The sequence below is a fragment of the Polyergus mexicanus genome, unplaced genomic scaffold (assembly GCF_030449975.1).
Source record: "Polyergus mexicanus isolate NDT 795.1 unplaced genomic scaffold, iyPolMexi1.0 SCAF_6, whole genome shotgun sequence".
NCBI lineage: Eukaryota > Metazoa > Arthropoda > Insecta > Hymenoptera > Formicidae > Polyergus > Polyergus mexicanus.
In genome coordinates this window covers 11245409-11366685 of record NW_027223326.1, presented here as the reverse complement: position 1 = coordinate 11366685, position 121277 = coordinate 11245409, and the positions used below count along the sequence as shown (strand labels likewise).

At 34.8% G+C, this 121277-nt stretch overlaps 17 protein-coding genes and 1 long non-coding RNA gene across 47 annotated transcripts; 11 read left to right on the top strand and 7 right to left on the bottom strand.

Annotated features, from left to right (window-relative positions):
- The first annotated feature begins 652 nt into the window (after positions 1 to 652).
- On the top strand, positions 653 to 4103 carry LOC138934178 (zinc finger FYVE domain-containing protein 1). 4 transcript variants are annotated; one of them, XM_070297637.1, is made up of 7 exons: positions 653 to 672; positions 1375 to 1704; positions 1787 to 2053; positions 2165 to 2537; positions 2627 to 2885; positions 2952 to 3405; positions 3489 to 4103. In XM_070297637.1, exons 2-7 carry the CDS (start codon positions 1389 to 1391, stop codon positions 3701 to 3703), a joined length of 1884 nt encoding a protein of 627 aa, XP_070153738.1. In that variant the 5' UTR covers positions 653 to 672; positions 1375 to 1388; the 3' UTR covers positions 3704 to 4103. The 4 variants fall into 4 exon arrangements, with proteins under 4 accessions (XP_070153738.1, XP_070153737.1, XP_070153736.1 ...); XM_070297636.1 differs by lacking the exon at positions 653 to 672 and adding an exon at positions 684 to 1065; XM_070297635.1 differs by lacking the exon at positions 653 to 672 and adding an exon at positions 684 to 1065 and having other exon boundaries at positions 1216 to 1704.
- Positions 4104 to 5478: 1375 nt separating this feature from the next.
- LOC138933961 (forkhead box protein J3) lies at positions 5479 to 77057 on the top strand. 6 transcript variants are annotated; one of them, XR_011447063.1, is made up of 7 exons: positions 5479 to 5580; positions 7979 to 8402; positions 8506 to 8939; positions 9024 to 9342; positions 9540 to 9645; positions 9732 to 12132; positions 77048 to 77057. XR_011447063.1 is itself a non-coding variant. In XM_070297270.1 (6 exons), the coding sequence occupies exons 2-6, from the start codon at positions 8003 to 8005 to the stop codon at positions 10021 to 10023; spliced, it is 1536 nt and encodes a 511-aa protein (XP_070153371.1). In that variant the 5' UTR covers positions 5479 to 5580; positions 7979 to 8002; the 3' UTR covers positions 10024 to 12132. The 6 variants fall into 6 exon arrangements, 1 of the variants encoding a protein (XP_070153371.1); XR_011447064.1 differs by lacking the exon at positions 5479 to 5580 and adding an exon at positions 5590 to 5753; XR_011447065.1 differs by lacking the exon at positions 5479 to 5580 and adding an exon at positions 6040 to 6126.
- Bora (aurora kinase A activator-like protein bora) lies at positions 15148 to 17967 on the bottom strand. Of its 4 annotated transcripts, none has more exons than XM_070297268.1 (7): positions 17952 to 17967; positions 17121 to 17590; positions 16729 to 17017; positions 16571 to 16656; positions 16303 to 16494; positions 15982 to 16189; positions 15148 to 15824 (listed from the first exon to the last, which is right to left on the bottom strand). In XM_070297268.1, the coding sequence occupies exons 2-7, from the start codon at positions 17406 to 17408 to the stop codon at positions 15331 to 15333; spliced, it is 1557 nt and encodes a 518-aa protein (XP_070153369.1). In that variant the 5' UTR covers positions 17409 to 17590; positions 17952 to 17967; the 3' UTR covers positions 15148 to 15330. The 4 variants fall into 4 exon arrangements, with proteins under 4 accessions (XP_070153369.1, XP_070153366.1, XP_070153367.1 ...); XM_070297265.1 differs by having other exon boundaries at positions 17896 to 17957; XM_070297266.1 differs by lacking the exon at positions 17952 to 17967 and adding an exon at positions 17756 to 17832.
- LOC138934004 (dnaJ homolog dnj-5) lies at positions 18251 to 24049 on the top strand. Of its 6 annotated transcripts, none has more exons than XM_070297357.1 (7): positions 18251 to 18302; positions 18780 to 18897; positions 19395 to 20934; positions 21059 to 21503; positions 21653 to 21868; positions 21957 to 22183; positions 22330 to 24049. In XM_070297357.1, exons 3-7 carry the CDS (start codon positions 19406 to 19408, stop codon positions 22457 to 22459), a joined length of 2547 nt encoding a protein of 848 aa, XP_070153458.1. In that variant the 5' UTR covers positions 18251 to 18302; positions 18780 to 18897; positions 19395 to 19405; the 3' UTR covers positions 22460 to 24049. The 6 variants fall into 6 exon arrangements, with proteins under 6 accessions (XP_070153458.1, XP_070153457.1, XP_070153462.1 ...); XM_070297356.1 differs by lacking the exon at positions 18251 to 18302 and adding an exon at positions 18563 to 18694; XM_070297361.1 differs by lacking the exons at positions 18251 to 18302; positions 18780 to 18897 and adding an exon at positions 18563 to 18727.
- On the bottom strand, positions 23279 to 25143 carry Pole4 (DNA polymerase epsilon subunit 4). Its single transcript, XM_070297363.1, has 2 exons — positions 24670 to 25143; positions 23279 to 24602 (listed from the first exon to the last, which is right to left on the bottom strand). The coding sequence occupies exons 1-2, from the start codon at positions 24907 to 24909 to the stop codon at positions 24462 to 24464; spliced, it is 381 nt and encodes a 126-aa protein (XP_070153464.1). The 5' UTR covers positions 24910 to 25143; the 3' UTR covers positions 23279 to 24461.
- Positions 25661 to 26710, top strand: Mrpl20 (mitochondrial ribosomal protein L20). Its single transcript, XM_070297336.1, has 3 exons — positions 25661 to 25896; positions 26030 to 26140; positions 26222 to 26710. Exons 1-3 carry the CDS (start codon positions 25810 to 25812, stop codon positions 26468 to 26470), a joined length of 447 nt encoding a protein of 148 aa, XP_070153437.1. The 5' UTR covers positions 25661 to 25809; the 3' UTR covers positions 26471 to 26710.
- Positions 26868 to 28410, bottom strand: Tpi (triose phosphate isomerase). The gene is made up of 3 exons (XM_070297339.1): positions 28156 to 28410; positions 27417 to 27670; positions 26868 to 27266 (listed from the first exon to the last, which is right to left on the bottom strand). Exons 1-3 carry the CDS (start codon positions 28262 to 28264, stop codon positions 26886 to 26888), a joined length of 744 nt encoding a protein of 247 aa, XP_070153440.1. The 5' UTR covers positions 28265 to 28410; the 3' UTR covers positions 26868 to 26885.
- Positions 28146 to 31273, top strand: LOC138933991 (INO80 complex subunit C). 2 transcript variants are annotated; one of them, XM_070297338.1, is made up of 4 exons: positions 28146 to 28372; positions 30337 to 30527; positions 30729 to 30796; positions 30902 to 31273. In XM_070297338.1, the coding sequence occupies exons 2-4, from the start codon at positions 30350 to 30352 to the stop codon at positions 31031 to 31033; spliced, it is 378 nt and encodes a 125-aa protein (XP_070153439.1). In that variant the 5' UTR covers positions 28146 to 28372; positions 30337 to 30349; the 3' UTR covers positions 31034 to 31273. The 2 variants fall into 2 exon arrangements, with proteins under 2 accessions (XP_070153439.1, XP_070153438.1); XM_070297337.1 differs by lacking the exon at positions 28146 to 28372 and adding an exon at positions 28458 to 28583 and having other exon boundaries at positions 30902 to 31272.
- LOC138934349 (uncharacterized) lies at positions 28590 to 30088 on the top strand. Its single transcript, XM_070297975.1, has 3 exons — positions 28590 to 29452; positions 29661 to 29866; positions 29923 to 30088. Exons 1-3 carry the CDS (start codon positions 28775 to 28777, stop codon positions 30086 to 30088), a joined length of 1050 nt encoding a protein of 349 aa, XP_070154076.1. The 5' UTR covers positions 28590 to 28774.
- On the bottom strand, positions 31189 to 33982 carry P23 (p23). Its single transcript, XM_070297335.1, has 3 exons — positions 33875 to 33982; positions 32407 to 32776; positions 31189 to 31775 (listed from the first exon to the last, which is right to left on the bottom strand). The coding sequence occupies exons 1-3, from the start codon at positions 33889 to 33891 to the stop codon at positions 31650 to 31652; spliced, it is 513 nt and encodes a 170-aa protein (XP_070153436.1). The 5' UTR covers positions 33892 to 33982; the 3' UTR covers positions 31189 to 31649.
- On the top strand, positions 35250 to 41372 carry LOC138933993 (uncharacterized). 2 transcript variants are annotated; one of them, XR_011447072.1, is made up of 3 exons: positions 35250 to 35593; positions 36062 to 36232; positions 41123 to 41372. It is a non-coding gene; the product is annotated as an uncharacterized lncRNA (long non-coding RNA). The 2 variants fall into 2 exon arrangements; XR_011447073.1 differs by lacking the exon at positions 41123 to 41372 and adding an exon at positions 36826 to 37599.
- On the top strand, positions 49654 to 69190 carry Nost (Nostrin). Of its 6 annotated transcripts, none has more exons than XM_070297329.1 (10): positions 49654 to 49861; positions 52285 to 54304; positions 55366 to 55881; positions 65325 to 65413; positions 65474 to 65553; positions 66000 to 66124; positions 66339 to 66803; positions 67049 to 67378; positions 67480 to 67632; positions 67789 to 69190. In XM_070297329.1, the coding sequence occupies exons 2-10, from the start codon at positions 53240 to 53242 to the stop codon at positions 68218 to 68220; spliced, it is 3255 nt and encodes a 1084-aa protein (XP_070153430.1). In that variant the 5' UTR covers positions 49654 to 49861; positions 52285 to 53239; the 3' UTR covers positions 68221 to 69190. The 6 variants fall into 6 exon arrangements, with proteins under 6 accessions (XP_070153430.1, XP_070153429.1, XP_070153428.1 ...); XM_070297328.1 differs by having other exon boundaries at positions 49654 to 49881; XM_070297327.1 differs by having other exon boundaries at positions 49654 to 51139.
- On the bottom strand, positions 66951 to 71308 carry LOC138933987 (phospholipase A1). The gene is given in 7 exon segments (XM_070297334.1): positions 66951 to 69231; positions 69234 to 69296; positions 69361 to 69606; positions 69689 to 69784; positions 69936 to 70243; positions 70516 to 70619; positions 70696 to 71308. Coding segments are annotated over 7 exon segments (1398 nt in total). The 5' UTR covers positions 71227 to 71308; the 3' UTR covers positions 66951 to 69181.
- Rrp6 (exosome component Rrp6) lies at positions 71225 to 75453 on the bottom strand. Of its 2 annotated transcripts, none has more exons than XM_070297333.1 (6): positions 75113 to 75453; positions 74724 to 74969; positions 73122 to 74642; positions 72423 to 72943; positions 72182 to 72341; positions 71225 to 71342 (listed from the first exon to the last, which is right to left on the bottom strand). In XM_070297333.1, exons 1-6 carry the CDS (start codon positions 75167 to 75169, stop codon positions 71304 to 71306), a joined length of 2544 nt encoding a protein of 847 aa, XP_070153434.1. In that variant the 5' UTR covers positions 75170 to 75453; the 3' UTR covers positions 71225 to 71303. The 2 variants fall into 2 exon arrangements, with proteins under 2 accessions (XP_070153434.1, XP_070153432.1); XM_070297331.1 differs by lacking the exon at positions 71225 to 71342 and adding an exon at positions 71688 to 72102 and having other exon boundaries at positions 75113 to 75452.
- On the top strand, positions 76521 to 98927 carry Nuak1 (Nuak family kinase 1). 5 transcript variants are annotated; one of them, XM_070297261.1, is made up of 15 exons: positions 76521 to 76869; positions 82227 to 82680; positions 83653 to 83873; positions 84419 to 84531; positions 84813 to 85012; positions 85273 to 85743; positions 85976 to 86483; positions 86557 to 87664; positions 87766 to 88101; positions 88175 to 88542; positions 88689 to 88979; positions 89734 to 89903; positions 93787 to 97438; positions 97536 to 98155; positions 98453 to 98925. In XM_070297261.1, exons 4-15 carry the CDS (start codon positions 84434 to 84436, stop codon positions 98458 to 98460), a joined length of 7830 nt encoding a protein of 2609 aa, XP_070153362.1. In that variant the 5' UTR covers positions 76521 to 76869; positions 82227 to 82680; positions 83653 to 83873; positions 84419 to 84433; the 3' UTR covers positions 98461 to 98925. The 5 variants fall into 5 exon arrangements, with proteins under 5 accessions (XP_070153362.1, XP_070153360.1, XP_070153363.1 ...); XM_070297259.1 differs by lacking the exon at positions 82227 to 82680 and adding an exon at positions 77545 to 79639 and having other exon boundaries at positions 76521 to 77213; XM_070297262.1 differs by lacking the exon at positions 82227 to 82680.
- A 517-nt stretch (positions 98928 to 99444) lies between these two features.
- LOC138933959 (nitric oxide-associated protein 1) lies at positions 99445 to 106469 on the bottom strand. Its single transcript, XM_070297264.1, has 6 exons — positions 106393 to 106469; positions 104920 to 106266; positions 104548 to 104844; positions 104106 to 104427; positions 103800 to 104017; positions 99445 to 103711 (listed from the first exon to the last, which is right to left on the bottom strand). The coding sequence occupies exons 2-6, from the start codon at positions 106202 to 106204 to the stop codon at positions 103533 to 103535; spliced, it is 2301 nt and encodes a 766-aa protein (XP_070153365.1). The 5' UTR covers positions 106205 to 106266; positions 106393 to 106469; the 3' UTR covers positions 99445 to 103532.
- On the top strand, positions 100229 to 101123 carry LOC138933963 (uncharacterized). Its single transcript, XM_070297273.1, has 2 exons — positions 100229 to 100759; positions 100834 to 101123. Exons 1-2 carry the CDS (start codon positions 100389 to 100391, stop codon positions 100991 to 100993), a joined length of 531 nt encoding a protein of 176 aa, XP_070153374.1. The 5' UTR covers positions 100229 to 100388; the 3' UTR covers positions 100994 to 101123.
- LOC138933962 (uncharacterized) lies at positions 101191 to 103478 on the top strand. Of its 2 annotated transcripts, XM_070297272.1 has the most exons (7): positions 101193 to 101455; positions 101559 to 101921; positions 101996 to 102115; positions 102255 to 102349; positions 102440 to 102784; positions 102863 to 102928; positions 103001 to 103478. In XM_070297272.1, exons 1-7 carry the CDS (start codon positions 101408 to 101410, stop codon positions 103134 to 103136), a joined length of 1173 nt encoding a protein of 390 aa, XP_070153373.1. In that variant the 5' UTR covers positions 101193 to 101407; the 3' UTR covers positions 103137 to 103478. The 2 variants fall into 2 exon arrangements, with proteins under 2 accessions (XP_070153372.1, XP_070153373.1); XM_070297271.1 differs by having other exon boundaries at positions 101191 to 101921.
- Positions 106470 to 121277: the final 14808 nt, after the last annotated feature.

Here is a 121277-nt window from a genome sequence, read left to right as displayed (position 1 = left end):
TAATATATTCTTATTACGTTATTAGAATACTTGATTGTGATTGGTCAATTTGCTTACGGTCATACGATTACGACTAAAACTTTTTCATGTGTAATGACCTTTACCCTTTTATGAGTAATGCGGCGTCTACAATAGAGATTTTAAGCCCTAAGCATTAAGAAATTGACCAATCACAGTCAAGTATGAAAAGAATACTCGATTGTAATTGGTCAATTTCTTAAGGCTTATGGTTTAAAATCTCTATTGTAGATGCCGCTTAATGTTACAATACAGCTGCAGTCGGGAAGATGTTAGAAATGGTTCGAAGCGTCTGATTGACCAATCAGGACAAAAATAGTTAAAGATTTATTTATTCTGATTGGTTAATGCAATGCTTCGAAGCATTTCTAGCGTCTTCCCGACCGCAGCCAACGTCAGTTATTTTCTTAGCTCCACAAAAAAACCAATAAACTATAGTAATAAACTATATATAGTGAATCGTGATTTTTTAAAAATCCAATTCGATATTTTCTTGCTTCGAAAAATATATCTTTTATTGAATGTTTAAAAATTTTCAGTAATAGATATAATATTAGTAATATAGAGAAATTCTATAACTAAATAACACATTCTTTTTCTTCAAGTGAAAATATTCCAATTCGTACGATTTTTGAGCACACCCCATATAACCGAGTAATGTATTATATATCTTGTTCTTTGTATGTACAAAACATAGACATTAATTTTTCCGGGAAAAATTCTTTAATGCGACTATTGCGATCGGCGATATATTTCGGGAGCGCTTCGCGTTTCAAAATTGATCGTCAATGCGTGTCGCGTCATCGCTCTTAGTTTTTTAATCGGATAATTCGATGTTGACGAGATCCAAATCTGGCGATTCCGATATCCTATAATGGCGACGTGACCATCGTACGCCGATTTTTCTGAGTCACGATTCGAAATTTCCGTGAATTCTCCGCGAATCTTTTACGAATTTAGGTTACACTCTATTAATGCAACTGCTCGTCGTTCCTAGCGACGATGCTTGGTTCTTGCTGAATTATCGAGTCTAGTGCATACATGCAGGTGAGAGAGAAGAAAGAGCATCGTTTATTTACGTCGTATTTACGCGATCGTATATATTTCGCTTTCGATTTCGATTTTAACCAATTTTATTTATCACGAAGATGTTACTGCAACGAGGCTAACGGATTCAAGCTTTAATTTATTTTCAAGGGACAATTTTTGTTTATACGAGCGTCATGAATACATTGTGGAAAACCTGGCAACCCATCAAGAAAGAACCGATAGCTCCCGCTATAATGAAGAGTTTAGACAACAGTTTAGATGATTTTGATAAGCTGCCTGAATTTAATCCCAAGCTATTTTTTGTAGACAAAAACTCCCTGATGGACTCTTGCGCGAAATGTCACAATAATAATAACAAGAGTTTCTTGTTATTGGATGGACAAGAAAATCTGCAAATCTCCGATGCTGAAGAGTTCCTCAAAAAATTGAGTTGTATCAAAGAGAACACTAGAGTGAAAGTGGTTTCAATATTTGGAAATACAGGTGACGGAAAAAGTCACACCATGAATCAAGTATTTTTTAAGGGTGAGGAAGTATTTCAAACGTCAAACGAACAGGATTGTTGTACATTAGGCGTTTGGGCGGCGTTTGATCCGATTCTGAATGTTATTTGTCTAGATACAGAAGGTTTACAAGGTATAATACATCTTGTGTTATTATTCAAGCATAAAGTTAATCTTCTATACTGAATTCAACAAGTAACATTGTTTACTCTTAGGTATTACAAATTGTGAAAACAAACATACAAGATTGTTACTCAAAGTACTTGCAGTATCTGATATTGTGGTTTATGGAATCTATTCAGAAAGACTGAACAGGGACTTATTCACATTTCTGGGTACTGCATCCCATGCTTATAGTTATCATTTCAAAGCTGCTTTACAAATGATAGGGCAGCAAGAAGGAATTTCTAACTCACTGAGCACACTTGGACCAAGTATTATAGTGCTGCACGAAACTAGGCACACCATACCTTTGACCAACAGTACATATTGCCACTCTGTCAAAATTACAGTAATTTCGAACTGAGAATTTCATTACAGATATAAATTATATTACTATTCATAATATAATATATCTATCGATTTCTTTGTAGATGGATCGGAAAGTGCAGAAGACATCTTGAGAGCTAGATTTACACAAATGAACCTTGGAATTGACGCTTTCAACTCTATCAAATATGTTGGATTGCAGATGGTAAACGGTATAACGGATTACGGACAACTGCGATCCGTGATCGAGATCGAATTGAATAATACGACAGTCCGTTCAGCCAGAAAACCGCATCTAGTATATAATACGCTTAAGAATTTAAACGATCGGTATTCTAGCGACATACTAAATTTATCCGACTCTCTATTTCCATACCAGTACTTTACTTGTCCTGTTAAATGTCTGAGTTGTGGTAACGGATGTAACAATAGTATGGGACATCTTCGCGAAGGAAAATCGCACAGTAGTAATGCCAGGTTGATTTTCTCAGATACTAATTTTCTTTGTTTTACTGTGTTCAATTACTATATTATTATCATATTAATTTTGTTTGTTGCAACAATAGGTGCAAATTCCAATGTCAGTATGAAAACTCGATATACATATGCAAGAGATGTTATAGGAATGGAAATGAAATTGAAGTAACCAGAGAGTATCAAGAGGATGATCAGTATAGCTGGTATACCTTCGCGAAAAGTGCCTGGTCAGGATACATTATAAACTGTCCACACTGTGGAGAAATATACAGAAGCAGACAATACTGGTATGGCAATAATTCAGAGGATGTTGCTATTCGCAAAAAGATCACACATGTATGGAATATGGTAAATATCAAGAATGAAATTTTTGACATTTATTTTTGCAAAGTAATTTTTTGTATTTTTTTTCAGCCAAATCGTTCTATAGCGTCTCAAAATACAGCGCAACGGGTTATCGATAGTGTTTCGTACATCACCGAAGCGGTCACGAATGTCTCTCTGCAACCTACGAAAGCGCTGAAAGCCTGGGCCGCGGATCAAGTGGCACCGTCGTATTGGCGACCAAACAGCGAAATAAAATACTGCTATCAATGTAAAATCTTGTTTAGTATGATAGACGACAAACATCATTGTCGCGATTGTGGAGAGGGTTTCTGCGCGCAGTGTTCGTCAAAAACGAAATGTGTGCCCAACAGAAATTGGTATTCACCCGTTCGTGTCTGTGACACGTGCTACGAGAAGGAAACTAATTATTCCAGTGACGATTCCCTCGATCCTCCTATCGAGGACGTTGGCGTTCGGAAGGTGACGGAACACGTTGTATCAACGCTCAACGTTGTCGGAACTGTCTTGAGTTATTCCAAATGTGAGTAAAAGCATTTTGTTTTACGGACATTTGTATAATTCGTACATCACGGAATAAACTGAAAAATTTTTCCATTTACATAGCATTCATAAAAGATTCCGTTCGACCGTCTTATTGGATACCAGATTCGGAAGTTGTCAATTGTTGCGTATGCGATCGAAAGTTTTCCGATACGCTTCTTTTACATCACTGCAGAGCTTGCGGACGTGGGGTGTGTCAAGAATGTTCGCAACATCGTACACCTGTACCTCACAGAGGCTGGCAACATCCTGTTAGAGTATGCAATGCCTGCGTCTGAAATTGACTGAAAGTATACTTCTCAGAGATTAGGATCCCAAAATATAGATCTCACAATTAGAGGAATCCTGGAGGTTTGCAAAATGAAATAAACGCTTATTTCACATATACAATCGCTTTTGTACAATGTACAAAAGCTCTGTTTTGATTTAATTGTGATTATAGAATATATTTATTTGACTAAAGATTTACAATCAGCCATAGAGTTTTGGACAGATTTTTTTAACGTGTAATAAAAATTTTAATTTTTTAAACTTATATAAAAAATTCTTTAGCAATTTAATTTAAAACATGAAGTATGTTTCTCCAACGTAAAACATATATTTTAGTTTTAATATTAAATAGTATAAAAACATTTCTGAAAGTATTTTTTTTTATTCTTTACATATTTATATGACACACATATATATATTTTATATATATATGTATTATATAAATGTAGTATGTAATATATATATATATATATATATATATATATATTAGATATATAAAATTTCTAAAAATATGATTCGAGAGATGGTACTAGAATTTTTAAAAATAAGGAAAGCCTTTAGAGAAAAGTTGAAAACTATTTTAATTTAGTATCTGTAATTAAAACATGATACCAGGAATCATATGATTTTTGACATATAACTGTACAGAATTGTGTGATTGTGCCATGATATTATGATTGTTATTGTATTTAAAAACCCTCTGAAGCTCTTATTGAAGATGTACACTACAATGTTTTTTTAATACAATTTTATATATCTGTGAAAGAGAAACAGATTAAAATTATATTTATGAAAATGCCCTGTGAAATTATATTATTACAAATTTATATATAGTAAGATATGAAAAAAGTTATATACACATATAAAATGCACACAATATAGTATACATTAATATATATTAATGATTATTATATATATGTATATATACATATATGCAATATCTTTATCTTCTGATAATAGTAGCAAGTAGCTTTAAAAAGATATTATCTATGAGAAATCTTGTGGCTGTGACAGTTGTTAAATATCGATAAAGCATTTGAAGACTTGTATTTATGTGGAGTTGCGCACACGTGTAACGCCTGGATTATGTGAATCTTTTTCAGAAGTGCAAATTATCAATTTTATTTTATTCTGTACAATATAATGAATAGTTAAAAATAAAGCGCGAGTTTTCAAAATGTAAATCATTACTTTATCTTCTTTCAACTATTTTCACTATTTTTATTCAGGAACGTATAATATTAATTTGTTACAAATATATATATATAAGAAAGTATAAGAGAATTTTATATTTTGAAAAGTTACACTATCAATATATATATGTTTAGAAATTTATATATTCTGAGAGATTGATATTTAATGTTATATATAATGATTTTACTATTTAATCAAATATGTAGATGTTTAAATTTTTATGTATTTTATATCTTAGAGAGTAATTTTTCAATTAAGATATATTATTTAAAAATATATGTATTTTAATGCTATATTAAAGAATTACACAAAATAAAATTTCAAGAATAGAAAATAAGAAAAAAATTAAAATATTTTAAAATATATACATAAAAAGAATATAACCGGAATGCACTCACGCTATCTAGGAATATATAACGATATTAATATCTCATCTCTACTCAAAATCGGTCCTTCTCCTAAGGACAGGAAGGACGATCCGTATAACGTAACTTACATTTGTGTATTCGCGGGTGACACGTGAAATCGCGACGATATCGAATTGCGATACGCGTGATACTTCGGCGAGCACGTGATGACGTCAGAACATGGCGTCTCAATCAGCTGGATGTTGTGTAGAGTGTGCTCTGCGATGCCCGTCTTTAGAAAACTAACGGAGACCACCGTCTGTCCCGTCTGTCCGTCGAGATACGTGAGTTCAGTTTCTCTCGAGATCGCCGCGCGTATTGATCGATCGTTACGATCCCGTCGACGAGAGTTGCATCATAAGGAGGAGAGTCCTAGCCGAGCATCGCGGAGCGGTCGAGCGGCGGCGAGAAACGGTGACGCGAAATGTCGCGTTTAGCCTACGACGACGACGTGACGGTGAGGTTTCTCGCACGTGAGAATTCGTTGAACGGGACCATCCGGAGGACGATCTCGCGCTCGCGACTCGACGGATTCTCGAGCACGCCTCGGGTGTGACGTGACGGCTCGCCGAGAATAGAGAGGAGGAAAGATCGCTCGGTGAAATCGAAATCGCGGACAATTTCTCCTCTCTCGCCGATCCGATTTATATTATATAATTTTCTCCGCGAGTGCGTCCACGCGTCGCCGTATTGCGAACACGCACGTTGAGATGATATCGCGTGTGTATGTGTGGCACACCGAGTGATGCCGTGGCCATTTTCGCGTGTTCGCTCCTCGCGAGTTTCGTAATCATTATCAGCTCCATATTTGAATTCAACAAGTAATGCAGGTCCGCCACGCTGCTTACCAAGCAAAATCTCGTCGCGTGTTGACGTCGCGTTCGACGATCGTGCGTAATTTCGACGAATTTGAGTTTTCCGTCACATACGTGGGAGAAAAAAAAATTTCAATCTCTACGTCGAAATCGCCGCGATCCCGCGGTTCCGAATAGAAACGCGAAAATAATTGTTCGAGATTCGTGTCGTCGACTAAAATTATACCGGTTTCGATTTTTTCGAGGAAAGAGAGAGAGAGAGAGAGAGAGATAGGCAAGTGTTCGCGATTCGATCTTTCGGCGACCGCGATATAAGATTTAAAGAAACGATCTAAATAATGATTACCCTGACAGATTTCGTTATCGTGTTTCGCGAACGGCAATCGATTGGCCCGATTTATTCTTAATCTCGGTCGAGAGCAGGCGACGGACGCCATTGGACGTTCGAATTCCTCTTGGGATAGAGAAAAAAAAATAATGCGAATCTCGCGAAAGATGCGAGCGAGGAGTCGCGTCGCCAGGGAGTGACGTTTGTTTACACGCAGGAGTGAGATATTCGAAAAAAAAAAATTGAAATTTCTCCGAGATGCATGTTCCCCGCGTGATAGCCGCACGGCCATTTTGTCGCTTACATACGTATGTATATTGGCGGATAAACAATCGTCGATCGCCGCTGGTAGCGAGGCTACGTTACGCGAGCGTGACAAACATGCGCGAAGATTTCAATTTCGATACCACCAGATGCGCCACGCTCTTTTATAATGTTCTCTCTCTCTCTCTCTCTCTCTCTTTCTCTCGTGCGTTTCTCGCGCGCCGCACTCCGAAAATAGAAAAGCGGCCAGACCCTTATTTCTTGTCGTTTTCACGGGAATTTTTTTTACATCGTAATACGATATATTGTAACGCGCCATAAGCGCTCAATATTCTCTCTTTTTCTCTCTATTTCTCTCTCTCTCTCTCTCTCTCCTCTCTTCTCTCTCACGCGCTCATCCATTCTGCGAGAATGATTGGCGATTTATGAATCATTCTTTAAGATTGTATAGGTATCTCGCGAAGGTAATGAAAAAAATTAGAGATTATTGTTCTATATCGTATTTAAAAGTGGCGTGAAAAATTTGACGACGATTCGAAACACGAAACAAAAATTATTCCAATGAGAAGGACTGTGTACAATCAATACAATCTTAAAGCAGACGACAAAAGAGAAAGAGAGAGAGAAATTTTTTATGAATAATTGATATATTTCAAAATCGTAAAATTTTTTTAATGACATCGTAGGAATTTTCTTTTAATAAATTTTCTCTTGAGCGAATTTTATTAGTATTATAAAAGTGCATATAAGAAAAGAACAATGTTTGCTATAAAATTGCTTCAAGTATTCAGGATAACTTTAATCAAGTTCAGTTTAATCGGCGATTATTTCACTGATATAATTATTTGCAATAAAATCTTTAATAATTTTACTATATATATATATATGTCATTGTTCCTAATATACATATGCTATTCGTGTCATATTTTAAAAGTTCAAGTTATAATCCATCTCAATTGACAATCCATCTTTCTTGGAACTTTATTTTATAAATACTTTACATATAATTAATACATATTTAATATATACGGTAAAATAGAATTTAATCAGATTAGAATTTTTAATTTGAATACAAGTTATATTTATTTTTCTGTGCATGATATTTAATTCATGTTTCACACGGACATGCACAATCTGAAAAAGATTATAATTAATAAATTAGAAATAATCTCAAGGTTTTTTAAAATTTGTCTTTTTATATATATATATATATATATATATATATATATTTAATAGATATTTAAATAGAAATAAAAGAGGGAAATATGTTTACAGTGACCAAAAGTGACTCTATGCAACATGCCACCAGATAGGCCAGATGCATCAGGTATTGAAACTGACATAGAACTGAACTCTACTCAGGATTATAATTTTGGAGAAACAGCTTATACAATGAATGATAAGGAGAAGGAAAACGCCAGTGTGCTGGCTGACTCAAATTCAACCAACAAATGTCAGAGTGATATTCCTAGATGTGAAAAAACTGAAAAAAATATCGAAAAAAATAATCAGTCAGATGATGAGTTAACATCTCTTAGTTGGCTGCATCAACAAAATTTACTTAAGGGTTTAGACATTTCAAACCCATCCAAAGACATGAAGCACGAAAATATGCTAAATAACAATATCTGCGATGATATGGCAGATTTTTCCGAAAACACAAATTCTATATCAAGCTTAGATGATAGTTTCTGTCCAGGTAAATTACATATTTGTATTCTTTGCCTCAAGTATCTTCTTACAATTTGTTCTCTCTTTCCTTTTTCTCATCAATTTTATTTCTTTTTACAATGTTACAATAGAGAGTAATGGAAAAACCAATGCTGTAACGATGAATGGAAGTGGACAAAACTATCAACACTCTACCAAGAATTGTCAAAAATCGATGCAAGTATATCAGGAATCTGCGAAAAGTCACTGCAATACTTCGCCAAGTAATCAAACGAAGATTTCTTTGAGCAACAATAATTTGCCAATGTCTAATCGCAACAAGCATCCTACCCATATACCATATGATCCTCATTTACACAGAAATAGTAAACCGCCGTATTCATTTTCCTGCCTTATATTTATGGCCATTGAAGATAGTCCTGTAAAGGCGCTACCCGTCAAGGAAGTTTATGCATGGATTCTGGATCACTTTCCATACTTTAGGAATGCTCCTACCGGATGGAAGAATTCCGTCAGACACAATCTCAGTCTTAACAAATGCTTTCGAAAAGTGGAGAAAGCTCCGGTAAGCATGCCCTGATATAGATTCTTTTTCCTTCCACAAAAAAAAAAAAAAAAAAAAAAAAATTATATTGTACACTTATTATAGCCTTCTATTTTTCAGAATTTAGGCAAGGGATCGTTGTGGATGGTAGATGCACAGTACCGTCCGAATCTGATACAAGCATTGTCTCGCGCTCCTTTCCCTCCACCAACGACTCAAAATTTGTCTTCATCGGAAAAGCCGCCTAGAAAATGCGCAAATACACGTCTCCCGGATCCGATTCTCTTCCCATATTTATCTAAAAGACTGGCGTCCAGCAATATCAGCGATAGCGCAGAAACTGAGATAGATAGTGATGTTGATGCAGCAGCAGCCGCTATGCTTTCTTTTAAACATGGACCCATTATTTTAAATCACAATAAAGGTATTGGATATATTCAAAATATATATTTGTAACATATACACGAATAATAGAGTTACTATCTGCAATTTATTAATTAGATAAAAAAGATAGAGAGTAAAGGTGTAGAAATGTAATATTGAGAAAGAGAGAGAGAGAGAGAGAAGATATTTATTAATTTATACGCTCTCTTATGCGCGTTAATGTGTACTTTAATGCAGATCGTAAACGAAAATTACCGGAATCCGAAAAGTTGGTGCCTGTGATTACCAGGAGTTCCAGTGAAGACCACACTTATAGTTGTATTACCTCGATAAAATTGGGAAGGTAAAGATACATTAATTTTGCGCATATGATGGACACGAAATTTATGTAAACAATTGAATTCTATTGTTTTCTTATCTCCTCTACAGCAAATATTCGAGTGAAGAAGAACTGAATTTAGATTTTGATGAACAGAGAAAAATTGCAGAAGGTGCAGATGCGCTTTTGAATTTGGCCGGTGTTAGTACAGCGCTAAATCACAATAGAACACAGCATCACACGGTAAGACAAGACATTAATCCGGCACCAAAACCAGAAGGTAATTCAAAACCAAAAAGACGTTCTGCTACGAGTGATTACTCAAGCACTTCCGAGAAAAGGCGTAAAAGATGGCGAGAATGGGGAGAGGGAAATCGATATCTAAAGCAGATTAGGGGTTAACATCAACAAATTTTGTTACATTTCTTAAAATATATAGCATCGAAAGCTTTCCATTTCCATTTGTGCGTGCGACAAGTGGAAACATTCGAAAATTCTAGTAACAAGTTTAATAACAAAGGAAGCGCTTTCGTTTTATAGTATTGTCTGTAAATTCTTCATTTACCCACATTTCTAAACATGGCAACAATTTTTATGGAAATCTCTTTGTGTGACTGAGTCGATTTTCCTACAGAGTTGTGCATATAAATTCTTCCATAATTTCTAGTTTTTGCTAGAAAGGAGAGAGTTGTTGAATGCATTTTGAAATGATTGGTGTGGTTGCTCAGGGTTTACAACATGCTATATGCCAAAATACATTCGGTAGCACTAAACAACAAGCAATAATAGAGATGTAGCGTTAAAGAGATACTTTTTAAACTCACTGTTGAAACATGATACGATTGAATAGCTTGTGAAATATCAATGAAAAAAATTATTATTACATACTGGAGAAAATAATGGTAATCACATTTTAAAACTGTTATGAGACGATTTTACATATTAAGTCATAGAGAGTTTAATTAATGATAAAGTCCTATATCAGTTTTTCTTTTTTGTAGATATGTATAGAAGTGTAATTAGCACATCTATTGTCATGAAGTCTGTCGCGAGAGTAACGAGACTGATCTTTTCAAATCGACATGCTAAAATACGAAAGTAAGAATCACTTTGAATCACCCGGTGTTATCATATTTCGTTCAAAATCGTTAAAAAAAATTAGTCTGGTTATTTCCGCGGCAAACCGTGTATTCAAGAGAGATAGAAAATTGATAATATATTTAAAAATGATTATACACATTTCTATGTATATGTGTGTATATATATATATATAAAGAGTATGTATATGTGCATGTACATGCAGATATGTACATATTGCACGCATTAAAAGCGACACATACTTATTCATGTATGTACAATCGAACTCCCTTATTCTCGATTTATTAGACTTAAACAGCCTCTCTATTCTTGACTTTTCCTCCGATTTCCACTCATTTATTTTATGGCACACGTATAGAATAAAAATGTTGTGCAATCGTGTTCAAATATATGTCTATAATTTCACTAGTTACTTTTATTTTACGCGTTTATGATTAAACGTAAAGAAGTAGCGGGAGGGCGTCGTGAACATAGGATAGATTCAGTTTACTGAAAAGTTTAGCTGGTTGTGAATAAGGGAGTTCTGTATATACGTACAAGCTACTCCTGAATTTTCTCGTAAAAATAACGTAAAAGTATGTGACAAACTGAGCGACGGAAAAATTTACATCCTTTTTTTATTTCCAATGCTAAACGAAAGACGCAAATGTATACGCCATTTAAATGGATGCAAAATTATTTAGGATCTAGTAGAATCCCTTCATAATGTTTGTCCCTCATAATTTTTATTCGCACATCCTTTTATTAACGCAAGTGCAACAATTGGAATTTTCAGCTTTAAACGCTATAGAGGAAGGAATTTTTCATTTTTCTGATTCTATACTGCCAAAATCAGAATTCTATCATAATTATATCGTAAATTTTTTACCGCGAAATTTGTGTATCATTGTGAATAAAAATTTATAGTTCATAATTTAAGAAGTATACGCGTTTTCGTGGTTTAGTTTTTTCGTCGCGACATTCTTTCACGCGCGAAAAATTGGGAGAACTCGGTATGTAAACACATCATGTGCATCGTTGCACATGTATGACATATGTGCCACACACAGACGCATTATCAAAAAATAAAAAATAGAAAAAAAAATAAAAGAAAAAATCAGAAAAATTATTGAATACGCGTTCAACGTGATTTTGAAACTTTATCATTTCACATCTTTTTCTATACTCTCTTTGTGGCTTTCAAGATGATTTTTTGGACATTGATGTACATATATAGATCTAATGTATTCACAGACCAGTTTTAGTATTCAGTTAGAGATTGAATATATATATATAGCGATTGAATATATGATTGATGATAATAATATTGATCGGTTGAAGACGAGAAGAATAGCGCTATACGGAAACACAACCTATTTTTATAAAAATTGTAACTGTAACGAGAGAGAGAGAGAGAGAGAGAGAGAGAGAGAGGTTTGACATATATATATATATATATATATATATATATATATATCAAATCTAATATAATACCATGTAATTGTGTAAGATATATGTATTTGTGCTACAATGAAAGCAGGAGGGAAAGAGAGAAAGTAATTAAGCAAACTGGTCTTGTATACATTAATATGTAGTCCTATATAGAGAGAACATATATTTTTACAGGGCGCTGCCCGCGTGATAAAGGCTCTTCCTAATAATTCGCTGGTACGCAATTTATTAGCTTAAAAATATCACTACAAAGTATAAATATTAGTAATTTGAAATGGAAACACACTGTTGTGTTGTAGCGCAACCTGATCGATTTCTACATATCACGTTGCATGATGACGAAGCGTATCCTAGACGTTTTCTTTTTTATAGACGCATCTTATTTTGATCGCCTCGAAACACGCGCAGAATGACTTGTGACGATCCTCCGATAGAATATTGATCGAAGAATCCGTCATTGATATCGTAGTATATTAGTCTCGTTTGCACGATTGCATGTACATATGTAGCATAATTCAGTGGATACATCGAATAGTATTCAGTAGAAAATGCTATCACAATAATAGTATAACTTAAATTATAAATTAATAACCCTTTCGCAAAACATTCATAGCAGCATATTTTTATTCTATAAAAGTAAATCTCCTTTAAAAGTGAAAAAATTTGGATCTTGTGAACGAGAGATATTTTTTAAGGAGAATCTGAAAAAAAAACACGCATAACTTGGACTTTAACAGGATGCGCTACATCAAATATCTAATGTGATTGTAGTTGATCAGCTACACACACCAGAAAAATTTGATCCAAAGGTGCAAGAAAGAATGCCATATATGCTCCGTACACACACACACACACACACAATATTGACAATTTATTTAAAAAAATAACATTTTTTAAATTAGAAAAAATAGCCAAAAAACTTATTTTTTAAACATGATCTATTTCTTGGCTTAAAATTATTCTATTCAATATATATCATGCTTCTATATTATCTCACTATTCAAAAAAATATTCTGCTTGACATTATATATATATACTTTACACTCTGAATCAGCCGCGCAATCAATCTGTTCTTTGTTGCTTTTATAAAACTTTATTTTATTGTTATTATCTGTGATAGTGTATATTGAAAGAATCAACTACGCAATTTTATTGTTACATACAGTTCATTGTATTTGAAGTTTTAGAGAATTCTATAAATTATGTTGTTTAGCGACAAAAAAATGTTATCTACGTTAAATATGAATATTATTATAATCGATTGGCATTCTTGCTCACACCTTATGCGAATATTCTATCTCGATGTCGATTAAAAAGAAAACAAGCTGGCATCTCTTCAAGAGATATTTGTATGGAAATTAACGTTATAACCTCATGATTTGTTAATATCCTCTTAGTCTAGCTCGTTTGTTTGCTATGACTAAAGATCTGTTCTTCCACATAGAATTAATTCTAAATTAATCGGCCGTAGAGATTGGGGATGCCATTCATCGTCATCATAATACATACTAGCTAATCGATAGATTTATAAAATGTAGATTATAAATCGATTAGTTGTTATAATGTAAAGCAATACACCAGTTAATCCTGACATTGGGCGAAATACTCTAGTCAGCCGGTTTTCGTAGGTGGAATGGGCTTATGTGCAATGCGTTAATCGCGGAGTCAAGACGAAGAATCGAAATGATAGACTGTTACTCTATAATTGCGTTACGTAGAAAGAAAAAGAGAGAAAAAGTATTAAGATCGTGCATATTAATGTGTGCGTTATAGCGCCGATTCATTAAATATCGCGATCATGCTAAAGATTTTCATAAACTGATTATTCATTTTGAGTTATCATTTTATTCGGAGTGTGCTATTATTACGACCGGCTGACAAGCGAAGTCAACATAATGACAGATATATAACAGACACCAAAAGAACACTGGTTATGGAGCAAAGCAGATTACGGGCGTGTCGTTGTAACTAGCCAGGGACAATCAAAAAGACATGATGTGTTTGGTTTGCCTCCATTACATGACATCGTGCCAAATGCAAAATACTTTGAGTTTGGAAGATCAGATATGTTAATTTATATACAGACATATATATATATATATATATATATATATATATATATATATATATATATATATATATATGTATATATATATATTTACAGATTGTATATTATAAGAATTTTGTTGGCGTAATATATATTACATTTATTATTATTATTATTATTATTATATTATTCATTTTAGAATCGTGCTGTAAAATGTTTGTTAAGTTTTTGATCTTGCTTATATATATAAATATATAAATATATGTATATATATTTATATATATTTATTTATTTATATATATTTTGAGTATATTTAATATTTTAGGCTGTAACTGCAAGAAAATTTTATCTAATGAAACAAATGAAAACAATTATACAAAGTGTGTTGATTATTCCATCTAACACATCTCTTCTTTAATATAATGTGCATATATTATAGACATAATATAAATCCGAGACTGAGGTTCGACATGTTCACAATGCTTTATTAAAAACAGAGACAAAACATATCTAGTAATATGTTCTCTATTATTTTCGTTTGCATATATGTACACATTTGATGCGTGTGCATGTTTATATTTAATTATTTAGCTTTTAGCTATTCCATCTTTTTTCAGAAAAAACAGTCTCTGATTATGTTTTTTCTGTCTTTCCAGCTATTCTTTCGACTACATCATCAATAATCTATTTATGTTATGTTTATGATCTGTGTACTTTTCTTTTCTTTTTTTTTTTTTTAGATCTGAAGCTATTTTTTTTTTAAATGCCAATTTATTAATATTAAATATTTTGTCGGAATAAAACAAATGTGGTATATATATCAATGTAAAAATATATTTAAAAAAAAAATTTATATACAATATATTGATGTAAAAAAAGTTCAAAATTTAAAACATGATAATCGTCTCATTTGGTTATTCATTTGTAAGATATCAAGCTAACATGCGAATAATATTGAGCAAATGTCGATCTTTAAAAAAGTATTTAATTTAATGATCTAATACAAGAAACAAATATAAGATTAGTGATAAAAAAAAGTCATATGTATTTGCTCTAATCAATTGTAAGCTAAATATTGCGATCTATTTAATTTTCGTTCTATAAATCCAAATTATTCACAATTATCGATTTATTCAGTTCTTATTACATTTGGATGGTGTGGAACTGAATACATTTCCTATGTTTTCTCTCCAAGATAGTTGGGAATTGTTGTCCTTAGATGTTACTTGTCGTTCATTCCAGCGAGTTTTGTAATTCATCGATATATTGCTGTAACTGTCCACTGTATGCATTGTACTATTCATACTGTAAGTTTGATAACCAGTGTCTTGAACTGAAGTTGAAATACTTTGCTGATCAAAAGTGCCAAACATTGCGTTACTTTGTTTGTAACTTTCTTGCGTGGAACTTTTTACTTCAGTCTTAATCTTTAAGCCTATATCATTATTGTGCTCTTTATCATTGAATAGAACGGCATCGAAATACATAGTATTCATGTCAGCTGAATCTGTACACCTTGGCAGTTCTTCCATATTAATAGAATCACATATATTTGTTTTATTATTATGTACAATTATTTCATGATTATCCTCGGTATGTTTCACATCATTTTTATCCAAGGATGTATCTAAAATAATTAACAAGTAGTATTGTTATATAAATATATCTGTATAAATTATATTTTTCCCATTTTGAAATTCTTTGGTTAGATATGATTTTGGTTTAAATTAACGTAATTCTGTCTTAAAACTTTAAGATTGAGAAATATAAGAACAAATAATAACCATTGATCAAATTTTTACTTTTCTCCATAATTACATTGTCTATACTCATGTCCATTGTAAAATCTAATCGAATAGCTGAACGAGAACTGCCTGCAATTTTTTCATGCAATACATTGTTCTCAATAATGTGTATTGGTGACATGTCAGGTGATACACTTTTAGATTTTACTGCAGATGACTTGTTATTAAGTCTAGTTTGTAGCAACCTCTGAAATATATCGATTTGAACAATAAATAGTATATAAATTAAAAGAAAAAAAAGTGACGAGCTAATTAATCTTATTTACCAAGCTATAAAAATAAAAATTATGATTCACATACTTTTAATGGTGTGCCATGGACAAACATACCACTTTGTGGAGGACTGCAGGACAACGTCTTGGAATTACCAGTTTTAACTGGTGACAAAGATATAAAACTGTCATTATCGGTACACTCGTCATGATTAAAAAATAATTTTCGTCTCAGTGAATTGTTACTTAGATTTACATCATCGCCATCTGTGCTTTGTTCCTTTTAAAAACATAATATTTTTCTTAACAGAATCTTATATAATCAATATCAAATTGTTTATCTATTATAGGCCAACCTGAGTAAATGTGAAAAAAGGTTTCAAAGCTTCTTCAACATTTTGGGGTAGATCAATAGGTAAAGATAATATTGTCTGACTCCATACTAAAAATAAATAAATGTCAATAAAATGAATCAATCTTAGTTTATCAAGTCCGCTAATACTTGTTTCTTTACCATCTTTTCTTGATTTTGAAAGGTCCTTAGTAGAATTGAAATCTTGTAGAAGTCTATTAGGAGTATCCAAGGGTGGCTTATTCTCTTTTTGTCTGACATCCCATGGACTAGGAATTATATGATTTTGCTTAAAGAACCGATCTATAGCTGCCTGGGCCTTTACTTCCAGTTCTGGATCTGGAGAATATACTTGATGCACGGGAAACTCTTCTATCTTCGCCGGATTTATACGTGCTAATTCATCTATGTTCCATTTAAATTCCGGTGACTCTTGCATAGGGCTCGATACCTACGTATTGTAACAACAAACTCTCACATCATTTTAACCATTAGAGCATTTTAACTATCAATAGAGCATAATTAAAACATTTAGCTCTTGTAAACAGAATGACCTTAGCGAATACAGTCGGGCTGATCACAGGTAGATGCAGTCTATTAGTTAAGTCAGGCTCGAACGGATTTCTAGTAATGAGCTTCCTCAGCTTGGACGGCGGAGTGATGTGACTCGGTAGACCGGTGAAAGGTAAAGATTGCGCGTTATTTTGATTGTGAGTTTCAAAGGCTCGTCTTAACTGCATCTCGTTCTGTTTCACCGGGGTCCTGTGCATCCAAAAATTATTTATTAAAGGGCTATCGACTTTCTGCACTTTGCTGGGTGTACCCCATCTTGCTTGCTCCATTATGATAATCGCGACGAGATGTGTCGACAAAATTTGTCGAAAAATTTATGTTTCCCTTGAAATTCTTAAAAACACCGCGTCCTTGCTGCAAAACTTCGTCAATCTTGTCTATTATTTCAGCCCATATGTGTCACAACGAATCCCTCAAAAGCTTATTTATGAATTATAAAAATTGTAGTCTTCTATAAAAAAAATTATAAGATTAAAATATAGTCCATCCTTCAAATTTGTTTTGAATAAGTATATATAACCAATCTATAGTTATGTATACTTAGGACCATAGACATAGTATATCTAGACCGAATGTTGAGGAGCGAGGGCCAAGAGAGACATAGAAAAGGGCATACTCTGTTCCGTGCTCCTTGCGCTCTCTCTCACTCGCATGTAAGCGAAAGAGTACGTTATGCTACGTGCGAACGAAATTACACATCTGCTATTTCCATAGCAGCATAAACATTATACATAAAGAAATTGATTGGTCCATTACCTTATACATATGTTACGCGACTATGCAAATCCGTCTGGATAGACCTTAATACCGACCTGTAACTGGAAAACTACACGAAATATATCAAGCGTTGAATAATGGCCCTCGCACACTGGGCTGCGTTCGGCAATCGGAAACATCATCCGTGTTCAACTTTTATTAAATAACAAAGATAGAACGACGCTCGTGTGCACACGGGTGACGTTTCCAAACGCAGCCCCTGGACGCGATGAGCGATGAACGATGGGTGATATCCAATGAGAGCTTTATTTTTTCGGAAAAGCAGAGGTCTCATTGGATATCGCTCATCGCGTCCAGTGTGCGAGGGCCATAAGAGAGCTACCTATTTTTGTTTCTGGCTTTATGAAATAATTATTTCACCTGTAATATGGGGGATTTAACGATGGGTAAAATAATAGAAATTTATTGAAAAAATTATCATATATTTGGTTAAATCATTAATTCGCCACAATATTAATTTTTTTCACATTAAATGTATTTTGTATGTATATTTTGAAACGTCGTTTTGAAAGTTCTTATATAGCACTATATATGTATATATACTTATTAAATGAAAAAATGAAAACATTATTATTAAAAAAATAAAAATTGAAAAGATTATTAAATAAAAATGAAAAATAAGAGTGAAAGTAACGATCTTGGCGTAAGAGATGCTAGATGCTAGTCTCGTTTATAACACGATGGAATAAGCGTCAATATTTACGTGATCTATATATGAAAATTAATCTATACATATCCTCGAATTGGCGGACGGAAATGGACGTATAACCAATACGATGTCAGATTTTGCGATTACCGCATGGTATATGACGTAAAGTTTTTATTTCACATAAAATATAAGATTTTTTTTACTGTTAATATAGATGAGACACGTTGAAGATGTAAGGAACGGATGTAAGGAAGCATCGTGAAAAAGATTCGCTTATCGGTGAACGTGAGTGCAGCATCGACGTCTGCCATCTGATATCCCGTTTGTTTTAGGTTATAAGATCTGTATGAAATATTCTCTCGACAATGATTACTTAATTTATCTCAAAAGTGTGCAAAGAAGACTACATTTGCGTTATCGAATATTTCCAAATTGCAATACAATGACAGACGTTATTTAACATTCTCAACACTATAATTATGATCAATACAGTGTGCGATAGACATTTTTAGAATATGTACATATTTATATCTTGCAATTTTTGGCCAACATTGTATCATTAGCGTATATTTAGACAAGATATAATGTAATACATATTCACATAGGAATAAAATATCGCGACATATTGTGAATTCAGGATCAATATAATCCAATATCGGTTCTTACATATGCTTATATTAATGCACCATATTTATTATATTTTACATATTTATTATACTTTTTAATATAAAAATGATTAGTAAAGTTACGACATTGTTTTTTTTTAAATAAATTTGATACTTATAAATGTGATTAAAATGCTCTATTAATGTTTTTGTTTTTGCTTTAGAGTAAACCAAAATGGCAGAACAACAACAAACACCTCCTGGTTTCAAACATATGTCTTTGGATAAGATTATCGAAGCTATGACTGCTGATTTGGAAGGTTCAAGCGGCCATTATGTTCAGTTTGGTGTGACTCCGCAGCAAGCCACATCTCATAGTTGGGGTGATTACACATCTGGACAAACCAGGCATCATATTTCCAATCAACCAATGCATCCCAATCCTTCTACAATGCAACCGATGAGCCCAATGACTACTTCTCTGTATATGCGAGATATGCCGGGTTATGAAACGACAACCGCCGATTCTATATATTTTCCACCACAGGCAGTAAATCACTTAGGTATCAATGAGAATAATGATTTAATTGGTACTATCGATGTTGGAGGTGGAAATTATATCAACGTTATTTATGGGAACGCTACTCAGATTATGGCCGAGCAATGTCAGCTCTCAAACATGACACCATACCCGAATCAAGGTATTGTTGATCAAGAATATGGCCTCTTTAATGATCAACATATGGCTATTCCATCTGAATTACCAAGTCAGAATTTTAATGGAAAACAGTTAATCGACAATTTAGTTGGAAATTGGGTACCAAATCAATCTGGAACGTATAGCCCATTTGGTGGATCTCCCAATATCACACCTGTACCGCAATCTGTACCGGATATAAGAGAAACTGAGGAATTACCTAGAAATATATCGGATTCTCAATATAAAAAACCAAGGATGGTGGCAGAAGTGAAACCTATGCGACCTTCTTATTCTGACGTTTTGACGAAATCTGCTCCAACACCACCATCTCCATTAACAATTCAGCCTACAAAGCCAAAAATCGAGATAGCGGGTAAGAAAGTGTCTAATAAAAATACGAAAAATAAGAACAAACCTGCATTATTGAAGAGACAGAATTCATCCGGCAGCGATGATCACAATTCTCCAAAAATGCAAATTCCTAGAAAAGTTTTAGAAAAAAATTCTTCTAATCTTCCAAGACGATGGGTATCATTGGATAACCTTGGCTCACCATCCGATTCTCGTCAGATAAATGCTTTTGACAGATCTGATCAATTTTGTTCAGAAAAAAAGAAATCTGTCAAATTATCTAAGAAAACAGAAAAGAATGAAACTCTTAACAATACTAAAATACAAAACAGTAATCCCAAAACTTCAGGAAATATTCCAAAACGTCCGATTCAGATAAACAACAACTTAAACACAATTAATACATCCAGTCAGACAGTATCATCTGAAAAAATTGAAAAGAATCAACAAATTATCAACAAAATTAGTAAAGAGGATAAAAAAGTGATCAAAGAGAAGAATCCTAAACGTTTTCAAGCTGAGAAGGCTCAGCAGATTAAAAAGGGGCAAAGAAATAGAAAAAGAGAAAATAAAGAATCTTCTGTTAAGGATTTATACAGAAATTTAAATAAATATGCAACTCGTTGGAGTAAAGTTGTATTGAAAATCTTTTATTGGTTACTACATCTAATTTCTGATGTAGTTAGTATGAGTGCCAACTTGGTTATTCAGCTGTAAGTATTAACATAATTAACACCATTCCCATTCCCATTCTGTTTCTTCAACATTAAGATAGAATATATTAGTATTTTATACCAGTATACAAGTATCATTTAGACAAAATTTTATATTTTTTAGTGGTAAATGCGCTTGGTATCATACTATACTTTATTTGAAGTACTGGTGGATGTACATGGCTGTAGCATTTTGTAAAATTCGTATTTTAAATGCTATCGGTAAACAGTTAGACAATTGGTTTGGAAGTAGTAAGTTTGCATTCTGGCGAAAGATAAACAATAAAAAGAATGAGGAGAAAGAGGAGAATGGCAATTGGATTCATGGTGGTTTGGAAACTAATATTGCATTACCCGGCACTGGTGAGGAAGCCATGAAAAGATTATTAGCATGCAAGGGAAAGGATCCTTATAGTATACTCGGCGTTACGCCGACATGTTCGGATGATGATATTAAAAAATATTACAAGAGACAAGCTGTCTTAGTTCATCCAGATAAAAATAATCAACCGGGAGCGGAAGAAGCATTCAAAATTCTTGTACATGCCTTTGATATCATTGGAGAACCGGTAATGAAATGTCCATTTTTTATTTATATTATAAAAAAATAAAAAGTACAAAATTAAGAATTAGTGTAATAAATGTCTTTTATTTACATTGCTAAAAAAAAAAAAAAAAAATTATGAAGCATATATATTTATGATGCATGCTATTTTAGGAACGTAGACAAGCGTTTGATCAGACCAGACAAGTTGAAGCAGCTTGGGGCGAACTAAGTGATTTGTTATCTCAACTCCATCGAAAAATGGAGCAAGCAGCAAACACAATAAGATGTACGAATTGTGGTTTGCGTCATAAACGCATCCCTACACAACGTCCCTGTTACGCTGCACGGTTTTGCGCCCAATGCAAGATACGTCACAGTGCGAAAGAAGTGAATATTTTAACAACTTATTTTTTTATATGCTTATTGTCTAACTGGAGTCCCAAGCTAATTATCCAAACTATCATTTATATCATAGGGTGATATTTGGGCAGAATCACGTTTAATGGGTTTTCTATGGCACTATTATGCCTGCATGGAAGGGGCAGTATATGATGTGACTGAATGGGCTGCTTGTCAAGCTGGAAATCTTAAGCATCTTAGAGCAAACACACATAGTGTCCAGTATAGAATTGTCTTAGGGCAAAGATTACCATCTCAAACGTCTAGTAGTGGTAAAAAAAAACAGCAAGATCCCAATACAAGGTATATTTGTGTATTATACTTGTGTATTATTATTTATTGAATGCTATTATTATCTTTATTATTTTTTTATATTAATTTTAATTTTTTTGTGAAAATACAGGATTATGATATACATATTTTTTTTCTTTTCTTCTTTCATGAAACAGTGAAGCAGATTTTGAGGATTTTCTAAACAATCTCTACAATCATAGCAAATCTGCTGGTGCTAATACGTCGGGGGATCAAAGCTCTTTTAGAGGAGATTCCAGACGACGTAAAACTAAGCGTAAGAAGTAGATAAATAACTGGTGCAGTTGATGGCAAACAACTTCTGAACATTTGATATTGACCTTGTATAATTTACGAAGCGCGTATTATAAACGCATACTACACGCAATCATAAATTTACGTTATCTATAAACAATTAACTTTAGCATATAGATATTACAAATGTTCTCATGAAAAATTAATATTTGACTGACATACAATATGAGATTATGAAAGATTGTGTTCACAAGAATATTGTGCGAATAAACATCATTGTAATCATTGTATGGAATAGAATTATGATTGGCATAATTAAGAAGCTCGAGAAGAATAGAAGAAATATCGTAAATAACATGATACGAAGTAATAAATATTTAATGAGCAAAGTAATATTCAGTCCATATTTTGCCAGTTTAAAATAATAATGACGCATTGACTTTCCATGTTATAAGATAATGCATAAAAAGATGCCAAATAACCATCGTGGAAAGAAAGCATTATGTTGCAAAATTATGTCTCAACATTTGAACATTTGTGTTTTGATATATATGCATTTAGACAGCTTATACACAACTACATATATAATATAATATAAAATTTTTTATTATTATGTTCTTCCAGAATTAAAAGAAAGTTAGTATATGGTATCATATTATATTACAAAATATACATTTTGCTTAATTTCATTTTTTTTAACATTAACTTAATAACAGAAGTACATACATTTAATATAAATCATGATTTAAAAAAAAAAGTAGCTCACAGTTCAAATCTAAAAGAGAATTGGCAAATATGAAGAAGACTGATTTTCTCTCATCATTTTTTTGTTACTTATATAAGTTAAATATAGTTAGAAACATTTCTGATGATATACTCTGCTATGTATGAAAATAGTAGGAATTCTTAAGATACTAAGAAACTAATGTCCAAAAAACTATCCTTTAAAATATATATAAATATAAAGCTCTAGGATAGAAGAAACATTACATGTGTACATTATGCAATGTTACACTACAGAAAAAAAACTGCACTGTCCCATACATACACAGTTGTAGCATGTAGAAGAATGTAAAACTTATTATTAGCAGGAAAGGATTATGAAAATTTTATCCTGGTAAATGCTTTGCAAATAATACAGAAAAAAAGTAGAAAGAATTGCAAACATTATTCCTTTCATCAATGATTAACATTGTGTCTGTATGCATTAAAATACAGTTAAACCTCTGTATCCTTATTGGGATCAATAATCTTTCTATATTTTAAACTTTTCTCGTCAATCTCCATTTTTATTCTAATGACACATGTATAGAATGAAAATGTCACTTTAATCATGTACATGACATTCTGCGCATGTGAAGTAGTGAAGTTGCAGCATACAAGGTGTTCAGTTTATAAATATTGAGCTTGTTAGAAGCGGTTAAGAATAAAGATGCTCGGAATACACAGGTTTGACTGTAAAATACTTTTTATATATATAAGTGTTTTAACATCTAATAATTAATTTACCACTATAAGTTATTACAAGGACTTTTTTTGCAAAGTGTTGTGAACATCTCACATATATAAACAATCTATTGTGTACCAATAAGAAACATAATAAATGAGTTTAAAATAAAGTATGGATTATGCACATATACACACACACACATACACACATATATATGTACATAAGTGCCTTTTTCATTGCATTTTCTTTTATAAAACAAATCTTAAATTCGATTTGTTTCATCTATAAGATGTAAACTTGATTTATTATTTTATATTATAAAAAAGATATTCTTCTTACTGTATGAATGAAATATGCTAAATTTTGACATATAAATTTACTTATATTTAAGTATTATTTTAATGGCAATATGTATATGGTATCAATTTTTCTTTTTTCATTAAAAGTTGACAGAATTTAATGCTTACAAATACAAAAACATTAGTATTTTCTGTTATTTTATTAATAGAATAAAAAAATATATTTTTATAATACAATTTGTCCAACTTTATAGCAACAGGTAATAATTACATTATAGAGTTATATTTAGTCGAGCATACCTTCTAGAAATACAAGCGCATCGACGTTATCAATCGCACTTTCCACATCGCGTTTTTGAACAGTCCTTTTCTTTGCTTGCGCAGTATATTTATAAGCTTCCTTCGCAAGTGAATCGATAAAAAGTTCCTGTTAAAAAAAAATTGAATCAGTCTAATAAGTCGCAAAATTAATTACTTAATACTTTATTATTCACCACTGATTTTGCTGTCAGAAAGACAGCCTCCTGATTGACCAAAGTGACTTCAGGATCCATTTTGATGATTGTCTTTATTCTTCCCAGGGGTAATCGCAGTAACTTTTCTCGCTGTTCCTCGTCACCCGCGTGCAAGGCATTATCGGTCTCCTCCTGCAAATCTTGCAAATTCTCCTCATTAGCATGACTCTCGTTCAATTCGCCCGCTCCACCCAAGTCATCAATTTCCGTATTGTCCATGTTGTATTATATTATATTACACGGCTAATCGCATATATAAAAATGTCAATGCGATTATAAAAGGAGTAGTTTATAAGTTTCTTAATTGTAATTCGGTACAAGTGAGCGATGATCAGAATTCATATGATAGTAATAAGTATTAGAACGTATCCAGAAACATCACAGATGGATTACAACTGATTCTAGCGGTAAAAACGATGACAGATCTACGGACGCATTGCGGAGCATTTTGAAAGTTTCAACAGCTGTAAACTTGATAAGGATTGTGCAAATATTACACAATATATATAGATTATATATGCATATTCTGATCTTAAACATATATAAATGGAAAGGAATATGCCCTTGTTTCCCGATAGAAAAACATGTCGGAAGGAAGTGAGAAAGAAAATCATAGTTGCCTCTCCCTTGTGAGTAACTGCTCAAAAGTGCGCATGCACGGCTTACCGGTTTGGCCCAATGAAAAATAAGGTTACATTAGTCATATGTGTGTGTACACAAAATATGTATATCCTACAGACACGATACTTGATGTGTAGTTACTCACAAGAAAGAGGCAACTACGATTTTCTTTCTCACTTCCTTCCACCACTTTTCTGATACAATTGCGTTCAAAAATTTATTCATTGGAATAAAGTAGTAGCGTTTGATTAACCAATCAGAACGAAGGTAACTAAAATTTCTTCGTCCTGATTGGTCGATCAAACTTTTCCGACGAATAAATATCTCATTACACATGGCGGATCAAAACGCCAATAAAACGAAAATCCTTTACTCCGATAACCTAATTCCAGATAAATTTCCGCATTTAGGTTACATTCCTGATAAATTACACGGAATTACGAGTTTTTGGGGAAATTAATCTGTAATTCGATCAAGTGAATTAAAATAAAATAAAATATGGTTTTCTTATCGTTAAATCTGTTAACGAGATCACGCGGACCCGACGAATTCTGGCGCAAACGGAAAATATTTAAGCTCGCTGCGGTAAGTATATTATACAATATATATTTCTAAATATTTATCTGACGTATTAATTATTGATACAAAGCAAAACAAATAAAATAAAACGGAAGGTTGTTGCATTTTTCATATTACTATTTTTTTTTACTATCAACAGCATTACATCGGTAGAAGGAGAAATTGTTATAGTATTGCCATCAGAAATGTGCAGAGAGCTCTGGTTTACGCCACTGATGCCAGAAAATTGAAAAAAGTGGATATTACAGAGGTATAGTTTGAACTATAGCGAAATTTATGTGGTCGTGTTTTATTAGGAGAAATATTCTTAACTATTGATCTTTACTTTTAGTTGCGAGAACAGAGATTAATTGCTGCTACAAAGGAACATGGTATAAATTTCATAACTTTGATAGAGGGATTGGTTAGATGTAACATTCTACTGAATCGAAAAGTGTTAGCTGATTTATCAATTTGGGAACCTCGATCATTCAAAGCTCTTACAGATATTGCTTGTGCAAGAGCGAAGCAAGATCAATTAAAGTACACTAACAAAAATGAAGTACCCAAGAGCGTTTTTGTAAGAGGTTTGATTAAATGAGTTCTCCCAAAGATTATGTAAAATAACAAAGTAATTCTTTGTTTCTAACATTTATTAAGATTTTATAATGTATCCGAATTTCATTTCATCAAATGTATCAATGGTACTGCAGATATAAATTAATTCAAGATAATATATCTTGCAATACTATAAATACATTTAAGAATCACATATACAATGATAACAACAACAATGTAAGGTATATCTTTCATAATATTGTATAGCAAGCAGATTAGAGATTGAAAATATATGATAAATATGGATATGACTCTTCTCTTTACAGCAATAGTTTTTTGTCAGACCAGACTTTATACATTCGTACAACAGACTATAACAATATGCAACTTTTTATTTATTCCTAGTAGGAATAAAGATCTCATCTGATATAATCTTGTTAAAATGTCTCATTGACCATTCAAGAACGAGCGTTAACGATTTGTACAAAGTCAGGCTTCAATGAAGCGCCACCGACCAAAAATCCGTCGATATCCTTCTCCTTTGCCAGATCTTTGGCGTTGGCCGCTGTCACGGATCCACCATAAATAATCCGCAGGCTTTGCGAGACAGCAGGATTGACGTTCTTGGACAACCACTCTCGTAATTTTTCGTGAACCTCTTGCGCCTGCTGTGGTGTCGCGGTTTTACCCGTACCAATCGCCCATACTGGTTCGTAAGCCAAGACCACGTTGTCCCAAGACTTAATTTTATCAGCTATTGCCTTAGTTTGCTTATAAACTACTTCTTCTGTCTTTCCCGCCTCGCGCTCTTCCAATTTCTCACCTATACATGCTATCACCTAGAAAACAAGTTATTTGTTTTTAACAATTTCTCACCTATACATGCAATCACTAAGAAAACCAAAGTTTTTTATTTTTATCTTTAATTTGATGTCAGAGAATTAGTGGAATTTTTTGTAGATAATATTTTATTCCTAATTATTACTTACTTTCAATCCTGTTTCCAAAGCGTGAGCAACTTTTTCCGCAATTAATTCATCTGTTTCACCAAACACATTTCTGCGTTCTGAGTGTCCAAGAATTACCCAGGGAATATCATTGTCCAGAAGCATAGCAGGACTAATCTCACCAGTAAACGCTCCTTTGGACACTTTATATGTATTCTGTGCACTAACGCTAACATTGTTAGGAACAATGGAGGTCACATATGTGAGGTATATCGAAGGAACTCCCACTACGATTTCTATAAATCACAAAAGTTCCATCTTTGAATTTTGAAAAATCCTCATAGATTAAAGGTTGAATGTGAAATAAAAAATGTTACATAAGTGTATTTGCATCAGACATTACTGTTAGATTCTTGAACAAATCTAAAGATTGACCTTTAAGAATATTAACTCTGAAATTTTAAATATTAAATATTTTTTTCATAGTGATTAAAATTTAATTCAAGAGAGACATGTGTGATAACAAAATTTCCTTGAAATGAATTAAAGTACAAGATTATTATTTGTATTTAAAGTTCAATTAATTTCTTCTCAATTACAATCTGACGATAATGAGTTAAATTTATATGCATAATTTATATTTAAATTTAACTCACGAATTAAATTTATACACAAATTGCAAACCGAATTCGAATTCGTCGGAGACGAACATATTTCTAATGCATTCTACATTTTATGAAACGCAATATATATTACATAGGGTGACTGATATCTCACGTACCGACGTTCGGATCGAGCGGACCTGTCTTCAGGAACGCGACGATATCGTTGATCTCGCTCTTTGTACCGTTCATCTTCCAATTACCGCCGACGAAGAATTTGCGCGCCATTTTTCTCGTTCGTACACTTTGCGATGACAGATATACGGATGATGCAAAGACTGTAACAGAATTTCTTTCGAGCGATCTCGTCCCTCTGACCTTAACGCGCCTGCCAAGGTGAACGAAAACTGGCACGTTCCTCGTTCCTCCCTCCCGATTCTACATCTCTCTTCTCCCCCCTCCCTCCCGATAACATTTTTTAAATATTTTTAGTTAAGTTCCTAACCTCGATATTTGTGAATTAGAATTATTATTATCAGCGAGGCATGCTACTTACAGCATTTGACACTAATTGAATGTCGGAGTAATAGATGATTACGAATTATATGTACGTTTAAGATATTCGTTAATATCGTTTTTACCAAAAACATCGCGAAGTTTGTTGAAATTTTCAGGAAACAAATGCTAAAGCACTAACCTCTGACACAAAAAATCTTGATACAGTTTTATGAGATTTCGCGTGCAATTGCGAGAATTTGCATATAATTTTATCATTAAATTAATCGATTAGTGTAAAATATGGTAGAACTATCGGCACTTGATGTAGAAAAATTGATTCACTTATTCGTTAAAAATTTGACTTTGCAAGTATCATCGAACTGCAATAAAAAACTGGATAAAATTCATTTTATATCTTGCGTAGATATTGCTTATCAAACGAATCTGGAATTGCTGAAAATCAGCGAGAAATCGAAAGATATTGCGATGCACAGCACTTTAAATATTGCCGATGTACAGAGTGTACGTCATTTTATCGAAACACAGACAAAATTTCTCGATAAGTTCGTTTATCCAAATAATATCCCAATATTTACATGTCATTTTGATCATATTAATAAAAAGATAGTTCAGAAAATCAACAAGACAGATAAAAATATAAAAGAACGAAAGGCGAAATGTTACAAAAACAAATTTTCACAATTGAGGAAAGAAAAATTAGAGCAAGTAACTATCGAAAATAATCAGCAAATCTGTGATGCAAACTTGACTAAAATGGTATTGGTACCAGAACAGATACATGGAGATTTACTATTCATAAAAGGAACCAATGCTTGTTTGAAAGAGGATAATGTCATAGAGAGTATCGCTGAACACACATGGCAAGAGGCAGTATTAAATGAAGAATATCTGCAATTGTATATTAATAATCTAGAATATATGAAAAATGTACATGTTACATTATATGTAGCTAATAAGGTGATTTAAATTGTATTGAATCAATGTGCGAGATTATTTTGTATTTACTTAAATATCTCATTTTTATTTTTATAAAAATTTTAAAATGCTAGAAGATTCTCAATATTAATAATTTTAATGTTAACTTTTAATAGTAATTATTAGAATTTCATACATTTATTACTGTTATCTTTCTTATTGTATACTTTTACATATATTCATTTTCTAGACATTGCACAATGTAAAGTACCATCCAGATATTCCTCACAATAAGAGAACATCAGATTATCGAGATATATTAATGTTATGTGAACATGCCATTCTGTGTTTGATTGATCCTAGTAAAAAGGCTTTTGTATATATAGAGGATAATCTATCGGTTACTATACAAAAGCATTTGTTGCAAGGATTTGTATATCACTTTGATTTTGAAAGGTATTTTTGCGTAATATAGATGATAATACATGTTTATCTATGTGTGTTATTTTCAGCGATACTAAAGATTATTATTCTGCTTTATTGATCCTAAACAAATGGGCCAAGCCATTGATTAGGCATTCAGATACAACAATATTGTGTGCAATTTCCTCTATACTAAGATGCAGTATCTATGATATTTTAATTTTATCCCATTGTTCAGATAACAATATCCTGTAAAAAAAGAATATACATATATATATTATATTTAAAAAATTATATTCTCTATATTGAATTTTGTTTGCTTATAATAAATAATTATAGCTCTACTTTATGTATCTTCTTTATAAATTGTGTATACAGACAGATATTTTTAGCAATATATTCTTATTCATCCATGACAACTCCCTAGTTCATAAAAGCTCTCAAAAGTCTCGATCTCATTAGTAATTAAAATTGTTTTCATTTATTATATCCATTTGTTTTAGGCGATATTGAAAAATGGCAAGCGAAGAAGTGATAGATGCTAACAAGAAACCACAGCCTGTGTTTAAGAACCATTCGTTCCAACAGAAATTTCGGCCGATCAGCAATAGTGGCAAAAAACGCACTTGGCGTTCGTTGAAGCAAGTTTTGGCTCAGGAACGTTCATTGCCATGGCCGGTGACAGTAAAACACTGTACGTAGAGTAATAGAATCTTCATTTTTTTTCTCTTATCATTGTGTTTTATATATCAATCAGAAGGTATTGAAATTGTAAAATGTTCAACTAGTACAAATAATGAAAAGTGAAACAGTCTGTATCAAAAATCGAATATTTTAGGGGAGAGTGGAGAGAAATACATTACCTCTACAGCACATGATTTCTTTTAAATTTCAGATAGTTCCATTAACGCACCGCCAAGCTTCAAACCTGCTAAGAAATATTCCGACATTTCCGGATTACCGGTAAGTACTTCCTGTCATATCTATCAACTAACCTTCTTTCTTTTACATATTCTTTGAAGGTACTATTAATGCCATTAATTATAAATTGCATAAATTTTTTTACAGGCACGGTACACTGATCCACAGACTAAATTGTATTACGCAACTGCAGAAGAATTTTCAACGGTTCGCAGTTTACCGATGGATATAACAGCTGGATATTTAGCTTTACGTGGAGCATCTAGCATCGTCGGTTAAATTACATATTTTATGTTCATTCATAATCAGGAAACAAGACAATGTTCAACATCTCGAAGGCAATTTCGTTTTTACACAGAGAATAAGAGAATATTTTAAAGGGTAGAGAAGGGTAGAGAATAGACGGAACAATTCAATTCAATGAAAAGACAGAGTAAATAAAGTATTGATATTTTTATCTCACAGACAACATTTATAACATTTTGTCATGCCCGTCAATAGTGCTTTGTAGGATTTCCCAAAATGAACTATTCCATGTATTGTTATCTTTTTTTATCTCCTTATTACTTTACAGAATATATTATTAAAAAAGCTTGTTCATTATAACTTAGTATATGAACTACAGGCTAAAAGGGGAGGCGGGTGAGGCGTGGAGAATCCTCGAGAGCTGTGTATTACTGTTCCTCAGTTGCATTACCACACTGTTCTCTCTTTGTAGTCCATTTTGCGCGCCCAGTTTGCTACTTGCAACACGGCCATTTTATAACGAATTTGCAGTTGAAGATACAAACAGCGAAACCTACTGAAATATTGCCCGATTGTGCATTATCCTTAGGTTGCCATTTGTTTTTAATATAATTAATTAATCAATTAATCGATGCGGTTATTCATCGTTTTAATCGTATAAATCGGGAAGATCTTCGTCATCGCTGTCGGCCTCGTTGTCTCCTAATTCATCTAAATCATCGAAATTTGGCTTACTGTCACCAGAACCACTCAGACCACCCATCTGTCGCATCATCTGTAAAATCAGGTAAAAAAAAGCATTTATTAACAACTTCCCTTTTTTTTATATAATATATATTATGTATGATTTAATTATATACAGTCAAACCCTCCTAATATTAAGCAAATTTTCATTTCCTTTTCAAACTGTATTTATTTTTTAATAACAAACATATAAGTAGAATGAGAATAATGCACATTTAATTGTGTTCATGTCTGTAATCTTACTAGTATTTTTTTTATGTGTATAACAAATGTAAAAGTAGTTGAAAAAGAACGAATGAGGAAAATCAACTCTCAAATGATATTGGTGTCATATCTGTATCAGTTTTTTTCTCTGCCTAATATCTTAAGATATAGATACGAATCTATTTCCATTTCTACTTTCCTTTAAGAAAAATTTAGGATTTAGAGAAAACATACAATTCAAAGTTAATAATTATCTTATCTTTTGAGCAATGCTAATCAAAACTTATTTTCAAGAACCCATATGCGCGCACACACGATTGAAGGTTAAATTTAAAATGTGTTTGTGAATACAGGAATTTGACTGTAAATTATTCAAATAATTTAAGATCTGAGAACTACTTTTGATTATATATATAAATTAAAGTCCTAATTATGACAAAGTCCTAACATGATATTACCTCTTCTAAATCAGGTGGGCTACCTTCATCATCAGTATCATCTTCATCCTTCCACTTGTTAAAGTCACTCTTTAACCAATGAGCCTTTGTTTTATCCTTAATTAGCCGTGGCCAATATGGTCCCTCCTCTTTTTTAGCAAGAATTAATTCAAAAGTTCTACCTTTCAAATTTTTTACAGTTTTACTGGGTTCAATTTCTTTGTATAAATTAATTGTAACTTCATGCATTTTTTTATCTGTGCCACCCTCTCCTTTGAAATATATCTTCTCATGTTCAATTTCTATAACAGGATCCTTACAGTCTTCTAAGCAGATTGTAACAAATAAGATATCTTTCCTTTGGGCCCACATAACTGGGGGAGGAGGTATCCTAAAAATTAGAAAAGGTTACAAGAAGGAAATATTAAATGAGATACAATAGAAAACCTTGCTATTTACAATACTTTATTTTCTAAAATGAAAAAATTAATTTTTCACATAAATCCATCATTTTCATAATATTTTTTCATTAAACATATACAAGTTTTTTCATGTGATAAAATATATAATAGCAAGTAAAGATCTTATTTTTTTCAATAGATATATATTAACAAGAATTTTTAGTAAATATTTAGGATATCATTCAGACTTTAGGAAAAAAAAACCCAAGTAATAAAAACTATACAGATAAATCAAATTTGCAACGATGCTTCTAATCAAAATTTACGATCTCTAGCTCCCTTTTTCGAATTTCTACATTTACAATGATTTTCATCACAAGACCTTCTCCCACATAAATGAAACATTGTTTCAGAATTTTCATCACGCATGTAAAACTATCTCGTTCATTATATATCGTGGAAAATTGCGCGATCGAATTGCCAGAATTCCCACGTGCACGAAATATCGATATCGGACTTATCGCGTCTTATAGGTTAGGGTCAAGAGTTCGAGACTGTAGCGAATCGGCGTTTTTGGATCATTATGTTCGCGGTGTCACACGCGGTGCTGTAAATACCGGCGTGATCGAATAGATCGCATTTTAATTGTCGTAAAGATCAAATCGTATCTTTGAAAAAATGAGAGTCATCCGAACTCGATCGGTTCGGCGGAGTCTTCGAAGATTAGAAGAACGCAACGTAAAGGAACGCGAATTTGGGGAGGGAATTCCTCCTCGTCGAGGACGACAGGACAGACGCGGATAGAGATTCGCATTCGGTATTATTTCTTCCTTTCTCGATCGGCGAGAGAAGCATCGTACGTCGCATCGTCCCGCCTGGAAACTTCGAGAATCAATAATATCGTCATCCAACCAACATGGCGATGGTGGATGCGAGAGACACGGGGCGGCACACGGTATCCTCGCGGCGTTTATCACGCGATGCCGGTCTTTACGAGGTCGCGCGAACGCGGATCCCGTTAACGGATTCCGCGTCCGCGCGTATCCGTCGCGCCGATTTTTCTCACCGCCGATCTCGCTTATACTTACTGGCTCTCTTGCGTCATGTTCAGACTTTGGCTTCGCACAACGGGAGGGAAACAAACACACAGCGCGCTCACGCACCGCGCACCGCGAACTCGATTCGAGATCGTTGCACTTCGAGATCTCGCGCTACACTCGAATCGACGCTAGCGCATGCGCGCGGCGATTTGAGACTTGCGACTTGCGACGACGGCGCGCGTAGCCGTGAGATGGCGCTTCTTTGAAAGGATCGAAATTTGACGCGAGTTTGACCGTGGCAAAGAAAAATTTACCTTAAGAAATACGCCAAAGGTGTACACTAAAGGTATATTTACAATCGCGCACCCACAACACAAAACTGAAATATAAGAGTATCTATTTATTTAAACACACATATACGCACATGTATATATGTATATAAAATATTTCTGAACAATGTTGAAATATTCTTCGCGAAACGATATTAAAAAATATTTTGTTCGTATATGTGTGTATAGATATAAACTTTTGAGAATTAAAATACGCAATTAGCCAAATATGTCGATTATTATTAATTTTATGTAATCAATCTCTAGAATGTAATCGATCTAGAATGAGATCGATGTCAGATCGTGTAAAAAGCAAGTTTGCTAATTTATTGTTTGAGAGAGAATTTATCACGAAATATCATCTTTATAATTTTGGAGAATCGATCATACAGTTTTTTTTTTAAATTTACCTCCTTTTTTCTTTTTGCAGAGGCCTCTCTTCATGGAACTAAAGTTTGCCGCGAATTTGCAACTCGCTTCACTTCAAACTTCAAACGTAACGGCGTTCTTTCCACGATGTCCCTTGCGAGGTACGTACACACGTCTTTCCCTTCGATAATTTATGCAATAAAAGTTATTCAACAAACTATATATGATGGTTATGCACATACTTCATCGCTTGAATATTTTATCTTTCCCGTTAAAGATGTTGAAGTAATAATTTACGTTTTCCAAGCAAGTAAAAATTTTGGGAGATCTTACAAACTCGTCTTTTGGCGGCGCGGGATGGGGAGGGAGGGAAGGGCAGAGAAGAGAGGAAGGCTATTTGGCAGGATGAGATAGCGATAAGGAAACAAAAAAAAAAAAATCGCCGATAGGTATATCGCGACATACATATACGTATATGTATGTAGCCGCGTATGCATTGGAAGAGAAAGAGAGATGCAAACAAAGCAGAGTCCGGAGATTGTTGATTGTAGGTCATTCGTGTGCGGGGAAGGAAAGGGGGATCGGGGTGGGACGGAGGGGGAGTGAGGAGACGAGACTCGTGTGGCGTGGGGATCAAGGGGGTGGGAGGGGGGAGAGGAGGGGGCATCCTTGTGCCGCGACTAACTGGACACGCGGACGGGTACTAACAGTCTCTTTCTCCCGCAGGTTCGATTCAGGTTCGATCTGCCGTTCGCTCACTCTTCCGCTCTGCGTGCATGCATGCGTGCGTGCATGCGTGCGTGGGCGCGCGCGCGCGAGTTGCGTGTCACGAAAGAAGAGGCGTCGTCGATCGTTCGATCGATTGATCGCGGGATACAGTCGCGCGGCTTCCTTACGCCATATATACGGCGCTACGTTTCTTCGCGGGGAAAAATTCGCCGAAGAGGAAGGAATACGAGAGAATAAGCGAGGAGATTGTATAAGAACACGTGAAATAGAGAGGAGAAATTAAGAAGAATATTGGGCGGTGGAGATACTCCTCTCGCGACAAGTGAAAACTTCAGTGTTCGTAAGTTGGATCTTTTAATAGCGAAATGTTTTAAAAATTTAAGATTATGTAGAGACGAAATTGTGAGAATAAATATTACTACAAAGGATTGCAAAAATATGATATGTAACGTGACTTTTATAGTCTATATTCTATGTTATATACAATATATATGAATAAATTACAATTTATATATAATTGGAGTAAAAAAAACAGCTAATTAAGTATTTTAGATTTGTGGAAAAAAAGGAAAAAAAATTCTCAGAGATGTGCTTTTGTAACATTAATCTGTTTTTTATTCTTAAAAAAAAAAATCGAATTATATATATCAGTCTTATATCATGCGAATGTGCGCGTGCAAAGTTTGTAAGATAAATGATATCAGACGCGACGCATTAAATTAAACTGTTCTCGTATCCCTATCTTGTCATCTATAGACATATATATTGATATCAATATCGTTATCGTTATCATCATTCGTGTGTGCAGAGTGTAAGTGCGACGAGCATTTCCGGAGCGGAAATACGTGGAGGGTCGACGATCGTAGAAGCGGATGACGATGACCAGGACGACGTGATCTTCGATTTGAGAATCGGGTATCGCCACCGGTTTTGCGCCACCATGTCGACGAGTTCGCTCTTCTACAAGGACAAGTACGCGGTGAGGGCATATAATATATATATATATATATATATATATATATATATATATATATATATATATATATGTATATAATATATATAACACATACTCGTTTCTCCGCTTTCCCTGCCCGCCGTTCTTAACCTTCGTATTCGGTCCAGAATACTCACGTAATAAGCACTCGTATTACTAGTACTCAGAGAAACGACTCGCGTGATCTTAAGATCTTTAAATGACAAATTGTGCGTCTCTGATTTTGTGTGAAATTGAGTCAAAAGAAAAGTCGCAACCTTCACCGCAACTTTCTAATATTCTCATCATCTATAATTAAATTTTGAAATGAAATCTTTTATTAAAATCCAGCTGAAATTTTATTCTGATTTTATCGTCCAGTCGTTTCTCTCCGTAACTCGTTAATATTTCAACGAATCAGTAATATATGCCATTTATATTTCTGATAATATATTTCTATTATAATTCGTAGCAATTGAACCTCTTAGAAGTCAATTTCCTCTCATTTTTAAGTTAATTAGTTTGACTTCTGAGATGCTCGATTCATAGAATCTCATGACTCGTGAGACTAGGGACATTAATGCGCTGTTATATTGTAGAGGAAAGAGCTTCGCGAGAAAGATGCGAGAGGTGTAATAACGTTCTAGCCTCGGAGAATACTAGAGAGCGGCGCGATATTCCGCTTTCCTTGGGTCACGACGGATATATTTCCAGTTGAAGAGTGTTTTCAACTTTGCGAGCGCTGTGTGATTACTAATCTCGGTTAACGTTAGTTAACCGCTCGAACCAGCCAATTTATATGCGGTAGTTACGACTATTAACCACCATCTTTATCGAATTTCTATAATTTCTATCGCTTCCCAGTACGAGACGGTAACGCGTGAGAACCTATTCTTTTGATGTCGCAGAAGGATCTCCAATTTATCCAATACAGATTAAAATAAGATTTATCATTATGGTTTGCTACTCTATAATCGCCTTAATAAGCTTTATCAAATTTTTGTCATTTTATTTTCTTTGCAATCGAAGATTAGAAATAAATTGAATCCGCGGATATACTAAGATTATCAAATATTATTTGCAATATATATATATATTGTATTTTTTATCGTGACTAGAACATTACAAGTTCGAAGAACATGTTTCATTCTACTACGCAATATTTAGTGTTCATATTTGCAATAGGTGTAACTTAATCTTTATCTACGCGGCGTGGTTGAGTTATCGAGCAAAGCATTTTTACAAATGTTGCTTAGATGCGGATCGTATGACTTCGTAGATACTTTAAATTTATATCATAATTACGTTACGATTCAAAGTAAGATTAATTAATATCTTTTTTTTTATGTATTAGCAAATTTATACACATATCTTACATTTAACTCGTCCATTTAATACGCGCGTTCTTATCATCGCGCGTTTTTTTTTTCTTTCACAATATTGACAAGCTGATAAGATTAATTTTAGTCCACTTGATTCCATCCTCGCACAAATCTTTACACACGATCTCCGTAGATCAAAAAAAATTTTAAATAATATAATTTGCAGGACAATTTAATTAAGTTCTCTTAACAACAAACACGCGCTAAAAATTGTTGCCATTTCGTACTATTAAATCTATTTCGATGAAAATTGCGACGCATATCCTTTCAAAATCTCTGTCTCTTTCAATCGTGCGTGAAAATCATCGCGATTATTGTATAAATAACCATCGGTCAGTCCGGAAGAATGCGACAATGTCGTCTGTCACGATGCATTTACTCAGGCCTTTGCGGATGCGCCTCTACGGAATCGGGGAAACTCGGCGAGTTGCGGTAAAAGCGGTATCCATAATAACGTGCTTTCACTCTTTGTGTCCGCATCAATCCGGTAAAATTGCGCGCGATGCACCAGTTCCGCGTCCAGGGTAATGATGATATCGCATCCGTATCGCGAGATATGTGTGTAGGTGGCTGCAATCGATTATTATATCCGTCAAATGACTAACGCCGGTAATTATATTGCTTTACACAATCGTGACGGTTTCGAGGCTGCTGCGCAAATACTTTTCAATCGCGTTTTCCGCGAACGGAAATAAGCACGAAATGCGTATATAATGGCACTTGTCGACCGTGCATTTAGCGTACCTTTACTTTCGAATTTCTCTCTCTCTCTCTCTCTCTCTCTTTCTCTCTACGACAACGATTCAAGGAACGATTCGTCATTTAAATCGAAGTTGGAACAGCCTGTGTTTATTTTTTATTTCTTTCTTTTTATCCGTTCCTCTCCGCGCTTTTCTCTTTAGAAACGCGATACAATCTCGATCGGACGCGCTATCATTGTAACGTCTTGCGTAACCGTCAGAAATTCACAACGGTGCAAAAACGATATACACGTCGTAGATAAATACAAAAGACGATGTGTTACAAGGCCGAAAGTTGCATATCTCATTGTCAGTTAATGCATTTGCCGAGGATCGAACTGTTATGTGTCGCTCTCTCTCTTTCTCTCTCTCCTCTCCTTTCCTTTTTTAATTTCTTTTTTTATTATGGTGGACGAAAATTTTATAATTGAGCAGTTCGCCTTCGGCCGTCTAGAGAACGTAAAAATTTCAAGTTCCCCTTTTCGTTTGCAACGGCATTCGCATAAATTAATTAATTATTGCCCGGTCACATATCGCAATATATTAGTCTGCTTGTCAAAAAAATTGAGCGTAGGCACGCGTCGATTTGCTTGATATTACTGGATCACATTGACAAAATTATTTGCATCGGCTCGTTAAACTCTATTAACATATCGCATTAATATTTATCATTTAGAGATATAAACGATACACTATAATGTCATATTATTATAGATAATTATTCAAATGTATTTTATTTGTATTTTATTTTTATTTTATATATACGAGTACAAATAGATAATAATATATAAAAAAAGAAAATATATACCTACATTATATCACCATATTACTTACTTACAATATGCACCTGTGACATGCGTAAAATATATTATTTGAATAATAATTTATACGATTGTATTATAATGTATATATAATAAGATACATTTTTCAAAATTAAGTCATTATTTTCTCTTAAATGATAGAGACTCAAATTAAAAATTGAATGCGTATTAGTAGGAAAAATTACTGTCAATATTTAATACAAATATAAAATATTTCTTGTTAAAATTAATAACAAAAATTTTAAATAAGCCACACTGGAATGTAACAGAAAAAAATTAGCACGTGCTATAAATTTCGTATCTTATTGTTAGTCTCGGCAAAGAATGTGATCCAAGTCTGTGATGGCTATCCTTATCGAATCGCTTTCGAGAGCGCGTTCTCCGATCTACAGGTGCATCTCTGCAGAGGTGAGCGAGTCGCGCGAAATTGCAAGAGAGGAAATCTCTATTCTTCTCTCTCGTTCTCCCGTATAGTTAAGGATCGTTAAGGAGAGGGGGTAGGAGATACACTCTCAAGGAGAACAAAATCCGTTCCGTTCCGTGCGCCAGTGTCCGGCATAATAAGACGTGTGCCTCTGACATAAGACTTTCACCCCTGAGGGCCTTCTGCCTCGATCGACCCGATTGCGATGGATCGGTTTAACGTACTCGGGACTCAACACCGTCCTATGGAAGCTACGGGAGTCTGAAGTAGAATGAAATTATTTGGTGCTTTTTTGGATCAAATATTATTTCAATAAAAAATAAGGATAGAAGGTAATTTCGATATAGGAGGTAATTAAGACACGCGTCGCGCCGGGAAGGATGGAGAGATAGTGGGACTCGAATTTATGAAATAATTGCTTTTTAAATTTAGACGAGGCCTTACAATTTTTTAAATAACAAAGGAAGAGAGCAATTGAAAAAGCATTCGCAAATTTATATTTTTGGGAAAATATTTTTAAATGCTATATGTATGTTCGAAACACATTTGCTTCTATCTTCTACGATTTTTTTTTTTTTTTTTTTTTTTTTATAAAAGTGATTGCTTGATCTATCTTTTGGAAAATTTGATATTATATATATCATGCAATGTGCATACGCAGAAAGAGAAATTGATATATGTTTTCAAAATCTTATAATATAATATAAATAAATGATGAAAAATATATTTTTACGTTACTTCGCGGGATTTTGGACATTCATCTTGTTGCTTATATCAAGGAAGCTCTCCTAACATATCATATGTGTGTATGTGCGCGTAACGTTCACGGGGTTATCCACGTTTCTCGGCCTTTCTCGTCTCCGCCCGTCTCCGATATCTCTCCGGCGTCTTATTCAATAATTATGTAATCAAATAAAACTGCCACGAGAGCGCAACTTCACCGCTGAACTTTACATGCCGTACAACTCGTTACCCGTCTGAACGACGGACGAATGCGATTCTGCACTTAAGCGCGAAGGATATCGACGAGAGTTATCGGGCGTTTAACGCGTCAAATCACGAGCGGCAATCGTGAAGAAAATTCTTATTGCTTGCCTTGTTTTCAACAGATCTCATCGATGATGGTATATGGTGCTTATCTTAAACGCAAACGTAGTTTAAATTATATAAGATAATTATGAAATGAAATTAAGTTAAAATATAGGAACACAAAAATTATAGCAAAATAAATAAATAAATAAATTTACGATGTAATTAATTAGAAATAAATTGCTAGTTAAGAAAGAAACGTAATATAGCGGAAATGTAAACGGTATGACATCTTTTATTAAATGTACAGTTAGATAAATATACCGTCCGGTATTTACTTAACTCGCTCGCTATATATATATACACTTCCGCATATTACACGGCAAATGCTGCTCTTATTAATGAACAATATTGAGATTGCTGCTCGCTAAGATACGTATATACTCTATAGGAAACAAAATTTTCGCAACATATATATGATCCCTATTTCGTTTGTTTAGAGCTGCTCTTGACGAACATAAAAAAAGAAGAGGAAAAATTGTTAGAAATTCTCGAGACTCGGCGATTGAAGTCATACGTCAGTGATACAGTTAACCGTCTGCATTAATTACTACGTACCGTGCACAGACCTGTGCATTGCAACAATTTGCAGCGAGCAAATGGCGAGCATTCCATCCTGACTTTGCCGCAGTAAAACGGTAAACTTACCACGCGGGTCGAACTCGATGTAAAATAGAAGTGGAAAACCTAATAAAGGTTAATCCGATAGAAAAATTAATTAGATTATTAGATATTTCGGATTTTGGAATCAAAGAATCTTTTCTTTGCGTAAGAATTTAAAACGATAAGCTCAATTTCGAACTTGCTTGATATTGAGGTGTGATTTTAATTGCGATATTATCTGATATCGAGAGATTTGATCTGAGTTAGGAAGTTATATCAGATTCAAAATTGCGGATATCCAATATTTAAAAATAGAAAAGACAGAAATACCGCAATTGTCGCGAATAATATTTTTGCCGAGGAAAGTCAGATTGATTTATCTCCACTATTAATCTGTTTTTTTTTGTTTTTTTTTTTTTTTGAGCTATCACCAAATGAAAGATATACTTATTATAGCGATGCATAGTTGCAAAAAATAATTTTAAAAATCTCGATTGTTATTCGATATAACAATTTTTTCCATTTTGCATAGAGCAAGTCTCTTTCTCTCTTTATCGATTTACATCTCTAACGTTTTATATCGCTTATCGTATGTACGCCGTCTGACGATAGCAAAGTACCTTTCTCTCCTCATGATAAAATCTGAAATGCGTGTTGCATTTAGAAACGATTGTAATTCGCTACGTGCCATTAGCGTATTTAAAATTATGTGCGTGTTGTGTCCTCTCCCGTTTTCTTTTACTTACACGTATATTAACATGAAACGTCAATCTCTCACATATTTTTCAGTTTCTATAACGCAAAGTTATACAATAATTACCGTTTTATTATCAAATATATTATATAAATATGTTGTACATATTATATTGAAATTATTTTATAGAAAGTATATGGATTTTTTTATATATTTAATATAAAAAATAATTTTTATACATTTATAGATATATTTTTTATTGAATATACTTTTGCTGAAAGAGATTTTCATCATCTGAAAGCATCTCATTTTTAAAGCTTATATTCATGTCAGGTGCCCTAACAATTAAAGCCATTTCAATTTAATTATGTAGTACCGCTATATCTGCGGTTTTCTTCAAGTGCGCAACGCTTACTTCTATTGTACGGTAGCTATACAGTCCTGTGATATATGATCACGAGAAAACGCGAGAAAAATAGTTTGATGGGACCGTCTGTCGCAGTGGGCTAAGAGCATCGGATCGAGCGTTCGATTTGATTTTTATCAGCGTGGCCTCGTAAAGGTCGCCGATCGGTTACACGCTTCCCCCCTGGCGCATATTTGCTATTACGCATTGCGAAACTGTGGTTTCCATTACATGCATTCAGCATTCCCATGCGAATTACATTCCAGGAATTCGATGCGAAAATTCGGTTATGCAACGCCTCTTCGCGAATCCGATAGATATTCGCACATCGATAGATCTCAAGAATTTAAAAGAATTTAAAAGGCGAGATAAAGAATGTATTTCAAATATTTTTGAAGAAATGATTAACCCTCGTAAAAATATATTGCATTGTAATAATAATTCACTTCTTTTGAATACATATCGAGGTAACAGCTGTTTATCAAAGTAGGTATTTTTCGCGATACATTTATTTAAAGTAGGAATTATAAAATGGGTAGGAAATATATAAATTATATGTATAAAATATTGCAAAATATTCACTGGTATATAATTATTCCTTTAAATACACTTGAATTTAAAAATATTCGCCAATTTAAATATAATTTGCTAATCATTTTCCGATTAAGAATTTGCAGTAATGTATTGTATAAATCGTAGACCAAGTAATAAAAGTAACGGAAAAAATCGTGATACACGAACCGAGTATTAACAATTGATCAAATATTCAAAGAGAACACACATAGAATATTCCATGTTTATATTTATAGTGGGAGAGAGAGAGAGAGAGATAACGTCTACGGTATATGGTATATGGTGTGTTGTTGTTTATCTGACCTTTACGGGGCGCGTAGCCTTGTATCGTTCACATTCACGGTAACATTCGACGGAGTAGGTCGGCATGAGCCGGTCCGTGTATGGTGATTTTTCTTTTTAAAATTATTATCTATTAATATCACAATTAGCGATCATTAGACCAATTGATTAACTCTCGCGAAACTATACAAAAATATATCGCGACTATTTGAGATTCGTGTAACGAAACGATACGATAAATTATCTGTTTATTTATATATGGTACGCATTTATTTATTTCTTTCATTACGTGAAATGATAAAATTGTCCCAAGATCGTATACTATTTATTAGCAATATAATTATAGATATAACATTGCCATCGCATATGTTGCATATAAATATATTAATAAAATGTAATGTGCCACGCCATCATATTCCGTTGATTAGTGCGCGCACGATTAATCGTAATTAACCGTATTTTTGCGAATGAGTCATGAAAGGGCAATGAAGGAAAGAAGAGGAAATATCGAGCGATGGCGCAACGACCACGAGTTGAGCGATATATAATTTTGTTAAATTATTTTTTACTCGTAAAATTTATGACTATCCTCGCTTCTATCGGCAATAATGTGACACGCTTTGGGATTGGAGTATTAAATTAATTCATAATTAATTAACATTTATCCGTATTCGATTTTTTGTGGGATGTAAAATTAACAGAAGTACATTGACCGTGTTAATTATCACGTTTGTAGCGTGCACTTGCAGCGGCGTGCACGTTCTTTTTGCGTTTGTTACGCGGCTTGAGCAGATCGTGAAAAAAATAGCGGTTCCGGTGGACAATTCGTTTCCGGTTAACTCTGACGACCATACGATACCGCTACACGATACCGCTGTATCGATTACCTAACGATAAAAAAAAAGTGTCTGCTTATCGTATAATGAAAAAACGAGTCCGTTCAATTTAATGAAGTCTCTTATGATCCTCATCCAAGATTAGGTTACTCTAAAAAAAGAATCGTTCTCTGTCGCAGGATTCTCCTAATTATAATGCGGCTTCCTCGATAAATGATATATCCGAATCCTTAAAAAATGAGATAGAATTTAAAATATCCATAAATGCGAAATATAATGCGATTGAATTTGAAAATATTATTTATAAAAATTAAAATTAATTGAATTAAATTATAAAATATAATTTTATAATTTAAATTTTTTTAATCATATATTCGACATTTATATTTTATTTTTAATCTTCCTTCTTCTCTTTAAGAATACATATCTTTTCCCGCACATAAATATATCGAAAAGTTTTTTAAACAGACGAATACGAAATTTTACTTTGGGAAAACTTGTTCTATTGTTCGGCGGCATTGTCTCATATCCATTGACATAATGGCGAAGAGTTCAGATCTCTGTCAAGCTATTTTCAACGCGGCCTTGTCGCCATTCGATATCTAACGAAGTCGCGTGAATTATCGTAAGTCGAAGACTCATTGGCACCTATAACCGACCCGTAATAATAATCCGCACACAAGCGATCCTTGTCGTATCGAGATAAGGGAAGGTAAGCGCGCGCTTGAAAGCTTTTCAATGTTATCTATAAAATGACACGATCGATATAGGTTGATTGACCGCAATTAAGTTTCAAGTCAAAGTCAGATGTCGATTAAACTTCCTCATTTGATACAAATCGCAAAAATATTTATTGTTTATCGCGACTGTTTCTCTTGCAATTTTTTTTTAAACGTACATCGGATATGCATTAGAGTTATTCGATTTTTGCGAAATATTTCTCGTGGAAAACTCGCGATCTGTCAAGTAATCGAACGACAAGGATGGATGACGGAGTATATCTTGCGTAAAGAGAGCAAAATGCTTTACATCGAATGGCGGGTAACGGGGTTTAATTCTCGCGTGTGCTTTTTTTTTTGCAAGCGACGCGCTTACGCACTATTTCGCATGATGACAGATTTATAACGCGTATTTATCCGAGTATAACGTTTTTCTTTTTTTCCGTTACTCTCTGCCAAATTCTTCGACGAAACTCGTAAATTAGATTATCGAGAGGAGAATGCCTTGTTCAGCCGTTTTATCGTACTCGTCAATTAGCTGCCATCTCTCGCTAGCCGCTAGTTCTTCATTTTACGGTCCACACGAAGAGGGAGGAAACCTCTTCCGCATCTGCCGCGAGAAATGAATAAAGAAAGTAGCGAGCAAGCACCGGTGTAAGCGAACGCGTTAAAAAATAAAGAAAACACGCGCTCGATTTCTCGAACATCGATTCTTACTTACGACTTACGAGAGAATGTCAGCAGAAATTTCTCTCGAATATTTTTCATCGGTCTCTCCAATTTTATCGATCGTGTCATTAATTTAAGCGTGAACGATTTTATCACAATTTTATCACTTTGAGAATCGAATATAGAATAACTAACTTGGAATTTGAATTGCTATATATATATTGAACATATAAAAGAATTCGCGTGTTTAAATCGCTGTAAAATATATCCAACGTCAATTAAGAAAGCGACCCCGACATCTTGGAACAATTCGAGATAACACAATGATTAACGTGATAAGCGGCGACAATCTTGTTGCGGACGTCGCAATTATCACTCAGTTCTTTCATTTAACTCGGATCGATAAACGCCAAAGTTTCAGTGACAATTCGCAATGTTTTTCTAACGATCGAAAGTGATCAGTATAAGGATCATTGATCAGGAACGTTAATCCTTGACTGATCCAACGAAATAATATCGACAATCAGATCTAATTAGACAGATCTCGAAACGCGATACAATCGCGATCGGAACGAGAGTTAAATCACTCGCTCGTCACGATATAACCAATGTGACGACACAACCGTGTATGGACACGCGTTACATCGGCACGACGATAGAATGTTTCCGGTCCGCCTCTCCGGTTGGATTCGTCCCAAGACCCCGCAAAACTCCCACGTGAGTACTCGAGTATGCGATCGGCGAGAGAGGCGAGCGCGCCTTGTTATTAGCGTGCGCTCTTCGTATTCGGTCTTTCGTCTCAATATGCCGGATACGCGACACGTGTTCGAAATCCGCTAGAAGCACGTCACTCCGCATCTGTCAAAGTACGTGCGCACGTACTCGAGCGGGCTCGTACCCGAAAAGTCGCGCTGAGCGCGACAAAGGAAGAATACATTATTTGATTGAGATATTTATATTATTTTTATTTATGTTATATTATATAAATTAAGAAATAATTATATTGAATAAAGTAATTTGAATTTGACAAAAAAGATATAATAATAATATTTTATTATTGTTATGATTTTATAATTGTTTTCATAATTTATTAAATATATATATATATATAATTTTAGAATATTATTATTATTATAGATATTATAATAAAATTTTTCCGTTAATCTCAAATTTTCGATAGTTATTTTTCAATTCCGTATTTGCTTAAATGTTTTAATATTTTTGAAAATTAAAGCTATATTGCAATCTAAAAAGGATCTGTGATAAATAAATATTAATAGACAAGACGATAAATCATTCTATCTTGAAAATGATATCAATTTCACAGTCATGAATCATCAATTCGTGCTAATATTAACTCATCGAATAATATCCCGCTAGAAGTCAATCTCTTCGAACGAGAAGCCGTAGAGAACTGTATTGCCATAAGACACGAAAAGTAGCCCGCAAATAGTAGAAGAAACGTGGACGGAGATTAATAGGATGACTTGATGAATTTTCGCCCGAGTTTTATCTCCGTGCCACTTCCCCATGCGGAGAATTGTCTTGAAAATTTGCGGTTTCGCGTTAAATCTATACCGAGACTGTTCGCGATTCGAGCGGCACAATTTTGGTCGGCAAATTGCAGAAATTAACGCGAGATTGGATTTAGTATCCATTCGTCGAATAGCTATCGTAGTCGTTATCGCGACTATGTTTACGTTCCAATAATCTTTAGATAGATTATTGAAATAATCTTTGGATAGACGGGCAAATATTTTGGCAAGTATCTAAACAAATGATTTCTCTCTTTGTTCCGTGTATTTTTGACGATGCATCTTTCGTTGAAATTCGGCTGTCGGCTGTATAATATTGTTCAAAGATTTTGTCGAATCGAGCGATATTTTCTCGCTACGGATATTGTTTCCGTTAAAAAAATATTTTTCCTGCACAAATTCGATTGTTACGTAAGAAAGAATAACACGCGAGACGACACATGTGTATACGAATGCGTGTGTCATGCAGGTGATAAGGAATCGACGTTGTTGACGTGTACGCGTTATCTTGACACGGCGATGTAAAGCGGCGCAAAACTTAACGAAGACGTTGAGCGAAAAGCGCGATGCGGATGGCATTTATATTTTTCGCGAATTATTTTCCACTCTCTTGGATCGCGAATACACAATATTCGTAAAGTCAATGACGGTAGCGACGCGTACTATCTTATTTTCCTCGAATTTACATGCAATACCTGTGCGTATGTGTGTTGCATGTAAAATGACTTTTCGTTATCACCTGACATTTCCTGCGACAGAAACTGCACATACGTTACCTCCGAGTTTCTCGCTGCAATTCCGAGTAATTCCTTCGTTAGTAGGAGAAATTAGGAAAAACTTGTAAAGAAAATTACAGTCATGTGCACGCATATGCCCCTTATTCGTTCTAACTATCGTGATTACACATATATGTATTATAATGAAAAGCAATTTACGTGAGATATACATATATGTAATCTAATTGATCCAAAAAAATTACAAATTGCTCGCTGACTCGATTGTTTATTAGCGAACGGGGGGGGGGGGGAATAATATGCGGCACATGAGGAACATCACTTAAGAATATTAGGATTAATATAAGAATAATTACCAGAGAGGTATAATTACGCGATATCTCATTTTACGAAGCTTTCGATATCTATCGAGACGCCTGCGATATTTGCGATTCCAGTTGATTGCTCTATTAATTTCATGCGAATAATTTTTGCTGTAACGCCACTTTCTCGACGTGTTTTTATTTATTTATTTTTTTTTTTTTCCCCATATAGCTCGTGCGATATTCGTCGTCTCGCTATCTGATGCATTTTTTTTTCCCCCCCAGATGCATTTTCTTTTCCGCTTATCGGATACGCGCGCGCACCTCTCGAGATCACGCGTTACGCGTGATTGTCGCACTTCCTACATCGTCGTAATCGACATCGATGTAATGTCGTAACGCTATTCCCGGTGGTTTCCGTTACCGTTATTCCCCACGGTGGACCCGTAATAACGTACGCGTTTAACAAGAGCAACAAGAGCAATAGTACACGCGAATACATTTTTCAATCGCAACCTTCGATCGTGTCGAGGTCGTACAATGTGATGCAAATTCACGAGCGTTCCCTTGAAATTTCTCAAGAAAATCTCCGTATGCTTCATCGCGAAACGTTCATTTTCATAAAATGGAAATGTGAGGCTTCAACTTTTTTTTTCATCGTCACATTCTTATCGTAAGATTGTACGTCCACAGGTATGTTCGACGATAGCGTAAAGCTCGCTCGGCATAAAAAGGCTTCGCAATATTCGATTTATTCCAGCTATTTATACTATAGGCGTATGATGTGGCTTTTACATAGAAATCAAACCAGCGAATAACACGTGCGGACTTTATTTAACAATTCTCTTCTCTCGGATATCTTATAATATTTTCTTTTAACGTTATTTAATCTACATCTTTTCATCGGTCTAATTAATACGTATATATGAAATTCTTTTGTATAGTACAATAATTTTTTTATCTTTGAATAATTTTATATTCAGTGTATTCTTGTTTCTCGTAAAATTTATATTTACTTTTTGATGCAAAAATTATTTTATACGACTTTTGTTAGGCAAACTAATTAATATGTACTCGAATTTTTCGAAGATGCAGATACGGAATACAAATGCAATTCTCTCTCTCTCTCTCTCTCTCTCTCTCTCTCTCTCTGTCTATTTAAACAATTCTGCATATTTATCAGACATATAGGATTTGAGAGGATTGAGAGTCGCAAGCACACACGTGCGACTCTCGTTATTACGCGGATATACGAGCGAGAGAAACGGGGATAAGAGATCAGCTCTAAGAGGGTGGCGCGGCGTTAAATATAATTCGAGGAACGGAAAAGCACAAACACGCGCACGCATACATATATACTAGACGTAATCCCCCACCTAGAGATAGAGAGAAACTCATTTAGTCGCCTTAAAACTATTTGCTCTTTATCTATACCCTCTCTACGCTACTCCGTGCTCGTTTTTGGGTTACGTCGGTGCACGCACGCTGTTTCTCTCTTTCTCCTCCCTCTCCCCCTCCCCCTCCCCCCTCGCCCCGCCGCAGCGCGCGCTCGACGCGTTTCCGCACTCGTTCCCGCAAAGCACGACGAGCGGTAACGCAACCGCGCGCCGCAGTTGACTTCGGTGCATCGTTACGTTCGCGTACGCGCGTTTTAGGCGCGTACGTGGTGTACGCTATCTACGAGCCCGTGTATATCCCGTGCGCATCTGCCGTGTATTTTCAGTCACTATTGTTGTAGTGTCGTATAACGACGCGAGCTCTCGACGGAAGATCCCGACCGCGATTCCGATGCGCGACGACGATCGAGAGGAGTTCAGGAAAAATCGGTGGGAGGATATGTTATCATGTGTGAGAAGGGGGTGAAAAATTGACGGGGAACGAAATTTGAAATTTTTTGCGAATAACAGCAAAGCTGATACATACGCGTGTGGCTTTTCTGATATATCTATTATTCTCGTAGTATCGTGACACCAGATGGATTTCAATCTCTCTCTCTTTCTCTCCCTCCCCCCCTCTCTCTCTCTCTCTCTCTTTCGAGGACACTGAATCGTAGCGACAAACCTTGACATTTCATGTACGCGAAGGTAAAACTGATGAAAATCGCGATCGATCTATATAAAAAATGCGCTATAATTGAATTTAAGTTGTTTGGGAGATATGGTGGAAGTTTTTTATGCGTTTTATAATTTTATATAGCACTTTGCCTTATATTGTTTATTTCTAATGCTATATTTTTATTACATTTTTGTATATACTGCATTTAACTCTCCTCTAATGCGAAATATTTTTCTATTGTGCATATATAAAAAAGTATTATCGTATATCTCATTATTTATAGCGCTGCGTATGAAGCAGCAGAGAATTTGGTTAGAGTCCTGCGGCTATTTAGAGATTTAAAAAAATAAAAAAAAATAAAAAGACGACTCTTCGCGAGGAATTAGCGTTGGTCCGTTGGAGTTTCTATTTTCGTGACAACCGCGTTGCTTATTCGAGCAACAGCGAGAATGCCCCGGCTTGGCCTCGATTTTTACACCTTTATAGAATGGAATGCAAAGCATCCATCGTCGTGCAGGAATTTTCAAACGAAAGATATATAAATTTTCCTCCCCCTCCCTTTTTTTTTTTTCTTTAATGATTATTTTATAAACGTGACACATTATTGCGGATATTTCACAAAACGTCAATAAGAATAAGGGATTCTTAGAGACATGAATTTTATAGAGTTAGGCTCGATTTTATCAGTCGATTTAATGGCATTTTGATTGAAATTACAATGCCTTTATTAACTACGGAAGCGCGATCCCTTTAGACGATCGCTCCCCGAGACGTAATGATGTCGCGTTGTAGGAAGGAGGGGTGAGGAGGGCGATTTCTCGGCTAATTCGAGATTGGATCGACTATTCTTCGGAATAAATCGCGAAGCGTTGGTTTGTGCCGTTGTAAAAAGAAGCGCGAATACGCCGGCGCGCGATTGCGCAATACCGGGTACACACACGGTATATAACATAATTGTTGGTCGCGATTGTATAATGCGGACTTCCAGGCGGCAGTCGTCGCGTCACACGTCCGATCGCGGACGTGCATAGAAGCCAAAGATTTCGGACGTGTGTTGATCGAATAACACGTGATATGATCGTGCGAAAATTAGTCGATCGTTATCGCACTCGTCTCAGGGATTATCCTTAAAAAACCGTAAACGCGTTTGGGGTCTCGACACTCGACGTTGAATACCTAATATTATTCTTTCTTATAGGAACGTGGCATCGATATCGCGCGCGCATACGCGTATATATGTATATATTTCTTCGTTACTATCTTTATACTTACTGAAGGTTATTGTTTAGCGGGATTAGTGCGCTATAGCTTTCGGTGCTCCGTTACTCACATTTACGATTTACTCAATATATTCTTACGGATTTTAAAATAAAATTATATCGATTAATCGTATTTTCGAGGAGGAGAGGAGGAGGAGGGGGGGGGGGGTAGGGAAGGGAGGGATAGCGTTTCCTTTTTTCCTCGTCTTTCGAAATGGATATTTGTTCCTTTTAGAAACGCGCGTGTTTGACGTTTTGCGCGTTTGACGTTTGACGCACGCTACATGGAATTTCGCACGAAAGCGCGCAGCGAATTTAACTTCGCGAATTCGCGTCGCCGTCGTCGTCGTCGTCGTCTCGCGTCGACGCAGCGGCCGTTTTTTGCTCGCTAACGCGAAACTGGCCGATCATCGTCGAAGGAGACTTCGTCGTCGTCCGTGGCCTGACGCGACTATCCAGTGCGCGACGTGACGTCGAGCGGTCGCGCGTGATGCGCGACGAGAGCGCGAAAAACTGCAAGGAGGAAGGAGAGACGTAGATCGCGCTATCCTCATCTCGTACGAAACGTGGAACGCGGGACGCCTCGTAATTACATAATAGCCGGGCTGTCGTCGCGCTCGAACGAAACGTCGTTCGCACGCGTGCTTATCGAATCCCCCCCCCCCACCCCCCATTCCCCGTCCCCGAGATTCACCAGGATTCCATCGTTCGCGACGCCGTTGCGCTTCCGTGGCACGTGAGCGTTAGTTAAGCCGACGAGTCGTAAAATAAGGCGAATCGCGACACGTATATATCGACGGTGAATTTACTCGACGTCGCTCTCTCCTTATCTCGTATATATCGGTTCCGCACGATTGCCCTCCCCTCCCCACCCCTCCCTTCCCCTCCGCGCAACAGAAACGTCATTGTCGTTATTGCGTGTTGCTCCTTTTCAGACTTTCGCGTCATACCAGTGTCTTGGAGTTGATCGTGGAACGATGTTCCATCGAGGCTCTTTCCCCCGCCGATGTTTAGAGGATCTATCGCGTGCAGGAATAGACGAAAGTCCGAGACGGGAGATATCGTAGGGTAGCGTGATTCGCGTTTCGCGAAATTTCTCGCGGCCTTGCTGTGAAATATATGTGGGACGTAAGAATTTCGAGGTATCGCACTGTCATTCTCGCCGAGTGATAATAAGTGATAATACGCGTGATGAGGCAAGTTTATAGCGTCCTCGTCGCAAGAGATCGTGAAACGTAAGATACGGACTCTGCGATATTCTTTACTATAAGCGAAATTTAATAATAAGATTTAGGATGATATCTCGATTATAAACGAATGCGATTTCGCGAAAATGAAAGAGATGTGCCGAGGATACGTGATGTAAAATTTTGTCGACAAGTGACAATATATTTCGCGTGACGCAAAAATATGAAGAGGCGGTCGGAAAATATACTCTGTCACATATAGGACGAAGAAAGGTTCTGTCGTAAAAGAAGAAGTGAAACGTCGCGACGAATTCTCCGATAAGAGTGTGACGCGCGTTAATTACTCGCATCGAATGCGAGTATGTCGCTCGATTTCAACATCACCGTTATTTCGTATATGAAGAAAATTAACATGGAAAATCAAAAGTTCTTTCCTTCACTCGAGAAAGTAGGATAGGAAAATATATGGGCATCGCCACTAAACAACGTTCCTCCCGCGCGCGATAATAGTGGCGTGCGTTTTCGAGACACGTTTTGCTACACCGTTGCTTTCGTGGCGATTCGATCGCGACTTAATAGCGTTTCACGCAACGGGATCTAGCTGAAGAAACAGAAAGACAAGGGGCGAAGAAAAGAGACTCGAGGAGTATCGATTGCATCGAACGTCCCGAGAAGAGGACTCTCTTCGTTCTATACATCGGAGATGAACGAGGTGAGGCACGTTTTGACAGCCCTAAGATCGCCGACGAAGAGCTCGATCTTGAGGAACGGCTCTGTGGGAATTGCGACGGCGACGTGGTACGACGTCCCGGCGCCGATCATCGTGCATTGTCGCGAGTTCCACGAGGAGGGACGCGACGTCATCGAAAACGAGGAGAGTAAAAAGTTCCGCGAGAAGGAGACAGAAATTGGATCCGTCGATAAGAATATGGAGGCTGGCTCCTTCGAGAGGGATGCGAACGTTCTCGGATCTTCGGAGAAAAATACGACGATAGTCGGAAGACCTTTATCGTTCAACGAAGCGTTGTATCAGAACAAGGAGGTAGTCCTGAACGATATAAATAGAAATAGGAAGAGGCATAGTACCACGGTGGAACTAAATGCCACCACAATGGTAGAGACAGATGCCGATGGAGTACCGACGATCAGCTTTAGCTTTCTGCGCGTCGACGAAAAATTTCACGAGGATGGAGACGAGATCGTCATTCTGGAGGTCGACACGAGCGATCGGACCAAGGACTTGGCAGAGAATCAACTTTACGATCTTCCTAAGATCGCTGTCCCGAGTCGAGTCTCCTTGGAACAATCTGACGATAACGAAACGAATGTCGAATCCTCGTCGCCGACGATTCTTTACGACGTGCCGAGGCCGACAAAGGACACGCCCTTGAACGAGTCGCAAGAGGGGGAGGCGACGATGACGCTATCAAACGTTTCTCTTGACAAGAAGAAACGACGAGGCGATCAGACGAAACGTTCCACCAGGTCCCTCAAATCCGGCCGAAGAAGCTACGGTGCGTCCGACAGCGATGGTTACGACGCCGGGATAGCGTCGATGTCGGGATCGTACTCGGATCCCGAATGCCCGAACGAGGGGGGCTCGATGAGCGGCGGTTCCGATCGCAGCAGGCGGATGAAGCTGAAGAAGCGGCGATTAGGCAAAGCCTGGGGCAGGATGCGCAGCTGGCTGCGAGAAGAGAGGACCAAGATCGGCGACATCGTCAACAGGCACGCGAGGATGCAGGCGGTCGGCGCTCTCAGTCCCGAGGTAGCGCCGAAAAAGAAAGGAAGACGCGAAATCGACACGCGATTAATAAACATTAGTTCAAATATAGACGGAGATATAAAAGATTTTGAAAAAAAATTGAGATTCGCTCGATTCTCGGCGACAATATTATATATGCAGCTTTTAACGTAGTTTCTGTATTCTTAGTATCTCCATATTTAGCGCTTTCTCTGCTTTCCTATTACTTGACGTTTGTTTGATCGAGCACATGCGTAGAATGAAAATTAAAATCATGCATCGAAAGGATATTCTTATGCTGTGCGTGTTGCATTGGAATAGAGAAACTGGGCACCGAGAGAAATTATCAAGAAAGTAGACAAAAATTTATAATCGACGTCGTTAAATTAATTAAATTCGTTTGCTTAAATCGGTCAATTTTAACTAATGTTTATGACATTGTCTCGGGAATGTATGTATTACATATATGAGGGACTCGATATATGAGCGGGATGAGTTTATAATTTGTAGAGGAGTTAAGTATACGATTCGACGTATGAAGCGGACCCTCGCAAATTACGGATTTATTCCGCTTTCACCCTGATTCGCTGCTTCGTCGTCCGAGAATCCTACAATTGGTCGTAATAGAATGCTAACGTTGGGCTATATAACATAATACGGTTTTCGAATATCAAGATTTCCGATTCCTCGATTTATGAAAAGCGAAGAAAACGCAAAGTTGCAAGCAGTTCGATCAATATCGCTTTAAAGAAATCGAGAGAAACCTATTTCTTGTAATAGATTTTGTTCCGCGGAATTTCAGTTTCACACAGATATTCTATTGCATCAGAATTATTTTATCGAATTCTTTAATCATTAATTTACATAAAGAATTTATACGAAACGGCTTTTTTCATACAACTTTAATCTTAAAATTTTCAAAACTGCTAGAATCATATCGTTTGAGATAGTAGTCATTTCTTTTGTCGAACTGTATAATAGCCGCGATTAAGACGCGTACGAAGAATCTTCTCGCTCGAGCTTCTCCAACTTTTTTTTTTTTTTTTAATCGATCTTTTATCGGGTAAATTTATTTTCGCATCAAGGTGCGAGGCGATGCCACTTTTGCGCGGACGTCCAAGAACAAGCAGCGCGGCTTCTACGATCTGACGCGAGCTCGTACCCAGGAGACCGGTTCGATCACCAGGGTGGAAGAATTCGGTCTGTCGTCGGTATCGGAGGAGGCGAATGTTCCCGACGATGTGGAAAGACCGACGTCGGCATCGCCCGACTCGGAAAAAACGAACGGTTCTCGAACGTTGCGCGGTAATTTGAAGAGGAAGACGGTGAGCTCGGACGACATCTTGGAGAACAGTAGGACAAGATTGCAGCCGGTGTCGTCAACGGTGTCGTTCAGTACGGACAAGCTGTGCTCGGACGTGGAGAAGGATGAGACGAGAATGTCATCGACAACGTCGACGACGATGGCGCCGGCGGAAGTCGGCTGTGAGACGTCGAGGGATCACGGTGGGAAAGGTGGCCTGATTAAGAGGAGAATGCTCGGGTCAATCAGAGGGTTAATGGCCTCTACTCATCTGCTGCAGACCTACGAGATCGAGGAGGTACTTTGCGCTCTCTCAAAGTCTTGTTATTTCTTTTCTCCTGTTGCATGCTGACTGACGTGTTTGCGCAGTTGTCGCACACTCAGCATTGGCATTACAATCGAACGTGATGCGCGTTCCTAAAGTTAGATAAAAAGAGAAAACACGAGAATGAGTGGGAATAAAGGGCGTAGTCGGTGTATAAATTGTAGTTCGAATAGAACCGTAAAGCGAATTTTTCTCGATTGTACCCGAACGTCATTATAATTTGAATAATCCTAACAACAGTTAAAATCAGTAATAGTGGAACAAGCTATTTATTCGTACTTTTTCATAGCAGAAGAGTACGTGAGAAATATCATGAAAATTGGATGAAAATTATATACTATATATATTTCAAAAATTTCTGTTAAATATAAAAAAACATTAATATGTATATAAAAATTATTTTATATATTTTAATTATACAATATTTTATTAATATATAATATATTATATTATTATAATTATAATTATAATTATTATAATTATTATAATAATTATAATAATTAAATATATTTTAATATATATATATATATATATATATATATATATATATATATATATATTATTAATGTCACTTGTATATTCGATAGAAAGATTTTTGATATTTATTTACAGCATGTTTAAAGTTTATTTTTAATATATCTTCTTCGCGGCATTGCCCTTTGAATCTCTTGCCGCATCGTTAATTAAGTATTCTATTTCGCGATTATTCTTGTTAAGTAGTCCACATATGGGAGTTATTTGAAAGTCGCACTTGTAATCTCGTAATGAATGAAGCCGAACGAGCTTTACAGTTCATTTACGTTAACATGAAGATCATTAAAAACCGTGTCGTATAAGATCATAAAAGGGATCGCTCGAGGGACTTTAATAAAGGTTGAGAACAATCTTTGCGACACAGATGATTGAAAAGCTGTAGTAAAAAGGTAAAAATCATACACGCGATCATTTTTTTGTTTCTTGAAAAATTTCCATGTATATCTCGATTATTTGCGCGAATCAAATGCAGTTCGTCTAATACAAACAATGAATCCGACACTTGATTGAAATACGACGCTCGAGAATTCGTGACTCACCCATCAATATTATTGAATAACGTTTTATGCCGCTGCATATCCATTCCGCGCATTTCCTCTAATCTCAATTCATTCTTAAATTCTGAACAAGAAAAATACGCAAAAATTATAACTATTTATCTAGCGTAAACTGTAGGTAGAATAGAAACTTAAAAATGTTTAATCATTTCTGATAATGCGCTATCAGATATAATTATTTTTCTTTTATTTATTTTATAACACTATTTTGCAAATTTTATAAGAAAATACATCTCTCCTCGATTAAGAGATTCGTGACATTGATCTTCATATGTATCGTAATTTTATAAATTTTTTAGTTTTTATTAATATTAAAGCGTCTATTATCCGTTCGGAATATCTTAGAAACATTTTATCAAAAAAATTTTCTGCGTGTGGATTTTTATCGTCACTATTTGCGCAACGCGCTCCTTATTGGCTGTCTACACAAAATTACCGTGTTTCCACGGATATTTTACAGCGGACACAAAGCGGGTAGCCATTTCGACGAGACTTTACGAGATGCGCGCGCGATAAATAAGCGACATCCGTGTAGTTGGAAACTAAATTCCCGTGCGCTTTTCTTCGCTCGATGACATTTTTTACGCTGGTAATCGCTTTCACTATTACAGCATATTCTGGCGGGTTTAGAATGCTTTTTGTCAATTTATCAAAGGTCACACATTATGTCATGTTCGAATGTGAATCTAGGCATTAAAGATTTTTTTTCTAAGATACCGATCGCCGCTGATTATTCTTGGAAATTTGAAATTTCTTCGACGAATATTATCATATGTATTTCGTACTTTGGATCTTTCAAAATTTGCACTGATAAAAGTTTGACACGAAAAAGAAAAGACTATTAAGTGAATTTAATGAAAAATTAATTGAAATTATTGTCGATAGATTCTATATTCTATTTTTTTTGGAGAACTTTACATGTAATTCTGGAGAAAAAAAAAAACCTAACAGAGATATATGAATCTTCAAAGATACGGAGAGAAAGAGTGCTTCGAAAATTTCGCGATCTTTAATTAATAAGTTACAAATGTATAATTGATACACGAATGGCAGCAAAGATATATCACTCGTCCGTTTCCCAGTTTGCGTCCACTTTCCCCGAGTCGAAATTTTACAAGAGAGACCGCTCGTCCGATCGAGAGATTTATCGGCTGTCCCGGAGAAATGGCGCCAAGTCAGACACGCGGAGCAGAAGCAAAGCATGGAAAGTGTGGGAAAGTTGTGCGGAGAAAATAGTCGACTTTGTTTCGCTCACACACACACACACACACACACCGACACATGTATAGATATATATATACGTGACGCTTGACCGCCTTCTACGTGTGTGTCTCTCGTAATTGTGCACGTACAAAGCGTGCTTAGAGACCCTGGAGAATGGAAAAGATTGCGCTCTGCACCTTGACTGCAGTTGCATTCGACCGCAGATGCCTCGATAGCGTAGCATGAGGGTCATCGCGAGTTTCTCCGTCGTTAATCTTTTTTTTTTTTTTTTTCCCCATACGTGATGTATGAATTCGTCAAGGACGTGAAACATCGGAATCGTGTGCCGGTTTTGTCGAGAGCGGAATAGAAAAATTAGAGAGACACGCTTATATTTATTGGCAATTTTATTGCCAACGCACTCGATTGACGTGTGACAATTATACTGTCATACGATCGTTAATTGTCGCCCGATATATTTGGTATATTTCTTATGACAAGCTTCGCTCTTCTTACGATTCACGTATATTAGAGGGTTTTAATTTCGTAGAAATTGTCGTAAAAAATTACCGCTGCTATAATCGTCATCGTAAAATGCATTCTTATCTGTGCAATTTCCCAATAGTTGACACAACGCCTTCGATAGAAAAACGAGAGGGAACGAGCGACGCGAACAAAAACGAGGAAGAAAAAGAAAGAAAATTTCTATTCAGGTATATTTTGCCAACGCGTGCGAAATTAAGCGCGATGGAAAGTGCCGCGTGTGCATTAAACAGCGGCGAATGAAAGACAGGCGGGCGTTTGTCTTCGCGACCTCCGCGATTTCTCCGCGAGAAGACTAAACATGGAGGAAGTAGTATGTATTGCCGGTAAAAGGGAAAGGAGAGAGAGAATAGCGAGATTCGTTTAAATATTCCGACGGTGTGCGGTTTGCGAAAAAGTCTCTCGGAACGCATGTACGCTCGTCGTTATTCATACCGATCTCGCTCTTGTAAAAGAGTTACGATATAATCGCTCTTGTGTTCGCACGTTTATAAGAAGATACACGAGGACGATGAAAGAGATATAATTGCCAATTTAGGAATATATTTTCGATACATCAGAAGCGTGATCGTATGGTTAGATTTAACTCGTTTTTCTACTTATTTTCTCTAAATTTTCCATCTATTAGAAACGCGTTATATATTATGCGCGCATTGTTTATCATAAATAAACATATAGAACGTCTCTTTGGCAGGGATTTTATTTCTAGATATCAAACTATTTTGAGAAAAATTTAATTCTTTTCCGTCGTTAATTAAATATTTCTGAAACACACTCTCAAATTTTGCTAATATAATTACTCTGAATTAAAAGAATTGATACATGAGTATCGTCATACGTTATTTTGGATATTAAATTAGCATGCAATTTTTGATGAGCCATAATATGTCTTTTGCAGAAGACAAAGAAACCGCTCGTCGTGGCGATGAAAGCTTCTTTGTTTAGCGATAAATATAAATGAACTCTTGCCGATACGGCGAAAGATAAAAGGGAAGTCCCATTCGGGAAATTCGCACTCATCTGCATTTGAACGGTCGACGCATACGCGTCAAAACGAGCGGCTGGCATGTGTATCTCGGCGCATTCAAAATAAGATAGACATGTATAAATGAAAAAATATTTATACGAGTTACAATAAAAAGCGAAGTCCTTTTATACAGCCACACAATATATTGTAATTAATTTAAATATGGATCGATTAATATTTCGAGACAATACTAGATCGCCTTGTGCGGATTCACGCTCTGTAATAGATTCGATGGTCATCGACTGGTCGTTGGCTGACTGACGGCGCACCTGTTCCATTGAAGCGAATGGCAATAAACCACCTGTTGCAAGCGCACACCCGTTTGCCGTCATCGACGCACTGTGAATAGGCGTATTCGCGATTAACCTTTCGAGTCCCGTGTGAATTGATAATAATCATTGACTTATTACTCGCGAAATATTCGAGATAATTTTTTCGCCCTAACGGCGTATTTATGCGTTCGGATTAAAAAGGATCATTGGCAACGCGAGAAACCTCAATCAAGGTGAATTTTTATTTTTATTTCGCACTTCTTATCCAGGATGATGAACAGAGAAAAATGCCTTCTTTACTCGCTTTCTATATAAGCAGCATAAAATGTAACACGCAAAGTTATATTTATTTTTATATGATTCACATGGAGTGTATTTTACGCGAGATTATATATTAAATATTAATATATAAGTGAGCGAAGATTGTCCGCTTGATATAGCATAATTGAAAGGCGAATCTGCCGTACGAGCAGGCATCGATTACGCATTTAATTACTACTGTCATACCAAGTACGATGTTACGTTATAACGAAGGCTGTCGAGATTAGATTAGATTTATCTTTTTTTTTTCCTGCGTCTCTAATCGTTAAATAGAAGAATTTTACCTCTATTTCCGTAACATTTTATTAATTCGATTGCCAGTCAATTCGATCACAAGCTTTCGCCCCGTATCTCGAATATACATAAATATCTCGCGCGCGCATAAATTTATTTTAATTAATATTAAAACGCGTTCCGTTTTATCAGGTACGGTGGCAAAACGATTTTTCACAGCGAATTATTACAGCTCAGGACAAGCTCGATAAAACTGATCCAGAAGTCGAGATCTCTTTCAATTGCGGATATCTCGATAGCTATATCATTTAATTGAGATATATCGTGTGCATTTTTTTTTTTTTTATGCAGATGCAATCGCGATTACGTTAATCGTCGTCGCGAAATGTTGACAGAGTCGACTTTCGGTAAAATTTAGACCGAATCCGTAGAAAGTTGCTCTGTCATTCGCGTTACAAATAGACCATGTCCACTACGCTTGACACGCCCTGCATCGATTATTCGATATTTTTTTAAATAATGAATGGCTATATAAATTCTAGCATGACGTTTCTCAAAAGTCTATTTAACCCGGATAACTTTTGTAATCTTTATTAACAAATGAAAAGCTTGCTAAATGTTTATCGGACGACTTTAAACACGCACAGCGCGTATGATGAGTAATGTTAATAAAAGTGTTCGTCGAAATTGATAATATTTAATAATTACAGTGAAAATTACGAATGTTTACAGAATAAAATGATTCATTCTACATATAAAAAGCTTTCTTTTCGCGCGGAGATAAAAAGATAACTATTACGATTCATGGAGAGAATTATCTTCGAAGGTGTCTCGCCCTTATTTATCAAACATGAGTTATCAGATTGAAATCTTGTTGGCAATTCTCTCGATTCCCAATATCGTCCAGAGTCATTGATAGCAAAAATGTATTCAATAAAATCGAACGTTCTATGAATATCGTGTATCCTATCGATAAATGGAAAAAAAATAAAATAAATAAATTAACATACACGCACAACACACGTACATGTATACGTATTAGAGAGAGAGAAAGCAGTCGTGATAAGAGCCTTCGAGTTTTGCGAAACAAACCACCCGTATAATTCGAAATCAAACCTGTCAGATTGAGTCCGTGCAACAATATTCGCGATACGCGACTTTTCCCTCGTTCCGATTGCGAGAAAAATGCACAGAGACAACTCGCGAGATTCATACTTAAATGATCGTATGCGTAATTTATGTCAGCGAACGCGAAATATTGTTATTTATCAGGGATATTTGTTAGACATTTTGAGCTTTTTTTTTTTTTTTTTTTTTTGGATCTTACGAACTTGCTTGGATATTCTAAAATCGATCAATCGCACAATTGTGTAAACATTTTTAGAGATGCATCTTTTTATCGAGAATCGACGGGACAGACGTTTCTTGGAATTTCTTTTAGATAACGACATTCCAACGATAAGAAAATTTGCGGAAGAAATTCGCATACAAATATTTGCGAAATTGATACCGATTGATCAGTGAATCTTAATGAATGATTAAATGTGCTACAAAGAAGGAATCATTTACCGTAACATTTTATACATTGAAGATATTTTTCAGTGCAGGTCAATATATTTATCTCGGATTGAAAAAATTATTTATTTTACGCTTGCAAAGCGTTGAATGTTGATCGCTTTCATATTTCAAGATGTTTTCGATCTTTCACGATAATTTCTAAATTAAATTTATTAAATGATAGAATAAAAGAATGCTGTGAGATAAAATACAAAAAATTGTCGTCCATATATACAGGCTTTTTTATTGATGATAAAAATAGTTTAAAGGTCTAGATTACGATGCTTGAAGGCACACGTGGTTTCCAGTTATCGTACTGTCCGCAAGCACGAAGTGCGTCGAGAGAGATGCGTAGGCATGGTATCGATTGCGTTGCACGCAACACTTCAAAGTTCAGGGAGTGTCGTAATATAGAAATTTGAATTTTATTCTCGATTCCCCCATTCTTGCGACTTCGATCGATTCTTATGTAACTTGACGCGCGCGAGACGGAAATGTAAAATATCTCGTCTTGCACAGCCACTACATTCCGATATTACATAATACGATATTACGCACGATGATCAAATGTCGAGTTCGATGTAATCTGCTCCTTTTCCCACTCGGAGAAATATCTACGTGAAAACGAAAAATTGTGTGGCCTATTATGCGTAATAAAATTATAGCGAAACACTATATTCCAAAACTCGTTTAGATATCAATATATGCTCGCCTCTTATTTTTCACGTTTCAAAAATATCCTTTGATTTATTATCATGAATCATATATACTGGGTGGCTCATTTTAATCCATCCAGTCGAATATCTCAAAAACCAAGCCCGGAAGAGAAAAATGTTTCAAACAAAAGTTGTGTGGCTTCAAGGGGGCCATAAGATGGTGACAATGATTTGACCTTGGAAAATCATTTGAAGGTCATGTGAAGGTCAACTTTAAAATCTTAAATAGAAACCCCCATTTTTTATTTAGTATTCTTGTAGCTGACACCGAGAGCTTTCCAAAGCACTATAATAAAATATCTTTTTATTATGTACTTTTTGAGTTATTTTATATTTTAATCTGACATATTTTGATATAAAAAATAAAATATCTCGTAAAATATTTAGTTTTTGATAATCTTACCGTAATACTTGTATGTACAGAATAATGAGATGGATGGATTGAAATGGGCCACCCAGTATATATATATTGTATATAATTATATTTTGAATTTAATAAGTTTTTGCAGGACTATATAGTTAATACAGCTTCAACATTATTTGTTGGATCCGAAGACTAAAATTTATACTAAACTATTCCATTTTCTCTCGCTACAATTCTACAGATATATTTCGCGTATCATATCAGAGTTTATCGCCTATACACATATATGTCCGAGCTAATTGGCACTTTAACTTCCCTCGAGGCCCATCAAGTTTAATGCTTACTTTCACCGATCACCTCGGGTTATGATCAAGCTTTAATTCAGGATCGAACACCAGTCACCTTTGCTTGCACATCAAACGAAAAGAAAGACGATATCCGATAGCCGCGGGAACGTGTTTATCGCGCGTGAACAAAAACCTTTTCCATTATAACTGATGTTTTGCGATTTTATCGTTCCTCGATAGCTTCCGGGACGAGGCCTTCTCGGCGAGAGGGAGAGCTCCCTTTCCCCAGTATCCGGGCAACGCGATCGAATCGAAGTTAGCATTAAAATACAAAAGGATCCAGTAACACATAGATGCGAAAAAATAATAAATAAATGCTTGTTTATATTTGAGATGGAATAGTCTTTTACGACGTTCTTTCTCGCTTGACGTGACTTCTATCTCAAAATTTTGCGGCTTTACTCAACGAACCGGTTCGCCGTCTTTAACATTGTCGTGTCTAATTAGTAATTTCATGGATACGTGATATCCGACTTTCACGCATGTTCGTGGGATCAGAAAAAGACACGCAATGGCTGCAAAAAAAGATTAGTCCGTCCGATCCACTCTTGCCGTTTAAAATCTGAAAATTTCTCGAATAAGTGTTTCTGTCAAAACGTTCATCTTCTTTTTTTCAGGAAGTATAAAACATTAAAATAAAACTCAATAATTTTAAAATTTAAAATATCAATATTCATTTATATAATCTCATAGTCATTCAAAAATATTAATCAACGTAATGTTGATTTCTTGTTATTTATTTGAAATAAAAAATGTCTCTTTCTTTAAAATAAAATATATTAATGTATTTATTTGAATTTTATTTTGTGAGGACAAAACGCGTTGTCTTTTCAATCTTTTTTACATGGCTTAATAAAGAGATAAAAATGCTCTGTTCGCAATTTTTATATTACATAAATCTATAATATTTTTCGCACAATTCGCTTTTATATAACCTGTGTACTTTGTAAACAAAAGATTAGTACCGTTTGTAAGTAACGTTTGCGATAATATCGTGCAATAAATATACAAGAAAGCTAAACCAACGCGTAACAGTAATGAAAGGCAAACGATTGGATGAGTAAAAACACTTTACGTGCTACAGGGAGAAAAAAATATAAGCAGGCACGATTATAAGCGGCGAAATATAATAAAACACCTTGCGTTAGGTTACTTTTAATTTTACAATAATTTTATATATATTTTTTAATCGACAAAATTAATGTTACGTTGATCAATCTCTTAGAAAAAGAGCTTTCAAAGATTTTATTTTAATGTTAAATTTTTAGTTGCATATTTTTTATTTTTTTCACATTTCTCTCGCGGAATTCACTTGTTATAAAATTCTATTCTTCTGACGTAAAAATTTAAGCATCGATTTATATTTCTACATAAGCTTAAGTAAAACATAGTAAGTAATTGGAAATGTGATTCGCAGGTAAGAAATCATCTTATAATTCGGTACGATGCGTTAGCAATGTTGTATCTGATGGGCCACGATGCGTGGTTACCGCTAACTTATGCGTGTCTCCTCTCAGGCAAAGGGTATTCAAGCGTAGAATCGAATGAACTGTATTTTTGTCACTTGTAGATGAAATGGGACAACAGTTTTCTTTCACGATATTATCTGAACGTTTAAAAATCTACGAGAAGGCGCTTTAAAGTTTTTTTTTTTTCAAGTACACTATAAAATATAAACTTCAATCGCTTATTGTTATTTCGTCGTTGTGCAACATTTTTAACTTTTTCTCGTTATGTGCAGGGAGGACAGGGAGGTTTCGAGGATGTGCGAAGATACATCAAACAAGGAGGCGACTTCTGCAAAGAATTGGCGTCGATTCTTCACGAAAGGTATTCGGTTTTTTACCTGATTCTTCCATGAAAAAAATGCAAACATATGTATATTTTCAGAGCCGAATTGGAAGCTACTTATGCGAAGGGACTCAGTAAGCTTAGCAACAAGTTGACAAAGGCCTGCGCCAAGGATCAAGGTAATTGTCATCCGTCAGTTTTACGTTAATTTCGCATCTATTTCATTGATAATTGATTGATAATTACACGTAGTAATAATGATAATAAAATTATAATACTGGAAAAATATTCAGGTTTAGATGCGAGATTTTTTTTTAACTAGAATTTCATAAATTTACTGACACGCGTTGCAAATTTTTTTATTTTATCTTAAATATCGTTAAAAATTTATTAATACAATTTATGAATATTTCTAGTGAAAGAAAAGTGAGAACTTATTATTATCTTTATTTATAAGAAAAAACTCTGCCATGAAAACAGGTTTTTTTTTTCTTGGTTGCGCCATTATTTCATCGAGAGCGCTTCAAAGATATCGATGATATCAATATTGCGAGATGGGCGGCACGCGAAAGAGAGAAAATAAGATCATGTCTAATAAATGGATTGCGCGTCTTTCGTAATGCAGGTGGTAATAGCAATGGAGGCGTGAACGAGGCATGGAGGTGTGTCGGCGAGGAGATGGAGGCTGCTGCGGAAGCCCATCGGCTATGGGGCATCGCGCTGAGCGAGCAGCTCGCCAAACCGCTTAGAGTAAGTCTCTCCAAGATAATTATTACGCGTCGTGTCGCAAAAGGAGGGAAAGACTGGCGTCACTACGTACGCGCGATCGTGCTTACGTAATAACGTTGGGATCATATCCATAAAAACAATATTAAAAATTAAATGAATGGAATAATAGATTGAATTATAAGATCTTTCCATTATAAAATGAAAAATGAGAGGATGACACGTATCTTGTGCACAGGTGGGTGTAGCGGAGACGCAAGGCCGATCGAGGAAGACCATCGAGAATTCAGTGGACAAAGCGTCCAAGTCGCTCCAGGAATGGCGCGGGATTGCGGCAAAAAGTAAGAAACAGAGTTTCGCGAGCGCGCGAGAGAACGAGAGGCTGCAGGACCTGGCGCGGTTGCAGACCATCAGTCAGAGCCAGCAGAGTAACAATAAATTGTCGAATCATCAAATGACGGAGAAAGAAGTGAATAAGCTGGAGACCAGACGGCGTAAAGCTGAAGACTCGTCGCGTCGCGCAGACACGGAATTTTATACGGTGAGCGTGAGGGCCGAGAGAGCCAGACTGGAGTACGAGAACACAGTAAGAAAAGGCGCGAAGCAGATGGAGTTGCTTGAGGAAGAGCGACTGAGCGCCCTAAAGGACTTCGCCAATGTGTACTTGACGCATTTGCAAGCGTTTGCGCCGCGACTGCAGCAGGTAATGCATGAGGGAATAAGGGCGAAATGGAGGTTGACTGTGTTGTGTTCAGATAATCTTAAAATTATCTAGATAAGGATAAAATAAAATACATATATTTAGCGCATAAAAATATATATTTTTATTTATATATTCTTATTTTTTAAAAACGAGAACCTTTCAAATATTTCGTTTCACACATGATTTCTAGGAAATTTAAGATGATTTTCGGAATGAGCTGGATATATGTAACGCTTTATTTTCAGAGCGTCGATCGCTTGCTAACGCCCGTGCGTAGCTGCAATGTATCGCAAGATCTTGAAGTTCTGAAGAATCTCGTACGTCGAATGGACAGTAACGACGTAACGAACGCAGAACAGTTGCTGCCAGACTTTTACGCAGAACACGTCACGCTGGCGATGAACCGCGAGCGACGGAAGCAAGCGCTGGTGAGGGTGCTGCACCTGATTAGGCAAGATCTAGAGAGGGAGAGGCGGGGTAGAGAAGGTTTAGAAACGTTACATCGGGCCTTCATCAAAACACCGGCCTTCGCGGCGGATGAGAGCGCGCAAAACGTGACAGATAAGCTACATCATGTAAGTTTTCCCACGTCAACTACGAATTTAAAAGTTGGAATTTGGAATTATTTCGTACTAGCTATACAGATGCGTGAATTAATTTTTGCATCTTGTCGCAGATGCGTTCCATGTTGTTGTACTTGGAAGCCGCCAGATATAAGGTTGGTGGTACGCTCGCGGAAGTAGAAGGCAGCAAACGATCCAAACATCCCTTGTCGGATCATATCCTAGTTTCGAGAGACAAACAGGGTTTGCAGCAAAGTGTTCTTAAGGTAAACAAGTCGCGTATATCAGAATAAAAATAAAGTTCGCAGAGAGTGAAAGTGTGGTCATTTAATGCTGAATTTTATTTTAATAATTAAATATTAAAATTACGCTTAATAAAAGAACGCGAAACAAATCACGATGGTTGTCCACATTCCTTGCAGGTTCCTTCTTGGGCAAAGAATGAATCCTTTGAGATTCAAGACGATGATGACGAGCTCGAAATACATCTGACGAAGGATCAGGACGCCGATCAGACGCGCGATTGGGTTGATCGGACAGCTGGCGACGGCAATTCCGAGAATCCGCCGGACGAAGACGACTTCAGTGATTTCGACGAATTTAGCAGTCACTCAGAGGACAACAACAATCAGGAAACGGTCGATGGTGCGGAAGTGGTGACGACGGCCAAGACTGAACATGCGGAGCAATGCCGAGCAATCTATCAGTATTCGGCGAATTTAAACGACGAACTCAGTCTCAATCCGGGTGACTTGATAACCGTCCATCAGAAACAGGCGGACGGCTGGTGGATAGGCGAATGTAGAGGTCGCACCGGCATATTTCCGGCCACTTACGTGCAAGTCATACATTAATGCGAAAGAATTATCGTATCTTCGAATAATCATTTCGGTGTTAACGTTCACAAGTTCCACGCGAGTCCTCTTACTTGAATCTTCCATCCGGTTTTGCAGAACTAGGTACGAGTGTTATAATGTGCCAATATAGAGCATTACACGCGACAATTACTTTTTACGTGTAGAAATCGAGCATACTTCGATTGTAAGCTCATACAATAACAACGACAAACATAAGAATTAATATCAAATAGCAGTTACCACCATGTTTGAGACGGAATGCGTCCGCCTATTAGTGGAAATATTTTAATTGCTACTATTTGCGTATATGATGTATTTATCATTTTTATTACATTATATAATTGGTGCTCGTTTATTTATATCGTTCTCAAGAAGAGATCGATCTTTCATTAAATCTCACATTGCACTTTATAATTCATCGCGCATCCTATCTATTGTTAGAAATCAATGGTGCATTTTTGAAGATTTAATTAAAAAATATTAAAAATTGAAGCTATATCTCACTAATATGAAGTTGATACAAATAGCTGGCATATTTATATCTGCCATAGTGATTATGATCACTTATTTTGTACTCTCTGTATAATTTTATTCTTCAAAGCTATCGATATATTTCCAAGTCTTTAGAAAACATCACTTTTCCAGCACGTTGTATATGTGTGTACCGCATCTCATTTTAAGAATTAAGATTATTCAGGTGTTTTTTTGTAATTTATTAAGAATTTGAATATGCACATACGAGAATAATAAGCGTTTGGAACAGTGAACGTCGAAACAATGTAAGACGTGAGAGAGAGAGAGAGAGAGAGAGAGAGAGAGAGAGAGAGAGAGAGAGAGAGAGTAAAGAAAATTGTATATAGTATTTGTATCATGCAAACGCATTCAATTGTAAATATCTAGATATAAGAAACTATTTAAATGTACCGTATGCGCGATACAGTATATGCTAACAACGCATTTATTTACAGATACCTAAGTTGTCTATTGATATATTGTCACTCAATTCATTATCTCACCAAAATGATCCTGTCGCAATTGCCTCTTTACCTCCTCAGTAATATCAGTACTGTTGGCTATAACAAGATAATGTCACACGAGATACGAATTGTATTATTTGACGCAAGAAATAATATTTACCGCAAAACGGATGAGTGCTAGCGGTAGCTACAAAAAAGGTTCCGCGGTGATTGTACATCTCTGCTCTAATACCCATCTCCGTGCAGACATTAGCGTCACATGGTTCGGCGATTATTTGTGAGAGATGCCTATACGTCAGGTCCCAATGATGTGCCCAGAAACTGCAATTGCGCGTAGCGGCAGATGCTAAAGATTCCGTAAGGTAAACGTAGGAACGACCGTGGCTACATATCGCTTTTTGTATCGCTGAAAGTGCGATAAAAAACTTTACTTCCCATTCTTTAGATCTTAGATCAGCTAAATAAGGCGTTTCACTTTCAGTACTAACCGGTTGTAGAGATCGGCAAGTAATCGAAATATGATGGCTCCGTCCTCGCGCAGCCAGGTTGTGTTTTACCACCGTTGGGATAAAAATCAATATGACCTATATACGAATCGGTTGAGAGAAGAATTATATGAATGAGAATTGAAAGAATTTTCAAGAAGTACAATTCCAAAAATTGCTCAAAGAATTCATTAAAAAAGGAGAAAATGCGCGATAAGAGCTATATTTCTTCTTTTATATAATGTGCTACCTATAACCTCGGGTAAGCCGAGACCTAGACTTGTGAGTAATTTGCCGTTTGTATGTATCACATCGACGAACGGAGCGTCATTTTTATGCAAATGAACGGATGGGTCGGCGTTGCGGAAGCACGGCTGCGCCGGGTCCAGACCGGTGATCCTCCGCACCGTCCAACTGCTCCGTCGCTTTTTCAATTCCTTCGCGGCCATTCCGCAGATGTGAGCTCCGAGACTGTGCCCTATTATATGTAAGGGGCCCCAATTACTCGTGTCCGATCCTTGGTTGTTGATTGTAGCGTTCGTCACGTGCTCTATAAATCTTTAGGTGAATAGACCATGTTAAAAAGCAAATAGAGATTGCTCTGACCCGGGCAACATGGTCGTTCGCACGAAAGTCATTTGAAGTATATCGTTTTGAAAAGTCATCGAAAGGATTATTGTAGATATATCCAAAGAATTTTTCAGTTCCTTTTTTTTATCAAGAATCAATTTAAGATATTAATTAACGAATTATCAAGATATTTGTCGAATCTTTCCAAAACTTTAAACGTCTTTCGAACTTTGACCTGTTACTTGGCCAAAGTTACACACTTTGATATCTGATATCCCACTATTCTGGTGTTGACCGCCGCCTTATAATAATTCCATGTATTACTGCCAGCGCTCCAATCTACGACTACCACGTTAACGTCACCCTGTGTCACATAATTTTATGAAAAAATGAATGACTCTATCCGAAAAAGAGACAAAATGCAACCGTTGGATCCTTACCCATTGGAGTAGCGCCCTTTCCATATCGCTGATCCATGTCTCATTGCCGTGCGATAGGAAACCGTGTACTATTATTAACGTTCTACGTTCTATCCTGAAATCCGTCCATTCCAATCCGAACTGCTCGCCTAATACCACTTCCACACGACGCGGTTGCCTTCTGGAGGAGAGAAAAAATCGCACGTCCAATGCATAACTGCCGTTAGGTTTGCTCCTGAAGAAACTCTCTAGAGTCTTTGCGACTGTCTTTCCCAACCCGAAGCAGTCCACTTGTGCAACTCGCGACGAATTTCCATCGGATTCCAGCTCGCTAGAGTTGATTTCTACATGAACGGTGTATGTGAAATTCATTAGGGTAGTCTTGTTAAAGAGAGGTACAGCAACTCCTTCCGCAACATGTATCGTTCTGTTTAATGCATCCTGAAATGGCCGAGTTATATTCGTTGCATGCAATTGCCATAGGCAAGAACACTCCCTGATGTTAAAATATTGCCACAGAACGGCAAACACAAGAACGATGGACATCATCATCACACACTAGCGCATACTTGACTGATATATTTATGTAGCCTTTTGACCAATCAATAGATTCATCAAGAATAGAATCATCATTTATTACATAAGAAGGCATAACTGCTTAGATAGCCCTATAAAGAGAAGCGAGAGAATTGGCTTATCTAATAACAGAGTTCAACTAGACAGATATAAACAGTTAATCTCAGGACTAGATAATCTTGGTAATACTGAAAATATCATATCAAGTGGAATTAAAAGATGTTTTATCCATTATATTTTTTAATTCCTTCGTAGAATAAACGCATGATCACTAGGAATCTTAATATTTATCAAGTAATAATATTTTTCTTTATTGTAATGCGAAAAATACTGGTTCAAATCTACTCTCTCTCTCTCTTTCTCTCTTCATTTTATTAATCAAAAGTAATTGTGCAAAATATTTCTAGTATAGATGTGGTTATAAGGACATAATCACATTATACATATGGAATTTTTAGTAAAGTTTATTTGCATAAAATGCGTAACATTCATATTTACAGATGCTTTCTACAGATATACTGTATCTGTATATTACAAAAAAAGTTGAAGAATGAACATTTTTTTATACTTTCAGAATCCAGATTCCAGAATCTCATTTCCGAGTTTATCTTTAATGTTTTAGAAAATGTGACAAAATTTTATCAAAAATTTGTCAACATTAACGAACAATATTAATTTTTAGCATATAATCTTAAAAAGTGATATTTGAAAATCTTCCTATCATCGTCTCAGTATTCTCTTCTTTTCAAAAATAATTTGATGAAACATCAAAAGGAAAGCTGTGTTTAAAAACACAATTTATATATTAAATTTCTGTTTCTTTATATTTTTCCATTTATCCTTTTTCTTTTGCTGAAAGATTTCCACATTGAGTACATTTTAAATATTAATACCTATTTATAAAAAAATAAAATAGTATATATTTACTTACCCTAGGTTGCTGGAATTGTGTCTGACTTGTACTACTTCCTGTACTGCCACCTTGGAAACTGCTGAAGTCTACTGCTTTATAATCGAATTTCTCCGACGGTAACATACCCTGTGTCTTCAACATTTGTTGATTTGCTTTCTTTTCATTTTTTTTCCTAGCCCTGTCGCCAGATTAGAAAAATAATTAGCACTTCGAATGTATTACATATAGTATACTTTCTCTAAATAGAACTGAATTTTACCTTATCGATGTAATTATTTCAGTATTATCCTGAGCTTTTCTTTCTTCGCTTGTTTCTTGTATTTCCCGTTTTATTTTTTTAGATATATGCATAACTTTGATATCCAAAGGCGGTGTCGGTGTAGAAAAGTCATTATTTCTCTTCACTTGAATTTCATTTTTAATATCAGATTCCCTCTTTCTTTTTCTGCCATGCATTTGACCTAAGGTTAATTGCTTACATGACTTCTTTTTCTTCTTCTTCTTGGGTAAGACTGCAATTTCCTTATTCGTAGTTTGACATATTTGTTTGAAGTGTTCATAAACTCTACTTTTACTCTCATTAAGCTCAGTCTCATCTATGTGTTGCTCTTCGACATTCACAGTCGAACACATTTTTTCTTTTTTTTCGTTTTCCTTTTGCTGTTTCTCTCGTTCTTTTGTTTCATGATGCACTATCATTGGTATCACACACTTATATCTCATATATGGACTTATAAATATGGCCTTTTTCTTGCCATTGCTATCTTTTGTTTCTTCGTCCTGAATTAAGAAAAATGTAACTTTGCGTTATTTTAATGAAAATATTTATATATAACTTATAAATGTATATACTTTCTATATCTTCAATATATTATTAAAATATTTTATAAATATAAAACTTATATTTCATAAAACTATAAAGAGATATATTGTAATCTAATTAATTACTATTGTTTACCTCCGATGTAATTAGTGTATCAAATAGTGTGATACTGTGTTTCACCGTTTGATGCTGATTCGTCTTCGATTGTTGTGACAAGTTATTTTTATCCAGAAGACAGGGTAAATTTGCTCTTGCTTCAGTATCACTCGGTATATCATGTGGCGTATACAATGACATCCCGGAATCTACCGCGTGAGTTTGTTGCGTCGATCTCTGCCGAATATCTTGTTCTGGAACGGACATTACAAGAGGCTGCTCTCTGGCCTTCAACACTATCTTGTGGAGTTTCAGTACGTTTTGCCGCACTAACGGTGGTATTGGATTGCAACATGCTAGAATGCCCTGCATTTCGCGCGGCAATGTCTCGGCTATATTGAGCAACATGTGATTTGGCAACACATAGCCGATACTGTCATCTTCCTCTCTCGCTGTGATATCTCGCCACTTGTGCAACTCGAGCAATGCGTACATTTGCTTGTTATTAAACGATTTCTGACTTTTCCTGTACATGTTCATGCAACTCTCTTCTGTCCAGATCGGTTTCACATACGTTTGTTTGCAAAGATCGGTACATCGGTCGTACACGGCCTTCAGGATATTACTCTTGCCATTAGCCATCTCGATCAATTCATTCTTCAACATGTCTTTTATGTGAAGTAGATAATGTGTATCCTCCCTAGCATACTTTATTAATTCTGCCGGTAAAGGTCTCATACGCCAATCGGCCAATTGAAAGTGTTTATTGGGATTTATGCCACAATAGTTATTTAACAAATAGGCCAAACTAAGATAGGGCAATTTAAGCTGTTTCGCAGCTTGATGAGTGTCAAACATGTTCACTATATATAGCGACAAGTCTCTTTGAAGCCACATAATGTCCATGTCAGCACCATGAAAGATCTTCAAGATTGTAGGTTTTGTAAAAATTTCATTGAGTTGATGTAATTCTGATCGCAGAGCCAAGGTATCGATCAAGTAATCGGTATTCACTGTTGATATTTGCATCAGGCAAGTTATGCCTTGAAATGTTCTATAAGAGTGATGTTCCAAATCTATAGCTATCTCTTTCTGACTTTTCAGATCCTTCAGGAGAATCTCGATGTCAGACGGTTTCTCGATCAATTTGAATTCGGTACTTTCCAATGACTTGTATTGTACAGGTACGCTCTTCTTCAATTGGCATTCGGGCAAATTAAAATTATCCAACTCAAATTCGTAAGGATGATTATAGACTTCGCCGCGTTCGCCTTCTATGACATAAAGAGCCAATGGTTCCCTCATATTAGGTTTCTCCTTGATTCGAGGCATCCATGGCTTCGAGCTATTATTGTCGATCTTATCCTTAAACATTAATTGTGGTCTCTGTATATTTTTCCCACCCAGTAATCGTATCTTCTCGGAACTGTCTGAGCCTTCGTTAGTACGTTTAGTGCTCATGTTCCAACTACCATTCATTATCGGTTTTGGCATTTGTGATACAACCAACTCAACTTGAGGATTTCGTAGAATACCACTCTCTTCATCCATTAATATATTCTATAGTAAAAAAAATTAATTGAAAAACTTAGTTTACCATATAACAAAACAGAAATTGACATGTAAGTTTGCAATGCTCACAGCTTGGTCAAGCAGATGATCATTTGTCTCTTGTAAAAGGTCGAACTTATCATCAACATCTGCGCTTTCAATATTGCTGGAACCTCCTGCTGTTTTTATTATCATCTGCATTGTAGCCAATATCCTCTTTAAATCTTTATTCCTGGCCTCATTAAAACTTGGAAAGCAAACATAATAGTTGAAGTTGTCTCCAGCAGGCAAATTATTAGCAGCTTTGATTCCATTTCTTATTGCATCATAGGCTTCCTGAAATACATCGCATAATTTCATATACATAAATAACTTGATATAAAATTATAAAAAGTATATATGTATGTGTATGTGTGTAAGATATACTTATATAAACGATCATTTTGGTAAGTGTGCTAATATCGAACGAGTAAACATACCTGAATACGATCGTCAAAAGTTTCGTTAAGCTTTTCATCAGGATGTATAGATTCCATTTTGGAATCGTAACGTAAACGTAAAAGTTTGTTTCAGTGTCTTTTGCCCTTGGATTTGAATATGAGTAAATTACAATAATACTCGATGCGACTGAGATATTTAATTCCTTTGTTCTACTCTGTTTATCGTTTCCGCTTATCTTGTTTCTCAGGTTTCTCAGGTTAGATTCAGTGCACCTTAGTACTGGACGGAGCACGGAGCAGCACGAAGCATGCGGCAAGATTTCTTTGTTCTTTCTTCTTTCGTATTGAGCGACTTAGAAAAAGAGAAGTAGATGTATGAGCACGGATCTCTCATTCTATTCTCGTTTCATTGGTTGAATTTTGTCTAAGGAGAAGGGGAACAGTACTGTATTCTTACAAGTTGGGAACATTTTTAACCTTATTGCTATTTATAAGTATGTAACGTATATGAACATAGCATATAAAAGTGATAATATTATATATGTTACAAATAATTAGTAATATAATGTCTGCCTGTTTATTGGCCAAACCAAATGGGTTAGACAAAGATGTATACAATTGTGAGATGCTTCATGGCCCCATAGCTTTATGAGCCGCTACTACCCACATATCGTCTTGTCTCTTTCTATGCTGTCAACCTTAGAACATATATAAATGGAAGGGGAATAAGGCTGAAAAGTGTCGAGGAAGTGAGAATGAAAATCGTAGTTGCCTCTCTCTTGTAAGTAACTACACATCAATCATTGTGTCTATAGCATACATATTTTTGTATACACACACATGTGACTAATCTAACCTTATTTTTCATTGGGCCAAACCGGTAAACCGTGCATGCGCACTTTTGAGCAGTTACTCACAAGAGAGAGGCACCTATGATTTTCTTTCCCACTTCCTTCCCATATGTTTTTCTATCGGGAAACAAAGGCATTCCTCTTCCGTTTATATATGTTTTAAAGGCCTTATTACACTACGGGTTGTGGGTTCGGTTGGGGTTACGATTGATAGCTGCGGATTGACCAATCGGAGCAAAGCAGCTTGCCGGCTGATTGGTTAATCCGCAACTGACAACGGTAACCCCGACCGCAATCGAGCCCGCAACCCGTAGTGTAATACAGGCTTTAGGGTATATGTCAATGCAGTTCAGCGTGGACCATAAAAAATAATAGACAAGATGATTAATGCGTTATTAAATCAATTATTTATAAGTATCAAGCGTGCTTTTCATGAAACTCGTTTTCACGAAGAGTCTACTCATCTCGTCTGCTATTGTCTATGCTCGGATCGAGCGTTTTGATTGGCGGAGCACGCGACGTATTAGTACCATCGACCATCACCGGCGACGATGCATCGTCGTTATCGATGTACTGGTCTATGTGCGTTCGCCCGCTGCCGGCGACGGTTCGTGTCCAAAATTAGTAAATAAAGACGATGGCAACGTTCGAGCTGTCGTCCTCGTCATCGTCGTCCCGCGGAGGGTGTTTGGTAAAATGAAGTGGAAACGTGCCGTGCGTTTCGCGACTGCTCAGAAAAACGCGAAGGACATCGCCGTGTGACAGGCGGCTGACAAATTGTTGGGCTCGCTCCCTGGCGCGTGCGACGAGATACGCTCGCTGGCGAATCGGGATACTTCCTCGAGGACCGCGAAGACGGACGGTCGGACGATCGGATGAAACGGAGGAAGGACAGAGAGAAAGAGAGAGAAAGGATTATCCGCGCTTCAGAGTTCACATCGTAAGGTACGAATTCCCGCTATTTTTAGCCGGCCAGTCGCGGCCGGCGGGAGCGTGTGCGTGCGTGTGCGTCTTCCTCGACGATTCCCATTCAGAGCTGAACGTCGTCGTCGTGGGCGAGCGACGTTCACGACGAATCATTATATTGCAATCGCGGAATCGTGAGAAAGAAAGAAAGAGAGAGAGAGAGAGGGGGAGAAATGACGTTGCTACAGAGTCTAGAAAGTTATGATAACGCGAAAGTCAAGCAAATTCATAATTGGGAAATTATACGAATAAGGGAATTGAAAACGGTCAGAAAATGCAAAGAAAGTCTGACGTTGAACAATAATTAAGAAAAGACTAGAAAGGTATGAGTAAAATATTTAAAGTAATTAGAAAAATAAGAAAAGTGTAAAATATGTTAATGCGAATTGAAAAAGAAAGAGTAGTACATAGATATCTCCAGTTGGTTGAAAAAAATTTGGGAATAATAATATTTTAAAATACATTAGTCTCTCTATCTATTTGCTTACAAAATCATCGATATAATCAAATACTTAATATTCAGATAAATTATAATTTTCTAAGAATTTATTAGCTTGTTTATAAAAGCAGGAAGAGTATCTCGAGCAATCAATAGTGATTCTACGATGATTTTATGTGAAACAATGCATGTTTTTACTTTATGTTATTTTCCAGGTAGAAAAATCTGATGTTCGGTTTTCTTGTTAATTTGAAATAAATCCAGGATACGCACAGGTAACATTTGAGATAATGCAAATATTGAGATTGTTACTCAAAATAATCAGAAAATGGAACGGAAATTTGGAAATGGATGGGGAGAATATAGAAGACAGTTGAGGAAGTTAAGTTTGCAGCGAATATCGAGGAAAAGATATATTAATAAGATTCTTCCGTACATCTGCGATGCAAAACAGTTACAAGTCAAGGCGCAATTTTATCTTATATACTTTCTCTCTTTCATCTTTCTCGCTTCAGAATACAAACATACACTACCACCATCTCGAGTACAAAGATATACCTAGGAAAGTAACAATTATTGCGCAACATTATGTTCCTTTTTGTAAATGTTTAATAATTGAAATAAATAATAACGTAATATTTTGAAATACGACGATGAGAGAGAGAGAGAGAGAGAGAGAGTAAAAATATACTCGGTACATTTTAATTATAATGTATGTACGCACTAATGCGTAAAATTATTATTAATCAGGAGAAACGAGATAAGAATTTTATTGCACGCACAACTTATGTTGTCGATAGATATCCATGTACACCCTCGCAAGAGTTCTCGATTTCTTGCTATCGTGGGCGTCGCGCGATTATCCAAACGATAAAAGAGGAGCCTGCTTGTGTTGTCACGAGGACGGCACGCACGCACACGCACGTACTCGTACACATAGTACATAGTGGATAGTCGCAAGTTGAAGAGCGCCTGAACTTTCCCGTAAATGGTTTATCGGAAAGATATTTCTTCGAGGACGCTATTTTCGTCCGGCAGAAACCTACATACCGTGAAACAATACATGTTTTGTGTATGTGTATGTGTCTGTATGTATGTTCGCACAGACGTATACGGACGCACGTTTCATTTGACCCGATTGACAGTCGGATTCTTTAAGTTACGTGGTTCCTCCGCTCTCGAGCGATGGAAGTTTGATACATCTTGGATGTACGATTTATCGGTACACGTACAATGTATCCTCTCAATACTACCGAATGTGCACGATCGTTCTATCACGTATACGATTTTCTGAATCTAGTCTCTCCGTATTACGAAATCTCTCGAATGTACACACATCTCATTTTCAATTGCGATAAAGTCAATAACATCGAATAGATCCTTCAATCTCTATCTCAGAATTGCAAAGTTCGAACGAATCCGCGACGGTCGCAGCATCCGAAAGCTCATCCCGGCGAAAGCATCTCGCGAGACCGCTCGCCGATTCCGCGGTGACCGTCCAGACCGTTTTTGAACACGCGTCGTCACCGAGAATAACGACGCTTAATAATACCGATGTGAATCACGATGGCATCGATCTACACGTACCGTGACGTCATGGTTTTCTACGTACATCCTTAAACACGTCACGCTTCAGTGGATTGACCTTCACCGGAAAGACAAAGACAGAGAGAGAGAGAGAGAGAGAGAGAGAGAGATAAAGAGATAGAGGGAGTGGGAGCATTGTACGATTGACCGTGTTAATCGAACGGTAAATCCGTAGCGTTAGTCATCCCTGATGAAACCGATGGCGATTTTATTGCAAGGAATAACGTGAATCAGAATTTCACGATAATTGCAGTATAAGTTACTTTCGTATGTAAAAAAATATACCAATTAAATATTCCACAAGAATTAATTTTTCTCAATCATTAACGATATGAATAAGAAGATATTTGATATTTACAAATGTCATTAATGAGAGGAGATGACGCAAGTATGTTTCTCCATAAAAGTACATATTTTATCGTGATTGTTATTCGAATCGGATGGAATAAAATCGAACAATGAAAAAGAAAATTCGATATAAAATTGCAAATGCACGAGGAAACGGATCGGAGAGAGTGCGTAAGATCGAGAAGAAGACGGGAAAGTCATTAGGGGGACATCAGTCCCTTCTTCGAGGTTGCTGCTATCTACACGCGGATATACGCGTCCCGCTAAAAATACCGTAAACGCGAGCAGGCGACCGATCGGGATTGTATCGGGAGCGAAGCGAGGCTGCCAATCTCAGCGAGGACGCAAATAATTGCTTTCACTTCTTCTTCTTCGGTACTACCTTCCCTCGCCTCCCCCGTCCACTTGGTCGTGACGCATTTATATTTGCTGTCCAGTTTATTGAGAATATTACCGATTAATCCAACGTTAACCGGTTTCTCGTCTCTGTCAATATATTATCTAATGTCGGATCAGCATCGATTTTTATGTATAATTCGTACGCGAATCGTCGGTAGAGGAATCTTTGAAAGATGTTCAAGAGTAAAAAAAAAATTCGCGCCTTTTATATTGTATATTATAAAATAAAATAGATGGACTTGTTTTCATTTCGAAAATCTTCCCGTGAAGAATTTTCGCCGAATTGTTAGAATCTCGCGCTCTTGGATGAGGGAGGCATCATTTCTTAAGTCATATCTTACTCCGATTAAAAGACCTCTTCGGTTCGCTTTATCAGTGCGCGATAACCTTTTTTTTTTTTCTTCTTTTTTCCGCGCGATTTAGTAAAGCGACATAATAAGCGCAAAAAGCAATGCTTATTACGATCTTTTCTGTGATTATCCGGGAGCAAAAGTGATCTACTTGCGAAACAGTGTTCGTTCATGCGTGAGAAAGATAATCGCGAGATATTTAACCGCGACACTTTTTCGAAGACGCATCGATGCACGATGGAAATAAAATCGTTCATTGGGCTGCTCGTATCAACGACGAGTCTCCGCGGAAGATCCGCGTTAACGAGCGACTCTCTCGTTACTTTTGACAAGCGGAACGCAAGGAGATGCGAGAGAGGAAATTATACTTGGGCGCGACATGAATGCGACAAGTTCTGAAATATGTAGGCGCGGCAGAGATAGCGCCGGAACACGTTCCATTTTCTCAATGCGCGCAAAGGGATGGTCTTTCAAACCTTTGAAACTGCGATATTCATATCGATATTCATCTCGTCCCAGAAAAATTGTACATACCGTCGGCGACAGTCGAGATAATGTTTCGAGCCGAGATCTCCGTGAATCTTTTTTTTTTTTATTATTATTATTATTATTATTATTATTATTATTATTAATATGAATGGGGCAAAAATCTTTCTCGCAGACAGAACCCGTCAAGTAAGAATAGCGATGCTGCTATAAGATGTATGATAAATTGTTTAACATAAAGATTTATGTATAGGGGGGGGGGGGGGGAATTGGGTAAAATCGGGTATCCCTGTTTTTTCGTAATAATGGCTGCTATCTATGTCTAACTTGTGTTATTAGTTGTCGATTGACGCCAACATTATTTTAAAACAAACCGAGCTTCTATGCACATATTTTTTTTTTTTTTTTTAAATAAAAGTTCGAAGTTTCCCCCCCCCCCCCCCCCTCCCTCCCAAAGATCGATATGGAGGCAAGAATCGAATCGTCGTGCATTTTTTCTAGTATATAGAGCATCTGTCTCGGTAAGTGTGGCATTGCATTCTGTATATATTAGAGAGTACATCATATTAGTTTTGATCGGCATTTTGTACGACGAAATATACAACCGTATCGTATTTGTTACTTTTCTTGCGGTGGGGCAAAACCGGGTATTTACACATTTCATATAATGAAAAGGAAGAGAACTGTTATCCTGACTTTGTGTCTCTACAAAAAGCAGTTGAAAACGAAAACTAACGTTCGGAAAAAGAAATCACAAAAAAAAAAACCATCTTTTTGAGACCCCCCCCTAAAGTTAAAAAGTTAAATAAGGAATTTCTGTAGCAATGTTGTGTGTGCGAACAAGAGGATATTTTTGTTTGTGATTTTTGTCAATAGGATAACGTCTTTATATTGATTTTGATTAAAATAAATCTAGATTTTGTAATTACACGCGGTTTTGCATATTTTCAAATAGGTATCCGGTTTGACCCTACTCGTAGGACAAAACCGGATACTTTGACTTCACCACAAAGTTCTTGTTATTCTTGATATTCAAAAATTTTTCTTTCAGCAATTAGCTTTATTTTCTCATAGTTTAAGTTTCACTAAAGATTACTAATGGTCGACAAAAAATTTTTTTTTTACTCAGATTTTTTGTAGGAAGACAAATTCAAAAAAGTACCCGGTTTTATCGTACTTTCCCCCTATATGCAAGATATCTTCGAACTGATAGTGTATTGTATAATTAAAGCTAGGAAAGGGTATTTTTACTCTCTGGAAAAATCTAGAGTTCTCAAGTATTTTTTTACAATCTCGTAATGCGTTTATTTTTTTTTTTTTTTTTTTTATAAAAAAGAAATTCTTTTTTTAATAATATCTTTGTATTATTCCATTTTACACGTTGCTAATCTAATTCATGTACGTTGAACACTATGTTTAGTAAACTTATAGATACCCGAAAAAAATTTCTTTTATTTTATATGGCTTTAAGCCTTTCATTGGATTTGTGAAGACTCTATATAAAACTATTGTGATACGAGATGTATAAAAAGCACGAGAAATAGCAGGGATAGAAATCATTACGCGCAAAATGAATATTTATTTTATCTGAAATGACAGAAAATATATCGCATTTTTTTTTTTTTTTTTTTTTTTTGTTCATCGTCAATTATCCCAAACAAAACATAGACTTTCCAATATCCGTGATATTTTGATTATGAGTAAAGGTCTCGGTATTTTAATCGTAGTCGGCAAGATGTTCTGAATCGTGGAGGGAAGGGGCAGAGCCATATGTCACGTCGCATCGCGACGTCGCCTTTTCGGTTTCATTCACCCGAGGGGAGCAGCCGCTGTTACTCTCGCACATGGCCAAGGCGAGGGGAAAGGGATATGGTCGACGTACATCGCTCGTTCAGGCGCCTGAACCTAAGCACGGGCGCCGCGTTTAAGTCAGCCATTATCCATATTGCGGTGCATTAATAGCCAGGCGACGAGCTATCGTCGTCTCGCAGGGACGTCCCAAAGAAAGAGAGAGAGAGAGAAAGAACAGAGAACTCGGGTAGTCCGCTCAAGTGGAGAATTATTTTCTTTCGGACGTGGATCTTGTCTGGTCCGCACAACGACGTCGCCATCCAGACGCGGCTCGTCGTCGCCTCTCGGTGCACAGAATGCACCGTCCGTCAATACCGCGGAAAATGCAGTGTGTGTAATTTGCTCGGAGAAAAAGTAATTTTTCCTCAAAATCGAGATAAGGAGAGGAGAAACGAATATTTTATTATCTCATACAATTTCGAAGAATGAAAAGTACCTTATTATTACTCGCGCTAAGTATGCGAGTTCATTATTCCTTTTCATTTCTATAATTTAACGTGTAATAATAATAATAATAATAATAATAATAATAATCGCGTTAATAAAACCCGGAAACTATATGGATATTTTTGATATTTTTGCGGAGAAGGCTATGCGAATTGGTCAATGGATAACGTCTCTGGCAAGGTTTGTTCAAGAGCTTCGGAAACGTATATTCGTGCTCGTGATTTATTTCGTTGGCGAACGAACTGTCGCGCATTGACGAAATCATGGCGTAATTTATGCGCCACGAGGGCGCTTAGCTATTTTGGTGATGAAAAATTCTCGTAGGAGACAACGAGAGAGGGAGAGAGAGAGAGAGATCGTTGGCGATCATTCGTACTGATGTCGGGTAACAATTATTCTAGTTCCATTAATCGTCCCGGAATGAGATTAACGACAGTTTCGTAGCATGATAGTCACGTGCGGTAGGAGCTGAGTTATTTAGAGTCACTTGAGTTTGTTAACGTGTATATATTGAACAAACTGGCATTATACATCGTGAAAACGACTCATATTTTAATAAATTGCAACAGCGAAATGATCGCTCTCTTTTCTTTGAGGAAAATTTTACTTTTACGATTTTCTATTTTTTTTCCTTAAATCAAATATTATATGTATAATAGTATCTCGTTGATTTTTTTGCTAATTTCTTTTATACTTTATTATTCTCTTATATTGAATTCATCACATGAGATACATATAATTCCCATTATTTTTATATATATAAAATTGATTGAAAATTCAAACGGTTATTATATTTAATTGAAGTATATTATATTTAATTGGATTATATTTAATTGGAATGTGTTTCGTGAACAGAGAGTTTGAAAGTGCGTGGAGGTTTCTTTGAAGGATTTCCCCGAGGAATTTAGGAAATTAGCGGTGAGGAGTCTTCGGTACGTGCAGAGAGGACTAGAAGACAGCGCAGAGAGAAGAAACCTACCGACGACGGGTCGGCATACACTAGTGTTTCGACGCCCAAAATAAACTCACCGCATTCTCTCTTCCTTCTCGCACTCTCGCCTTCTTCATTTTCTAATGTAAGACTCTGACGGCTATAGCTAGTCTCTATATCGTTGTCATCCTCGTTTACGAGAGCGTCCGCGCCGGCGGTTCCGCCTGGGAGGCAGGAAGCGACAAAAAAAAAAAAAAAAAAAAAGAGGGAGAGATAGAATGAGAAAGAATCATGTTTCAATAAAAAAACGCTAGCGTAGCTCGAAATTCGTCGCTCGAGATGGAATCAAAATGCCGTTGGTCGTTTACCGGAAAATTCATACGGATTTTACTCCGAAATCGTTTCTAACATAAGTTTCAACAGCGAGACGTCAAATGTAGAATTAATATATGTTACGTATAATTTGAAACCTTCGCATTTAGTGCATTACATAACAGTTTATTATTATTTTTATTGTCATTATTATTATTGTGATACAATATATATAATAGAGAATGTATGATCCATGTACAAAAGTTTGATTGAGAAAAATATCCAGGTTTACTTTGATTATAACAATTATAAGATACGGATAAAATTTTTTTCTTTTTACAATATATTAGAATTTGTCATTTGTTTTTCTTTTCACAGATAAACGCAGGCAATATGGTTGTCGGAGAAGCAAGTATACATAATATAATGGGAGGGATGGAGAGCACGGGTGGCGTGCGGCTTCATAATCACAAACGGAAATTGAAACAAAGGTAGATGTAAATAATGCTAGTCTGATTTAAGAGTTAAACAAAGAGTCGCGTAATCTACTTTTTCGCGTACAAAGATGCTTTCACAACTTAAAAAAAAGAAATTAAGAAAGATTCTGATAAAAATTGTTATAAATAAATTACTAGAATAATTTTCCGAGTCTATAATTGATGATAGCTTAAGTTAGATAAAATTTGATACAACAATTAATTAAACAATGTAATTTATGATTAGATTACAAATTAACAGCCAGATTATTTACCTCGTTAAATATCTCTTACAGATTTGATATCATAAAGAAATTAGGGCAGGGCACTTACGGCAAAGTGCAATTAGGAATAAACAAGGAAACTGGTCAGGAGGTGGCAATAAAGACGATTAAGAAATGCAAAATAGAAACGGAAGCCGATTTGATCAGAATACGAAGGGAGATACAGATCATGTCGAGCGTTCAACATCCGAACATCATTCACATTTACGAGGGTAAGATTTTGGAATACGATAACATGTCACGATTTATAAGTGTGATCTTCATTATACGAATGAAGTAACTGATCACGATTAAATCCTCCTTTTTGGCTACATGACAGCTGACGAATTGAGCTAATAGAAAAGAGAATCGATTAAATTACAGCTAGAATTAACTGATTTCGATGGAAACTTGCGCTTATGCTTTTCAATCCTTTATATAATCTAACGAGATCCTTCGAATTAATGTTATATTTCGTTATATATTCTTACAGTATTCGAAAACAGAGAAAAGATGGTATTAGTGATGGAATACGCAGCGGGTGGTGAATTGTATGACTATTTGAGTGAACGCAAGGTTTTAAGCGAACACGAAGCTCGGAGAATATTCCGGCAGATCGCCACTGCCGTCTTTTATTGCCATAAACACAAAATCTGCCACAGAGATCTGAAACTCGAGAATATCTTGTTGGATCAAGTCGGGAACGCCAAGATAGCCGACTTCGGTCTCTCGAATGTGTTCGATGAGCAACGATTGTTGAATACATTTTGCGGCAGTCCGTTATACGCGAGTCCGGAAATCGTGAAGGGAACTCCTTATCACGGACCGGAAGTGGACTGCTGGAGTCTAGGTGTTCTGCTGTATACGTTGGTCTACGGTGCTATGCCCTTCGATGGGTCTAATTTCAAGCGACTAGTCAAACAGATCTCTCAATCCGATTACTTTGAGCCCAAGAAGCCATCTCGTAAGTATAATGCTCATATAGAACGCGTATTGAGACACGTGCCCTGTAAATAAGGACGTAACAAAATAGCTACATCGAGAAATTCGAATTTCTAGAATTAGAAAATTAGAAAAGGCCAGTATGTTTCAGAAAAAAAATTTTTATTAATTATTTTTAATTTGCGGGATTTTTATAAAGTGGTTGGTTATCATATTTGGATTGTTTTATTTACTTTGATTTTCTTCTCCTTTAGCCGCCTCGCCACTTATAAAGGAGATGCTCACAGTGTGTCCCGGCAGACGTGCCGATATCGAGAAAATCTGCACTCACTGGTGGGTGAATGAGGGCTACGAGCAGAATTGTCTCGATATCGCTGAAGATCTGGCGGCTCAGACTCCTGTACGTTTGGATCTGTTGCTCTCACTGGTGCCACAATCCGCTAGCGCCGAGAAATTGTTGGTGGGCGATCAGCAAGCGGGCGGAGATGTCGCGAATAATATGTCTTCCGAAACGCTAGTACCTACCAGGTGCCATTCGGTTGGTAGCTTGATGGAACTTGATCAAAATAATTCCGAGAGAAGAATAAGGGAGTTGTTCGAGGAGGAACCAAGGTCTTCCGCGGCCGGGGATGCTAAGAGAAAGCTGGAGACAACACCGTCGATGGACGAGACGAGCGCGGCGGGGGTGAAGAGAAAAGAGAGGTCCAGAAGGAAAGAGAAGCCGGATGAGAGAGAATCCAGAGTGTATAGATCTGTGTCGAGGTAGATAACTGGAATTATTTTCTGATTAAGATTTAACTGAAAGAATATAACATCGATAAATATTATTTTTTAGGCATCATTCGGCTCCAATTCCAAATTCTATATCGGAAGAGGCAATGGAGATGGAGTCTGCAGCTATTATAACTGTTCCTATGAGTAAGACTGTTGATTTTGATAGAGCGGAAGGCGCAGCGGCTTGCTTAGAGCTGATCGAAGAATCAAAAGAGAGATCGCCGAGTAAGGAAAGGAGTAAAACACCATTAATGAGCGAATGCGAACAATCAGGCAAACTAATGTCCGCTGAGAACGTTCAGCAAATATATGAGATTAATCAAAAGATTAGCAATGACGAAGATAAATCTCAACAAAAGCATACCAAGTCTCTTAGCAAAAGTTTATACGAAGATGCAAATACTGCTTCGGAAAGCGCGAATAAAACGAATGAGATGCAGCTTGACAAAAAATCAGATACCTTGGAATCAAAAGTGTCAAACGAAAATGATACAAGTATAAAAAATGAAGCGTACTTGTCGCAAGATATGCTGCAATTCGAACCAACGGAGAACGACTTTAAGAAGCTCAAAGAGAAGGCTCTCTCTTTGGACTCCGAATTGTCGAACGAAGTGATAAGTGCACCCGCAACTAAACCCGTCGAAAGACGGCGTTCAAAGATATTCGAGACCGCCGAGAAATTCAATCAGCTGGCGTCTACCATAGAAAACGAAAAACCTAAGAAGATATTTATTCCTGGTGTTAACGTGGGAGGTGCAAAGCGAGCCTTTGAACGGAAGGCTAGCCTCTCTTCCATAACCACATCACCTGCAAAGGTCAGCGCGTCTAAAGTTATTATCGATGTGCCAACCGACAAGAAGAGCGAGAAGGAAACGGAACAAAAGCAGACGATAGGAGGTCAGGAGATCGCGACCGCTGACGATAGATTGAATAAGCAAGATGAAGCGAAGAAACGCGCCCTTGATATTATTAGCGGCGCGATCGGTAAACCTCCGATGCAAAGAAAGCTGAATGGTTCGCCGCCAATATCGCTTCAAAGCTCGGACCCCAAGAAACAGCTCGGATTGAAGATACAAGTCGCATCGAATGACATGCGATCGGCCACCGTCTCCGTCTCCACGCCAATCGAGACAAAATTCGACGACAAATCGGCGACATCGGAAGCAACTGTAAGTGCGATATTAACACTATCGTTAGCGTATTCTATCGATTATCTATTACGCATCGGTTCGCATTTGATTTTTTGTTTCTTTTTATTTTTTTTTAATAGATAACTAGCACTGCTATCAAAAATTCGCAATTGGAGGAACCTAAGATGTCGAGTAAAATGGAGATAATATTAAAGAGCGCAACGTTGCCTAGGCGAAAAACTAGCAAAGCCGAAATTACGTTATCCGGGGTTAAGCCGCCGGAAACCGTAGCGTTTAAATCCGAGGTAGAAGCTAAGATCGATGCTTTTCAGCCACAGAAACTGCGAACGCAGAGATCGGAGGTGGCATTTCCAGTCGCCGCGGTGGGGTTGCCTCGCGCAAATAGGAGCGCGAGTTTAGAACCGGAAAGTGGACATCAAGCTACACCGTCAATAGAGAGAATTATACCAATTCAGGTTTGATTCTTTAAGCACATATTTTTTTTAGTTTATATAACGAAACTAACTCTTGCTTTTGCAAAACATATAGGTGGAGATGGGATCTGAGCAGCACTCGACTACACCGCCACTTAAACCACCGATATTCCAGAAATCTATGTCTCAGCGATCGGGCTCCCTATCGCGCCAATCGACTGCCGATTCGGACACGGACAGCGCTCTCGGCTCAACAGTGGGTCCGGAACCTATCAGGAAAAGTCCTAGGGAGTATATAATTCCTATCGCAGTGGAGGGCGGCGGTTATGTCACTCCTAGATCGGGTAGTTTGGAACCGGAGAGCAAGACCGGTACACCGACGAGCACTAATCCGTTGAGATCCCGATTTGGTAGACCGAGAAGAATGAGTTCTCTCCTGTCAGACGCTAGCGAGGACGAATCTCCTTTCTCTTCGTTGCACGGGTAAAGGATACAGTTTATCAAATAATCTGATAAACAATCTATCAAATTTATGTATGTATGAACGTACAATTATACTCATCAGCATCAGCTCAAAGCTGCTTTATAAATTCGAATTTGAGTGCATTTTAATCTTGTCTTTTCGACAGCGAGGATCTGTTGCAAAGACATATGCATCGGTTGAGGAGTTCGCGACCGTCTAGGCAGTCGACCGAGCACGCCGACAGCTTGTCGTCCGGTGAGGACGACGACGACGACGGTTTCGAGTTATTGACGGCCGAAAATCTATTTTCGACCTTATTATCTAGAGTGCGAAGTTTGACGCAACGACTCAACGTTGATGACAATCGACCCGCTGGTTTCCCGAGTACCAGATTGTTTAGTCGACTCGGCTCTCAACCAACGCAAGCGTTTTGGGGTCTTAACAAACCGTTATCTAGGTAAATATACGCGATTTCGCTGTTCTTATATTACATTGCGCGCGCGAATATTCTGATCATTTTTAGCTTGGATTTAACAAACGTATTGAGACTTAACATTGAGCTCTCGATAAGACTTTTATTAACGATTGATCGATTATTTAAGAATCTTTAACTTTAACGACGACGTTGATAATTTTTATGCTTGTTTGTGCAAGCTACGAGAGCTATGTCGAAACACGGACCATGACTACGTGAGTCCCATTGTTCAGAAAGAGATTTGTAATAAAACGTAGTGTAACACGCGCCTGTTAGCCGAGATACAAGTAATAGGGAACGCAAAAAAATGAAACAGAGATCGCAATTGGACACAGAGCAGGTTAAAGAAACTAGATCGCATATTTATACGTGTACATGTTTGTGCCAATCAACCTAATTTCGCCCACTTTGGCTTAACATGCTCACACGAAGACACCTGAGAATAGCGTGTACACGTTGCAAAAAATAAACAAGCCCGAAATACTTGCGATCAAACTGCATACGGCTGACACCCCTTGCTTCTTGCCAACATCTACCTTTTACTGCCAGTACTGATTTCGCCTTCATAGTCTCTGACTTATTTTGCACACTCTTATATCGCGAATGTCTTAGATGTGAATATTTTTTTTTCCTAGTTTTCTTTTTCAAATATTTGCGTTTTAATCCTCAAAAATTAATTTATAATTCTTACATAGAAGTGATATTTTGTCGTTTTGTTTTTCTTTCGTGCGTACAGGCGACTCTCGGAATCGCAGTTTAAACATTCTTTGAGTCGCGACGCAGATGTGTTCTCGAGAAGAGACTCCGCCAGCACTTCCAATCCCGGAACTCCGAACAGCCCCGGATCGCGCAGTACACCTTCCAGGGAAAGCGTCTTTGAAATCGGGAGCAATACGTTGCCAAGAGGTAAGAGAGTGTAGTACAATCATTTTACAATTTTACGTGGTACCTTGATATGCGCGAAAGCAAATCATAATAAGGTCACATTGAAAATTTGAAATTTTTTTCCAAATGATTTAAATGCTGTCGTTGTCGATCAAGGTTCACTACGAATTGTACGTACGAATATTCAATGTTGTAGAATGTTGACTCGCGCGTTTCGCAGAAGTTGAAGTTTTTCGCAATCTTTTTTTTATTTGTAATCTGCCTCTTATTTTCTAATATATTTAATTAGATCTGGTCTGATTATACACTGATTATATATGATGAGGAAGCTTCTGTCGAATCGCTGCAGTCATCAATGCTACTTTGTCACTAGTTAAACTTATTAGCCTTGTGAAAAAATGCTGGATGGTATTCAGTATGCATCTCCTAGTACCTAGCTGTTGTCGAGTCGTTGATAGACAGAGCACATCTTTCTGTTTACTTTTACCTATTATTTCTCTCTTTTTTTCTTTTTTTGATTCCTTTCGATAAGTTAATTTTTTGATTTCTTGCCTGACGGTGTTTTGCAATTTTTGGTACTAACACACGGTAGATTAATTACGGTTTATGTTTGGCAGAGATGGGTATATATGCGTGATGTATCTTTTTGCGTATCTTTTTTTATTAATGATTTTATAAATTTGAATATTTAATTCGCGTTATACTATATATAAGTAAGCGAAATAATATAGAAATAATGTCGATCGGTTTTTTAAAATGATATTAAATTATTGTCATTTGTATTCTCTTTCGACACACATGCAAAAAGATGGATAAAGAAAAATTATTTAATAATTTATATATTTTTAAAAATCATTAAATAATAAAACAAATTCTTTACGACTATTTTTAGATTTCATGTATTCTCGAAAGTTTGTTTGCATGCGTTATTCATTCAGGATAGCCATCTCTCTAATTGCATTTATTTATAAATAAACTTTTTTGTTTCTTAGAACTTTTTTTTTTACTTATCCAAGCATAAAAGTTACAAGGTTTGTCTAATGCGCGTTGTTTTGCAAAATTAATATGTATTATATTTAATATAAATTACATATATATATTTGTTTGTTTGAAAAGTAAAAAAAAAATTAAATAAAAAAAGATTAAAAGGCAGAAACACTTTGTCCTCTAGTAAATTAAAGAGACATAGCAAATAAATTGCGAACTCACTTTGCCTGACATAGAACCTCGTAATATGCCATAGCTGTTGCGATGCACTGCTGCTGTTGATTTCCATTATCTCATAACAATGTAGTAGCAGTTTCTTTCTTTTTTTTTTTTTTATTTATTTTATTTATCTAGTGTACGCACTAAATATTTTTGGAGCATGTTCTGCATACATATCCATATACAATATACAAACAAGAGTCTCAATTTTACTATCCAAAGACTGAAATCCATATTTAATTCAAGTTTATGCATTAATTTACGTCTATCGTCGACTCTTCAATCAGTAATAAAAATAATTGTTTGTTAGCGTAAAAAAAAAAAAAAAAAAAAAAAAACTAATAGTAGTTGAATTTTACGATTGTTCGGCTTAATCAATTTGATTAATTTAAACGACAGGGACTTCGAAATATCGATTCTTCTTATTCAACGTTACAAATATTCTCTATTTGTTTTTGATACAATACATATAATTTATACAAAATAGATATATAATTAAAAAAAAATGATAATTTAAAAAAAAATTAGCTTATTTAAAAAAAAATGTTTACAACCTCTATTTTAAAGAGAGTATAACTTTTTTTGTAAATTATATGGAGAGATTATATTAATAGAAAAAAAGATAAGAAAGATAAGAAAGAAGACCCTGTTTGTACGCGGATATACATGTTAAAAAGATCGTCGTATTTGGTCAACAAGTTAGCAAACAATTATTATCGGAGATATAATTTAGAAAAATCTATACAGTGGCGTCGTTTTGTGATACGTTGATTGACAGTTTTATTGACGGTTGTTGCAGCGACCGTGCGAGTGACTCTACGTAGGCGGGCAGACGGTAATCCCCAGTAGACACAAACCAAGTTAGGTACTAATGTCTATATTTCCCTAATTCACTCAAAGTGTTTTATGTGACACTGATAAAGTCACAGGCAATCTCATGATATCGAGAAAGAAAAAAAAAGAACCGTTCGGTAAACGCACACTCTTGTCGAGGTCTTTCTCGAACATCGTCGATCTGTCTGATGTTACCGCATAGAATGATCGCAGCGATTTGTGGCCGGCGAAATACGGTACAATTTTTCCGTCACACCAAGGGAAGACAAATTGTGTGGACATTCTTGCATTATACGATGATTACGATATACACATTTAACACTTAACTCTTCACGCGTGCGTCTTGAACGAGATCAGACATCCTGCTCGCGAGAGTTCCTGTGGATCTTCCGGATTATCTTTGGTATGATTTATTCCGGATACATGTATATGTATTTATTTGCATAAAACGATATATAAAAATAAATGGGAAAGCATACACGCATGACGATGCGTATTGAATCGGTGAAGTGAGTCAGTAGTCTTTAAGCAATGCCACGATCGCGTAACTCGCGAAAGCTCTTATGTTTCAGCGAATGATGATAAATTTGTAAATGTGATACGATATTTTGTACAACATTATGGAATAAATCATACCGAAACCTGGCTCGCAAAAATCGTTGATAGATAAGTTACTTGTTGCCATGTTTTAAGAATTTGAGAATAACTTTGTTATACGAGAGAGATAGAATTTTCTATGTGTTACATGGTTAGCGAGAGATATTTGATGAAGAAGAAACAGAAAAGAAATCGAAGTGATTGTATACTTTTTTTTTGTGCAAGCGGAAGCTAACCTTCTTGTCTGAAATGGCTGATATTTGTTGTGTTTTTAAGAGTTTAAATAACAGCGTTTGTATTACTTCACATTGTCTCCGCATGCTTTGATATAATGCATATATATATATATATATATATATATATATATATATATATATATATATTTATATATATATATTTATATATATTTATATATATTGTATTTAATATTATGTATCTCCCTATTCCCCTCTTTGTGGCACTACTTCTTGTTCTAAGTCTACTCATTTAACATATTGTGATTTAGGAGTATATTTTATTTATATGTGTGTATATGTATATAATATATATAATACATATTATAGTATATATTATATATAGAATAAATTTTTTATAGTATATATTATATATACATTATATATAGTATATATATTACATTGATTTATTTTACATATCGTTATTATGTTACTTGAAATCTATAAAAGCGTCTTATTTGCATGATCACTGTTAAATGAGTATATACTTTTTAATTTTCTGTAATACCTACATGTAAGGAAAGGCAATGTATGTGTGTATGCTATTGTTATAGTATCGTTGATGCATATTTTCAAAGAGCCATTATTTATATGTGATTTCCTTATATAAGATTAGTTCGAAATCTTCCACTATTCTAAGTCATCGATGTCACATTGAGAGCGTAATAGAGTCACGTTTTAGAGAGCTTCCATGACTTGAAAATATTCATTGACGAAGGCGAGTGCAGTTATCCTATATATAGGCAATATGTGGAACCGTTTTTGAGAAGACGCTTGACAAAATTTGAATGAGAGATGGAAAGGAATATTATGTTTTATTTTATTTATTACATTTTTCGACAGAGATTTTATAAAAAAGATTTATGTATGTAGAGAGAAATAAAGGAATGTAAATATACTGACTTGTAAGAATATTCTTACGCAACTGTCCTACACCACATAATAATATCTAATTGCCACATAATACACATACACACACACACACGCACACACGCATGCGGAATGTGCATAGACCCTGTTTCGATTGCTTTCAGATAGAGTAGAGGAAGTTCGCGAGCGAGATGTAGAAGCGGAAACGACGGCTCAAGTCAGGAAAGACGCACGAGAGTCGCTGGAGCACAATTTCACTCCTAGCTTGGCGCGCAGATTGAGCAGGCAATTTATCGAGCAGACTCGACATTCAATACCGCGCTCGCCGTCCGTACCGCGCGACGGCAGCAGATACTGTCGGTCGCCAACGAGGAATCTGATTGGCGAGATTGCGAAATTACGGCAGTCGGCGACGTCCGATCAGACCGAGTACAGGTGCAGATCGCTCGATCGGAGTGCTATCAGGAGGACTAACAGTTTATTGGAGCCGTCCAGATCGACAGAGCGACATTCACCGCGGAGAAGTATCAGTTTGTTCGACGACAATGACGACGATGATGATGGCAAATTGCTGACGCCGCTACCGAAGCACGTGATGACCCTTGGACGGAAGTACAAGGAGTCGACTAGATCGAGCGTCGTTGGTAACGTGAGACGAGATAATTTTTACAATTATAGGACAACGGACAAGATCCAGGAGGAACCCGGCGACGACGCGTATTTCGTATCTGGTTGCAAGGAGGACACCGATAACGCCGCGGAGAACGGCTCTGTATCGGAAGGTACGTCGATATCCGTGTGCAATTCAAACGCCAATCTGATCGACACCACTACTACTTCAAGCGGCGTGTCAGCCAGATCCTGCGAGACTTCGCCCACAGAATCGTCGTCGAATCTGGGTGATTATACGAGCAAATCGATCGGCAAGTCCGATCATCCGTCCATGAGTTTCGAGAGTCGCTTGCTAGCGGCGGAGAATCTGATTAAGGAATCGAAACTAAAGAACCTAACACCGCAACGATTCAATCCGAATCTCAGCTGCAATTATAGGGACACGGATAAGTGCGATAAGGAGGCATTGATCACCGTCTCATCCCCGGACTCGTCATCGGCAAATTCCATCATGTCCAAGAGACGTAGTTGCATCCCGAGTCTCAGATTACGTTCGGGTTCATTGACCAGAGAGCCGAGCGTGAGCGCGGATTGCAGGAAGTCATTCACCGGTTCGCAGGATGCGCTAGCTGGAAATGCAAATCAGGAAAGATCAATATTAAGTAAGTTCTTCAGAAGTAGTAGCAAGGAGATCGAGCCGAAGAACAACAACAAACAAGATCAGAAGCCTAAACAACATCGGATCTCGCGCTTCCTGCGACCAGATTTTTTTGACACGCCGCGAGAGGAAAGTCAATATGTGAAAGAGAAGGAGGCGCAAAAAGCGGCAGAAAACGAGCGCCGGAAATCACGATTCATGAGACGAAAGAGCGAGAACAAAGAAAGTGAGAGCGCGAAGGACGAGAAAATCTGCAAGGAGCAGAAAAACGAGATGAACACGTTGCAAAGAGATAAACTGGACAGCGCTGTTGCCTCTTCCGCTTCTTCCTCTTCTTCGGAGGCCAAGTCCAAGAACGAGGACAAGGAGAAAGCGAAGGTGGAACGTGCTTCCGGCGCGAAGAGCGGCTTCTTGCACTCGTTGGAAAAGAAATTGGAGAGATTGCGCGTAAACGACGAGACGACGGCGAACGCGAAGTCGACGATGATGAATGGCGATGATCGGAAGGAATGCGAGGGCTCGGCGCCGCCCATTACGTGTCCCTCTGGTGAATCAACAGGCGTGAAGAGAACGCAGAGTGTGGAGAATCTGTCGTCAGACAAGAATGCTGATGTGAAAAGCGTGCCATCCGCCAAGGGACGAGTGACGTCGATGTTGGGGCTGTTCAAGACGAACGCGGACACGAAGCAGAATGGCGGCGGCCGGTCGCAGAACGCGATTATGAGCAGACTGAAGAGAAGCCCGCCCAAGTGTGCCAAGTCGATCGAATCGGAGGAAGATAGTGCAACGAGCAAAATACCGACCAAGTTTGCCAGAGCCGAGAACAAATCGGGGAAAAAGATGCCGGAGAATAAGAAATCGCCAGAGAAGGTGACGAATGAATGCAAGAGATCGCCGCCCAAGGAAAAGCCGAGGGAAAAAGAGTCGATCGTTAAAGAGAAGAGATCTTTGATGGAAAAGCAATCGAGGGAGCTTAAAAGAACGCCAGAACAAATTGTACAATTGGACTCCTCTGTGGATAAAACAAAGTTACAGAAAGCAGAGTCGTCGAAAAAATTATTGGACGAATCAGATTCTCAGAGAATCGTAGATAATAAACACGCAGAGTCCATTATTAGTGGCGAAGACAAGAAACTGATGAAGACCAAGAAAAATATTAGTTCTCTGGGCAAGAACGGATCTATCGCAAAAATTGAAAAAGGCGAGGATATCGATAAAAAGACCAAGAAACCGGTGAAGTCGAAAGAGAGCATGGAAAAAGACGATATCAACGGCACTAAGAAAAAGAGAATAGTGCGCGTTGTGAAGAAGGTCGTGAAGAAATCGTCCGATAGTTCGGAGAGTAAGTCTGATGAGAAGGAGAAATCGTCAAAGTTATTGGCGAAGAAGAAACTCGTAATAAAGAAGGAGAGGAGTCCCGAGCCATCGAATGTTATGGCACAAAATTCGATCAAAAGAAACAATTTCGACGATCAGACCACTGCAAAATCATCCTGTTTGAAACAGACGGAATTGGACGTTCAGAAAACGTCGTTTGCGAAGTCTGACGATCTTACTGGCGAACATCTTATGCAAAGTACAGATACATCGTCCAAAGTCGATGTTACGGAAAACCAAGCTAGACCGAAAAAGTTTGATGCGAACTTGTCGTGCATCGATCAGACGAGTTCCGTGCTTCAGAATGCTTTGAATTCTAATGTCAATCAGATTAAACAATCGCCGGAACAACATCGGCCGAGCAGAGCAGGTCTGAAACTCGACTTGTCTAAGATACCGCAGCATACATTCAGACACGCGACTCCAAAGAGGGATTCGCCCAAGTCCGGATCGCCTAAAGCGAATCCCGTCATTGGATCGTCCAAGACGGACGTTTCTGTAGCGGAGAGTGGCGACAAACTGATAGAGTGTCTATCGAAGATGACGCATCATGCCAATATCACAGGTAACAAGATCATTATCGATAAGCCCTTGCGTGCCAAGGATGTTGCTGAACTGAAACGAGAAGTCACAGAATGCGTCAGGATTATGGAGAATCACATGGAATCGCAAAACGATTGTTCGGGCTCACAAACAGTCGATGATTATTCGACGTTTGACTCGGTAAGCGAAAAGCCGAGTGAGAGTGCGATAGATCTGCCTAAAGAGATCAACGACACGGACAACGCTAAGATGGCTAAAGAGTCGCCATCGGAAGAATGCCTGACCAGCGAGATGTTCTCGCCCGAAGAACCGGAGAGCTTCGATTCCTGGTCGATCTGCTCGGCCGATCTGAATCACAATCGCGGCGATTTGCACTCGCCGCTACTGTACTCGCCAACATCGCCGACGTCGTATTCTCTATACATGCGCGGCGACAGTTCGGAGTCGGTGATAGATCGAATACGAAGACGCAGTTTCTACTCGAGGTTCAACGATCGGAAGAGGCCGTCTCTAACGGCGCCACCACCGGGAGTGACCAGCGCGACTCTGCCCAGGAGATTCAGCCTCAATAGCTCTAGGGAAAGAGAGCGCAGTAGATTATACAACTATGGTGTTTCCAAGACGAAGTAAATATACTGCAAAACTTTAGATCTATATAACAATTTATTTATTAATAGCTTTTTACATAAAGAGAAATTCATATTTAACGTTTATGTTTCATAGGTCGGACAATAGATATGGTTTATACGGCGATGAGATATCCTGCAGAAAATCGCCGGTCGACCGAGAGAGATATAGCGATGTGTCGTCGCACGGCCATCACAGTCCGGAGGCGAAGTCTCTCTACGATCATTACTTGCCGTCTTCCTCGTACGATTCCCCGAAGAGATACATGAAGTCGCCGACTTTGGATCTGTCCGCGTCGCGCGTCAAATATCATAGTACAGATGTCATCGCTGATAACGATCTCGCGGTCTCAGGATACAAGAATACCACTATGTCGAGATCGTCCCTGAACGACGGCTGTACAACGGCGGATTTTTATTGCGGTAGAAACACATCGACCACTCTGCCGAGGAAGTATGGCTCCACCGTCGGTGGTCTGGAGCCAAAAAGTGTGGAGTACTACGAGGAGATCCTGTTACCGAGCAATCCTGATTATCTGTCACCGCGCGACACTTGCCGATCGCCGTTGCTGGATGGATATTTAGGCAGATGCGAGAATGGGTATCACAACAACGGCAATATCGCAGATCTGTCGCAATTCGGCGCTGACAGGCAAAAATCTTACACTGATAAAATGGCGGATGTGGAACTCGCCGAAGGGAACAGCAAACTATTTGGTGAGCAGAAAGGATATATTGAATAAACGCGTTAAATGATTCTCGTTGAAAGATCAGTAAAATGAAAAACAAATTATATAGACATCCGTTTTCAAATATCGTTGAATTCCTAAATACATATTGCAGAAATTTTTTTTTATTCTGATTGTTCATCAACTTCAAGTCTCTAATTTCGAAGATTACGAAACTATAATTTTTAATATATAATCTGTTTTCAATTCTCTTTTAAACTCACATATTCTCTGTTTTAATTTGTAGGATATAATTGCGACTGCATAAAAAATTTGCCTTTTTCAGAAACATAATGCAACATTTCAATGAAACGAGAGAGGTATCCTCGATAATTACAGATATGTCTGTTACGGAATAGAACTGACTTTTAATTCAGATAGAGAATAATATAAGAATAATATACCAAACAGAAGAAAACGCGGCGTCTTACTATTATACAACGATTTTATATAATATAGATTTAAAATATATGAAAGAGTGAATCTCATTGCGCGTCAAAGTATCTCGCGCTTCTTTGTCACGGTGATGAAATAATCGCGACGACAGTAAAGATGGAACTAAGAAACATTAAACGAATACATCATATTGAAGTATAATTGATGTTCGGTTATAAGCAAGATTTTTGACTGAATTAGCGAGTCATTTTTCTAGCGAGCTCGGATCTCGAGACGCCGAAAATTGATAATTTTCAGAAACTATTTTATATGTTATATACGTGAAGGAAGAAACTTAATCAAACTTTATTATATAATTAAATGTAGATATATATTTTCTAGTTTTCGAGAAACTTATATTTTTCACGTTATAGAATTTCGAGTTTGTAATTCGATTTAAATGTTGAAATAAAAATTTTTATTACATAGTTATAATAGAGAGTGCACTGTACACTCACGTAAAATATAAAAGCTTTAGATTTTCTATGTTTTTTTGTTGTGAAAAGATATGTATAAACAATTGTTAAATTATGTCGTCAAAGAATAATCAAAATCGTGCTTCGCATGACTAGCTTTCTTATAACTGGAGAAAAATCAGTGTGTATGTGAAATTTTAAAACTATTTGTTTTTTTAGATATACATCGTGCATTCCTTTCTGACTCAAAGATTGCGATTCAAATATCACGTAAATTTCTTTTAACATATAAATATCCAGAAATTTTATTTCATTTTTCTTCAATCGTCTTTTGGATCAGAAAGGATTAACGAAGAAATGTAAAACGAAATATTTTGGCTACTTTTTATCGAATTTACTTTAGAATATTTTTAAATCTCTTCGACAGCGAAAAATAATCGCATTGACATATTTTTGTAATCTTAATGCGGATTTCACAAGAGTATACTTTGGCTCCAATATTTATAGAAATATAAATATAAAGATTGGCAGCTACATATTGTTATAATTATCGCGAATAGTAGAGATACAACGAAGAAATTTCGCGATTGTCATTATTCGTTTCATCGGTCTAACTCGCGTTCCAAAGTGTCCACTGCTTTACGAATTTAAATTGTATGCATGTAACAGTTTTTTTTTCTTGAAAAAATATATCCGATATTTTTTTGCCATAATGGTGTTCATAGTGTTATATGAATTAATAATGCGTAGTTTTAAATGAATTGTGTCAGGTACGTTATATCGAACGCAGTAAAAAAATGTATTCGCAGTGTCATTAATTAACCGATTAATCGTTCGCGTAACGATTTATTCTAAGCAGCGTGACGCTTTAGGACGCAATGTCGGAGACTAGTAGAAAGAAACGGCGCTTTAGTTCCTCTTGTACAGTCAAAAACTTTCAAATTCTTTTTTCCATATTTCTCTATTCTTTATCCTCTCCCTTTCTCTTGCTATGCTCTCTCATTATTCTTCACGTTTGACATTCGCATGTAAAGAGTGAAGCAACGGGAGAGGAAAATCGGAAAAAGAATAGGAATTACATATAGTAGGAAAGAATAAGAAAGGTACGACTGTACATTTGTGAAAAATTTCTGTTTGATTACACGAAAAAAAAGTACACAACGATGTTATAGACCTGGAAATCTCTCTAACTGATCGGCCATGATCTTCCGCTTGTTATGTATGTGTTTTCTATCGATATACATATTTTAAAATAAATATATATATCAATATTCTCTCTTCAATATCTCTTCTATCTATTGTCGCTTCTGTCATCTCTCGCGAATGTGTTATTTGACAACAAATAAAAGATCAATGAAATTAGTTAACTAGATGTTCTATTTTTCTGGGTTTTTTTCCCCTTTGCGATGTAAAGTCGGATCTGACTCGAGCGTTATCTGCGATAACAAAATTAGAGAGTTTCATCAATCGGGAACCGAAGAAATCATGGCAAATAATTTACTAATGAATCCTGTCAAATTGCGCTTTTACAAGGAGAGATACGAGAGGGAGAACAAATTGACAAATGTGCGAGAAACGTTTACGCCTACTATTCGAACGAAATCATTGACCGGCAAATTTTATGCGAAACATGACGTTATTCTATTGTGGGACGTCCGAAAGGATGATATCGAATTGATCAAACGACAGGAAATGACGCCCAAGGATACTTATTCGTTTAGGCCACCGGCGGTGAACATGGAGTAAGTCGACGGGAAGCATGTATGTAGACACGTAAGAAACTTTTCAGTTTCAACGACAGATCATTTGTATTTAGATATGGCTGGTTTTCCGCACCACTGATACCTATCACAAGAGATCCGAGATTGCGCTTCTCCAGGAAACAATCGGATTTTGTAACGCACGAACTCGCACGCCGGAAACTGCAGAGGGGTCCACTGGAGAGGAAATTTGCCGGTGTACCATTCAAAACATGAATATGTAAAATACTTTATACGATTTAAAATAAAGATAAAGCTTGAATGTGTTCGGCGATTTTCTTCCAAATTTCAGAAAAAGACCATCTTTCGACAATAATACCGATCGTCGTGCTGGCTAAACTTTGAAAGAAAGTTCGATATATTGATTCGAGTCTATGTTGTGTACCGCCATTCCATGGCAACAGATACTCTTTTACAAAATGGCATAGATTTCTAAAGTGTACGCGTGCGTTTTTAAATCGAGACGTTTGGTCCGGGAAGTGAGATCCGGCTCCACGAATACACGAGACGGAAAATTTGTACGTCGCTGTAGCTCATCATGATTTTGCCGAAGCGAAAAGTGTGATTATTTTCAAGATCCATCAACGATGTTGTTAACCATATGATCGATGTGTCAAGCTGTCATTGGAGATGGCAGGCAGGGCTTTCCGCGTTAAAGTACAGCTGGACGTACACGCGGTACGTGTCTCCTCGTTGGTTGCCAAATATACAGTTGCACGCAATTCTATTTCATATGTATTATTCACGTCAAAGGGACGTTTCTTTTCCTCCTCTTTCTCAGATAACATGTCCTGGAGTTTGGTTGTGTCCCAATGGTAAAGTGGCTCTGCGATTCAACGCGCTCGACTTCTGCGCGGAAACACGCAAAATAAGCCCGATTTTCCCGCTGCTATTCCACGATACGTTTACCTTCAGCAAGATTTTCGCTCAAATAGCATCCTTGGCGGAACTGCAGCGTACTTTGGAGCGGGAGTTTCTGTATGCGGAACTAATACAGTGGACGACACCGGCACACCGTCGAGGCATTGCCCTGGCCACGTTCGAGATAAATCTAGCGGATTTACTGTATCCTGCGCCATGTTTCAAGGGTTTACTGGCTGGAGTTGATGTAGATCTATTGATGGAGCCGACTAAATGCTTTCCCGTACGTCTCCCTTTCACATCCGGTGCTCTGTCCTATTATAAAACTTCTTATTTCACCATTTTTGCATACCACAGGGTATCATAGCGCCCAAAATTGAAGTCTCCACCAAAACGGTTGTCGAGGAAGTGTCGGGCTCCTATGGCACAAGTATGAGCAAATGTTATGTCATCAATCCAAAAATGATTAACTCTAAGGTACTTCATAAACGAAGATCGGCGACACGAACGCATGACATTTATAATTTCTTTTTTTCTCACCCTCTTTCATATATTCAATATTTAAGAATTTTCCGGGATTTCTGTAACATCAGTCTTGTGAATCTGTAAATTTCAGCAAACAATGTGCGGGCAGAGAAAAAGGCCGACCAAAGGTATTATCAGGCAACGAAGAGTCTGTCACACTAAGCCGAGATCTCAGAGCTGCCGACCGTACGTATTATTATATATATGAGATATTTTTATATTATTAATATTAACAACAATACATATAAGTAAGTTTCCTATTTAATCTTGTAATAGATATCGTCAGAGATCTAGCAGTGTCGGCGATTCTCACCATTGTGATACCATGTGTACCACGAACCATCGCATCGATCAGTGTTATCATTCAGTAAGGAAGAATTCTCCATGTATTCGAAAGCAAGCCGAAGCTGCCGTGATATGCGACGATAATATTCATGTTACGGACAATTGTCCAGTTTGTTTAAAGTATAATTGTTACTTTTCTAAATGCTACGACGATTCGGACATAGCCAAGAAATATATCGACGTTAAATGTCGATGTCACAGACATTCGTCCAATACCGAAGAATGCTGCTGTATTTACGGATCGTCCGATGCGAGGGAAGAAGCGACAGTGTCATTGTGAGTTGATTAAAAAAGGCTATATGTGTATATGTGTGTGTTTCTCGACAATTCTTTTACATTGATATATCGTTATAGATTACAATCTAAAATTAGAAATCTTCAGAAAGCTAGAGAAAAATTGTGCGCTACTGAAACTATGGAGTAAGTGAATGAAATTATCATGTCAAAAATAGAATGCTTTAATATATTTAAACTTTGAAAATATTATTTCAGTATTGAGGAATGCGATCCAAGTTGCGAGTATACTCGAAATCACTCCCGAAGTCACGAATTTTACAAGGATCTAGAAAAATTTTATAAAAGGATGTACAAGCAAGCGAAAATACGAGCGCAGGAGGTCGACGATTGAAATAGAAAAAAATTGTCGCCGTTTAAATTTAAAATTTTTTATAAAGATTTTTATATGAAATTTGAAAACATAGGTCAATCGAATGTTTTATATACCCGATGTTCAACGAAAGAATTTTCACTGGAAGAAGACTAGTTGATTACTAGTGATTAATTAAAATAATTAATTGACATATGCTATGTGTGCACAAGTGAAATTGTTCAATAGTTAACATTACTTCGGAGATACGAGTATAATACATGATGTGTTCTTATCTTTATCAAAATAGCAGTCGCATGAAATAAAAGTGTAAAAATTGATTACACATGTAAACGATGAAATATGTGTGTGTAATGTAGGGATATGAGGAATTTGGAATATATATATAGAAAATAAGTAAAAACTGTTCTTTCTTCTTCACGTTTTGTACACTTGACGTCCTTCTTTGTATGTCGGCGCGTCCGAGACTCGTAAACCACGTAGAACGACGGATTTCTTCAAGAGTGCCGGCGTTCTAAGATATAAGCCGCGTCCCTGCGGGGTCCAAGCCTTTAATGAGACGCGTTCGTTTTCTTCACCAGTGATCGCGATCCATCCTGTGACAATTAAAGCTTTCATGAGATTTAGAGTCACAAGGTGCGAATATGTTTCTGAAGCTTCATATTTGTTGTAAGAAAAGATTACCCGCGCTGGACAAGACAACATCGGCAACTGATTCATTCTTTCCGATACCAATAACTTCCATCTCCTTGAATCCTAATGCAGGCCAATGTTTCAATCGATCCGGATCGCTTTCAGGTACGACGAACGCTTTCGTTTTGAGTAACTCGTTGTATATACTATCCGCGTCTACAGTATTGGTTACAGTTACCGGCAATTCCCTGCTCGAGAATATCGTGCACCTACATAATAATATGCAAATTGTTTTTACAACAACTTAAATATCTTCAGTTTATAGATTACTCTTCGATAATACACGTGAAAGAATACCTAATGAAACTGTCACCTTCCAAATAATCCAATCTGCCGATTCCGCCCAAAAATATCGTGTGATTTGCTTTTAAAATAAATGTTCTAGGCGAGATTATTTCCGTCGGTAAAACTGTCAAGAGTTCTGGTGTCGTTAGCAGATCTAAGATCTGATCTGGTTGAATGGTACCGGGAGTATCGTAACACCAGCGGCTGTACTTATATTCCTCCTTAGTTTCATCGAAACCGAAATGTGGCATATGAGTCCAGTATTCTCTTTCCGAGAACAGATCGTTCTGTACCTTAATCTTTGATTTTGATTGAAACGTTCTACCAATGTGACCTAAATTTGAATATTACAACTATTTACTCTTTCGCGTAATATATAACGCAAATATTTTCGATCAAATACATGCAATTGCATATCGCGAGAATTGCTTGATAATACAAGCGCGATACATACTTTGTAATGTAGCATACTTTATGTTACGCGTTGTTTTGAACTCATGGTTTCTTAATGTCTCTTCAGCATATTTGTACTGTTGTTCCTGTTTCAATCGCAACATTCTCAAATAAAGCCTCCACTTGAGGGGATTTAAAATAGGAAATTTCAGCAAATTTAAGGTTGTGCCCGGCCAGGGAGAGATGGTTGCGCGTTGTATAAGATCCACAGCCTTTACTTTGCAGTAATCGGACTGCAGCAACGCATTAAACAGAGAGGATTTACCCACGTTTGTGCACCCAATTACATAAACATCTCCTAAGAATTAAAAAATATATCTTAACTATGTATTTTCTCTTTTTAGAATCAATTTTTTCGAATCGATATGCTTACCCTTATACTTCCACAGAGTATGTAACTTATTTATTAGTTCTTCTATGCCATAGCCAGTTTTTGCAGATATGAGCGCTGTGTGCCTGATTTTCTCCTTCTTAATTCCTGTATTTTCCACAGCCTTCGTCAGGCACTCCTTAATGTGAGTAAAGAAGTGTGGCGAGTCTTGAGGTAGTAAGTCAATCTTATTTCCCACTACGAATACTGGTGTCAGAGGATGCAGCACACTATTTATCTCGGGCCATATGCTACACGGAAAATCCGTGAGATCGACCATCAGGATAACGGCACACTTTTTTTTCTTTATTACCTTCAGGAGCTTTGGATACTCATCTGCCGATACCTTCACCTCCAACGTGGTATTGTAGTATTTCATAAAGTGGCATCTCTGACAGATCATGATTCGCAGTTGCTTTTCGCTTTTCTTCAGAAACAGCTCCGAAGGCAAGTAACCCGGCAGGGCGTGATCTTTGCAATGCAACAAGGCCCCACATCCGCCGCAAGGAATGGAACTGATATCGGAGTTGGGATCCGGAGTGCCGTAATTGCTGAGCCACGTATTGTCGAGCAAGGTATCATCGTATTGCTCGACATCGACCATCCAATGGAGCGGAACATTGGGCAAATCTTTTTTGTCCAAAGGATCTGTATCTGTTTTCTCTAAATAATCTTTTAGAGTGAGCTCTTTTCCTTTGCTTAAAGTCAGCTTTTTTTCTTCCAAGTATTTATCATACAGAGCTTTATACTTGTCATTCAATGGTATTGCACATTCGTCAAAGTTATCCTTGTTTGAATTGTTCGACAATGTGTTTACGCTACTATATTTATCTGTACTTGCGTACGGCATATGTACAGATTTAACAGACTTTGTTAGATGTGCTTCTGTATGTTTTTTCTGCAAACTGTCATTGTTCTCATCATTTCTCTTGTCCAAGAGTATACTGTAGACGGGAACGTTTATGAGCCTGTGATTTCGCGTCTGTTTCTCTGTGTATTCAATCTTCTTCTTCAGGAAGAAACGCTTCATATAACCTATTCTCACTTTCTGACGATCTAGATAGTCGCAATAAATTAATTTCTCTCGCAGTGCCTCAACTCTGGGGTCGACGGACGATGCAGCAACATCCTCCTTCACACTGTGTTTTGTGGAATAACCGAAAGTCTGAACTAGGCACTTGTATCTGTTACGACAGGTTCTCAAATGGCAGCACGTGTTGCCTGTATAGTTTCTCCACGTTGTACCGCTCGTGGAAATAATCAATTTAATGTTATTTACGGACAGCATAGTCGAGATATTAAATATGCTTCAATGCGACATTTATCATAATCAATTCGAAAGGTTGTACTCTGCAAAATACAGAAATTGAAAAATAAAATTACTGTTCATGCGATTTGGAAGATAATTATATAGTAAAATAGAAAATCGCGCGAATTCGTAATGTATTAAATAGAAGTATTTTTGATCTAACATACGATTTCATACGTGCACATGAGACGGTCGTGTAAATTAGAATGTAAATAGAGAGAAAAACTTGGAAGCAGCCATTTTGGTTTGTAAAGTAGAGGATTTCTCCATCTATATTTATTTTATAGAATTACATAGTCACTTTTCGACTATCGGTAAAAGATCGTTTTTTGGTGCGAATCGGTACTACATCCAAAAATCAGAGATATATACTGATAACTATAGATCCATTTTTTAGAACTGGCGAAACTATATATGACTAGAGTCACATTTATTTTCGACGCTATGCTAAAACAACCGATTGGTGCGTGTGAGTGCTAGATCCATAATTGTGGATCAAAATTGCGAAGAAATTTTATGGATTTATTAAAATGTTTTCTATTAGCTGTGCGTGATGTTTTGTCATTCTATACATTCTATATTACGGACAGCGATAATAAGTTATTATTGAAGTATTTTTATGTATATGGGCATATGACATAAAATAAATTTTCTTCGATATTATTTTCTTAATAATTTTTTTTTTTTAATTTTTAAATATATAACTTGTAGAAGATATTTACAATAAATTGTTTTTACTTTTTTCTTATTCTTGAAACAAAATTATCAAGCATTTTAAGCAATATCAAAAATTATTATGTTTCTAATTTATATAGCTTTTTATAATTAATTATTAATTATTTATTAATTATATTATTTAAGTAATTTTTTAATTTATAAATTCGCTTGATATACTAGTGCGCACTGATGCACGTATTAAAATCTATTATATATAAATTTATATAAACATAAGTAAAACGATAAGATGATTAATACTATTAATCATACTATTAATACTAAGATATATATAGCAAATGACATTTACATTTTATAATTGCTAATTAAAAGAATCATAAATAGCTTTGATTAGACATTAATATTATATAATTACATAAGTTTTCGACAGTTAGATGTGCGTGAATATTATTTCTGTTTTTGAATAGTTTACATTTACAATTCGGCATTTGTTCACTATTTGATGACTGTCTAAAGATAAACAACTTTGTGCGACACTGACAGCGACTAAGATTTAAGCGAATGGATCAATTGATGTTCTACAAGAGAGAGAAAAAAAGAGAAAGAAGAATATCTCGTTTATATTTTTCAGAATTCAACATTTGTCATTGTCATATCATGAATAGGAGAAGTAGACTATAACGACTTGGATCACAATTTGGTAAAAGCAACAAATTAATATTATAAAATTAATTATTAGCATTTTAGTATATTGCTTCACATGCTAAATTTTTAGTATCTTGTCTCCGTGATTATTTTAATATTTGTTCTAAATTTGATATATTAAAATCAAAAGTATAGATTAATTGCGATTTTTCTGTACCATTGACTTTGCGCTTGAGGTTTTGAAGACTCGCCGACATTGACATTTGCAATTTATAAATTAATTGTCATTTACATTAATTGGAATATCCAATCTTGTTACTGCAGTTTCCTACTTTTGAATTATTGATTTATTCGTGAGAAAAATTCTGTCTTGAAAATAAATAGGAAAACATTAAGAGCTTTTTGCCATGACCTTTTATAGCTACTATAGTTGTTATGATTTTATAAAGTATCCAGAGAGATAATATAAACATTGTGTCCTTCGCGTGATTTCACATCTTAAAGGAAAGAGAGTATTGCTTATTATTAATTTTTAAATATACACATATATATATATATTTATTCTTATTAATATGTTATTACTCTTAATTATGGCAATTATCTATGCTCCAATTAAAAATTTATTGTACAAATGACAATAGTATTTATACATTATTAATTAAAACGAGATTGTAGTGTTTTTTCACTTTAATATTGTCGATCACAATTTTTTTTTTACAATTTTTATATATCACGTCATTTTTATTATTTTTTGATGCTATCATGAATATATCTCTCAATCTGACTATTGTTATAGAATTCATCATTTCTGTTTTGCTTGAAATTTGTGTTATCAGGCAAATACCACAAGATTTCGTTATAAATATAAAATAAAAATATCTTTTTTGCAGACGATTAATACAGCATCGCAATATTGGTAACAAAAAAAAGATTGGATTAAACTTTTGTAGAAATATTGAGGCGAAAAAATGAGTAATACTAATAAATTTATAGCAATAGTTATCAATTTATGTATTGGATTATTAATAAAAATTATTTTTTAGGTTTTATGGTATTAGTACCAATTAATGCGACACATACTAAATTCGATGCAAAAAGAGATATTCAGAATACCGAATCAGAAGATTATTGGAAATATAGGCTAATGATAGGTTCATTTTGGAAGAATAATCAAAAAGAAATAATATATATATTATGTTTTTTTCTTATGTGCCTAATACTTATTTTCGTTACAATAAGGTAAACTAATGTATTTAATAGACTTATATATATATATATATATATATATATATATATATATATATGGTATATAATTTATATATAATAATAAATAATAATAATAAAAAATAATAAAAAAATAATAATAAAATATATTATTTAATATACTAATATACATAATTTATATATAAACAATTCATAATCAATTAAGACTTTATTTAGAGAAAAACTTAAATTTTGGAGAAATAAGGAAAGTTTTTATCATATTTATATAATATTCCTCCTTTTACTAATTTTACAATTGAAGAAAAATAACTCTTTTTAATATAATAATATAATATATAATAATATAACAATGATAATTGTGTGTATGTGTGTGTGTATGTGTGTGTGCGCGCGCGCAGCACACATACACACACACACACACAAGAAGAATAGTTATTTTGATTTGAATTATTAATACCAATAAATCTATATTTTCTCGATGATAACAAAATCAAAATAATTTTAAATTTTATAACTATCATGTTATATTATCATAAAATTTTTGGAAAAGATTGAGATTTTTTATAGATTGAGAAATTTAGTATGTTGAATTTTATATTTTTTCAATTGTCATAATTATTAACTGCAATATAAAAAGAGCTTCGTTCATTTTTTTTTTTTTTTTTAAGTATTGTCATTATTGGAAACAATTTTTTACATTCTTTTACTATTTCTGATTGTAACAGATGTCTTAAAACTAGATATGGTCAAATCTTAATAACCTGGTGTTATCGATATTTTTTCGACACTCATGTTGAGGTAAATCCTCCCCCTAGAGATAATAACCGTCAGCAAATCCGTTATCAAGATAACAGAATTTATTGGAATGACTATGCATTGCAATACGTAAGTAAAATATAGACAGTAAATTATAATATCTTTATCTCAAATCGGTACAATTTTTGAGATATGCTAGAAATAAATATATTATAAGCATACAAACGAGTATCGATATAAAAAGTTTCAGACACGGTCAAACTTTAGAGATATATTCTATTTATTATACAGATGAGAAAAATTTATATATATGTGAATTCAGAAACGCTTTTTTTTTTTTAATTATAAACGTTTTGTTTACGATAGAATATGGCAAGAACATTTTATTAACAAAAAAGTGTTAAAAATGATTCTCTTCCTTATTAAATATTTATCTCCTATCAACGTCTCATGGACTGTCAAAGATGTTTAAAAATTTCTAGAGTATTTTAGATTTTATGACACGAATACGATTTCAAAATTTTTTCTAAATAGCAACAAAATAGCAAGATGAGCATTAGCAATAACTAATGAGAAGTCTCTATAAATAGAAATCTAGAAGTTTTAAATCGGTAAAGTTAAATGGATAAGTGAAAGAAATTCATTTTCAGCAATTTTTTCATTACCAATTGTTCTCGTTTAAAGGGGCTCTGTCAAAGAGGATTATAATTTAGAAAAAAAGCTGTTTTAGATTTACGTTTATATTATCTTTTTAAGTTTATAATGAATAATTTTATTTGCTTTTACACTTGTTTTTATTATATCTATTATTAATTGTTTACGTATATTTATTATTACATTAATAATATCAATAATATGTCCAATTTTGCAGCAAGAGGACGAACTTTAATTCGAAAACATATCATTGATGTTTCATACATTGCCGCAAAGAGATATACTTGTCTCTGATAAATCTTGACGAGGTTTCTTAAGTCTATTGTGTGAAACCCAATTCTCAACTTCGAATCCTTTAAACTACATAGTTATGCATAATTAAGTTTATGCATAATTAATTATTAAGATAGGATATTTTTTAATAAATATATAACATAATAACAATAATGAATAGAAAAATTACTGCAAACGTAAATAATTTTAACTCCACATATAAATCAATTTTTATATAAATTTTATAAATAATTTTTTGTTATATAAAGAATTAACACTTGTTTATATATATATATATATTTTTTATTTATATATATTGTATTATATTATATAATATATATAATATAATATAATATATATATGTATATAATATACATATATAAATGTTATAAAGTTTATATATATAGTTTATGTATTTAGTTATATATGCATATTTATATCATTGCTTGTATTTTTATTGACGACTGTTTTTTTGTATAAATTGCACGATATTGAATAAAAAACAAATATTAAGAATTTAACACATTATTAAAACTTTTGCATTTTGTTTTAAAATATGCCCCTTTTCATAAAATAATATTGTAAAATTAATTACCGATTAACCATAGATTCTATCGATATAAATATACCATAATTATATTAATTAAATATAATATAAATATATTCGTTTTACTGTTAGTCTGTTGCACGCAAGCTATGATCTACAAAATAAAAAAAATTTTTTAAATTATATATTACAAATAATATTTACATTTTATATATGTGCAAGTTAAAAGAATCCTAAATACTGTTGATTAGACATTAATATTATAAAATTATATAAATTATTGTCAGTTAGGTGTACGTGAATATTAATACATCTATTTTTGAATAATTTCTGATTTGACATTTGTTTACAATTTGATGAGTGTCTAAAGTTAAACAACTTTGTGTGACATTGACAGCCAATGAGATTGAGACGAGTGGACGAATTAACGTTTTATAAGAGAAAAAGAAAAAAAGAGAGAGAAGAGTATCTCGTTTATATTTTTCAGAAGCCAACATTTATCATTGTATCGTGTTATGAATAAGAGAAGTAAACTACAACAACTTGGATCACAATTTGGTAAAAGCAACAAATTAATATTAGAATTAATTATTAGCATCTTAGTATATTGCCAAATCTTTAGTATTTTTTTTTGTCCTCGTGATTATGTTAATATTTGTTCTAAATTTGGTATATTAAAATCACAGGTATAGATTTATTGCGATTTTTCTGTACCATTGACTTTGCGCTTGAGGTTTTGAAGACTCATCGACATCGATATTTGCAATTTATATATTAATTGTCAATTACATTAATTGGAATATGCAATATCTTGTTATTGCAGTTTCATATTATTCTTTTTCTTAAATATTGTCGAATATATATATCGAGATTGGTTAGAGAATAAAATTCATTATCTTTGCAGAATACAATTAACATTTTGATTTATATCCCATTAATTAACAGATCTTATTATAATAATTGTTTGTAAGATTATTGAGTGTTGATCCTACTTTTGAATTATTGATTTATTTGCGAAAAAAATTTTGGTTTTGTTGAGAACGAATAGGGAAACATTGAAAGTATTTCGCTATGATCTTTTATGGCTATTATATTTATTATGCTCTTATAAAGCATCGATAACAAATATAAATATTTTGTTATTTATTATTCATCTTGATTACATCTTGATTTTACACACATCTTAAAAAAAAGAGAGTTTATTATTAAAATTATTAAAATAAGTTATTTAAATTATTATTAATTTTTAAATATGTATATATATATATATACAAAATCTTATAAATATATTATTACATTTAATATGGCAATTACATATAACAAGTACACATTATTAATTAAAACGAGATTGTATTGTCTTTTTCAGTTTAATGTTCTCGATCATAGTTTTTTTTTTGCTATTTTGATATATCATATCATTTTTATTATATTCTGATGCTATCATGAATGTCTCTTTTTATCTGACAATTTATTGTTATGGAGTTTATCGTTTTTGTTTTGCTTAACATCTATCAGGCAAATACAAAAAAATTTCATTATAAATATAGAATAAATGCTTTTTCTTTGCAGGCGATTAATATAAGATTGAGATATTGATAACAAAAGTTACATAGAAAAGAACTACGTTTCCGAATTTTGTTGAAATTTAGATAGAAAACCCCTAAATAAGTATTCACGATGTATTTTTCTACATTAATTTTAAGGCGAATTTTAAGGCAAACGTTTCATTGGATATATTTGTTCGTACTACCTACTATTTTTGACATGACAATTGTAGGTAGTTTTGCTTATCTAACAGGTAAAATATAGTGTATATAATTCATATAATAATATATTAAATATTAGATTTTTATATAAATATTAGATTTAAGTTAATATTAAAATTTTCAATATGAGTTAAAAAAATGAAAATTAATGATTGTTTGCGCGCGCGTACATCTGTTTTTCTAGATTTCTGTTTTTCTTTTAATATTTGTTACAATAAGTGTAGAGAATTATGTAATAACATATTAAAGAACGTACAAAAAATATATATTTTCTGATTTTACATAATAATTATTTTTAGTCTTAGTTTTGTTAGATATAAACCTATATTTTACTAATGTGTTTATAAAAATGTGTATATTTCTATCCTTAATAAATAAATTAATTTAAAAATTAATTTTCATAAAAAATTTAATGCATCAATAACAAATTTTTCTTTAACGTAATGTTATTAAACTTATAATAAAGTTTTGTAGAGATATTGAGATATTGAAAAAATGAGTAATACTGATAAATTAATAACAATATTTATCAATTTATGTATAGAATTATTAATAAGAATTATTTTTTTGCTTATATGTTACATATAGTGGTTACATATAATGATATATTTGAATACATTATAAGAAGTAAAATTCGGAACATTAAATTGAAAGATATTGTGAAAGATATTGTGAAAGGTATCCTAACAAAAGTGCTATCATTTTCATTCTGGAAGGAAAAAATAATGATTATAACAATGTTATTATTTGTTATTATTTCTGTTTGGATGATATTCTGTTGCCTGATATTTACTTACGTTTTGATGTGGTAAACCAATATTTAATATACCAATATACATAATTAATGTATTACTTAACATACTAATATACATAATTAATTTATATATAAATAATTCATAAATAATTAAGACTTTACTTAGGAAACAACTTAAATTATGAAACAAATGAAAAAATTTATATCATATTTATATAATATTCTTACTCTTACTAATTTTATAACTGAAGAAATAACTTATATATAATTGCAGTATGAAAAGAATTTTGTTCATTTTTTTATAAATATTGTCATTAATGTGGAACATTTTTTTACATTCTTATACTATTTTTGATTTTTTGTAGCACTAGAAATGGCCGTTATATAGCAAGGCAGCTTTTTCGGAGATATTTTAGACGCATTGACCATCAGCAAAATCATATTCAAAATAATCAAAATATAGAAGTGCATAGGCTTATGAATGGCGATGCATTCCGATTCCAATAAATGTAGACAATAAATAATACACACAGTTTACCTCACATCGGTACATTTTTTGAGACACATTAGAAATAAGTATAATGTAAGCATACAAATAAGTATCGATATAAATATAAGATTTGAGGAATAAATGGCCAAACTTTAAAAATATATTCTATTCATTATACGGATGAGAAAAATTTATATGAACATGATTTTAGAAATGCTTTCGTTTTGAATTATAAACACGATTTTGTTTACGATATATGTAGTTTAATATTTTATTGAAAAAAAAAATGCTAAAAATAATCGTTTTTCCTTAGCAAACCATCAAGTCATCTGTTATCAACGTATCATTGACTATCGAAGATGTTTAAAAATTCCTAGAGTATCTCAAACTTTATGACGCAGAGCAATAATATAATTTCAAAATTCTTTCTTAATAGTAATAAAATAACAAAACGCGAACATTAGCAATAGTCTTAAGAAATTTTTAAATAAAAAGTTTAAATAAAAAAGTTAAAAATTTTAAATAGTTTGATTTAAATTGATAAATAAAAGGAATTCATTTACAGCAATTTTTTCATTACCAATTGTTCTTGTCAAATACCGTCGTTAAAGCTGTTATAATTTGGAAAGGAAGTTCGTTTTAGATTTATGTTTATATTATTTTTTCAACTTTATAGTGAATAGAGTATGTGCTTTTAAACTTGTTTTCTTTATATTATTATTAATTGTTTAGGTGTAATTATTATTATATTAATAATATTAATAATATTTTCAATTTTGCAGCAAAAGGAGGAACTTTAATTTGAAAAGAGAACATTGATATATTTTGCACATTGCCGCAATAATTCACTTGTTTATGATAAATCTTGATAAGGTCTTTTAAATCTACTGTGAAACGATTCTCAATTTCAAGTCATCTAAATTATGCATAATTGTTACGCATAATTAATTTTTAAGATAAGGTATTTTTTAATAAATAAGTAATGAAGTGACGACTAGAAGAAATGCTGCAACATAAATAATTTTAACTTCTAATTAGTTTTTTTCTTTATGATATTTAAGCTCATTAACATACAAATATAAATTTAAAAAGTTTTATTACATTAACACGATTGATTTACTTTATGCTTATGGTTTATTTGTAAGAAAATATTAATATATGTGAAAATTTTGTATACATCTATATATACATATTAAATATACATATATAAGTATATATACATATAAGTTATATATATATACATATAAGTTTTGAAATAATATGAAATAGAATTTGAAGTTAAAATTGAAAAGAATGATATATTTGGATGATTATAATATTTTGAATGTATATCATATTTTCAAATATATATACAAATATTAATATATTTTAAATTATAATTAATTTATAATTAATATTTAATTTCTAAATATATTATTATATACATTTATAATTATTTAATTTCCAAATATTAATATTTGAAAAGTTTGATACATGTTCATAAATAAATAAATAAATAAATAAATATATATATAGTTATAATAATTATTTATTTATCTATTTTAAAAGAAAACGCATGCAAACATAATCTCTTCTAATTATGTTAATTTCTTAATTTATTATCTGAGAATAATATAATTAAGAAGAATGTTATTTACACAAAAGCATCACAAGCATTTCAACATACGATATATTTGGAATAAAATTATTTTCATATATTTACTATTAAAAGATTATTATAATTATGTTGAAATTTTCACAATGATTGATAATCGATAATAAATTAAGAATATACCATAATTATATAAAAGTGATTATGTTTGCATGCATTTTTCTTTTTAAAGCTCAAATATTTATGGTATAAGATTTTAAATTTATTATAGGTTACGTAATCTCTTTGCAGAATTAATTATAATCGTGAAAATTTTTTCAAGAAAATGTCATAATCACAAGTTTTGTTACAAGTAATAATATTAATATATAATTCGGACTTTCAAGTTCGTATATTTATGCTTAAATATATATAAACTGTTTGTTATTTGTTTTTATTTTTTAATATCACGAAATGATATTGATGGGTAGTGATCGACGTAAACTCTTGGTTATTTTTCGTGTGAATATTACATATATCATAACAATTAATTGATATTAACAAAATGATTATTAATAAGAGATTTTAACTGTTACATGCAAGCTGTTATATAAATTTTTCTTGATGAAAACTGAAAATATATATATTAATCATTCTACTTAATATTAGTTATTAAAATTGAAATTAATTAAGATCAAGTACAAATAGAAATCAGAAAATATTTTTGTTTTTAAAATTAAAAACTAGATCATTAATAAATTTAATTAATATAAAATATATTATTTTATTAATGTAAACTAATCAATTTAATTAATGTAAAGTAAATTAATTAATTTTATTAGAATATCTTTTCTCAAATGTTGAGATCAGCGAGATTATGTAATTTTAAGAAAAACGCAAATGTTTTGCGTGAGTTTAGTAAATTAAGAAAATAAAAATAATTTACTACATGTGTGCGATGTAGTAACTCATTTTTCCTAATTTATATTACACAGTTATTTATAATATTATAATTACATAATTTTGTTTTTTTTCGAAAAATAATTATTATAATAATAAAATTATTATAATAATTATTTTTAAAACATGAAATATTTTAGAAATTATAAAAATTTTATAAATAATTATTTAATTTTTTAACTATAATAATTATATAATAGATATCAAATAATATATTATATAATTAGATAACAGATAATTATAAAACTATTTATGAGTAATTAATTAGTTATCATCAGGTTGCTACCTGCTAATTATAACATATATAAATTATAATATTAAGATAATAAATAAGTTAATAAATTAGAGATATAAGATTTTGTAACTTAAAAATGGTTATAATTTTGACATTTTATATAAATATGTAATTCTTTATTGACTATTATATTCTTTAATAACCAGAATACAAGTAATAAAAATATTGCATATTTCCGTACATTGGACAATATATTTAGCAATATTAAAATTATTAAAAAATATAAGGTTTTTAAATATGCGTTTGATATATAAATATTTTGTATGTTTTATTTATATTAATATACATTATATAAACATATCAATTCGTACATATTCCAATTGCGAGATATTTTTACATTTAGTAAATATTAATTTCATAAATAATTTTTTGATATATAAAAAATCGACACTTGTTTATATACATTTTATGTACTTGATCATGTATATTTATATCGTTTTTATCGACGACTGTTTTTTATACATTAAATTGCACGATACTGAATAAAAAATTTAGAATTTTACAAATTATTAAAATTTCTGCTTTTCTTTATTAAAACATATCTCTTTTTTAGAAAATAATAGAATTAATTGCTGATTAACCTTAAATTATACCAATATAAAATAAACCATAAATATATTAATTAAATATAATATAAATATATTTGTCTTATTGTTAGTCTGTTGCACGCAAGTTAGAATTTATACAAAGCAAAAAAAAAAAAAAAATTTTGGATATATATTGCGAGTGACATTTATATTTTACATATGAACATTAAAAGAATTCTAAATAGCGTTGATTAGACATTAATATTATATAATTACATAAATTTTTGACAGCTAGATGTATGAATATTATATCTAGTTTTTTAATAGTTTATAATTTGGCATTTGTATTCACGATTTGATGAGTGTGTAAAAATAAACAACTTTGTGCGACACTGGCAGTCAATAAGATTGAGATGAGTGGACGAATTTGTGTTCTACGAGAGAGAGAGAGAGAGAGAGAGAGAGAGAGAGAGAGAGAGAGAGAGAGAGAGAGAGAGAGAGAGAGAAAGAAGGAAAAGGAGAGAATATTTCGTTTATATTTTTCAGAAACCAACATTTGTCATTGTCGTGTCGTGAATAGAAGAAGTAAACTACAACGACTTGGATCACGATTTGGTAAAAGCAATAAATTTCTTCGCAATTATTTTAATATTTGTTTTAAATTTTGGTATATTAAAATCGCACTAGTATAGATTTATTTATTGCGATTTTTTTTGTATATTGTCGGCTTTATCCTTGAAGTTTTGAAGACTAGTCGACATCGACATTTGCAATTTGTATATTTTTTAATTGTCATTTACATTTTTGGAATATGTAATACTTTGTTATTGCGATTTTATATTATTACTCTCTTTATTATTCTCAAATATTGTCGAACATATTAGCCAAGATTTGTCAAAGAATAAAATTAATTATCTTTGCAGAATACAATTATCGTTTTGATTTATGTCACATTAATTAACAGTTCTCATTGTAATAATTGTTATTATAAGATTGCCAAGTGTTAATCTTATCTTTTACTTATTGATTTATTTGCGAGTAACATTCTAGCTTGGTCAAGAACAAATAGCAAAATAATGAAAGTCATTTCAATTGTAAACTCATAAGTATCGATAGAGATATAAACATTTTGTTCTTCACACAATTTCATATATAATTAGAAAGAAAGTTTATATTAATATTATTTTTAAATATTTTAATTTTTTTACTCTCTTTTAGCGATATGCTATTTTCTTAATAATTATGACAATTATCTACGTTACAATTAAAAATTTATTACTATAATGTCGGACAATAGAATATTTTATTAATTGCAAGTACAACTTGTATATTTTTCTTTTAAATATTTTTGATTTTATAGTTTCTTTTACTATTTTAATATATCTTATTATTTTTATTATTTTTTTCTTGCCGATAATGTATCTCAATTCAACAATCGATCGTTAAGAAGTCTGTCTTTTCTGTTTTGCTTAAACACAGTAAACCTAGTAGTTTATTGATAATATATGTACATGAATGTGTAAACTTTTACTATTAATTAGAAAACATTAATTTATTAGTAATAAATTTCTTTTTTGCTAACAGAAATTATTTAATTTATGTGAGACGAAAAACAATAATGTTGATAAATTGATAATTAATGAATTATCGATAATTAATTAATTATCAATTATAAATTGAAATACTAATAAGAATCATTTTTTTAGGTATTATTACCAATCAGTAATACACATACTAAATTTGATACGAAAAATATTCAAACACAAAATCGAAACAATAAATCGAAAGATAGAATAAATCTAATGATGGGACTAAACGCGGACTCTATTATAATCTGGATAAAAAATAAAATAATTGATATATTTATTCTAATTTTAACTCATTTATTTTTTGGATTGTTTATTATTTATCTTATCGGCAGGTAAATTAACATTTCTAATATTACTCTTTATACTTTTGTATTTAATTAATTTATACATACAAATCATTTATAGATCAACTCAAGTTTTAATTGGGAAAAGACTGTAAATATTGGACAAATTACAAATTTTTAATTTCGCTTAATATATTCTTACTTATTAATTTTATTACACCTAATTATTATGAGAATCTTGTAGTAGTTAGTTATATTGTCATTATTGTAATTTTATGATTTTTGTGATTTTTATGATTTGTAATTGTAACAGGAACGTTATTATTGAAGGAATTTTCAAAATCTTATTAAACTGGGTCCATCGCATCCGTCAAATCTTTATATTGCCTAGAAACATTCGCAAAGTTCACGGTTAGCGAGACAATAGAATATATAATACAAATACAATACAAATACAAATATAATCATAAATCAGGAAAGAGAAAAGCAAATAATAACAGAGATTTTGATTTTTTAGGATGAATAAATAGAAAGAATCTCTAGTATTCCATAAAATAATCTTAATTAGCAAAAAATCTCTAGAGAAAATCTCGGAAATATGTGAATTTACTAATATAATGAAAATGTATGGACTGACTAAATTACGAACAAGCCTAACAAAACGAATGATGTGGGATTTGGGACTAGAACATATAATACAAGAGTGAAAAGTAAAAGATTAATCTTTTTGAAACTAAATTAAATGTAGAGTGATCCCTCTTATATAGAAATGAAGAGAAAAGAATATAAGACAAAATTAATGGAAAAAAAATATATATAAGTAATATAAGTATTGAAAAATAGATCTCTATCTTTCTCTTTTTCTTTTTCCCAAAAATGTTACATGTTGCATTTAAGAATAAGTTTGTCAGGCAGACATGTGTGCACAGTCTGTAATTAGATTAGGAAAAATTTCTTTGTCTGACATCACTGCATTAGATTTGAATATTTCGAACCACAACTTGAGATTGAAAATAATTTTGCATTTTTGGATGAACATCGTTTCTCGTTTGAACGAACGAGTAATTATACATGTAAATTGTTAATATAATTTAATATATGTCTTTTTAAATTTATTTTATAATCTGAATTATATGTATATTTTGAATTTACTTTATAACACAAATTCGATTGAAAAATATAATAGAACGATTGAATGCCGAGAAAATTAATGTACGCATTTTAATTACACGTATATACGTTATGTAAAAACCAATAAAAAAATATTTTATATATTTTTGAAATAATAAATTTAAATCTCAATTATAAGTAACTTATTGTTCGCAATTTTAACATGTTGATTTCTCATTTTATCTATTACATATATACTTGTTATCGACATATCGGTAATTATGTATGCATTAACGAGGATCTTAATATATGTTGTAGAAATGCGTGGGTACTGATTAACTTTTTGCTTATTTTTTAATCGGCGGTACTTACTGGTATAGTTTTTGAGATATTCGAAATTTAAATGATAAAAGTAAATGATAAAAATACGAAATATGATAGGCTTTATATGGCAATTTTTCATATCAAATGAGATTTATTTAATGCAAAGCGAAATATAACAAAATATAATTATGGGATAGGCTTGTAGCTTTTACAAGATTCATCTTCCATCGCCCAGTGTTCTCCATGCAAAACGATAATAGCAAGAGCTCACTTTGTAAAAAGTTGCAAACTTACTGTATGTGAAACTTCGTAATTATGGATTTCGTTTCTCGTATCAAAAGCATCGGGCGATGTAAAATGGACCTCTCTTCTCGCGGAAAGTTACAAAGTCACATGAAAACTGTACTATTATAGATCTCATTTCACATCAAAAGCATTAGTCGGTATGAAATTTCGCTTCGCGCGGAAAGTTGCAAACCCATGTGAAATCGTATAATTATAGATTTCGTTTCGTACTAAAAGCCACGAAAATGAGTCGGGGGTGAATCTCATTTCACGGAAGGCTGCAAATTCATTTAGAGCCTCTCTTCTACGTGCATACATCTTTAA

What these genes read in the sequence shown, in the direction of transcription:
- LOC138933959 (XM_070297264.1), bottom strand. Translation starts at nt 106,204, where the DNA reads ATGCTGTCCGTAAATAACATTAAATTGATTATTTCCACGAGCGGTACA. An exon ending in TACTCTGTGGAAGTATAAGG is followed by an intron (nt 104,845 to 104,919) that starts GTAAGCATATCG and finishes TTTAATTCTTAG; the next exon opens with GAGATGTTTATGTAATTGGG. An exon ending in TGTTGTCTTGTCCAGCGCGG is followed by an intron (nt 103,712 to 103,799) that starts GTAATCTTTTCT and finishes TAATTGTCACAG; the next exon opens with GATGGATCGCGATCACTGGT.
- Mrpl20 (XM_070297336.1), top strand. Translation starts at nt 25,810, where the DNA reads ATGGTTTTCTTATCGTTAAATCTGTTAACGAGATCACGCGGACCCGAC. An exon ending in AAATATTTAAGCTCGCTGCG is followed by an intron (nt 25,897 to 26,029) that starts GTAAGTATATTA and finishes TACTATCAACAG; the next exon opens with CATTACATCGGTAGAAGGAG. An exon ending in AAAAAGTGGATATTACAGAG is followed by an intron (nt 26,141 to 26,221) that starts GTATAGTTTGAA and finishes CTTTACTTTTAG; the next exon opens with TTGCGAGAACAGAGATTAAT.
- Rrp6 (XM_070297331.1), bottom strand. Translation starts at nt 75,169, where the DNA reads ATGGAATCTATACATCCTGATGAAAAGCTTAACGAAACTTTTGACGAT. An exon ending in CTTTTGACGATCGTATTCAG is followed by an intron (nt 74,970 to 75,112) that starts GTATGTTTACTC and finishes GATGTATTTCAG; the next exon opens with GAAGCCTATGATGCAATAAG. An exon ending in ATCATCTGCTTGACCAAGCT is followed by an intron (nt 74,643 to 74,723) that starts GTGAGCATTGCA and finishes TTTTTACTATAG; the next exon opens with AATATATTAATGGATGAAGA.
- LOC138933963 (XM_070297273.1), top strand. Translation starts at nt 100,389, where the DNA reads ATGTTCTATTTTTCTGGGTTTTTTTCCCCTTTGCGATGTAAAGTCGGA. An exon ending in CCACCGGCGGTGAACATGGA is followed by an intron (nt 100,760 to 100,833) that starts GTAAGTCGACGG and finishes ATTTGTATTTAG; the next exon opens with ATATGGCTGGTTTTCCGCAC.
- Bora (XM_070297268.1), bottom strand. Translation starts at nt 17,408, where the DNA reads ATGGAGCAAGCAAGATGGGGTACACCCAGCAAAGTGCAGAAAGTCGAT. An exon ending in TTCAAAATCAAGAAAAGATG is followed by an intron (nt 16,657 to 16,728) that starts GTAAAGAAACAA and finishes ATTTATTTTTAG; the next exon opens with TATGGAGTCAGACAATATTA. An exon ending in TCCATGGCACACCATTAAAA is followed by an intron (nt 16,190 to 16,302) that starts GTATGTGAATCA and finishes GATATATTTCAG; the next exon opens with AGGTTGCTACAAACTAGACT.
- LOC138933961 (XM_070297270.1), top strand. Translation starts at nt 8,003, where the DNA reads ATGCCACCAGATAGGCCAGATGCATCAGGTATTGAAACTGACATAGAA. An exon ending in GAAAAGTGGAGAAAGCTCCG is followed by an intron (nt 8,940 to 9,038) that starts GTAAGCATGCCC and finishes TCTATTTTTCAG; the next exon opens with AATTTAGGCAAGGGATCGTT. An exon ending in TATTTTAAATCACAATAAAG is followed by an intron (nt 9,343 to 9,539) that starts GTATTGGATATA and finishes ACTTTAATGCAG; the next exon opens with ATCGTAAACGAAAATTACCG.
- LOC138934349 (XM_070297975.1), top strand. Translation starts at nt 28,775, where the DNA reads ATGGTAGAACTATCGGCACTTGATGTAGAAAAATTGATTCACTTATTC. An exon ending in CATTATATGTAGCTAATAAG is followed by an intron (nt 29,453 to 29,660) that starts GTGATTTAAATT and finishes TTCATTTTCTAG; the next exon opens with ACATTGCACAATGTAAAGTA. An exon ending in TATCACTTTGATTTTGAAAG is followed by an intron (nt 29,867 to 29,922) that starts GTATTTTTGCGT and finishes TGTTATTTTCAG; the next exon opens with CGATACTAAAGATTATTATT.
- Pole4 (XM_070297363.1), bottom strand. Translation starts at nt 24,909, where the DNA reads ATGGACAATACGGAAATTGATGACTTGGGTGGAGCGGGCGAATTGAAC. An exon ending in TTCTGACAGCAAAATCAGTG is followed by an intron (nt 24,603 to 24,669) that starts GTGAATAATAAA and finishes TTTTTTTAACAG; the next exon opens with GAACTTTTTATCGATTCACT.
- Nost (XM_070297329.1), top strand. Translation starts at nt 53,240, where the DNA reads ATGAACGAGGTGAGGCACGTTTTGACAGCCCTAAGATCGCCGACGAAG. An exon ending in GGCCTGCGCCAAGGATCAAG is followed by an intron (nt 65,554 to 65,999) that starts GTAATTGTCATC and finishes TTCGTAATGCAG; the next exon opens with GTGGTAATAGCAATGGAGGC. An exon ending in AGCTCGCCAAACCGCTTAGA is followed by an intron (nt 66,125 to 66,338) that starts GTAAGTCTCTCC and finishes TCTTGTGCACAG; the next exon opens with GTGGGTGTAGCGGAGACGCA.
- P23 (XM_070297335.1), bottom strand. An exon ending in GCCCACCTGATTTAGAAGAG is followed by an intron (nt 31,776 to 32,406) that starts GTAATATCATGT and finishes CTGATTTTACAG; the next exon opens with ATGATGCGACAGATGGGTGG.
- Tpi (XM_070297339.1), bottom strand. Translation starts at nt 28,264, where the DNA reads ATGGCGCGCAAATTCTTCGTCGGCGGTAATTGGAAGATGAACGGTACA. An exon ending in TCCGCTCGATCCGAACGTCG is followed by an intron (nt 27,671 to 28,155) that starts GTACGTGAGATA and finishes TGTGATTTATAG; the next exon opens with AAATCGTAGTGGGAGTTCCT. An exon ending in CTTTGGAAACAGGATTGAAA is followed by an intron (nt 27,267 to 27,416) that starts GTAAGTAATAAT and finishes CTTGTTTTCTAG; the next exon opens with GTGATAGCATGTATAGGTGA.
- LOC138933962 (XM_070297271.1), top strand. Translation starts at nt 101,379, where the DNA reads ATGATCGATGTGTCAAGCTGTCATTGGAGATGGCAGGCAGGGCTTTCC. An exon ending in CAAAAATGATTAACTCTAAG is followed by an intron (nt 102,116 to 102,254) that starts GTACTTCATAAA and finishes TGTAAATTTCAG; the next exon opens with CAAACAATGTGCGGGCAGAG. An exon ending in AGATCTCAGAGCTGCCGACC is followed by an intron (nt 102,350 to 102,439) that starts GTACGTATTATT and finishes ATCTTGTAATAG; the next exon opens with ATATCGTCAGAGATCTAGCA.
- LOC138934004 (XM_070297357.1), top strand. Translation starts at nt 19,406, where the DNA reads ATGGCAGAACAACAACAAACACCTCCTGGTTTCAAACATATGTCTTTG. An exon ending in GCCAACTTGGTTATTCAGCT is followed by an intron (nt 20,935 to 21,058) that starts GTAAGTATTAAC and finishes TATATTTTTTAG; the next exon opens with TGGTAAATGCGCTTGGTATC. An exon ending in CAGCAAGATCCCAATACAAG is followed by an intron (nt 22,184 to 22,329) that starts GTATATTTGTGT and finishes TTCATGAAACAG; the next exon opens with TGAAGCAGATTTTGAGGATT.
- LOC138933991 (XM_070297338.1), top strand. Translation starts at nt 30,350, where the DNA reads ATGGCAAGCGAAGAAGTGATAGATGCTAACAAGAAACCACAGCCTGTG. An exon ending in GCCGGTGACAGTAAAACACT is followed by an intron (nt 30,528 to 30,728) that starts GTACGTAGAGTA and finishes TTTAAATTTCAG; the next exon opens with ATAGTTCCATTAACGCACCG. An exon ending in CCGACATTTCCGGATTACCG is followed by an intron (nt 30,797 to 30,901) that starts GTAAGTACTTCC and finishes ATTTTTTTACAG; the next exon opens with GCACGGTACACTGATCCACA.
- Nuak1 (XM_070297258.1), top strand. Translation starts at nt 84,434, where the DNA reads ATGGTTGTCGGAGAAGCAAGTATACATAATATAATGGGAGGGATGGAG. An exon ending in AAACGGAAATTGAAACAAAG is followed by an intron (nt 84,532 to 84,812) that starts GTAGATGTAAAT and finishes TATCTCTTACAG; the next exon opens with ATTTGATATCATAAAGAAAT. An exon ending in TGAGCCCAAGAAGCCATCTC is followed by an intron (nt 85,744 to 85,975) that starts GTAAGTATAATG and finishes CTTCTCCTTTAG; the next exon opens with CCGCCTCGCCACTTATAAAG.
- LOC138934178 (XM_070297635.1), top strand. Translation starts at nt 1,242, where the DNA reads ATGAATACATTGTGGAAAACCTGGCAACCCATCAAGAAAGAACCGATA. An exon ending in CACCATACCTTTGACCAACA is followed by an intron (nt 2,054 to 2,164) that starts GTACATATTGCC and finishes ATTTCTTTGTAG; the next exon opens with ATGGATCGGAAAGTGCAGAA. An exon ending in TCGCACAGTAGTAATGCCAG is followed by an intron (nt 2,538 to 2,626) that starts GTTGATTTTCTC and finishes TTGCAACAATAG; the next exon opens with GTGCAAATTCCAATGTCAGT.